This window comes from Lycorma delicatula, chromosome 1, assembly GCF_047948215.1.
Source record: "Lycorma delicatula isolate Av1 chromosome 1, ASM4794821v1, whole genome shotgun sequence".
Lineage (NCBI taxonomy): Eukaryota > Metazoa > Arthropoda > Insecta > Hemiptera > Fulgoridae > Lycorma > Lycorma delicatula.
Genome location: NC_134455.1, coordinates 175,365,605 through 175,491,062, shown reverse-complemented (window position 1 = coordinate 175,491,062; position 125,458 = coordinate 175,365,605). Strand labels below are relative to the sequence as shown.

Here is a 125,458-nt window from a genome sequence, read left to right as displayed (position 1 = left end):
CTGATATTCATTTTGAAACATGCTGTTTATCTATTTGTATTTTTTATGATGTGAGACACATGAAGCACCTCAGGTACAACAGACACTAGTAAAAGTTGATGTCTGAGATTAATGATGTTCACTAGATGTTCAGCCAATACCTATTGTGAACAAAATGAAGTTGTCATTTGTAAGACTCAATATTTTGCTCAATGGTGGAAAACCACTTCAATACTTATCTTCTTCCCTAGTAAGCCTAATATAGAGTACTGATTATTCTTGAGAATAGGTGTTCTGTTTTCAGGAATGACTGGGGCCTCATGTTGAATGGCCTACAACCTTTTGTTACATAAATACTAAGGTTTCTTAAAAAAAAATCTTCACACCTCGTACCGTTTTCTCAATTTTTTTTTATGAAACGTATTAATTGAAATAATCTGTTTGTATAAAATATAAACTATAAGAACTAAGATTGTGGGATTAATAGAAGTGTATCATTATATCAAAGAAATAAATTAAGAAAACTAATTGATTAAAAAATTCACTCGAATAACTAGAAAAAAATTTGAAAATTAAATTAAAAAAATTTAGTATTAAAGGATGAAAAATGTAGTCCTTGAATTTAAAAAGAAAATGTATTATGGCAAAGAAGTAAAATGACACACACTATATTAATAAGCCAATCTCATTCTATAATTGTTAATACAACTATCTGATCAACTGATCTTGGGTTCAATTCCCAAACAGATTTTAAAAGAAATTTACACTCAATTACAACAAAAAATGAAACAAGCAATTTTGTGGAAGTTTATAGAACTACATTATTTGAATATAATTCACCTTGCATAGGGCCATACAAGCTCATGATGAAATTATCTCATTGCATTAGCATCTGAAATGACAAATGCACAAAATGTTTTACAGAAAAACTGAAGTAGTTTAATGGAAAAAAAAAATTATGAATAATTCTTTTCCCTCCCTAATGACACTGGTCTAACAAGAGTTTTGTCACACAGACAATTTTTGCTTATTATGTATTTTTTTGACTATGAATCCAAATATGACCTCAAAATTTGCTCTAATGGTTTTATCTTTATTCTTTATAATTGTTACATTAATCTGTGGAATGGATTTTCATTTAGTGATGCAAGAGTAGCATCATTAGGGTTTAGATTGTTTGAAGAATTATCAATCACAGACTGATTAGCAAATGTTAGTAATGATTTCTTTAATTTTTTTTATTTTCAGTATTATTTTCTGTTTATGCCACTTAATTTTATCATTAATTTAACACAATATATAAATGCACAGGTTATATTTAAATGTGTAAATTAACTCTACACTAATATGAATGTAGTTAACTTAACTCTACATCCAGATTCATGGTAATATAGATAGAATTTTTTTTTTTTAGTAAAAAAAAAAAAATGCAAACATTTTCTATTTATTTAAAATTTATGTTTTCCTGATATATTTTGTAGATACATAGGTATGAAAAAGGTCGTCAATTATTTGGGTAAATGTGTTCCTAAAATCAGTACGACAAAAACAGTTGCTATAAAATATAGACCTGGAAAAATCTTTTTATCCATCTCTTTATCATTTTGTGTTCTTTAAGTAGAAACTATCTCTTTGAAATGAATTGGGCTATTTTAATCATATCTGAAACTTTTTAAAACTAATATTCTCTATAAAATAAATAAATGAAGACTACAGGCAAAGAACGTTATAAGTCCATTTTTGTTTTTTCCTTCATTTTATTCACAGAATTCAATTCTAATTTCCATTAGAATTCTAACGGTAATACTATAAAGGTATAAAACTTTATAAGTCACAAGATATACAATATTTTAAAGTTAGTATACAGGAGAAAAACCTGATATGTCCATTCTGAACAGCAGAAGATCCTTACAAGTCCTTTATGTTGACAGTCCAATGATTTGGATGTTGGTTTTATGAACTTACTTTTATCCTCTTTGTTTTCTGCTTGTACAATATAAAAATTACTACATTTGTTTGTCAACATGACTGCCATCTATTTTATGTCAGCTGTTTGTAAATAAGCATTAATGCTGTGGTTAATGTTCAGTCTTCAGTTGAGTGCTTCTAATTATAATATTGTTTTAGTTTTTTGGTCTTAATTAACTTTCTTTCTTTCTTTTTCCTGTTTAGCCTCCGGTAACTACCGTTTAGATAATTCTTCAGAGGATGAATGAGGATGATATGTTAGAGTGTAAATGAAGTGTAGTCTTGTTTATTCTCAGTTCGACCATTCCTGAGATGTGTGGTTAATTGAAACCCAACCACCAAAGAACACCGGTATCCAAGATCTAGTATTCAAATCCGTGTAAAAATAACTGGCTTTACTAGGACTTGAACGCTGTAACTCTCGACTTCCAAATCAGCTGATTTGGAAAGACGCGTTAACCACTAGACCAACCCGGTGGTTTGGTCTTAATTAACTGTTTATTATTATCATTACTATTAGTTTTAGTTTATTGTGCTTTTTAATGGAAGATAGTGGCAATAGTGATCTGGGTAATTAATTGCTTAAATAGTCAAAAAAAAAAAAAGAAGCAAAACATGGGAGGTGAACCGAGCAAAAAAATGAAGCTAGTCCCATGAGATTGGGAATGACTGTAAATACAAAAAACTTTGTTTTAATAAAGTGAATGAGGAAAATAGAAAATAAATAATTAAAAATATAAATAATAAGAAATCTCATGATGAAATGAATATCTATTTAAATGGCCTAATCTCAAATAGTCCTGTACAATGCCGCAGGGCTAGGACAACCAGAGGCAGAGGCTTCGTTTAAAAGTGTGACAAATTATTTTCGTGTATTTATTAAGATAAATGGTTTAATCAAAGAAGTAAACATTTGTAAAACTGCATTTTTATCACTTCATGGGATTGGTTTAGGGAAGTTAAATTACCTCCTGCAGAAACTTAATTATCATCATTCCTCTTGGGATATGAGAGGACATCATGAAAATCGCCCTCATAAAATTGATGAAGAAACTCCTAATAAAGTTCACGTACACATAAAATCATTAAAAACTCACAGTGATTATTACAGCCTGAAGAAATCATCAAAGGTTTATCTTCCAGAAGAATTCAATATAACCAAAATGTATGGTACATTAAAAAAAAATGTACTATGGAGGAAAAACAGTGTCATACAAAACATATAGAACTGTATTTAACAGGGAAAATACAAATGTATTTATATTATTTTTCCTGGTGTTCTACAATATAATGCCCAGAAAAAACCTTACAAGACCAGGACTTACCATGTTGTTACCCAGTAAAAATTGAGGTTAGGCCATAATTTATTTATTTTTTTTCAAAAAGCTACTGAAACAGTGTATATTTCCATACTAAGAGACATTAAAAAACAATTGAGACTTTATTATCATTAAACCAGAAATGAATATTATCAATTAATTTTATTTTTATCGGAAAATCTAACCTTAAAAATGCTCTCTTGAAAAATTAGCAAAATATGACATAAGGTTTTCACCTGTAGTCTTCAAATGTAAACTTTGTTGGTAAATTTCAAAATGGCAGCCATTACTCAATGATAGGTCAAGAAGTACTAGTCTTGGGAAATAGTTTTAGTTTTTTTGCATTTCATTGTTTCAAATCTGATTTCAAAGAACCAAATTATAATACAAAATTGTTAGAATGAGTCTATGCTCAAAATTGTAGAATCATTTTGTGCCCTCCACTTGGTAAAGTCTAGACCATTCAAATGCAACTTAATCTATTATTATCTTCTCCACTTAATCAAAAATGTTTCTATCAACTATTTTATAAATTTCTTTGCAGATTTGTAAAATTAAAACTACAGTTGATCTTAATGTTTTGAAAACAATGACAGCATACTGATTTAGTTATTACGATGTAGCAAATCTGTATACAAATTGCGAAATGGCTGACATGCAGAAAAGCAAAGGGTTAGCTGGAGAAGCAGTATAATTTTATTGTGGAACTTATCCAGATTGTATACAGCTTTCTAGTAAAATCCACCACAGGTTATGATGCAAACATTTGAGATATTACAAATAGTTACAGCAGACTGAGATCTGCCTCCACACTTGAATTAGAGTAACAGGCTTTTGACAAAAATTAAGGTATCATGTTGATACCTTAATTTTTGCTCATCAGAAATATATTTGCAGGCATATGTAATGTTTTTCATAATCAGCTGCATCAATATCACCTTCAGTTAATTTTTTAAGATTTTATAATTTCCAAAGCAGGATTGACTTCTATTGGCTAATAAATCAGAATGTTCATTATTTTTGCCTTTATTTACAGTAGATTTATCAATTAGTTGGGGCAGAATAAACAAGTTACATAAAAAACATTTCTGAGTAGAAAAACTCTACGTGTTACTTCTGCATTAAGCCATCAGCATCAATTTTCTATCAGTGTGTGGTTGATGTCAAGACATGCTGATTGACTTTTACTTATTGCCCAACAAAAGTATGTCATGTATTTCTCATCAACAGATTTTATTAGAAAATATTCCTCTAGCATATGCACAACAACTTGGTTAATGCGTGCATTAACCAAGTTGTTGTGCAACATTATTCCTAACATTGATAGAAGGACGTGTCCTTCTATCAATGTTAGGAATTCCTGAATAGCCTTTTCTTGAACAGCTGGATGGGCATAGTGATCTAGTTGCTTGGGTTCCCAGCTCACCAGATTTAAATCTATTGGGCTTTTACCTGCGGGGCATTTGAACAGCATGGCATATGCCATGCTGTTCACTTGGAATGACTTTAGAGACAATTAAGAGTAATACTTGGATTATTTGAGCTTCAATAGTCAGACTGTTATGCTTTGATTTATTTATTAAGTGAAAAATTAATTAAGATCTCTACATTTAATGATTTTATTTTGTATTTTAACTAGTAAATCTTTTTTTTATAATAAAAATAAAATTTAATTGTGTATAATTTTATTGAAAAATAAAATGTTTTCAACATCAAAGTTCAATATTTTTATATAACTAGGAAACTTTGTTCTTCAATATACGAGCATATGTTACAATTTTTACTTCCTTTTATGAAGTAAAGGAAGTATTGTAATCGCAAAAAATTTTGATTCTCACATTTCAATGCAAATATCCATTTTGATAATCTGAGTGTGACATCTGTACATATGTATCTCGCATAACTCAAAAATGATTAGATGTAGGATGTTGACATTTTGGATTTAGGACTGTTGTAACATATAGATGTACACCTCCCTTTTTGAATGTAATCAACTAAACCAAAAGTGTACAAAATTAAAAAAAAAAAAATTGGATTTTGGACTTTTCTTAACTGCAGTAATAATCCCTCACTGAGAGCTTTTCAATGATATATCATAAGTAGTACTTAATGAAATATATGGATCTTAGAAGAGGAAGACACATCGGTTCGAATCAGACTTTTTTTTAATTTATCTATATTGATTTATTAATAATTATTAACCTCTGATTATAAAGAGATTTTTATGATAAATAATAAATTCAATAATTAACAAAAAAAAAAAAAAAAAAAAAAAAAAAAAAATGAAAAGTATCAGAAGCTATTAATGAAATAAAATTTTATGTACTTTTCATTTAAAAAAAAAATGTGTGTATGTAATTTAATAGACTTACAAGGAAGTCCACGTCAGATTTTTCTCTATACCAAATAGTTGGTATTTGAACAATATCAACTATTTGAGTGGTACTAATGAACTATCTACTAATCATCTAGTGAAGTAGATTAAAACTGGTAAAAAATTATTTTGTAATTTTGAGTAGAGATTGACATTAATAGTTTATGTCATACAAAACTATATTATGTTTGGTTATTTTGGTTATTTGAAGTCTAAATGTTAGGTATCACTGTTCAAAATGAAACGCTTAAAATTTTATCCAATAAAATGAATACTTTTGTGAGTGATAAATTAAGATGCTTGCCACTTTAAAATTTATAGATATAAAATATCCATATTTTTAATTTAATAGAAAATATTAACATAAAAAGAAGTGGCAAATTACAATAGCTCAATCCATTTTGGATATAAATTTTTTTTTAAAAAGGTGATAGGTGGGAGATAAAAAGTTTCTGGACCTATGTTCATCTGCGGTTTCAAACATTTTTTTCTGTATTCCTGATCTGCAGTTTGAGGTTGTTGTGTAGTTGTAAAAATGATAATTGTTTAGAGGAAATGTTGGCCTTTTGAGTTTTTAGCATGTTACACCACATGGATAGGGAGAATCAAATTTGTTCTGTGTTTTTTATGTTACACCTTAGCTGAAAGTTCCTTTTTTAGGTATCAGGAGTGCACATTTCACTTTGATACTAATAAAAATCTACATGCTGCTATCACCCAGGGATTGTGAAAAAACTCATGGAAATAGCAATTGTTGGTAGAGCTGACCAAATGTGCACAAGGCTCTTTCCCATTAACAATTTCAGTAGCCATTAATTTGCAGTTTACAGTGAAACCTGCTTATCGTTCCTCTGCCAGTGCCCTTTACCAGAGTCAAAGTTCCCACAGATTTTTCCAAAGCCTGGATGGATCTACATTTACAGGAATATATTACAAAATATTGGACCTTTTTTATCCACTCTAATTGTGCATAAATATATTTTTTCTTAAAATAAAATTTAGACCAACATACAGATGGTGGGTAGTTTATTTATTTAAACTGGTCCCCTGGGTTGGTAATTTATCAGGACTGCCTTCTTGGAGCTTGTTTATTGTTTACAACATAATTAATTTAATTATTCTAGTTTCTTTAGATTTATTTAGTTTATTTTTGTAATAGCTGTTTGTTTAAAACAACTGTGGATTTGACGACATTTTGTTTATTTTTATAGAGGTCTGTCATTGGTCAGATCTTGTGAGTAAACATAGATTTGTTTACTAGTGTTTGTTTCTGTTTTTGTGTTAACATAATGTTTGAGCAGGAAGACAGACGACAGGGTAGACCCAGGCAGGATAAACCCAGTAAGGTCGTTGCTGAGGTGTGGTTTGACGATTTGTGGAGAGGAGAAGCCACAGGCTGGGGCATCAGGAAGGTCTGTACAGGCCATGATGAGGCCCATCCAGCAGAGAAAACCTTAGATCTGCCAACATCTTTGTAAAATTTTTGCCTCCTAATGTAACAGCCATTTGATCAGGGTGTAATACAAGCTGTAAAGTGAATACACAAAAAGAAAATGATAGCTTTTCTATTAGAACAAGAGGCACTAGAAATAAAATCAACTTTCACGGACCTTCTCAAAAAAACTGACGTGAAGGCAGTAATTTTTTTTCTGCTGAAGCTTGGAATGAGATTGGAAAAAACATAGTAAAATGCTGGAAAAATCTTTGGCCTGATAATCTATATTATAAAGACCTAACAATGAAATGTAAATATTTCTTCTGATTTTGATGGTATGAAGGATGAGGTTTTTCAGATTCTGGGGATTGTTTTAATAAGCCTTTTCATTCAGCATATAAAATAAAAACTACTCACATATTACCAATTACATATCATTTATTAACTAGATTAATTATAAATTTATACAGTTAAACCATACAATGCTTTATTCTAGCAAATGAACAAAAATTGATTACATTGAATGAAAACAAATCTATATTTATTATTTCATAATAATATATCAATGACGAAAACTTAAAAATGATGTTAATCTAAAGCCATATCCTCATCATCATCATTATCTTTTTTCTTGCTCTGCTCTTCAGTTTTTTTACGTTTTTCAGCTTGCTTAGTTGCAGAATCATCAGCAGATTGATCAGGATTAATGCTGGCATTCTGTAATGCCTTAACAAATTCTTCCATATTTCCTTGATTGGCAGCACTTACAGCGTCAGGGCCAACAGAAAACTGTGAAACAACTGGTCCAAGCTGACCTGACTGTAAAGCAGTACTGAACATGCTAACTGCCTGCAAAAATAAAAGCATTTAATGATTTTTTACTATCTATCTAATGGCACAAAAAAATTAATTAAAATAAACTAATAAATCTCAAGAACAATAAAAACGTAATAAAATAGTAATATGATTGTTCTACTAATTCTATTTTCTACTAAATTACACAATTTAAAGTACAAAATTTACAATGAATAATAAGACTTCATAACATAATGACATATTAGTTTGAAATTTTTAAAAATGCAAACAAACAATTTTTAACAAAGATTACTTTTACCATTTGCTAAATATTTAAATTGAATAGTTAATTTTTAAATTAATTAGTTACATCAATGAAATATTAACCTGATATAAATACTAGATATATTAAGCTCATAAATACTACAAGAAGATATTAGTTAAAACTTGGGAGACAATTTTTTGGATATTGCATGGAAAACAGCACTTCTTACGTAAAATGAAGGTACCAAAACGTCTGTAACACGCTTGTGGAATAGCACCTTAAAAAAGGATTTGAATTCGTTTTCAATAAACTGATTAAATAGAACACAAAAGTTAAACTTTACTGATTATAGATTCAGATAGAATATCAAATTATTTTGCATACCTTCCACTAATAAAAAACTTTTCTTTTGGTAAGAAACATTTTTTAGTTGATAATTTGATTTACTGATCAGAGCTTTAAGCATGACATCCTTAAATCAAACTATAAGTAAAGAACTTTATATTATAATTCTGAGTATAGCATAAAATATGAAAAAATAAAAAATACTCCTATGCATAATTCAATAAGATATCAATAAATTAATTTGTTTGAAGGGCAGATAAAGATATATTACTTAATTACCTGTTGAAATTGTGGTGAGGCCAGAGTAGATCTTAACTGTTCCTGTTGGTTGCCTTGTGTTCCGACAGATGGCAGATGCTGTTGTAAATCTCTTACACGTGAAGGATCACTCAATACTGCTTGTAAACTTTCAGGTGTTATAGCAGCAGATAAATCAACTATAACCCATTAAAATCAATGGACAGATAAACAACAAAGAAACTTAAACATAACTGATTTAATTTACTCATGTCTTTAAAGATTCATCAGTTTCATAGACATCAATGAATAAAAAAGTCATTAAAATACCAAATCTCAACACATTTTTTCCAAGATTTATCACAAATAATAATTAACAATCATATTAAATCAGTCAAAAAATTAAAGGAATTATAAACATTTTATAATTAGATTATACTGTCTTACAAGGACAGAATAAACAAGGTATTATAATACAAAAAGGCTATAACAGTTTATTTATTTACAAGTTATCTTTTTCCTAATTTGCTAGACCTGAGCTAGAGTTATTAACTCAAACAGAATAAGTACATTGGTAAAATGGGTATTCAAATCCTAAAGGATTCCTATAACATTACTGATAATCTACATAGCACATTTTTTATTTTCCAGAGTTTTTCATTTTCCAAACTATTAGTAAAATTTATTTTATTCTTTAAAAACAACTGGTCAGTACACATTATTTATTTTAAATTACCTACTTTACTTTCACAAAAAAAAAGAAAGAAGAAAACAAAAGAAAAGTGGACAAGATATAAGATAGTTAGCAGCAGTAATGGAATGAAAGGGAAATGGTTCACAGCCAGGCTTAGGGAATATTTTACTTTACAAAATTAATTTATAATCAAATAAAGTACTTGCATAATTTATTTTAACTAGCATCTCCGTCACGGCTTTGCCTGCACTATATGGTTACTTGTGTTTCCAATTGCAGTCACTGTTTTTTAGTCAAGTAACCAGAGGCAGTGCAGCCAGTCGCGGTGCGACTGGCTGCACTGCCTCTGGTTGCCCCACCGTTCACTGTTGCACCTCTTAAAAATTGAAATTAATAAAACCCGATTAAGGTTTTTAGATATTTGTCTGAAGAGTATTGCAAACCCAAATACTGAATATTTTGTTTAGTATAGTACGAAATAGGGAAATAAGTTTAATTATAACTCTATTTTAACCCTTTTAACTATGAATTTCAAAAAATTTCCAACATGTAAACACTCCTGGGATAAATTATAAAAATTGTGACATTTTCAGCAAAATTGGTTAAGCAGTTTTTGAGTTATTAGGGTATAACAAAACAAAGGTTGTTTTTTATTTATATAGATGTATTTTATGTAGCTGAAGAACTTTTATCATTATTCATACTAATTAAATTTTTTTACAAACAAATAACTCATAGTTTGGCAACTGTTACAATTTTAAAAGTAGGTAAAGGGGGAAAGGTATATAACACCTGTGTAGAATGGTCTTATCTGTACACAAAACATTCACTAGAGATTGCCAAGTTAAAATAAGTCGTCTGTGGCTACATTTTTTATCAACGTAGAAGCTTGTTTTTCATTTATTTTGAATGCCTCCTTCTAATTTAATTTAAACAAATAAAAATTTTCCATAAAAAATGATCTATTTTCACAAAACATGTAGCTTTTCTTTCTTTGAAACTGCACATAAAAAAGGAATAATTGACCATTCTGAGTATGAAAAAAGAATACACAACTTCAATGTAAAAAAAGAACAAGAAATATTAAATCTTGAAAAAAGCAGAATGAAAATTATTTTAATTTAGATGATTTTTTTAAAAACTGCTGTCAAATTAGAACTAGAAGAATGATATACACTTAATGACTAAATTTATGGTAAAAATAAATTTAATAAATAACAAAATAAAATGTTAATGTTACTGAAATTTTTGAATTATACTAATATTGTAAAAAGCAATAATATAACTTTATGCTGAAATATATTAATACAATATGGTAAAACTTCATTATAATGGTTTGTAAATAGATAAATGAACATATATTTTCAGAACAATTACTTCTGATAGTACAATGATATCTATAATGAAACAAATTATTAATATCCAATCTGTTAACAGTTCACTTGATTTATTAACAACCTTTTTAAAGTAGTTTAGCTCGGTTTACTGCATTTATCATCTATTAGATAAAAGTACATTATCTTTAGAAATTAAAACAATTTTAAAATAATTTTAACAAAAAATTTAATTAATAATAATTTAATTTTAATCAGTAATGTTTATGTAATGTTTAAGTAATGTTTTATGTTTTATGGCTAAAAATTCAAAATTATGTTGTCTCAAATTTTCAAGTAGTTAGTCTAATTCAGATATGTGCAACCCAAAATCATTACTGGGCCAATAAAATACTAGAAATGTGAAGCGAGCCGCACGTCACATAGACAAGAGGTATCATAAGTAAATTGTTTAACTTACTAATAATTTTATTGTACAGTTTTCAATGTAATAAAACAACATTTTTCAAAAAATCATAAAGGTTTTATTTTTTAATAATGGTGTTTTTTTTGTTTTTTTATCAAATTCTCCAAATCTAACTAAACTTATTTATATTTTGTTTCGAACATAATTTTTATAAAAAAAAATTATCTAAAATATATGCATTTTATTTTTAAATCATATTATTTTAAAAATAAAATTCTTTTACAGTGTGTATCTTTAGAATCATAAGTTAAAAAACTTAAGTCTATAAGGGCCACCTACGAATGTTGTAGTTTAATTTAAAACATAGCCATGAAAACTGTATTACGGTAAGCAGTCATAGCCAATATACATAGATGTTCAATTACTTGCATAAAATAAATCATAATTTTTGTTAGATTTTTAATGGATAAAAAAGTATCTTCGTAAAATCTATAAGGGCCACACAAAAGGAACAACTGGGCCGTGGGTTGGACATAAGTGGTTTAATTATTCACCTTATTTCATTATTTATATTTTTTTCAATCTACGTGTTTTTATTATAACTTAACAGTTTTGACTTATTTTCTTACAACCATTCTTCTATATACACATTTTTCATTGTTTCCCATACCTTTCTACCTTATGCCACTGTGTACCATACCAACACAATATTTTACTGCCTCTTCCAATATGTGTTCAGTCTTCCTCTCTTCAATACCATCTGATTATTTTCTTTGTTTACCTGTCATTACATACAATATGCCTGGCCAAATTCCACTTCCTCTGCAGAAAATAACTGTACCCACGTTTCATTTTACAATTTTCTTGTCTTTTTTCTTATATCCAACACATTTCTTGACATACTCCAAGTTGCAATTTTTATCCTTACTACATCCTTTTCGCTCAACACCCAAATCTTCATTCCATATTTAATAACTGGTAGCACCATCATGTTATATAATTTTCTTTTTGTTTCCATCTCAATATAATTTAAAATCTGTTCAATCCATCAAAATTTATCCTCTTAATTTCTCTCCCTTGTTATTCTTTAGAAAAGAACAAGGGAGAGAAATATATATAATTTGATTATATATATATATTTATAATATATATAGTCTATTACAATAGATGATTGTAATATACAAAAGTATCTACTTCTTCATTATTTCATTTCCTATATAAACATAATTTATTTCTGCACAGTTTATCTCTTTTATTTTAATCCTGCACTCTGTCCATTCTCTGTTAAACCAAGAATCATCTATATTTATACTGAATCCATCCCAGTTCATCTATTAAAATCTTTTCCAATATTCTAATTAAATATTTTAGCTGAAGGTATATTACCTGTCTAAAACTACTGTGTTTTTATTGTTTTCTTTTGGCTATATGATTCTATTTTTAATGTCAAGTTATAATAAATGATTTAATAATCTCTAAAATGTTTCCTGAATTTCTGACTCTTTCAACCTATGTAAGACAATTTCCTTTAATATTGTCAAATGACTTTTTGAAGTCTATGAATAATAAAATCGCCAGGAACCATAAATATTTTTCTTAATAATTGTATTTCCAAATACTGTCTATTATTGAATAATTTTTTCTAGAATCTGCTTAAGTACCATAAATATATGGTTCCAAATATGAAGAAACTGTACTTATGTGCATACACATTTTATTCATTACTGGAAGTTAACATAATCTATAATTCTTTATATTCAACAAAATAATTATAAACTAAGCATATAATTATACAACCATGGTTCAGGAATTTTCCTATCTTTCATGCATTTATTAAAAAAAAGGTATCTGCAAACAGTGCACAATCAGTTTATATTTCTTCAACTGAAATACTTTCACCTTTCTATCTTTCATTCTGTTAATAGCCAGTGTAAATTGTTGGATTTTTTTTTTTTTAATAATTACGTTTTTGTAATCATTCAAAATGCCTATTTTCTTCATTTCTTCTGCTGTTTTGGATTATCCTTTCCCCACTATAAAGTTTATTATAAAAAATTTGTTATGACATTCAGCAAATCTTTCTTTTCCTTCTCTATTTTTCTATTTCATCTTTTAGAACCAGAATCTTATAAACACTTATTCTTTATTCCTCAAATAACTTTTAACACTTCCCATATATAATGATTCTAATAAATCATCTTTATACATCCATTAAATTTCTTCCCAATAATTTACAAAATTGCTGTAAATTTAATTTTCTCTCACTGTTATTTTTAAGCCTCCTCCTTTCCTCCATACATCTTTTGACATCCTCTTGTCCCTACCTATGCTTGACATCAATCTCTCTTCTTGCCAAAGAAAAATCTATTTCATCGTCTCTTCATCTCGGTTAGTCCAGGTTCATTTATTTTCAGATCTTTTTAAGAAAAATTTATTCATTACAAATAACTTATGTTTTCAGCAAATTTAAAAAATAGTTTGCCTCTTATTTCTTATACCTGTACCATGTATCTTGAACGACTTTTCACTTTCATTTTATTATGATTTTGGGATTCAGATATCCTATCAATAATACATATTTATATTTATCTTCTTCCATAATCAATTTTACACTTTTTGTATCTCATCTTTAGAGGATGTCGATCACGAGATGACATAGACATACACTTAAATTATTTTTATTCTTTTCTTAACTTATGTTCAATCAGCTTCATAAATTATTTTATTAATTTTTTGAGAGTAACTTCTAAATTCAGTACTTTATCAGATATATTTTTGTTTACTAAGAATTCTGTTCCACAGACTCTGCAGAACTGTTGTAACAGAATATTATTACTGTGATTTTTAGAAGCATGCACCAAGTCTTATTTCTGCTAAACCAACAATATTCCATTCCACTTCATTCAGCTCTTCCATCAGTTCCACAAGCTTATTTTTGTGTCTTAATGAACAATTTGTAACCATTCTAAATTTTGTTGGTTACGAACGATATATATATTATGTCATAAAGAAAAAAGTTTCAATATTTTAAAAAGTAGTTAATATTCATTTGGCTTAGCTGATATTAAAAACAGAAAATAGGCAATAGTATTATATTATTTTAATAGTTAAATAAACGTAATTAGTTTGATAAGAAATTGTATTACATAACTTTGTTTTTTGATGTATGACATGGTCTGGATAGCCAGACGGTGATGTCATCGTGGACTGGTGTGAGCATATACATTCTCAGAAAAAAGTGTGTACGTGCTTAAATACGAACGAGCGTCTGGCATGGGAAGCCAGACTGACATTCTTTGTTTTCAGGGCTAGTGTGAATTTAGCAGTCATGGAAAGGAGACGTGATTTGAGTTGGATCGCACGGAAGTGATGATGTGTTCTTTGTTCGATGAGACAGGACAGTGAGACTGGGTAAATAGGTGTATTCGATGCGAGGTCATCATTATTTTTATATGTGCAGGAAAGTATTCTTATGTAGAGAAAAATTAATAATATGATTCCATATAACTCTTATATAAATAATATATTTAACTAATATTAAGAAAAAATTATCTTCTTGTATTGTTAACGTTAACTACGTTATTTTATATATTTTTTAAATATGACAGACGAGTAGTGTGGAAATGTGTTTTCTATGATTCCATATATATGATTCAAAATAATTTTGATATGCTTAATGTGTTCAATTTATGTTAAAAAATTATTTATCGTATTGTTAATGTTAATTATTTTTTTTTATTTTTAATAATATACATGTAATCAGACTACATAACCCTAGTACATTTTTTCGTTGTTCCCCCCTTAATTTGAATTGTTTTGTGATTGAGCTTTTATTTTATATTGATTCTTCAATGAGCTTTTCAAATTAAATTTTCTTTTTTTTTTAATTTGGAAGTAAGCTCGCAAATTATAGCTGTGTATAATGTCTACATCTCTTTCCTCATTCTATTGCTGATTCAATGTATTCAATTTATATTACAATCATATAAAAACTTCTCGTTTTGTTAACTGATATATATTCTGCCTTCCATTTTCAGTTTTATAAATTTGTTCATCATTATTATCAACTTCAGTTTCTTTTTCATTCCTCTTCTCTACTTAATAAGATATAATGAACAATGCAAGAAATCTTTCAGTTTCTTCTCTTCCTTTGTTCATATAACTTTCAATATTCATTTGTAGTCTGTTATTTCTAGATTCATGTCTCTGTTTCTCAAGCTGCATGTTTGTGACATCCTGGAGTTTTTTTTGTTTCATTTTTTATATTTATTTGACTGTGATTCAATTGTTCTTTTTTGGCTGAATCTCTGCATTTACTTTTCTAAGAAATTATTTAAATCTGTATCATCTCTCCATGCTCTTACATCCATTATCATTTTTGCAATTAATAACTTAATTGCACAGATTCCTCCTTTCTTCCTAAGTTTCTTCATTAATGGGATCATCTCTTTCATTTTCTATAGTATACCATTTGAATAATTTTCCATTAAAAAAAATATATTCAGTTCCTTACATTTTTTTGCATTTTTCAACACCTCAACTTTCTTCATGATGTAAATTTTAATAATACAGAGTGGTAACTGCCACTTCTTCCCAATCTAAATAATAATCTATTTGAATTAGCTTCATACAACTACTAATCAAATAATCAATTTCAATGTAACCTTTAACCCTTTGCATTCTTTTGTCAAATGCAGTTTGACATCATAATTTACTGGTACTGCTACTCTGTCGAGTATAACTCTATAATGAATTTACACCTAGCACTCTTTTGTCAAGTATGACTCGACATTTTTAAACTAATCGCGGCTAAGAATGAGATTAAAAAATGAACAGACATCTGTTTGTAAGATCGTAAACCCATGCAATATTAAAATTCAAAACTGATATAATTGAAAAAAGATAGTCTTACACTTAAATACGTTCTCGAAGTGAGGTTCTGTATTCTGTGAGTAGGCATGGCAACTACAAGTCATTCTAGTAGTTTTTCAACTGATTCTGATATTGAAAATGAATTTAATGATAATAAAGATGAAGATCCAGATTATAATTTTGAAGAACATGATCAAGAAAATGCTATTTTGGATAACTACAGTGAAACTGAAGATAGTGATGATGAAATAGTTGAACCCCAAGGTAGGCTTACTCCTAATGTTCTAGAGACCTGGGTTTACACCCAGGAAATTGTTTCAAGAAATATCACACTGAAAAAAATTATCATAGTTGACATGTAAGGCCATCATTTTGATTAAATGAAGGTTTTCGTAAAAAAATTTAAGTTTTTGATATAAGCAATTTTACCATATACATATGGTAACCAACCATAAATTACTATGATTACTAACATGCCTTATGAATCGTACCTTGTAATTGTGGATGAAGTTGGCAATATTTATCCACATACTTCTACAAACAATCTGACTAACAGCAGTTTATATGAATGCAAAATATGCTACTGCTTTAAAAAATAAAAATGCAATTTATTCACACATGAAGAAACATCCTAATAAATTATTAAATCATAAGGAGCTGTTTCAAATCTATTTAAATAGTTTATGTGCAGAAGTTGGTATACAAGACATTGTTTCAAAACTTATTTCTGAAAATGGAATTGATAGCACAAACTTAGGTCAGCCGTTCTTTAATCAGAGTCAGTCATGTCCTGCAGTATTTGCTTCTAAAGCTCAGGTATATGTTGTAAACATATACAACATCGTTGTGAAACAGATAATTCACTTAAATACGCCTTAAATCTACTCAAACTATTGAATCTAAAATTAATGAAGATTGTGAATGTACACATAATGTTATTGATGAATTAATTCCATTAACTTAGAAAATACTGTTCAGATTTCAATGAAACTAATGAAACTGGATCTAGTATAAGTGGTTGTAAGACAGATAACATCTTTAAAATGTAAGGCGATACAGATCATGATAAAAAGGAAAATCTATATAAACATTAAAAAAAACAAAAAAAAACTTAAATCGATAAAACAAGATTAGACACATAAAAAATAACAAAAAACTAAAATTTATTCACAAACCTGATAATTCATCTAAAAAGTTAAATATTGATAATTCTACGAAAGAAAATCACAAAAAACAAATCTATGAAAAAAACAAAACAAATCTAACCATCACTTCAAAATGTATGAAATTACATTTCACAATGAAACTTCTTAGAATCAAACATATTCATCCGATTCAGATGAAAATTTAGTTCTGTTATTTTCGACTGGATTTTATGGCTCGTTTTTAAATGTTATTATTGCTTCTTTAATGCAATAAAGTAATTTGTTAAAACTGATATAAAACTTAATTGATCAAATGTAATACAATGGGAAATAATATTTATATGTAATATTGTATGAAGCTATTGAGATTGTAAAATATATTCATCCAGCATTTAAACTCTATTTTTAACTGCAAGTAAAGAAACACATTAAATATGATAGAGAAACATGAATGCTATGAGCTAAATACATATTGTGTATCAGAACATTTAATTTAATTTTTAGTGCAGTTTGAGTATTACATATTTGAACATTAAATAATTAGTGAATAAATAACATATTTTGTTAAATAATTCTGATTTAGATATTGTCACTATATCAGATTAAGAAGGATCAGATGAATGTATTAATAATCATAAATTTTTAACTACAATAAAAGAAACGTCAGATTTAATATACAATGATCTACCAGAACCCAAGAAAAAAATCAGAATATCTTATGTAACATCAATTAACATAAACAAAGTTTGTTCGGATATAGTGACAAGTCTACAAAAAAATTCAAAAGTAAAAGCTAAAATTCCTGATCCACTTCAAGATGACTTCCGTGAACCAAAAAAGAAAGTTAGAATTTCACTCAGTAAGTCACAGAATAAGGCTGTTCCACTTGAATCAACAGAAGAAAATCTGTAAAAACGGAAGATGGTAAAATAACATGTAAAAAGAAAATCCATAAACCCAAGTGGTGAGGAAGGATACCAAACCTCGTCAAATGTGAAAATATCACCTGCTCTTAATGTTGCATCTTTGTTAATGTCAAGAAAATTAATTTATTCTAAAATAAATCGATTGAAAAACAATCATTAATGAATGTATGTGCTTTCATTTTAACAAAAGTGAAAAATGTTTAGGACTCTGAACTTTTTTTTGTAACATATTTAAAATGATAAACAAGAAGCCACAAAGGAACAAAAGATGAGCCACAAAATAAAGTAGTGTTGTCAAGATTCTTAAAAAAAATGTATTTTCTTCAAATATTAAGTATAAGTTAAAACTCTTTTCATTACTAATTTATATATACGTGAAGAAAATACTTTTGATAAGAGTTTGCAATTGCAGATCATTGACTATTAATTCATAATAGCTTCATACAAATCTCAATTCAATATAACATGTAAAATATCTTTCTATGAAAAATTTTTATAATGCTACCATCTTTGGATGCTTGTTGTGGCAAAGGGTTTCTGGCTGAGTCATTCATTGTAAGCTGGTTTGAACAACTTAATATTTGTTGCTAAAGTCTTTAATTCACTGTGCTAAGACCATAGTAATTTTTAATGCATTACTACAAAAGAAAAAAATAATAGTATTAATATGAATAATCAATATTTTAAATAGTTAATAATTTATAACCTAAAATTTTACTTTGTTAAAATTTTACTATATCAATAATGTAAAGTTATTAAAAATATTACATGACTCAGAATAGATTTCTTTAATTCCTTTAAACTTGCATAAACAAAAAAAAAAATAACACAAAGGTGGAATTTTTAGGTAATTGTGATTTATGTATATATGAAACCCTCTTAGTATTAGATCTTTCACTATAAATTTAATAATCTCCTGTACTGAGAAGTTTTCATTTCCCTTTCAATTCTAATGTGGAGAGGTTTTACTATAATGTTTTACTTATAATGCACTGTCATATTAGTATAATCATTATTAGTGTTACATTTTGAATTCCTGCTAGAAGAAATTTACCTTTTATTTTTGTGCCCATACAATAAAGTCTGACTAACACTACCACCTTCCAGAGTAATTCCTTCCCAACCATTCTCTGCTTGCGCAGTAGACTACAGCGGTCTAATTATGATTCATTTGGCAGAGGTCTAAAATCTTCACTAAATCTTATATAGCACTACCAAAGCTATTCATTTAGAATTAGTTTATGACCTGACTTCACAGTCATTCACTGCAGCATTTAAAAGATTTATCACATAGAGGCATCCCTACTCAAGTTTTCTGATAACGGTTCAACTTCTGTTGAAAATCAGACATTAAAACATTCTAATCAATACAAGGTATAACTTGGTCATTTACACCTGGAAAACCCAATTAAAAGTCTCAATTCCCACGCTATTTTCACTATTTCTACAGATTACAGAGATCCAGAACCTCTTTCAACACGACACTTTCTCATTGGATGTCCACTCACTTCTGTGCCTGAACCCAATTACCAAAAATTGAAATTACCCACAAAGGCCATCCATTGTCAACTATTCCAAAAATTTGTGCAATCTATTTACAGACTATGGTCTAAGCTCTATTTACATTGTATTCAGTAACACAATAAATTGTGTATTCCTTCCCGTAACCTTTGTATTAGAGACTTAGTATTAATTACCAAAGAAAATCCTTCACCCATGCATTGGAAACATGGAATTGCAACCCAGATTTATCCGGGTTCTGACAACGTAGTAAGGGTTGTTGATTTAGATACAGTTAATGGTCAATTAAGAAGCCCTGTACACAAACTATGCTTATTACCAATCTCCAATGATTGAATTAATTATTCATATACTTTATTACTATTATGTTATTTGATTTGTTTTCACACAGTATGATTGTTATTATGTACATAAATGTGTATTATTATTATTTATAATCTAATCTGCATATCTATATTAATCTATTTGTGATGTAACATTCATATTGCTCTTACACTCCTAATATATACAGAATAATTACTATACTACACACACAAACACATATATACTACATATATACATTGTAGTATTATTTATTGATTTATTATTGTGGTGCAATACACCTTAATACGATTGATTAATTTGAGGTATAGATTATCCAAGATTTATATACGTGTTAAATTGTTGATGGCATGAGTATACTGGCCGTTGGATACATCTTACCAGTATACTTGCAAACAACACATTAGAAGAAATCCTAGATCTATATGATTTTAGGTACAAGTAATTTGTCATTGGTACGAGTTATATACTTGCCAATGGATTAAGTATATGTAAATTGTCAATGGCATGAGTTATATACCGGCCATTGGATACATCTTACCAGTAGACCCATGAACACATCAGAAGAAATCCTAAATCTATATGATTGTAGGTATAATTATTCGTACATATCAGATCACTGATTTTGATCAATTTATATATGAGCTTTGGAACTATTATTTATTACATAAATGTGTGATCATTGTTAATACATATGAAAAATAAATGTGAATACAGTTTCAAGCTACTTATGTAATACTTGTATATTTATTATACTTATACTATTATTTATTTAAGTAATATATGTGTAACTAAATGTTTGTTAAGATACAATATTTTAGGTTATATTATCTGCATCATTCATTCATTTATAATTATATTGTTAATCACCCCATCATTTATATGACTTATTGCGATTACAAATCAATGATTATTAATATTATTATTCTTCATATTTTTGTTTCTAATATGTGCATTTTCATATTATAAAGAAAAATATAACCAGATTTTTTTTGATGGGTAGTTATGTTAAGACTCACTCTCTTTTTATTCTTATTAATTTACAAATACATGAACACTCTCATTCGTTCTCTTTCTCTTTTGTAAAAGTAAACAGATAAGTATATTCAGCTAGCCTATCTTATCAGCTGATATTTTATATTAGTTATTCATTATTATTAATGCATTGTTCAGTCTAAATTTAGAGCTCTTATTGTCAACATACATATTCATTAACACATCTTTTCAACAAGGTAATGTAAAAATTACATTTAAATGTAAACATGTAATGATCATTATAACTTATTAAAATTAATATTTAATAATCAACTGGACAATGTCTTTTGTTTATTACAAAATATGAACCAGCAAAGTTAATATATAAAGTATTTACACCGAACTGAAGTAATACACTGAAGCGGTTAGTTATTTGAACACTATCTTGATATTATACATAAATAAAAATTTAATACCATTTTGCTGTGACTGAGCACTTGACCCTGGACCACTGACACCAGATAAGAAATTTTGTAAATCACTCAACTGAATTGGATTTTGACCTAAAAAAATTACAATAAAGAAAAAATCAAACAGAAAACAATTTCAGTTTAGTACAAAACAAACAGTATGTTTAAAATTCAAAATTGATTTTTTTTTAGAAAAAAAATCCAAAGGTGAATTTCATGTCATTTTTGTGCACTTTGAATCTGTTTTCATAAATTATCATACAGATAAAGGAAGTGTAATATTATCACATCATAGGGGAAAATGTAATTTCAATTTTCTAATGAGGAATATGCATGCAGCCAATATAATTTTTATTATTGATATTGTAATGGAAATTCTGAAGCTACTCGATGTGAATATCAGGAAAGCTTTCCTAGAAGGCGGATTCCAAATATGAAAACCTTTTTTCCCCAGTATTATCAGCATTTACGAACAAAACAGTCATTTCTATTGAATGCCAAGTAAATCATCGTGTTAATGATGAAAATTGTGTGATTCAGCATATTCAGTGTAGCAAGTACAAGGTGAATTTCATGTCACATCCCAACCCCGTAAGGGGAAGACACCTACTCTCTCTCTGATTACATCTCACAGACAACAGCCAGGCCTTGGTCGGGATGCCGCTGATGTAAATGCCTTGGCAAGACATTTGCATCAGTAAAATAAATATCAAATTTCACCTTCATGTAGGCCTCAAATGGACATCTTCACATCCAACCTAACATGATATCACACTGGTTTGTCAAAAAACAAAGTGTGGTACATCCTAAGAAAAGAATATCTTTATCCTTTCTGCCTACAGAAGGTTCAAAATATGTGGCCAACAGATTACCTCCAGCGGTTAAACTTCTGTCATTGGCTTCTAGACAACTCTGACAAGGTAAATTTATTTTTACTAATGAAGCTACATTTACAAGAAACAGTCTTCTATTCTAAAAATAGTCATTTATGGAGCAAAGTCAATCTACAGGTACTGTGGAAACTAGTTTCCAACGAAGATTTCACATTAATATTTGGTGTGGTATTATTAATGATAAAATTTTGAGACCATTTGTTTTCAATGAAAACAAATGAGATCCATACATTCATTTCTTGAAAAATAATTTGCTAGCTCTTTTGGAGGATGTACCTTTACAAACTAGATTTTTTCTAGTAAACACCACATTTTTCTTTAATAGCTAGAAATCACTTGAATGTTGATTTCTTTAACTGGATTAGATGTGGTGGATCAATCAACTGGCCACCACGATCACCTGACTTAACATCACTAGATTACTTACTTCATTTGGGGCCATTTGAAAATGATAGTATACTAACAAAACGTTAGAACTAAAGAAGAGTTACTCATTAAAATACAAAACAATCCTGAGATGATATGGAAAGCCATCTGAAATATTTCATGTCGGGCAGCGTGCTGCATAAATTGTAAAGGAGGGAATTTCAAACTAATATGGTAATTGAGGTTTGCTATTCTGTTACCATTTATCATTTCATGTATTACATTTTCTTTGTTTTGCTATATTAAGAACAATGTTTATTAGGTACAGAAAGAATAATACAATTTTCTGTCTGTTATGCTTCAATAAAAAAATCAATTTTTAAGTTTTTATTTACTTTTTATTGGCTGTATTTATATTAATTTTTTCAAAATTAAACTTTCTTCAAGTCTTGTTACTAAATCTTTCACATCATTTAAAAAAACTATTGTACAACAAACCCAAAAAAGGTTTTAGGCCACTGAATTTTGTGTTTTATGTCAGATATCTTAAAACCTACTGCGAGTTACAGTTCCAGGACCTGTTTTATTTTATTTCCCAGCTTAAATTATATAAGAAACCACCTAAACTTTACTCCTTAATTTGGGTCCCAAAAATTACAGTAAGGCTTTATTTTATTAGAAGAGCTGAAATCCAGGTGAGATCTTTTGCTAGTCGTAACTCAAAAATATAGTGTTTCCAGACTTATGTTTACATGAACTTTTTTCATTATTTTCATCAATAGAACATGACCTGAAAGTTTCTCAATTTCTTTATAGGACACCTGTAGAAGGGAAGAAGCTAATCCCTGGTCCAGCAGTCCATATCTACCCTGAATAGTAACCGAGTTTTTCAAACTTTAACAAGTAATACCTATTAGTTTTAAGAATAAAAGAAAAAAAATTTGTTTTTCATCTAAAAAATTTTGTTTGTTTTCCTTAAGGTGTATAAATTAAACAACAAACTATGTCATTTGTAGTATCCATTGTAAAATTAAAAACAAAATTTAAGTAAAGCGTTAAATTAAATTTCATCAAAAGATGATTTAAGCAAAAACAAACTCCCTTCTGAAACGGGTAAGTAAAAGCAAAATCATTCACAGGTCTGCAGAAAAAACAAACTGATATGATAGGTTCAGTGATCTCACTAGTAGGATGTACTTTTCCTGCATTAAGATAAGATAATCATATTAGAAGACATGACTCATTGCAACAGCAACTGTTGCAGTAAGTCTGTCCAACTGTATGTTACTATAGTTAAGATTGCACCCTAGTAAATATGAGTAGTTTGTAAGCCAGTAGCTTCATCTACTAATGGGTAGCCTACACATCCACAACATATTTTGTTGTGATTATTGAATGATACTTAATTTTTTAAGAAAACCTTACCAAAACCCTAGAATCCAGGGTTATGGAACATGAACTCCATAAGCATAGCATTTTGTGAATATATTTTATTATATTACGTATCAACTAAATAGCTTTTATTTATTTATTTATTACAGTCCCTTAATTGTTGACACAGTGAATGTGACGCATTCTTCCTATTTTCATGTTATTATAAACATATTATCCACTCATTAATTATTTCTGTCATTATATTTACTTATAAACTGTCGAGCAGACTAGAGAAATATTTTTAATTCTCATTCAAGTGCGAGTTTTTGTGTGTGTAACATTCAGTTTTGTAGCTGGCTTTCATATTTGCAGGTATATGTTGTTCAGTAAAGTAGTGTATGTTTATTAAATTAGTGTGTTTATAAAGTGTTTCTTTTTAAACAATAGTTATTGTAATGTACTAACAATGCCTTGCAGTTGCATTAATCATCTAAACAATTTTGGCTACATCTGTGGTGAAGTAACGTTGACGTCTCAGAAAAAAATATAACTCTACAGATAAAATAGTCATAGGAATTGTATTTTAGATGTGAATTAGGTGATCAGAGCAAATCTTGGGCATCATATTTTCTGTGCGTCTTGTGTAACACTGTTGACTGGTTGGCTAAATGGATCTTGTCACATGCCATTTGCAATTTCAATGGTTTGTAGAGAACTGAAGGATCACACCACTAAGTGTTGTTTTTGTGTAATAAAGATCTCTAGGATAACAGCTAAAATTAGGTGTACTATGAAATACTCTGATATTCCCTCTGTCATGCGGCCAGTGCCACATAGCCAAGAGGTTCCAATTCCAGTATCACCAGAAGAAACATGGAACTTAGGTGAAGATGAAAATGTCAAATCTTGTGCTGACTTCAGGCGATGAAGAAAGAGATCCAAATTTTTTAGAAAATAGATATACTGAACCTCATTTAATTAATCGGTCAGAATTAAATGATCTGGTTTATGATCTAAATTCATCAGAGAATCAATCAGAAATTCTGGCATCAAGAATGAAATATTTTACAATTAAACATTAAAATAAGTGATTTCTGTAACAGACAGTCAGAATTTGAACATTTTTTTTCTCTCAGTACAAAAACTTACTACACTGTAATGATGTGGACTCTTTAATGGAAGCTTTGGGACAAATGCACCACCTTAAGAATGGTGACTTTTTATTGATTAGTAAAAGTTTAGTTTGAAAGCTGTAGTATTTTACATTGGAAATAAACACCCATCAATACCATAATCATATGCTGTTCACATGAAGGAGTCTTATGCAAATATGAAACTTGAATAAGATTCACTTTAAAAAATATTTATAGCATACTTATGGACATCTGAAAGTAATAGCGCTCTTTCTTGGACTGCATCTTGGATACACTAAGTTCTGTTCTTTTTGTGCAAGTGGGAGAGCAGGGATTGGAAAAACTATTACATAAAAGAGCAGTGGCCAAAGAGAGAGGTACTGTAGGTGAGAAGAATGTTTTTAGTTAGAATTAGTAAAACCAGTAAAAGTTTATCTTCCACTACTACACATTAAGTTGGGTTTATTCAAAAATTCTGTTAAAGCAATGGATCGTAATGGTGGAGGGTTTCAGTCTCTAAAATACAAATTCTCTAATATAAGCGATGATAAAATAAAGGAAGATATATTTGTTTGACCACAAATAAGAGAACTAATGAATGATCCAGCATTTGAGAAATGTTTAAATGACTTGGAGTTTGTGGCAAGGAAATCGTTTGAGAATATGGTAAACAAATTCCTCGGAGACCATAAGGCCAGTAACTACAGAGAACTTGTGAGTGAATTCCTTCAAAACTACAAACAACTTGAGTGTAACATGTCACTCAAAATCCATTTTTTACATTCACATTGGATTTTTTCCTAACAATTTCGGCACTATCAGTGATGAACATGAAGAACAGCAGGTTCACCAGGAGTTATCTATAATGGAAACATGATGCCAGGGTAAATGGAACCCAAAAATGTTCGTTGATTACTGTTGGAACCTGAAGAGGGAGCTACCCACAACAAATTATAGTAAAAAGTCCAAAAGAAATAAATTTTAGGTAAGTACAAAATGCATGTAATGTACTGACATATTACGTTCACCATACATTTTTGTTTCAAAAGAAATTTCAATTACAAAAAACTGAGCCCGATAGAAAAAATCTATTAACATATATGAACTCAGCATAATAAATATGATAAGAATAAGCCATTCACTCTCATTTAACAAACAAAAAATTAAATTTTGTTGGCCAGTGTTATTATTACTTATATTATTTTACTGAAATTAACTTTTTTAAAGATTTCATATTATTCTTCTGTACTGTTAAATTACATTTAAATTCCATTAAATAAACCACCTGGTACAGGGTATCGAGATAAGACATAACTTATCTTAATTTTTCATGAAAATACTTTTGCAAGATTCTGCATCCTCAGTCATGACTGAGGTTTAACAAATTGAAATTTTGTTTGTTTTTTTTTAAATGTAATATTTTTCAAATATATTTAATTTTATGTCATCTTTATTAATTTCTAATATTTCCATATTTGTGTTAATATCAGAAATAGAATGTTTAAATATTTCTTTATTGTAAGTTTTAGTAATGTTTTCAATGACATTATTAGTGTATAAATACTTTATGTATATTTTTTCATTCTTTTGTGTCTTATTATTTATTGATTACAAGGTAATTCTTTTATTATTGTTTTGAAAACACAATAAATAAATATCTAAACCACCATACAAACCTAATAATCACATAATAAAATAATTAAAAAATAAAACTAAAACTAATAATAATAAAATAAACAATCTGGTTATAATACAGATCATTACATTTATAAAATTAAATGCAATGATTGTGATGGTACAGGATGGCACAGAGAAGCGATACATTTTTAATTTGATGTTGACAGTCCTGCAGGTCCATAAGTGGAGAAAGATGTTAAACTATAGAGAAGTACATTTAGTTGTGATGGAGCAGTGGAATAATATAGAGCGTGTGGTTGCCATAAGGGCATTTTACCAACATGGTGACAGTGTGATAGTTGAACAGTGTTTTGGTTAAACTATGCGATTCCTGCGATCAAGTTCCATCTTCACACACAATCAAAACTTGGATTTGTAATTTGAAAAAAGCTAATGGATGTCTATTGTCTGTATAGACACCAGAAAACATTGATGCCATGAAAGCTGTAATGGTAAGGAGTCCTTGTTGTTCGGTGCAAAATTGCCTAGTCATTGGAGCTTGGACATCAGAGCATGCAAAGATTACTCCATAACCTGAAATTTCATCATTACAAGATTCAAATTGTCTAAAATCAATGAGAATGCTAACTTTATTGAAAATCTTTGGATGTCCGATGAAGCCCATTTTCACTAAGTGGCACAAACAAACCCTGCTCAGCTTCACCAGCATCCATTATAAAGTGCTAAACTGGTGTGCAGTTTCGTGTCATAGACCCTTATTTCTTTGAAGATGAAGGGGCTCTGCCGTCACTGTGATGTCTCAACATTATGTTGACATGCTAACATTTTTTGCTCCTAGGTTCCATTCTCTTTCAAATCTTGACCTTCAGGAAACCTGACTTCAAGAGGATGGAGGCACCTCACACACTGCCCGACAGTCTATGGCAGCAGTGAGACGTTTGTCTGGGGGGGATTGCATGATTTCAAGGACTGTTAACATCGCTTGGTCACCCTGGTTTCCAGACCTTTCAGTCTGTGACTTCTTTTTATGGGAACATCTGAAAAGCGCTATTTACCACACTAAACCAAGAAACCTTGTCTAGCCAAAACACAGCTTGAAGAGGAAATCGTCAACATCCTGGAGAACAGATTGCACCATGCTATGTAAAATTTTCAGAACTGACTTACTGAATGTGTACACAAAAATGGACAGCACTTAAGTGAAGTAATTTTTAAAAAGTAATGTGTTCGAAACTTCCACTATTGTAGAACATATTCTCAATATCAAATAAAGGTTAGTAACTTTACTTCATTTTTTCTAATTATTTAATTCTCTGTACCACCTGTATTTATATAAGAAAAAATAAATAGATCCTTTAAAATTAGATTTCTTGAATATTATAGAAACAAAAAAAATAAATTAGGTTTATCTAATATAGCAGACCATCTCATCAACTATAAAAATTCTATTTCTGATAGTAACACAAATTTAAAAATATTAGAAATTAAAAAAGACGACAAAATAAAATGCATTAGAAAATATTACATATATAAATACAAAGAAAATTTCAATTTGATATACCATCAGACAGTGTTTGAGGTCTTATAAAAACTGCAACAGGTAGCAGCACTCATTTACATTAATATACAATTTTCATTATTTTAGCATTTTTATTTCTAAATTTTTATTAAGCACTAGTAGAAATTATTTCAATCATGACTGAGGATGCAGGATCCTGTGAAAGTATTTTCATGAAAAATTAAGGTAAGTTAAGTCTTATCTAAATATGCTGTACTAGATGGTTTATTTTTATAGAATTTAAATATATTATATAAATTTTACATTTATAGATTAAAAATACCATTAAAAAGTAAATATTCCTGGGGTACCTGTTGTACTTGAAGAGTTACTGCTTCCATAAAAAAAAAAGATGGTAGATGAAAGTTACACAAAAGTGATTTAAGTGTTGGGACTAAAAAAAGCTTATAATTAGAAATACAAAGCATTGCGTAATATGATAAATGTACAACTGGTTATGTACCGAATAAAGAAAATAATATCTTTATAAATAATATAAAGAAAAGAATAATAAAATCTAGTTTCTAATGTTTTGATAAATTAGGATAAACTTTTTTACGTGAAGAATTGCGGCATGACTTACAAGAGAATTAGCTACCTTTAAATATTAACAAAACTGTACTACTATTTTCATGTTTAATATTAAGCATATTATTAAAGTATTTCTTGAAGGAATATTTTTATTTTATGTAACTTTAAAGTATTACTATTTGTGGTAATGAAATTACAAGAATGGAATAGAATAATTATCTAGATGTCTGGTTTGATTGTTACATGAGATAGGATAAACATGTACAGGAAAAATTATGTCATTTATAGTTAAAAAATTTACAAAATAAACGCTATAAAAACCCTCGTGTTAATCTACTATGTCCTCAATATATATTTAATTATGTAATTTTTTGCTGGGAAAAGCTTGGTACTTAAAATATTAAAATAATCAGTAGAAAATAGGATGACAAAAATGGTCATAGATGATAAATCTACAAATATAAGATAAAACTAAACACATATTTCAAAAATTAGTAGATATCTGTAATAAAATCTGTTAACTGGGTAGCTATCAAACATTTCAAAGTTCAACTACTACAGATAAAAAATGCTCTCTTATAGTTCTAATTGGATAAAATATTTTAATTTGTTAATTATATTATCAAGACGTTGCTAAAAATAATTCCTCATTGATAGTTATGGACAAATTATGAAGTTATATAATTATAATCATCTGTGATTGCTCTGTAATTTTTATATATTAAATATGATTTAATATGAATATGAATTACAATGATTTATTAAAATCAACCTTAGAATCATAATAGGTTAATCAATCAAGTAAACGTGTGTAAATTAATTTTCACTGTGGTTTTAATTTCGTGACCGATCGGACATTGAAAAAAATAACCCTAGTATCTATAGGTTACTTCACTGCATGCTATAATGTATTGTAGTTTGGAAATTCTGTGAGTACAGCGAGTTTTAATTTGAATGAGTGCACTGCATTTTTTTTGTTATTACTTAACTTCATTGTTCAGGCAATGTTTTTTTTATTTTTCTCAGTTGTTTTATTTTTATTACCAACAGGACAGTTCCATGATCATTAAATGCTGATATAGCAAAAATATGGTAAAACTAATGAAATAAGTATTCCTTGTTAGTAATGATGTAAAAGATCATTAACTGTGTTTTTATGCAGTATTATAATAATACCTTGGTTATTTAGTTAAAATATTATAATTTAATTTCACTTAAAAAATTTCAATCAATGATTTTCCAGCAATAATCTTTTTAAGACCTCAGATAAGGTTTAACATGAACTGTATTATATATAAATTAAAGAATAAAGACTAGCTGTTTCAAGTTTGCAATCATACAGTTGTACATTCTAAGGGCTTGATTTATGACCACTCAACAGAATCTGGTTATATTTGAATCTTATGAAATATTGCCCCTTAGCTTATAAAGCTTTACATTTTGTAATTTTTTCTATAACCTACTTACAAGAAGATTGCTTTTAAACTATTTTGAGAGTATAAAAAATAAATTTTATGTTCAACCAGGCATAAAATTTTCTGAAACTTTTCTACCATTAACCATATTTAAAATAAATTGCTTATTAATTAATGGGCAAATTCATTAAATGATAAAAATAAAAAATCAGCAAAGGCTAACAAATAATTTTTTTTCTTCAAACATTCCACTAGAACTCCAAAATAAAACTTGAAAACAAATATTTTTAAAATTATTAAGGATTTCTTTATCTAAAATTAAAATATTAAATACTAATCAGTTAACCAAAGTATTTATTTAAAAGTTGATCTCGTGAATATAAAAGCATATTCTCAGCAAGTTACCTACAATTGCCAAGAATGATTTTTCTCATATTATGAATTTGAATGACATGTATGTAAATAGTATTACCTGTAGCTCCAGCTGTTGTCCCAGTTTTAGGTGCTGCACTACTGCTAGTGGTTGATGCTTTATTACCTCCAGAGGGAGCAGTTGTACTAGTGCTCGTGCTACTGCTGGTTGCTGGTGGTGTAGTTGTGACTGTTGTAGTGTTATTTGGAGATGATGGTAAACTGCTATCAGGTGAAGGACGACTGTTTTGACCAACTGATGACGGTGAAGGACGACTATTGGCAATATAAACAATATAGTAATTATTTTAATGCTATCATGAAATATATCTAAAATTCTGAAGCTCTTAAAAATATATTTAAAATAGTTTAATATTATACAGTAAATCCGGTTATAATGCACATTGCAGGGGTAAATTCATGTTATAGGGGAATCTCATTAACTCATTATTAGTGAAGAAATGGATGGGAAAAATTAGGGCAGATTGCAGGATAATACGGAAAAGACTATCACAATTAAAAGTATACACACACACATTTTTTTAATTTAAATTCAAATCATTCACTAACATATTGACTACAGTGCTAATAAAATTTAAACCATTAAAACACAGTAAATAGATAAGTTAAACTTACCATATTAATGCAGAGAATTGATTTTGATGGAATCCTGCATCTTCAGTTGGTATTTAAATCTATAATAACTACATTTTAAATATTACAACATTCCAGTACTGGACAGCAGAATTTGCATATTCATCTATAATACAAGGGTTATATTTTTCAAGGCCCGACTGGTCGCAAAATAAAAACCTACACAAAAATCGGATGAACCTTTGAGCATGTGTTGCGCAACGTCTCTAGTATGGCCTTCAATCACGCTGCAGCACTTCATTAGTTCTGAACACGCAGCTAGCACGTAAACATGTCTACAACAATAGCATCTCCCGCCAAGTGTGAAGTGCGTGAGGTAATTCGATTTCTTCAGGCTGAGGGGTGTAATGCAGCTGAAATTCATAGATGAATAAGTAATGTGTATGGTGAAACTTCAATGAGCGACAGCAAAGTGCGACAATGGTGCAGGAACTTTAAACCAGGACGTACAGATGTTCATGATGCAGGCAGTCAGGGAAGGAAGCGAGTGTCAACCAATGATCTCGTTGAGTGAGTGGATGAGGCAATTTGAAAAAATTGTCGGTTCACAATTTCTGTATTGAGTGATTCGTTTCCTGAAATTACAAGGTCAGCTCTCTACACCATTGTGAGTGAGAGACTACAATACCGCAAACTGTGTGCGAGATGGGTTCCCAACATCACAAAACAACGAGAATGGACGCCTCCCTAATGTTTCTCCAGCGCTACCACAATGAAGGAGAAGATTTTTTGAACAAAATTGTCACAGGGGATGAGACATGGGTCAATCTCAAAACTGAAGAAACAAAAGAACAATCCAAACAATGGATGCATTCTCATTCTCCCAGTAAACCAAAGAAGTTCAAGCGACTCTTCTCTAACAGAAAGTGTATTGCTACTGTGTTCTGGGACCGGAATGGAGTTCTCTTGGTGGAATTCATGGAACGTGACACGACCATCACTGCAACCTCATACTGCGTGACTCTTCAACATCTACGAAGGATAATTCAGAATAAGCAGAGAGGAATGTTGTCATCAGGCATTGTTTTTCTCCATGACAATGCTCGGCCGCACACTGCAGCTGTAACAAAGAAGCTCCTGCAGCGTTTTCATTAGGAAGTGTTTGATCACCCATCATACAGCCCGGTTTTGGCTCCATCTGATTTTCACCTCTTTGCTCACATGAAATGCTGGCTAGAAGGACAACATTTTGGCACAGACATCGAGCTGCAGACCAGCGTAGAAACAAGGCTGAAAATACAGGCGGCTCTGTTCTATGACAAGGGTATTGGAAAGTTGGTACCACGCTACGACAAATGTCTAAATTGGAGTGGCGACTATGTAGAGAAATAGCGTAACTATGTAAGTACTTGTTACAAATAAAAAATTTTTTATTTTCACTGTGGTTTTAATTTCGTGACTGATCAGACCTTGAAAATATAAATAACCGTCGTAAATTAAAAATTTATAAAATAGTAACAATTTTGACAAATTAAAAATTCACAAATTATAAAACAAATTATTTTAATGTAATTATAGAAATAAATACCAAAGATGCAAGATCCCAAGAATCGATTCTTGGAATTAATATGGTAAATTTAACTTATCTATTTGCTGTGTTTTGGTGGTTTAAATTTCATTTAAAACACACACACACATACAGACATATATATATATATATACAGTGGCAAATTAATCCGAACACAGTATTTTTAACTGAAAATTTTATTAAAAAAAAACAAAAAAACATTTAATAGTCAAACTTACTCAAATTTAATAGTTTATGGGTCCTTTGTTCTTGATTATATCATTAATCCTCTTTGGCATTGATTCCACTAAGGTAGAACAATGGTTTTTGATTTCTTCATCTTGAAACCAAACATCTGTATCACTGAACTAATAAGGTCAGTTTTTGTTATAGAACAATTCCCAAGTCTTCTTTTTAGTATGGTTCATAAATTTTCAATGACATTCAGGTCAGGGGAATTCCATGGCCATGACAGCACTCAAATTTTTTGGTTTTTGAAGAACTCTTTTGCTTTCTTTGACGTGTGACATGGTGCAAGGTCTTGCTGGAAAATGAGTTCTGAGTTCTGCAAAAGTGGGACTATTTTTCTTGGGCACATGATCCACAGGCATAAGTGCTCCTGGTCCTTCAAACATCCCCAAAACATCTTTTTGGCTGGTTGTTTGGGAGCTTGTTGCAGGTGAGCTGGTGTCTTATGAATTATGGTGTCTTATCTGCTGACTTATAATGTAGGCTACTCTTTCCCCTTGGACAAAGAAATGAGTCTTGATTGAAAAAATAACCTTCTTCCAGATCTCAATAGTCCATTCTTTATGTTCTTTTGCCCACTGAAGTCTTTTGTGTTCATAACCTGTTATTAACAACTTCTTTTTAGGTTTCCGAGCAATCCTTCTTGCTGCCAACAATCTTCTACGAACTGTCATATCAGAAATATTAGTCTCACTGACTCTCAAGTCCCTATTAAGGTCAACAGCTGACAAACGTGGATTAATTTTGCTGTTTCTTATTAGTAATTGATCCTGTGTGGGGATGGTTTTCTTTTTCTGTCCACATTTTCATTTTTTCTTTGGAGATGGAAATGTTCCCCTAAACTTTTTCACGATTTCATTTACAGTACCTAACCCCACAATACACTCACTGGCAATGTCTTTGAGTCATTTGTATGTGTTGGGACAGAGCAACAATTTTTGACCGTTTTTGTGGGGTTATATCCATTGTATTAACTAGAAATGAATAATAAACTTATAACAGAAACTTGCAAGGTCACAAAAAACTAATTGACAATGAATTATAAATCACTAACTCTATTTGTATATGAACTAACAACATAACCTGAAACACCAAACAGCAAGCAGTCTGCCACAGAATGAAAATTCCCTATACAGAACAAAAATTCCCTTTGTCTGGATTAATTTGTTTGCTACATGCACACACATACGATTTAACAAATTTTATTTAACACAGGATTGTGTAATGTGATTGACGGTTGAGTGTAATGTATTTATTATTATATGAAATATAAACCACCAAAACACAGTAATTAAATAAGCTAGACTTACCATTTATTTCCAATAACTAACTAGTTTTCGCTGTACAGCACTGAACAGTAAAATTTACATGTATGCTCTTAACATTATTCAAAATTTCAAAATATAAAACATAATTTTGAATGAAATGAAAAAATTAAACGAATATGTTTTAATGTAATAGAAATAGAGTTTAATACCAACTGAAGATGCGGAATATTGCAAAAACTAGTTATTGGAAATAAATATGCTAAGTTTAACTTATCTAATTACTGTGTTTTGGTGGTTAATGTTTCATTTTACATTAAATTTTATTAACATAATATGTTAATGAATTTTATACATATCTTTATATATACATTTCTTCTGTCCGTGTGTACGTGACTGAACTCCTCCTAAACGGCTGGACTGATTTTGATGAAATTTTGTGTGTGTGATTAAGTTGATTCAAGAATGGTTTAGATTCACAATCTGATCTGATAGAAAATGTTTTTTTAATTAATTAATTTATTTATGGGTTCTTGTTGATCTTGGGCTGGTTAAGTTTCACAATTGGATCCGGTAGGCAGCGCTGTGATCGCGTTTTAGAATTTTTTAAAAAATTTGTGGCATATCAGTCAGATCTGGTATTTGGTGCTGCGATTGGATTCTAGGAAATTTATATATTTTTTTGCTTTTTCGCATATTAGGTACTTGCACCATAGCTTAGTGTTGTTATTACATTAAAATTCTTATGTATTAGAATTGCACGCTTATTGAGAATATTATATTATATTATTATTTATTGAAATAATATTTTAAAGTGTAATTAAAAAATATACATTGTGCAAATTTGTAAGGTGCAGTATTGAAGTGAGTATTTTACATGATTTTTCATGAATTTTAATCATGTATACATGTGCATTCAATAACAATCAGCTTAACCTACAAATTAAATTGTCAGTTCTCATTTGATTCTATGCAACTTATGATGTATTGAATGGCTCTTTGAAAATAAAAATGTTAGTTTGTAAAATAAATTATAACATTTATAAAATTATAAGTTACTTATAATAATTATTATAGTTTAAAGTATATTTAAAAAATTGAAGTTTAATTTTTGTAGCCGATTAATTTTATAAAAAATTTTCTAAAATTGTTTTTAATTTACAATTATCTAAAATTTGGTAAAATAGATGTTAAAATAAAGAATGAGAAAAATTTCTACTAAAGTTTTAACTACGGTTTTTTTAGTGCTTTATTTTTTTTATTAATTGATTACTTAAGCTATCACATGGTTATGAAACCTCAAAATTATTAAATAAAAAAAAAAATGTAGGAGGTACTTTTATTAAAATGATCATGAGTGAAAGTTAGCAGTAATGTGGATGAAAATTTATTAATTACACTAATTATTAGTTTTACGACCTTTTGATTTTTTAATCCAATTTTCATCAGACATCTCAATATTCAGTGAAAATAAATATTAACCATACTACACATAATTAATCAATAAACTCATTACAATAATACAACAATCATAAACTGATAATAGTCATACCAATATTAGTCATACTAATAGTTATATTAATGAAATTTCATCCACATTCCTGCTAATTTAAACTTAAATAAGTTACTTATATTTACGTGTTGTGTATTTATTACAGAACAATGCCACGTCTTCATGGAAGAGCAGGAAATATTGTTCAATGTACATGGCATGCACAAATAGTCCATAACCGTTGGTTAAATAGAACAGCAGAAGATCAATTGGTGGACAATGTAAATTTAAGAGAACAAGTTGCAAACACACGTGCAAATGAACGTCTTCGAGCTAATACATTGAGACAGAGGCACGTCAACGTGTCACCAATGTACACAGAGCACATGATCGACAGTGTGTGCAAGAACCTCGTGCATTGACACGTGCATCACTTCACGTTTTGCATTTAATTATACATATCATTAGAAACATACCTACTTAAAAAGGTAAAATAATATGATTAATTACTTCATGGTCCCAAGTATGCTGGATAATCCTCCAATCTGTCCAACTCCACCAAACAATTGTATTAACTGTTGTTGAGACATATTGCTTAATAAGTTTTGCAGATCACCATCTGAATCAACATAAAAAACATATAATAAACCCTCAACAAAGTTATAATTAAATAATGATATAAATTATTAAACAAAAGTTGAGTTTAAAATTATAAACAGAAGTTTAAAATTTGTTCTTCATAGAATTAGGAATCCAATGTTAAAGTTAAGTCATTTATACGTATAGTCATGTTTTTATCTGATTTCTCTTACATTATTTTCATGTACTTGTACTTCATGTTTTTATTCATGTATTTTTTTTTAATAACTAATTTAAAATCTAAAAAGGTTTATAATGTTTTGCTTAAATGTACATTTTATTTACATCAATTTATTTATTTTTATTGAAAATTGTTTTGTATTTATTAATTATTCAATTTATTTATACAGTAAATTGTGATTTGGTTATTTTATTATAATTTGTAGTACGATTGTTTTTCTTTTTTTATATAATTTGAAAATTTGTTCTGTTTATTTGTGTTTGAAACAGGAGTGTAACATTATGGTATAATTTGATTGTTAGCTTATAATATTTTATACAAACTCAACTCCCCAAGACAGACTTTGTCCAACGGTATTTGGTTATCTCAATTTTCTTTGTATTTTTTTTTTGCATTTTATCAATCAATAAAGGCATTTTATTAATATTAAATTATAAAAAGACATACGTTATGTATCTGAACTGTATTTGATATTTCACTAGCAACTGGCTAAAAGTTTAAATTTTACCGATTTTAACTGATTTTTATTTACCAGGAGTTTAATGGTAAATCTATGAAAGGGCACATTAATACAATTTCAATAAACCAAGAATGAGAAAAAACTGCTTTCAGATTACAGATAGCATTTTTTTTTTTTTTGTCTTCAGTCATTTGACTGGTTTGATGCAGCTCTCCAAGATTCCCTATCTAGTGCTAGTCGTTTCATTTCAGTATACCCTCTACCTCCTACATCCCCAACAATTTGTTTTACATACTCCAAACGTGGCCTGCCTACACAATTTTTCCCTTCTACCTGTCCTTCCAATATTAAAGCGACTATTCCAGGATGCCTTAGTATGTGGCCTATAAGTCTGTCTCTTCTTTTAACTATATTTTTCCAAATGCTACTTTCTTCATCTATTTGCCGCAATACCTCTTCATTTGTCACTTTATCCACCCATCTGATTTTTAACATTCTCCTATAGCACCACATTTCAAAAGCTTCTAATCTTTTCTTCTCAGATACTCCGATCATCCAAGTTTCACTTCCATATAAAGCGACACTCCAAACATACACTTTCAAAAATCTTTTCCTGACATTTAAATTCATTTTTGATGTAAAAAAATTATATTTCTTACTGAAGGCTCGCTTAGCTTGTGCTATTCGGCATTTTATATCGCTCCTGCTTCGTCCATCTTTAGTAATTTTACTTCCCAAATAACAAAATTCTTCTACCTCCATAATCTTTTCTCCTCCTATTTTCACATTCAGTGGTCCATCTTTGTTATTTCTACTACATTTCATTACTTTTGTTTTGTTCTTGTTTATTTTCATGCGATAGTTTTTGCGTAGGACTTCATCTATGCCGTTCATTGTTTCTTCTAAATCCTTTTTACTCTCAGCTAGAATTACTATATCATCAGCAAATCGTAGCATCTTTATCTTTTCACCTTGTACTGTTACTCCGAATCTAAATTGTTCTTTAACATCATTAACTGCTAGTTCCATGTAAAGATTAAAAAGTAACGGCGATAGGGAACATCCTTGTCGGACTCCCTTTCTTATTAGGGCTTCTTTCTTATGTTCTTCAATTGTTATTGTTGCTGTTTGGTTCCTGTACATGTTAGCAATTGTTCTTCTATCTCTGTATTTGAACCCTAATTTTTTTAAAATGCTGAACATTTTATTCCAGTCTACGTTATCGAAAGCCTTTTCTAGGTCTATAAACGCCAAGTATGTTGGTTTGTTTTTCTTTAATCTTCCTTCTACTATTAATCTGAGGCCTAAAATTGCTTCCCTTGTCCCTATACTTTTCCTGAAACCAAATTGGTCTTCTCCTAACACTTCTTCCACTCTCCTCTCAATTCTTCTGTATAAAATTCTAGTTAAGATTTTTGATGCATGACTAGTTAAACTAATTGTTCTGTATTCTTCACATTTATCTGCCCCTGCTTTCTTTGGTATCATAACTATAACACTTTTTTTGAAGTCTGATGGAAATTCCCCATTTTCATAAATATTACACACCAGTTTGTATAATCTATCAATCGCTTCCTCACCTGCACTGCGCAGTAATTCTACAGGTATTCCGTCTATTCCAGGAGCCTTTCTGCCATTTAAATCTTTTAATGCTCTCTTAAATTCAGATCTCAGTATTGTTTCTCCCATTTCATCCTCCTCAACTTCCTCTTCTTCCTCTATAACACCATTTTCTAATTCATTTCCTCCGTATAACTCTTCAATATATTCCACCCATCTATCGACTTTACCTTTCGTATTATATATAGGTGTACCATCTTTGTTTAACACATTATTAGATTTTAATTTATGTACCCCAAAATTTTCCTTAACTTTCCTGTATGCTCCGTCTATTTTACCAATGTTCATTTCTCTTTCCACTTCTGAACACTTTTCTTTAATCCACTCTTCTTTCGCCAGTTTGCACTTCCTGTTTATAGCATTTCTTAATTTCCGATAGTTCCTTTTACTTTCTTCATCACTAGCATTCTTATATTTTCTACGTTCATCCATCAGCTGCAATATATCGTCTGAAACCCAAGGTTTTCTACCAGTTCTCTTTATTCCGCCTAAGTTTGCTTCTGCTGATTTAAGAATTTCCTTTTTAACATTTTCCCATTCTTCTTCTACATTTTCTACCTTATCTTTTTTACTCAGACCTCTTGCGATGTCCTCCTCAAAAATCTTCTTTACCTCCTCTTCCTCAAGCTTCTCTAAATTCCACCGATTCATCTGACACCTAGTAAGTTTTGCAGTCAACGAGTTGATTTCTAAATCTTTGCTTAACCATGATATAATCTATCTGATACCTTGCAGTATCGCCTGGCTTTTTCCAAGTGTATATTCTTCTATTATGATTTTTAAATTGGGTGTTGGCAATTACTAAATTATACTTCATGCAAAACTCTATAAGTCAGTCCCCTCTTTCATTCCTTTTGCCCAGCCCGTATTCACCCACTATATTTCCTTCCTTGCCTTCTCCAATGCTTGCATTCCAATCTCCAACTATTATTAAATTTTCATCTCCTTTTACGTGTTTAATTGCTTCATCAATCTCTTCGTATATGAATTCCTCTATGAATCATGTATTTCCCTTCCTCTATGAATCATGAAACCTTGCCGTTGGTGAGGGGGCTTGAGTGCTCAGGGATACAGAGTAGCTGGACCGAAGGTGCAACCATATCGGAGAGGTATCTGTTGAGAGCCAGACTAACGAATGATTCCTGAAAGAGGGCAGCAGCTCTTTCAGTAGTTGTTAGGGGCGTGAGTCAGGACGACTTAAACGGCCGTATCAACATCACTCAGTCCTCTGAGTACTGCGCAGCTGAAAGCAATGGAAAACTACAGCTGCTTTTTTTCCAAGAAAATGTGGCTCTCTGCATTTTCACATAGCAATAATGGAGGCGCCTTCCTAAAGATAGCATTAATTAATTTAATCATTCTATTCTTTAGATTATCTTTTGATATCTTCTGATTTAAATTAACATCATCTACTTCACTTTCTCCTGGAATAACCCACCATAAATGTAATGAGGTTGATTTTTTCAAAAATATTTGTCATACACAGTAGGTCTGAAAAGTTCCCGAACTTCTGCAGTCGATACTAGTGAACATCTCTTGAACAACCAAGGAACTAGGTAGTACAATGTCTGATGAGTGTGTGTACAAAATTTCATCACTCCAGTCACACCTTGTGCCCGCTCACAAAATGGAACAGAGAAGCGTGATAAAAGCTTGTGTTCAGACTTCAAAAATATTTTGTTGAAACTTATTCTATGATACAGCAAGCATTCGATGATGAAGCTGCATCTCATACTACAGCATACATGTGGTAGAAGTGGTTAGATAACAGTGATGGATGACAACAAAGTGGGAGGCCGTCAACTGCTGTTCACGATGAAAATGTTGCGAAAGTGTGCATGCTCCTGCTTGAACAACCTCATCTTACCCTTTGGGCCACAGCAGCAGAAGAGCTAAACATCGGTAAAGACATGGTACAATTCTAAGAGAAAAAATAAACCGCTGAAAGGTGTGCTCTCGTATCATTCCACACTTCTTGACTGAAGAACAAAAACAGGTGTGTCCTTCTTGCGCTCAAGATTTTGTTGAAACTGTCAATAGTGACTTGAATTTTTTTGCAAACAACTGTAACTAGGGAAAAAGCTGGTGCTTCATGATTAATCTGCAAACAAAGTGTCAATCCGCTGCTTGGTTGAGTCCTAGAGTACAAAGACCAGCGAAAGTCGGACAGCAAAAATCAAGAGTGAAAACGATGTTGATTGCATTTTTCGATTGAAGGGCCTGATACATCATGAATCCCAACTGGTCAAACTGTGAATTCTAAATTCTACTTGGAAGTAATGTAATGCCTTATGCATTACATTTGTCAAATCCGGCCCGAGTACCAGGATCCAGTACATTGGACTCTTACACAACAATGCCCTGGCACACATAGCAACAGTTTTAACACGTTATTGTGCTGCAAATCAAATCACAGTCTTATCCCATCCGCCTTATTCACCTGACTTGGCTCCAGCAGACTATTTTCTGTTCCCGAAACTCAAGTTGAAGGTGACAAGCTGCTTTTTCGATAACATTCCGACCATCCAAAGGGCTTGCACCAAGCAGGTGAAGGCGATCCCACAAAGTGATTTCTCCAGAGTGTTTGACAGGCTCTACTGGCGCTGCAACGAGTGTATAACTAGAGAAGGTTATATGTAGAGGGCTGATGTGAGTAAATTTGTTTATCACTAAATTTGTATTTCTATTTAATTTAGTTCGGGAACTTTTCAGACATGCTGTATATAAGACACTACACCCTAGAAAAATAACTAAACCTTGCATCAGATTCACTGAAGTAAATAATAAAAATAAAAGACTTTTTGATTGAGATTTAAAGGAAGTGGATATACACTGAAGCTATAACATAATATTTTAGTTTCTATTTCATAAAAAGAAGTCAGATAAATAGTTTTCAAGAATTCAAGAAAACACCACATAAATTTATTTTAGGAAGGCAGTGTGATTTATTTCTTGCTTATTAAATATGGTAGAGCCAAAAATATCAGAAATACCCTTCTCAACTTCAAATGCTATGGAATACATTCAGCTGAATTTTACACTGCATAAAGCACCCTCAAAGTATATTTTAATTAGCTTCAAAATAATGTTCAAATTCAGCAAAGATTAAGTTACATCACACTTTACATTATGGTTACATTCCTACTCAATTCAAATGAATAATGATCGTAAACAGACATAAGCAAAAAAAAAGAAGATAAAAGAGAGATCAGTATGAACATACTTACTTTAAGCTTGCAAACAGCACATAAAATTATTTAGTGTTTGAAAATTAATTTTAAAATACTATAAAATAACATTTTACAAGAATAGGTTCTAACTTTATATTCCATATCAATTTATTCACTTTTTGTGCAACCTCCAGATAAGAAACACGAATTCCTTGACAGACACAGAGTCAGTGTTTATTTTAAAAATAGTTGTGAAATAGTGAAGGTGGTAGTTCATATAAATAAGCTTTCTTAATAATCTTCTATCACAGAATGATTAAATTTTTAAATAACTGATTTTGAGTTAAAGTTATTACTGAAATTAAACTACAGCCATGTTTGATGAATACCAGCAATTCAGTTTGCCAAATGAAATTTAAGACAAACAGAATCACCTCACTTTGTTGTTCAATTGGACATCATAAAAAAATAAAATGAAGAACTTAAACAAATACATTTAAAAATACTTAATTAAAAACTCATACCTGGTGTAGCTCCACCACTTCGCTGAGTTCCCAGTGTTGGTGGATTATTAAGGACATCATTAATGCGGCGACAATTTTCATCATCTTTATCAGTTTTCGGCTCCTAGATATAAAAAATAATAGAATAATTACTAAAAACAAAAGATTATTGAGAACTGCAGTAAAAAATGGATATAGCACCTCATTAATAGAAAAATATTTATAAAAAACAAAAATTGAAATTAGTAATACAACATTGAAACCTATAAATAACAAATGTGACAATATTTATTTAAAACATTCTTAGTATTATTGAAAATTTGATTAATATTTATAATGATGAAAAATGTAAACCTTAAAATAAAAATTTGAAATTTCATAATTGAAGTAATGATTCTAAGGATTTGTGTGGTGTCTATAAAATAACATGCAATGATTGTAGTAAAATTTATATTAGAAAAACTAATAGATCATTTAGGGCAAGATTTGCTGAACACTTAAGATTTTATGAAAACAATAAGTTAGGTTTCTCTAATCTTACTGAACATTTAATAAAATAGTTAACAAACATTCCATCACTGAATTGATACAAATTTAAAAATAATTGAAGTTGCAAAAGAATGTGATAACAATAAAAAATTAGAAATTTTAGAAAAGTATTATATATACAAATACAGACAAAAGTTCAACTTGATTAATATGCAGACAGAAGTTGATAATGATTTTCTTATCAAAACTGCCATACACAGCAGTACATTTGTATAAATTATTAAGTATAATTCATATAAAGTTAGTACAATACTATATGTGTGGCTGGCCATAGGCAATATTTTTCTTTTATTTTAATTTTTGACTAATATTACAACAATATATGCAATAATTTTTAATATTTTAATTTAATATTTTAATTTTAATGTGGAATTAAAAAAAAAATTTCTTATTAACTGATAATGAGGGAAACCCTTGAAAGTGATTTTAAAGTAAAAATTGGAGAACCAATATGATAAGGTAAGAAATATTGTTAGATTCTGTACTGTTGGTGTTCAGCTAAGGTTTACTTTTGTCTGAAAAATATAAATTATCTGAAAACTAATGTGTCAAAAGTGACTCTTATTCCCTTCTTACATGTTATGAAAAAGTAAAAAAGTCCATCATTATTACAACATACGCCAAGATTATTGGCTTTTGTATGGGTGTCATCTTTCTAAATACCTGTAATTACCAAAAAAATACTTTTATTTTTTTTTAATTTGTTGTTATTTACTTTTTCCTATACTGAATATAGGGCCTTCTGAATTCTGATCCTGAAGCCTACACAATAGCTTACAAAAATATAGTACAACAAGTATGGTAAATTTGAATTTACTGCGGCTATAGCCAAGTCACTTTTTAATTACTAATATGTACACCTTAAGATTTGTAACTTGCTGTTACATCAGTAACCTGATAGTCAAGACCCTTTAACCTTAAAGAAGATGAATAAGGTACCAGTGATATATACACTTTATTAAACCAGTTTCTTTAGATCTAAGTAATAAAATAGGGTGTAGTTTCAGCAGATGTAGTTGGCATTTATTATTGGCTATAATAAATGGTCTTAACAGTAGCAGTTAATATCAGTTAGGGAGAAAAGAAAATGAACGAATATTTTTACATATATTATATAGGCACATAATTTAAGTTAATAATACAGGTAAATCTAAATGATGGACTCAATTTAGTAACTCTATATTTCCTGGACTATATATTGTATCTGAGTGATCTACATAGTAGTTAAGATAGTAGGTCTGAAATTTTTGAATAACATTATGTGTTAGCCACCATTATGTGTCAGTTGTTAAATAAGATAGCTACAATCCAACACAAGGTTTTCGGTGTTCTTGAGTATGGCAAATCTCGGTCAGCAACTGCAGAACAGTGTGCGTTTCATCTGATTTAACAATGACCGTCCAACAAGGAAGAGCATATGTTTTTGGTTTCACCAGTTTGAAAAAACAGGGTGTCTGTAAGAGCAAGAGCACGAGTCGACGTGTGGCCCATAAATTTTTTGTAAATGTGTGGCAGAGGTTGTGAAAAGAATTGAAGAAAGTTTTCTATGAAGCCCAAGAAAGCCAATCCATAGAGGAGCAGAGAACTTGGAATACATCAACCAACTGTCTGGTTTGTTTTGAGGTGTTTACTTTTCAAGCCATATTGCTTACTACTTTTACAGGTTCTTCGAAGTGACAAACCAAAGCGTGTTAAATTTTATGATTAAATGCTTGAAAACATGGAGGATGACACTCTTCTTGTGTTTAAATTTTAGCAATGAAGCGACGTTTCATCTCAGTGGAAAAGTGAATAGACATAATGTTCACATATGGGGTCTACAAAATCCCCATGACACACTGCAACATGAGAGAAATTCCCCAAGATTAATGTGTTTTGCACCTTGCTGCTAACAAAGGTCTATGACCATTATTTTTTGCAGAACACGTCGTTATGAGGATAACATACCAAGACACGCTGGAAAACTGGCTTTTCCCTCAACTAAATGAAGATTCATAAGACTTCATTTTCAACAGGATGGTGCTCTGCCCCATTGGCACCTAGATGTTTGACGTTATCAAAATGAATCTCTATCTCAATGGATAGGATGCATTGGAAATGAAGAGCTGGCTCTCTAATTCTGGCCTCCAAGATCACCTATTTCACGCTATGTGACTTTTTCTAGTGAGGGTTTGTGAAAGATGCAGTTTATGTACCACTTCAACCAACAAATCTGGCCGACCTGTGGTAAACTCAGTATCACAAGATATGCTTCCTTGCATGTGGGACAAGTTCACATACTGCTCAGATGTGTGCCGTGCAGCTGGAGGGGGACACATTGAACATTTATAAATTGCATCTGGAAACTTTATTGAGTATTATCAAATGTAATTTACTTCAAATATGTCATTAGCTCTTAATTTGGAATATAGAGATATGAAATTGAGTATCATTTTGAATTACTCTGTGTAATTAAATTTATAGATAATAAAGTCTTAATTTTATTCTAAAAAAAAAATACATCAAAAATCATTTCCTTCATATTTTTTTCAGGAAACAGGTTATAAACAAAAAATTTTACCTTTTATTACCATTACTCTAACTAAAATAATTATAAAATTAATCATATTATAGTCTGATTTCATTAGACTGTATTCAATACTTCATGTATGGATCTCTCAGTTCCACCATCTAATTAAATAAGTTCAGATTCCTGACCATGGTCTTTACATTTTCATAGCAAGATCTGAGTCCTTTTCTGGATTTACCAATAAAGAAAGCTTTTTCAGATAAACTCACAACAAATATGGTGTAGAAGTCTCTCAACAAATGATAAGTACAATACCATCTTATAACATGGTAAAAATAACAAAAATTATACTTAGTATAGAAGTAAAAATTTTCATTTCTTGTTGTCTTCATCAATGAGAGTATAATGATACACACCCAGTATACTGAGTCACCAAAAAACAGGTGATACAACCCTAAAACTGACTCCTTCTCTCTGTTCAATAGAGAGACTAGTTATAAAATGAACATTATAATTTTCTTCAGAGAAAGTCATTCAGACAAGTGCTGCTGCTACCTCAGACAGTTTAAGTTAATCACAATATAAAAAAAAAAAGAGTTTGACAGAGCAAACATATCAAATTGATATCAGAGAAACCATGTACAGTCCTTTGTGTGAGAAACAATACATTACATACACTGTCTCAGATCAGTATAAAAAATTCATTATAGTCCATTAATTAAAAAAAAAAATTATTTATATTATTATGAATGTAACTAAAAAATTAAATTACTAATAAACTAAACATTCATTAAAATTACTGATATCAGTAATTTTAATTAAGTAGATTCATAAGTGACTATTTTATTCTAATCTGTTTGTTTTTCATATTGCTTACATCAATCTTGGATTATATTAAAATACGACATTTATATTACCTGTTATTAGACCTAATTCTCTTACTTACGTAAATATTTTTACTTATACTTAAATACAAATTTATATCATTTTCTATAAACACATTTTTAAAAAAATAATGCAATTTTGTAAAAAGTAAATTATTTACAATTAAAATTAAAACTAATTTATCAACTCATAAAACAATGTTATGATAATAATTATGATGAAATGAAATCCAGTTGGTTAAATTTTGTAATAAGCTAAAGAAAACTGTCTTGGTTTTTTTATCTGAGATTTGGCATAATTTCCTACAACATAAGCTTTGTAAAAACATACCATATTACGTACAACAAGGATTCAAAATAATATTAATTACCTGCACCCAGAAGAATAATTTTCTACTTGAATTTTTAAATTTTAGAACATAAACACGTCCAGTGGTACACTGAGCCACTCTTTTAAATTCACAATCTTCAGGAAATATAATCAAATCCTGAAAAAAAAACAACAAAACATTAGTTATAAAGAATTATATAGCAACATGTACTCAGGTGGTCAAATGACCATGATATTATATCCATTGTTCAAATCTGTTTTACTGTATTCAATAAAAACACTTTAGTTATTATGTTAGGTGTTTTATCACAAGAAAAAAAGTAGATTGTTCATTCATAACTCATATTACTATACCCTTTGTCAATAACAGTACCTTACTGTTGTGAAAAATATTGAGCCTGACTGAGATTTAAAGTCTCCTAGATGAAAGACAGACATTATCACTCCCCAAAAGAAATTAGCAGAATGCGTAAAGAATATAATTTATAGTAATATTAAAGAAAATAAAAAAAATATATAAAAAAACTTTTTAAAAACCACTCATCAAATGCACTAAAAAGTAGAAAATAAAGAAACATGTAGATAAAAAATTTAAAACACTATTCTTAAACTAAACGCATTAAAAGGTAAAAAATAATTTTAGGACAGTATCTCGGAATAAATCTGACAACAAGCTTTGATGGTGATATGTAAGATTAAGTGCAAGTCGTAGCTTCAAATTAAAAATATGACATTTTTGCCAATTTTTTCATATGCATGATAAATGGCATAAAGAGTGGGGTGTAAAGATTTGTACTTTGATGTGAGCATCCCACTCTTTAGACCATCCATCATGCATATGAAAAAATTGGCAGAAACATCAAATTTCTAATTTGAAGCTACGACTTTCACATAATCTTACATATCACCATCAAAGGTTGTTGTCAAATCCAATCTGAGATACTTTCCTAAAATTATTTTTTACCTTTCAGTGCATTTAGGAGTCGTGTTTAAAAATTTTTTTTATTTTCTACTTTTTAGTCTTATTTGATTTTTTTTAATACTTTTTTGCAATTTTTGAGGTGATTTTGATTTTAGTTTGTAATCTACGTGGGGAAAATGTGCATTTCTCACTTATGATTGAAGAGGAGTAATGACTTTTATTTATTAGCTCAAAAGTATCATGAATCATTAGACATAAATACTGAATGTAATGATTATATGAAATTTGAATTTTGCCTCAGCTGTGAGAAAATACTTTCATTCAATTTAATCAATTGAAACAACAATATCACAAACATGGATAATTCATTCACTAAGAAAATAAGCATGTAAACAAGGTTGCATATGTTCAAGGGGCATTTTTTTCACTTAGTTAATTTATGCATCCTAGCAACTTGAAAATGTTGCTAAAATGTCTTGTCATCAGGAGTAAACCCTGGATAAGCAGAAGTCCTCCAAAATTTGACTAAAATGTTCTATACCATGAATCTCAGGTACATAGTCAAAGAGCGAGTTAATATATATATCTTTATAAAGTTTATTTTTTCATAGTGGCTGTACTGAGTATTACAGCCAACTAATTCCCTACTACAAGGAGGTCAGTGCACTGCAACTAGTTGTCAAAGGTTGAATTTGCTCACAGCAACCCTGTTTCATATTTTTTACATGGAATACCAATAACGTAACTTTAATAAAACCAGTGTTTCATGAGTTTTACATATAACATAACTTTTATATAACAATCACTATTTGTTTTATGTACAGTTTTTTCTAGTTTTTAAATAGTTTTGTGTGTAAAACATTTACAGTGAATTCAAAGAATTTCAAACAGGCATTATTTTTATTTTAAAGAACATAAATAAAATTCAAGTTTTTTTTTAAAGATTCTGTTTTTCCCAATGATTTTACATTAATCTGAAATAGAGAGAGTAATTTTTGATGATGAAAGTGATATTGATAAGGGTAATGATAGCAAGAAGAGGATTTTTGACATTTCTAATGCCTAAGAGAAAAAGGCGTTTTTGCTTATTCTGACACTAATAATTATGGGCCCATCATGTGAAGATATTTCTTCTGATGAATATGGAATTCACCCTACTAAGAAAAAGAGTAAAATATCAAGCAGGCTCCAGTTGCCACTTCACAGGAAAGGAGTCCACTCCTTTCCCCCTAGAAGAGGTTATACCAACCCCTTCTAATGGACTTTCAGACATTCCATACGTCAAGCCAAGTGACTTCACTGGTTTTGTAACACTCAAATGGTAAACCTACATTTATAAATGGATCAATCCATTCGAAGTGTAGAAAAACATAAGCTGGTTGCTTGACCAATTAGAAAAAAATTGAAACTTTCCCACTTGTTTCCTACATGTTCAGGACCTTAAAACTATTTTTTTTTAAATTTTCTATTTAAGCAGTTTACCTGTAATGGCTACTTTTGGTACGGTGCGCACACCTATTTTTGTGAATGTAAGGGTTTACAGAAAAAAATTATAACTAAAAGACTATTGGTCTTGGAAAAATGAAACAAAAAACTATTTATTCATATTTTTTCATGGTAAAAGATTGGTTCAGTGGTTTATTTACCTATCTTTCTTCTTTCTATATCAATAAATTCACACATTTTAATGAGTTCTTTTGGCACTATACCATACACTGTTTTATGACTCTTCATTCACATAAATTTCTGTAGAAGATTGTTCTTCCATTTTTTTTACATGAAATTACTTAAAAATAATGTAAAAATTTAACTGATTTTAGAATTTGCAAACATCATATTATTACGTAAAACTTATTTATTTAATTAACACTTCCAAACACAGGATGACATTTGAGATACTCGGTAAAGATGTGAACAGCTCACTGACTAATGTCAGACTGACCAGTCTGACCCTGCAAAGCTAAATGATGCAAAAAGCATAAATGAGCATGTTGCAACATGAATTTTCCAGACGACTGGAAATTATTTCAAGTATCTGTTATAACATGAACACTTTAATTGAATGGTTCAGACAAGTCTATTTCATAGTAATAAGTATAAAAATATTAAAAGTGACAAGAAACCCCCTTGGGGCACTTATTAAGCAAGTCAAAGTGGTATCACTTTTAACAGGTTTTTCATGATTTTGAGAGGTTATAACTTTTTTATTAGTACAATACACAAGGCAATTTTTTATTTGCCATGAACATCTACAAAAACACTACAAGTAATGCAAATTTGAGATTTTTATCACCAGCCCCATCAGAGTTATTTGAAGCCAAAATTTGAATTTAAAAAATAATTAGTTTTCAAAAATTCCAAAAATTTAGGCATAAGTATATCACCATTAATATTATTTATGGTAAAACTACAAACAAATACACCTACATATAAAACAATAATTCAAACTAATTCAAACAAGAGGCATGCCATCCCTGCCTCTTGAAAAAAATTACCAAAGTGAAATTTCACCGTTTATCATGTTCAACTTTATTGGTAATTTTCTTATAGAATTAAGAGAGATAGGTAAATAAACTACTGGACCAATCTCTTACCTCGAGAAAATATGAATAAATTGCTTTTTGATTCATCCTTCTAAGGCAAATAGTGTTTTAGTTATGATTTTTTTCCATAAACCCTTACATTCACAAAAATAGGTGTAACACCGTAACAAAAATAGCTGCCACAGGTAAACTACATAAATAAATAAAAAATAGTTTTTTTTACTTCCACGTATGAAGTAAAGGAAGTATTGTGATCGTGAAAAATTTCGGTTTTCAGGTTTCAATGGAAATATCCATTTTTTCTAGTTTTGGCGAGGATGCAATGCGCTCCCCTTTCTGGAGGGAATCACATATACTGACAGTAACAAAACTGCAATTACTGGAATAAAATTTGGTGAGCCAGTATTTCAAGCAAAAAAAAAAAAATGATGTAATTTCCAAAAAAATTATGCAATATATAAATCAAAGTGAAGAATTTTTTTTAGATATAATGTGTAGCTACATGATAGCTTTAACTAAGATCGAAGGGTCAAAAACAAATTTTTCATAACTAAAAACTAAAAATCATAGACAACAATTTTCTTCTGAAAACTACATCAAAATTTTTGTTGGGAGGGACTGAGTTATAACCCTTTGAAACATTTTGCCTTCATTTTTTACAAATAAGCTTTTAACAGGCCTGGAATAAAAAAATTATTACAAATAAAAATTGTATCACTTTTAATTCTTGACTATTTGCTTTTTAATTTAAGTATGACCAAAACTGATTGAGTTATGGTAGCTTAGAAGTTAAATGGCTCTCTCACCACTTTTTAAATAGTTATGGTTGGTGTCCTGTTTCTTCAAAAATAATTACTTAGATATCAATGAATGTTTGAAATAAAACCTACAGAGAATTAATTTCCTTACAATCAGTATTCTCTCTTGAATTTTTTTCTTAAAATTGACTTACATATGGCAGTTTAAAGGTTTTCAGGACTTTCACCTTCTAGTAAGTTGTAATAGATATTGCTTATTTTTTATTTTTGGAAATTGAAGCTAATCAAAAGAGTTCTGCCAATAAAGTTATAATTATAATTAAAAATCGAAGGACATAGAATCTGATTGGAAACTGTCTGATAAATATTAATGGAGTAGGTCTCACATAGTTTAAGGACCTCATTCAAAAATTATAAAATTAAAAATACCCCTTTTTTATGACACATGCTGTCGACATTTTATTAAATTTCAAAATGCAGTTTTTTTTATTTCACTATAGAGAAGCCATTTAAAACAGCTTTATTATCTTTAACTATCTACTCTAAAAATCTCTTCATAAAATCAATACTTTTTGACTTATCTTGAAAACAAATGAAAAACTCTTCCACACCCAAAATAAGAGAAACCAACCGATTTTGATCAACAATATAATGAAAACCAGATCCTTAATTCTACCCCTATATATGGGTAGAATTATGATTAAAGTATAATCAATGTACTTCAAAAAACCATATTTCATTCTGAACTATTTGATTTGTTTAAATAATCATAAAAAACCACTTCCAGTGCTTATCCACGCATATGTAAAGGGACAGAACCTTTTTTAAGTTTTTTTTTTAATTATATGAATCCACAGAAGTTTTAAAATTGGTATCTAACTGAAAATATTATACTTGTAATATTGCATGTATTACTAAAAATGTACAGAAGTAATGAAAAGTACTGAAAAAATGTACTGAGTTTGTATAGTTATGTATGTAAAAGATTTTATATACACTTTGCTTTTTCATTAAAAATCCTAAAAAAGGGCACAATTTTTTTGAAAAAGATTATTAATTATATCTTAAATTAAGAGAATAATTTTCTAAGAATGAGAAAATTTTTTTACTATTTTATAAGAAACTTCTTGTCTTGGTTAGAAAACTGTAATTTAAGTTGAATTCAATCCTTACCAGAAATAATATAAAAAAGGGATTTACCGTATTTACTGTCAACTTTGCAAAAAATTGCATTATGGAAAATTAAAAATTGGCTGTACCTATATAATGGATGAGATAATGTCTGAAATATTGTTTCCAACTACAAAAGACTACAGAACACATGAAAAATTAAAAAAATATTAATATATATTTGTATTAGTAGTAAAACCCTTTATAAAGCTGCACTTAATTCAGAGTTTGGTCTTTAATGAGTAAAAGTCTATATTTTTTACTAGTGGTAATATATGATGACTGAATTGGATTTTTGAATACTTTAAAGAAATGAAAAATTCAACCTATATTTATTTTTAAATTAATTAAATTCTTCAACTTAATTTATTTAAATATCGGATAACTCATTACAGCAATTAATAAAAATTACTCACATCCTCAACCGTTCCCGTCTGCCTATCTTTCCAACAAAAATGCATCAGAGAATCTTCAGACTGATACACATACAAAAGACCCTTCCTTTTATCAGGATGAACCATTTTACCTTTCATTGTCATTTTTCCTGCTTTGAATTCTACAAGGTTTTTACTTTGCGATCTTGAAGTTGAATTTCCAAAAAGAGCACCTCCAGTAGGCATTTTTATAATATTATATTAAACAATATACACAAGAGAAACAAAGCAAGGTACGTCCAACCTAAGAATTTCGCGATCACTCGTGAAATTACTAGTCATGAATTAATCGAAAGTCGACATGTTTACATCGTAATCGATACTTTCAACATTGATGGAAAATCGTAAGTTCGTTTGTTATTCAGTTTTGAAATTGGGGATTAGAAAATCGCATTTTCGGATGGTCTAAGTTAAGTAGCAGAGTTAATTACCAGAAGTTTTCGTTTGCAATTTGAATTTACAACAAAAAAAAATTGTATTTTGAGAATGATCAGAAGAAGGTTTTCTGATAATTTTCTTTCTCAATTTGTTTTCTATGTTAAAAGAGTCCTAATTAAATAGTTCATTTTTAAAAATATTACTTAAGTGAATACACACCATACATTATAAGTTGTTACAGTATGCCATAATTGCAATATTACTATTTGTTAAAATTCGATTCTAGTTAAAACAAAATCGATAGTATTTAAAATAAATTCTCGATCGTTAATTAAGTGTCGATGTAAACTGTGGTATTAGTCGTTATAAACTGTTTTTGTTTACTGGCTTTGTGTGTGGGTTGTGTTAATAATTTCTGGTACTTAATTTCAGTGATTTTGTGTTACTCTAATTAGTAAATGTGAGTTCCAAATGGCTGGTGTTTTCCCAGTACCAGTTAAAAGCTCTGGAAGAAAGCAGTGGACACTGTACAGTAAGTTTGTTGATGATCATACTCTTCAACTACATTATATATTGTACTTACATGTTGTATTTTATTTTGACTTCGGTAAGAATTTATTTCGTAATTACAGTCTGGAATTTACTTACTGCCCGTGCTTGAATGGTGATTAATTTATATGAAGTAATTTTTTTCGAAAGTACGGCAGTTTGTCATTGTTGAACTTAGAACCAAGGTCGGTAATTTTAATGAAATTTCATGCTGCTGGAGAACTATCAACTTGGTTTTTTTTTTGTTAAATCTTATTTTATTTACTAGAGGTTATGCTGTGTAAAGTTAAATTGCAGAATGTTTGTACAAAGATGACAAAAAGAATATTCTTAATTTAATTATTTTTCTAAGTGAGAGTTAGAGTGTGAAATAAAACAGTCACTTAGTTCAGAAATATAAAGGGGATAATTTTTTTAGAACACTTTAAAGATTATAAATTAGAGTTTTAATTCATTAATATTATAATTAGGTTCTGTAAATTTCATTTTCTTATAACTAGGTTATAGAACGAAAAAAAATGAACACAATGGTAACTGTATTTAAATGTAATTGATTTGAAATAAACTTGAATTTAACATTACTTACAAAATAGTTGTGTTTTACCTTTTAGTTTATTCAGTTAATTAACAAAGAAACAATGTTCTGCCATCTTTCCCTCTTTAAGCTACTCCATTAACATAATATGCATTAAATACAGAATGTTCAAAAGGTGATGCAGCCTTATGGGAAAATGAGTAAGTTGCAATAGTTGTTGAAAGTCTCCTCCATTATGTGATTCACATAATTGAATATAATGTTGCATGCTTTTAAACACATGTTGCAACATTTGTTGAGGAGTTGCAGCGACACGTTAAATTTTGCTCTGCAATTCGGGAATGGTGTGAGGATGTCTTTTGTAAGCAGCATCCTTAATGTATCCCCACAAGAAAAAGTTAGGAGGGGAGGCTGAGGGAGCCACAACCCCTTTGAAATGACTTGTCCATGAAAACACTAATCCAAGAAAGTTAGTGTTGTTGGCTTTATGAGCCATATCATTGTCCTGAAACCACGTGTATTCCAGCCAGTCTGCAGGTATAGTGTTTACTGTGCCGTGAAAGAATGTCATGAAGATTTTCCTACGTGTCATTGCACACCACACATCAACTTTTTGCCCATGCAGAGGAGACTCGTACAGTTGATGTGGATTTTCCATACATCAAATGCACGAATTCTGTGCTTTGACGTTTCGTCAAGGTGTGGAACCATGCATCTAATCAGTGATTTCTTCCCCATCTTGTGTTACAGATGATATTGAAGTTTAATGACCTCTGACAGAAAGTTACATGTTTTCCAGTATCTGCAGGTAACAACTTGTGAACAACACGAATTCTGTACGGATCCATCTTTAAACACTATTAAACACCATTGATCCACTTTGAACACCGTGTGGACACTACCAATGGAGAGACCAGACTGGCTAGATTGGTGTTGCACAAACTTCTTGGGACTAACAGAATATGCAGCTTGCACGTTGATCAAGATTTCTGGTGTTAGCACTTTCAGTCAACCGCTTTTGGCTGTGTACACTACATTCCGTGTATGTTGGAACTTGTCATACTGCTGCTTCCACAACATACTTTTCTGTGAAGACATTCTGGGTCTGGCCATAACTGGCACGTCTAATGTATTTGGAGACAATGAATATCCTTTGCTGCATTGTGTAACCCGTTTTTTCTCAATTAAACCTGCAAAAAAGAAGGAAACATTCTTCCATAAGGTTGTATCGCTTTTTGAACTCTGTATAATATAACATGCTGTTACTATTATCATATATACAGTCAATAGTAGTGTTTTTGTTTTGAATTCTTACAGACTCCAGTGTGACGAGAAAGGTTTAGATAATTCTAGCACTAACTTGATCAACTTCAGTTTTGTTTATACTTTAATATACCATATTAAGTTTGTGTAGGATCAGGAAATCGTTGGGTGACTGGTGTAAGGTGTAAGTCTGTGAAGCAGTATCAGTACTCTCTCTGATAGCATTCAGTGTCTGATAACTGAATTAGCTATCAGCTTTGTGAGTTATATAGACCTATTCAGATGCTAATTCTTCTGTGGAGTGAGGTTAGGGTTAAGGCTAGAGTTAGACTTAAGGTTAGACTTTTGTGGAGAAAGGATAAGGATAAATTTTCAAGGTATGGCAATATGTAACACCATCTTGTAGGACACGTGGCCAAATTTACATTTAAACAGAAATGTAGTCTTTACAGAAATAGATCACAGTACATATTTTTGCTATTAGTCATGTGTACATGGATAATTGCCATGTGACATGTGAAGAATGCCAGTACTGTGAGTCAGACTGATGACTACTAAGGTTAGTTTATGGTTTATTCCTCTCTCCACGAAACACTTATTCGTAACTGTAACCTTAACTTTAATCTTAACTTATAATGGGTCATTCCATATCAAATCACCCTCTAAAATTTGTGTGCCACTATTTCATCATTCTGCTAAAACCACTTTAATTTAATCCAGCAATCAAAATTTAATCCAGGCAATGCAGTTCACCCACCGGGTTGGTCTAGCGGTGAACGCGTCTTCCCAAATCAGCTGATTTGGAAGTCGAGAGTTCCAGCGTTCAAGTCCTAGTAAAGCCAGTTATTTTTACACGGATTTGAATACTAGGTCGTGGATACCGGTGTTCTTTGGTGGTTGGGTTTTCAATTAACCACACATCTCAGGAATGGTCGAACTGAGAATGTACAAGACTACACTTCATTTACACTCATACATATCATCCTCATTCATCCTCTGAAAAATTATCTAAACGGTAGTTACCGGAGGCTAAACAGGAAAAAAAGAGGCAATGCAGTTCAGAAGCACAGAATTCATGTAACATTGTTGTGTATCAGGCAGCAGTGACTATCATTGCTTGCCTCTTCCCTTCAAAAAAATAAGGATCTATGATTCTAAAACTTGTCATAGCTTGCCTCTTCCCTTCAAAAAAATAAGGATCTATGATTCTAAAACTTGTCATAGCATACCAGGCAGTTACACATGGACTTTGAAGAAGAACCATATGAAGCTGCTGAGGTTACAAACAAGACTGGTAATGAAGATTTTGTTTGTGCTCTGTGCCAGATAAATGAAAATGCGCTTTATCCCAAACTAGCAAGATAATTTCATCTACAAACAAGTTAAGAAAATTCGCAGAGAATATCTTCTGATTTGCTTTGTGATGTTTACTAAACTCTTGCATTACTATTATTTTATACAGACAAAAGTTCAAGTCCTTGTTCTTGAGCAGAATTCTTCTGACATTGCTGAGAAATAAATGAAAGGCAACAGCATACTTTCTGATTGACTGCTGAGGGTTCCATTTTATTACCTGACTGACATTGTCAATGTTTGGAAGTGTTCTAATGGTGTGAACAGGACCTTGTGGTGTGCTTTTCATTGAAGAAGCAGTACATCACAACTTTATGGCTAGGAATGGCACCATGATAGTCCTATGCCCCATTGTTAATAAAATTGCATCCAGTGTCACAGTCAACCCAATTCCTTTTTATGTGTTAGGGTTGCCAACCTATTTTGCTTTAAAAATTGTCTGATTCCAGTGGCTTATCCTGTACAATCAACCTTTACTTTTTTCATTAAACATGAACCTTCATGTGTCAATCAGTGGATAAATGTGTGATAAAGAAATTGAAACATCATTACCACAAACTCCTCCTAAATAAAATTGTAACAAAATGTAGTTTTGTAAAACAAGATATGTAAATTAAATTTATTACCTGCAAATAGTATGGTTTTTAATGCTTGGGAAGTAGCGAAACCTAAAGCAATATCAGAATATTTCAAGAAATCTCTTTATTTACAGGAAGTAGATGGAAGTTAATATATTTTTGAGAAGAATGAGACTTAAATATTTAAGTGAAGTTGCTAGTATTCCTTAATCCATATTTGTGAGTGCAGATGACATCATTATTACTGGTTAAACATTGCATGAAGAAATCATGAGGAAATCTGAAATCCAACAAAGCAAAGATTAGAAAATACTAGTGAAGGCAGTAGTGAAGTAGAGGTAGAAGTATGAGAAACAGAAGATTATAATGAAGTACTGCAGATATTGAAAAAAACAGTAATTTTCTGAAAGCTAAGCAAGTATTCAGAAAGAAGATGCATTTTATTTTTAAAATAATTACAAAATAGTGTTGTGAAAATTAAAAATTAATGGTTATGCAAGTACAAATTAAAGCAAATCTTTGTCTGTACAAATAACTAAATCAATTATGTATTTTTGCTTACAAATTATTTTGTTTATATTATTTTTGTTGCCTATTGTTCATTTCTTCCTGACAATATTGCATGCTAATATAGTAATTTATGTTTTTACAATTTTCAATTAAATCTTATTTTAATAAACATTTGTGTAGAAGAGTTTAGACAGGTAGTTCAACATTTTTTAATAGTTCCTTGGATTTTGTATTAATAAGAATTCTTATTTTACTTATAAAATTTTGTATAGTGTATATTTTATATATTTACCTATTTGTATTACTGTTTAATAACATCCCTTTTATGTTGATTTATGTACATTTGCAAGCAGGTTCCAGAAGAAATGCCAGAAGTCAGCTGGCTGAAGATGGCTGTCCAGAATCGCAGGTTGTACTTGCTAAACAGTTGTTGGATGAAAAGACAGGTAATATTGAAATAAAAATTTTCTTGAAATTAAGTATAAATTTAAATAAATAAGATAAACTTGATCATAGAAATATGTTTGAACGAGACAATAAAAATCATTAAATTAAGGAATGATATTTCATAATCCTGATTAACACTTGCAAATTGTTTTGTTGTTAATGAATAGTTGATGGTAAAGCATCCTATAATTAATTTGTTTCACAAAAACGTGCAGCAGTCCAAAACATAACAGTATAAAGATTCTAATTTAATTTAATTTAGTGCAATCTAGCAGAGAAAAAACACATCTCTTTTACTTTTAACATAAAAATGAAGTAAAAATAACTTATAATACAAAAATTAGAAAATTTTGATAAAATGATATATTTATCTTAAAGATAAAAATTTTAAGCTAGTATGTTACTGCTATATTAAAATTTTATCAGGTAAAACAGAAAAAATATTTATTACTTCAATGCATTTCTTCAATATCCGATTTATCTCTTATCAATCTCAAATTTATATCTTCAATAATATTTTCATGCAAACTATCTGTTCGCTTCCTGTGTTTTTTCTTCTTTGATTACATGCTGAAAGAAACACGGAGTACTTTCATCTACTTTATTAACACCTGTCAATAGCATAAGGGAACTAGCTGCGGATCAAACCGTAATAACAGATCACCTGTTCCAATATCAATACTACTCTTAGTCAACATTAGATCACAGTGCTAGTCTCTTTTGTTGAGGTGTTGTACTTTGACCTGTATCATTAGCCAGTTGGTAGAACTCAAGTGTGGTTTAACAAAGTTATAGGTGTCATCGTCATTGCTAATTTCGTAAGGAAAATTAAGGTGTGTAAATTAAACTTGTCTATCTATTTATCTTATAGAAATAATCTTTGTAGAGAGTGAATCTTAAATTTTTTACATTCATTTAGTAATACAATTGTTAAGCAGTTTTCTTTCCATCATCTGTGTGTCTGGTGATTGTGATTGACTCACTTTCCAGGTGCCATCATGCCATAGTGCATCTTTCTTTTGAAAATTTTTTTTAATGACAAATAGATGTTCGTCATATTTTTTTTCAAGTGGGTTTAATTTTAAATTCCTTTTTTTATATATAACAGTATAAGTAATTATTGAAAATAAAAATTTTCTCCTACACCATATCCATGCTTTTATAATTAAAATACATTTTTATCATAGCTTACTACTGGCTATTAAGTCTAATAAACTACAGCCCAATATAAAACTAACCAGTATTGTTTTCCTTATTTTTATAGATGTCTAGAAATATACAGAAGAAGATCTTAAGAGAGCCGTAAGTGCATTAAAAGATGGAGGACTTTCTTTCAGAGGCAGAGAAAACTTATGGAGTTTCATTTAATACAATTTGATGATGAGCTAATGGTGAAGTAGACATAGATTATAAGAAACATGGCCCAAAACCATTTCTTGGAACAGAGTGTGAAAAAGAAATTATTGAATCTTTTGCAAAACTACAAAAGATTGGACATGGCTTAAGTTGAAAAGAAAATGTACAGTTTGCTGGGGATAAAGATTCCAAAAAGGAAGCAAACGTTTTTAAAAATGTATTGCTATCTAAATGATAGAACAAAAGTTTTATGATGAGGCACAAATTAACCTTCTGCCAGCCTGAAAATTTGTCCAGTGCCCATGGAAATGCCAACTTCAATTATAAAAGAAGAATTTTTTGAGAAATTTCATAATTCGATGATGGAGCTTACTATCAAATCAGTGGTGCAGACTTGTACAATGTGGACGAGTCAGGGTTGGCTATGGTAAATAAAGGTGGGAAAATAATTACTTCAAAAGGAAGCAGAACTGTGACAATGGCAAGAGAAGGGAAAATATAACATTGTTCTGTGTTGTAATGAGGCTGCTTCTGTAATCCTTCCTCCACTGGTTTTACGAGGGTGATTCAAATACAAATGGTAATCTTTATTTATTAATTTATTGATTAATAATATACACAGTTCATACTTTCATCATTTCTCTATATAATCACCTGCACGACCTACACACATTTGCCAATGATTTGGAAGCTTGAATATTCCTTGTTCATAAAAAATTTGAAGACAAGTCATTAACCGATTGCGCTCCTCGTTATCTTCATTGTTATCGAATCATTCCCCTTCAAGCAATTCTTTCAAGGGCACAAATAAAAAATAGTCACAGGGGGACAAATCTGGACTGCAGGGAGGGTGATTGAGGGTTTCCCAGTGCATTTTTACTTCCTTGTACGAAATAAAGGAGATATTTTGATTTAAAAAATTTTGGTGTTCAGATTTCAATGGAAATATCCATTTTGACCATCCCTGAATCCATTTTGACTAGTTTTGGTGTGATGTCTGTACGTACGTATGTATATATGTATCTCGCATACTTATTTTCAATGGTTCCAGAGTTATAGCCAAATAAAATTTTAATTAATGAAATATTTTGATCTTACAAGCAGAAGGCACATCAGTTTGAATTCAACTTCATTTCCTTTTCTTTTTTTTTAAATTTTTTTTCTTTCATTTAAATATATTGATTTAGTAATAATTATTAACTTCTGATTGTAAAAAAAATTACAATAAATAATAATTCAATAACAATAAAAATGAAAAAAAAAGAAGTTATTAGTGAAATAAAATTTTATGTACTTTTAAAATGTGTTTATATAATTTAATAGGCACACAAGAAATTCATGTGGTATCCACATCAGATTTTTTTCCAATTTATCCCTTGTCAAAATAATGGTGCGTGGCCTGGCGTTGTTATGGAGAAGGATGACATCTGTGATGGGCATACCCTGTCTTTTGTTTCTGTAGGCAGGCTTTATTGACTCTAGCAGATGGCAATAGTGAGCCACATTCACTGTTCATTGATTGTGGAGAAAAGCAATGAGTAAAACTCCCCTGAGTAAAAAAAAATTGTTGCAAGAACTTTTCCGGCTGACAGATTGGTTTTGGCCTTCACTGGGCAGCCCTCATTCTTCCTTTGCCACTCCTTGCCATTTTTGATTCTGGAGTGTAATGAAGGAACCCATGTCTCATCACATATGACAATTGCCTCAAAAAAGCTTCGTGTGCTTTTGATGTGTCTCACAGATCTCCAATCGGACCTGTTTTTGATTTTCAGTCAACCTCAGAACCTATTGAGCACTAATTTTTCTAAAGCCAAGATGATCAGTGATATGGATTGAGCACTTCCATAGTTATACCCACTTCTGACGTGATTTCCTTTGGCGATCACCAGCAAACCACTATCACCAGTGAACACCTTCGATAAGCTGTCGAATGGCACAGATGTTGTGACTTGATCTTGTACATTAATCATTACTTTCGTTTTCTACACTTTCTCACTTGCCCTTAATTTGTCTGGCCCATGTATACAACCGGTTCTGGGACAGTGTAGCTTGTCCCCAAACTATACCTTTAAATGAGTTAAAATTTCTGGATCTTTAATGCCTCAGTAGTTAAAAAATTTATGATTATGTATTCTGCAACAAACAACAGAACCTCTTGCTCATTCGTGGCTGTACTGATGACAGAACAGAGCGGAGGAGCTAACGAAGCTGGTTTCCCCTCTCACTCAACATTAACTCCCCACACTCTGCCATGCAGCTCAGAAGTCCTTGCTGTGTAGAATAGCAAAATTACCATTTAAATTTGATTCACCCTCATATTCAAGGAAGTTAAACTGAATGAAGATCTCATGCTAGGAGCTCCAGAAGATACCATTTTTTCTATGCCTCCCAAAGACTGCATTGATTCTGAAATATCTTGCACATGGTTTGTGAAATTTCTAAGCAGAATACCAACCATCAAGATGTTGTGTATTACATCTTTTGGATGGGCATGCTTCTCATCTCTAGAGGGACTCCTTACAAGAGAAAACAAAGTTCACTTTTTAATGTTTCCACCTCACAGAACACTTTTTTACCAACCCCTAGATGTTAGAGTGTTTGGTACTTTGAAAAAGCCCTCAGAGGAATGCACCAAATTAATGAGGAAAAATAAAAAGAAGTCTTTTAATAGATATGACTTTGATAAAGATTTAAGACCAGCTTTGGAAAAGTCAGTCACACTAGCAAATATTTTAAGTGGATTTTGAAGTATATTTTGGTTTTGAAGGTGGTGTTTGGCCAGTCAATCGTGAAGCAATTAAGCCTCATTGCTTGATTAATTGTTGTGAGGTAACTACTCTTGTTTCTACATCTGAAGTTAATATATGTGTAGCCTGTGATATTTCAAATGAAGAGCCAAAGGCAGGTCCATAAAATTCCGATGAATTTGTAAAATCATCACCAGCGGATCTGGTTATAAAAGTATGTTCAAAACTGATTTACAATTCACAAAGCACTCTAGATGCATTAGAACAACATGATGTGTTACTTCTGATGAGTTTCTAAAAGAGATGGAAAAAAGAGAGAAAGAAAAAGGACAAATCAAAAAAGAAGAATGTGCTTGAAGAAGAGATTTCCAGCTCAGAGAGTGACCCTAACTCAGAAATAAACAAAAACATCTGAGGTAAATGTAAAAAAAACGACAAGGATGCGATGACTGCCATTGGGAAAATGGATCAGTGCTACCACTGTGGGCATTGGTATCATGAAACATGCCAAAAATTGAGAAACCAAGTGCACTCCAAAAGGTTTGCTTGTTTGAATAGTAAGTCAAAAAAATAAAAGAATGAAATGGGTAGTTTAGGCTACCCTAATTGTCTCATGGGACTGTTTGTAGATATGAATATTTTGTCATTTTTTAAGATTTGTTTCTTATAATTTTTTAAAATCTGTATCTTATTTTTCTTGACTAATAATGTAGCCTACAGAATTTTATTGCAGTTTTATTCATAATTGTTTATTATAATCTTACTTTTGTTTTTAAATTAATAAATTATTTTAACTTATATCTTCTTCAATTAAAAAAAGACTAATAATTATTTTTTTAAATGTTAAAAATTATAAAATCAAAATTTAAAATTAAACGAATTTGATCTGAAATAATTCCCAGTCACTAATTGTAGATTATTCTGTCGGTCTCTTTTGCTCAGCTGTATTACTAAAAGTGCTATATTTCTTTGATAATTAAAAGCTCTGTACATGTACTAAATGAACAGTGAACAAGATTAGATAGATTAGATTCTACAAGAAATTCGCACGTAGTTCCAGGGGTTTAATTCCAGATCAGAAGTAGTGTGTAAGATCATGCTACAACAAAGAATTGATATGTAAAATATTATTTGATGTCAACCTAATTCTAATAAATAGAACATAAAATAAAAATTAAAAACAAAATATGCAATTTCATAATGATAAAAATAGAATTATATGTCTTCAATCACAAAATGATCTGAAATTAGTTGCCTTACCCTACATTTTTTATATTATTTAACTTAATTGTGTTATTACTCCCAATGTAGCCTTTGACTTGTACCCATATCAATTCTCAGGTTAAAATTACAAAAGTATGGAGGAAGACTCAACACAACATAGTTTTTTGATTTTGCAATTTCATCTACTTGAATATATTTTTAATTGATTTTACTATTCTTAAAAGTTCTACTTTTAACATGTCTTCCGTGTATATCATTTTAGTCATTCAGAAATTTCTGATTTTCAGATCAAGGTGTTTTGATCTTAATATTCATTTCGTCTTAATACTCTTGGAAAGATCTGGAATACCCATAAACCACCAATTTTCTTCCTTCCAATGTGCATTCACCCCAGTTGACAAACCTTTCATAAAAGGTTTCTTTATCCATAAAAGACTATTTCTTTATCCACTCATATCTTTTCCCGTATATGTCCCAAATTAACACACGTTTCATCTGGATAATCATCTGGATATTAAGGCATTGAAATACTGGTTGTTGAAGTAATGAAAGTGAAAGAATGAATGAGTTAATTATAAAGTGTAAAGTATTATAACAGATGGAACTTCATACACTAAAGCAACTGTTTCTACAACTCTTAATAAATACATTATCTAAATACTGTCTGTACTGTGTAACAGATACAAGACAGTCAGTCTAAATTATATATTTCCACAATCTTAATTGAATGTATACATTATTTTTAATGAAAGAATGAATGAGTTAATTATAAAGTGTAAAGTATTATAACAGATGGAACTTCATACACTAAAGCAACTGTTTCTACAACTCTTAATAAATACATTATCTAAATACTGTCTGTACTGTGTAACAGATACAAGACAGTCAGTCTAAATTATATATTTCCACAATCTTAATTGAATGTATACATTATTTTTAAAATGTCACATATTTATTAATTAAGGATATTATGACATCACATTAATTACAAAATTTTAGTTAAATATTGACTTCAATGTTAAGGTAGGAAAACATGTCAGAAGTCAAAGAATTTTGTTATTTAGGTAATGTAACTTTTACAAAGGATGGATGAAATTAGGAAGATGTTTGAAGCAGGTTAGTATAAAGAAAACCTTTATAGTGAAAATAATGCTTGTTCTGCTCATCACAACTGGTTGCTTGAATTCTTTGCATGTTTGTATTTTTCTCCTTTAATTTACAAATTTCACTCCTTGCAACCTGTTGGTTAGTATCTTGTTCTGATGAAATTCATTCATAAATAATGTTTTTAGTAACTTTCAATAAATTAAAAATTTTTTCATCATCTTTTCAGTATCACATCCACTATATTACTATGAGATCCTATGAAAATAAAAAAGTATGCGTTTAACTGCACCCATTATCTTTATATTTTTTATTTTGCTTTTCTTTCTTATAATGCTTCATCTTTGTATAGTTAAAAAATGTGGAAGGCAAATAATATATTATTATTATTAATAACTGTAATTATTTTAGATTTGGAGATTGATCAAGAAGAGAATGCTCGTTTAGGAGTTTATTGGTTGATGAAAGCATCTGAACAGGGCCATGAAGAGGCAACAACAATATTAAGGCATTGTCTTGAAACTGGTCAAGGTAAAGGCGTTTTATAAGTAAAAACTACAGTTAATAAAATTCCTTAAATGAAATATGGATTAATGAACTTAATAAAATTATAATTTTATAATAAAAAAAGACATTCCTTTTGTTTAAAAATAAAATAAAGTTAGCAGATATGAAAGCTATTATTTGATGACTATTTGTGTCAAGATTATCCTTAAAGTTCTGTTTTTAAGTAAGGATAATTTCTTCATAAACTGCTGATCAATGCTTTGACATCTAAGCATTTTTGAGATTGTGAGATGAACTTCACGATCCATTATTGAATTACTTTTCCTGTTGATGTGTGTTCCTTAAAGCAGTTGATGTTCTTTTGATAAACATCAAAAGATGATCATCAAAAGATTTTAATGATCTTTTATTGAACATCATCCTACATACTATTTTTGCTCAAAGATTTCCATAATTTCAGGAAAAGGTGAAAGTCAACTTTGGACTGTCAAAGTATGGTCTAGTTCTTCCAATCAAATTGTTTGCTATGTTTTGAGTTTTTTGGAAATTACAAATGTATAATTGCTTCTAAATAATTTTGAATGTTTTTCAATATGTGTAATTTTACAATAGAGTGGTACTCTCACTGCCTTTCATCTGTAGAAAAATATCTCTCTGGAAGTGAGGAAAAGTTAGTTTTGCATGTTTTTTACTTTTTGTTGCTGTGAAATTTTGCTGTGTGTTGGCATCAGTGTTCAAACAAAAAGAAATCTAGCTGGATGGAACAGAAGCTCTTGACCTAATTTTTCAGTGGTTTCAATTTACTTGTTGATTGTATCCTCAAGAAAAAGTACTCCTTTTCTCTTGAAAATTCATTATATATTCAGTTGTGATGATCACTGGATTCTTTATATATATATTATTTTACTGAAATTAATCATATTATTCCTCTCCACTGTAAATTGCCTAGTATAGAATATTGAGATAAATATTCATTTTTTTTTTACAAAATATATAGTATATAGTATTATAGAATAATAAATTAATCAGATTTACCAATTTTTCATGAAAAATTAAGGTAAGATATGTGTCTTATCTCAATATTCCGTACAAGGTGGCATATATATATACAGGTGATTGTAAAGTCACGCAACTCAAATTCTTCTGCTTTGTAGGAATGATAGTTAAATTTGTAAAATATATTTTAATTAGGGTAATTTTTGTGACAGAATATTGTATGGTAGCGCTGCTAGATCACGTCTCTGGACAATAGTGGCCATGACACCAAGCAGCTTATTTAGTCCAAGCAGCAATATCTTTTATGCAAGAACGCGCATCTTTATTGTTGTGAGTTACTGCAAATTGAAATCGTATGTGAAGTGTCAAGAAGATTTTTTAAATGCTTTTGCTGATGCTAATGTGCCAAACAAATCCACCATATATATTTTATTTTAACATTTTCAGGATACAGGTAGTGTGCATGACCATAAGTTTACCAGCCATCCAAGTGTTTTAACTGACGACAGTTTGCAGATGATAAATAAAACACTTCTTTGTTCTCCAAAAAAGTCTCTTCGAAAACTTTCTAACCAGATTGGGCTATCTTATGGAAGTATTCATAAGGCAACTACTAAAATTACATCCATACCAGATTAATGTAAGTCATCAGCTCCAAGAACCAGATAAGGAGAAACAAATGCAGTGTTGTCAGTGGTTTAGAAGTTTCTTTCGAAATTACATATTCTAAACAAGGTTTTTCAGCGATGAAGCTTGGTTTCATCTTAGCGAATATATTAAGTCAAAATTACAGAATATGGTCTTCAGCGAACCCACATGTGTTCCATGAACAACCATTACATTCGCAAAAAATTGGGGGTGTGGTGTGGTGTAGCTCGTCGGAGAATTGTCAGGCCTATCTTTTTTTCGAAGACCATCATAGCTGAACAGTATCAAGAAGTAATCATGCAGTTTATTGCTTTGCTTCATGCCGATGAACGTGATTGCTGGCTACACCAAGATGGAGTAACTGCACACTCAGTGAAGAGTCGTATGCGATTTCGTCAATGACCGGATAATTTCTCGTGGTCTATGGCTTCCTCGTTCACCGGATCTGAGTCCTCCTGATTTTTATTTGTGGGGCTTTTTAAAAGATAATGTGTACTCAAACAACTCACATATAATTGATGAACTTAAACAAAATTTTGACTTGTTTTTATTATTTTCTTGATTTTTTTTTTAATATTTGTGTGTTGGACCAAACATAAAATAACAAGATTTAATGCTGTTCCAAATTTCTAATTTAATGTTTCTTTAATATCTTCTCAGTTAATGGTTCCTTCAAGTTACTTCTAGCAGAACTATATTTTGGTAGATGTTTTGTTTTTGCAATTCAGTCAATATACATTATTTCATAGTTTACAATAACCTATTACTATCCATTTTAATAACTTATTTTTTTTTTTATACAAAAAAATACATTAAGGTTAAAAATAAGTTTATATATATATAAGTTTAGTATATAGTCTTCTGCTATTTCAGATGATCGCTTATAGTTGTGATGGTCTTCTCTTATAATATCCAAAATAAGCATTTAGTATAGTTTATGAATTAATGAACTGTTAATCAGCTTTAGCTTAACTAACCTTCCCCTTAATGATGCATTGTAATGAGATAAATAAGTATTATATACTTTATATTTTTTTTGGAATGGCCCACTGCAGGAGTGTGGTTGATTAATTTAGAATAACCCTTTCTCTCTTCTGTTTCTGAAATTAATTTCCTCAATTCTTTTATATTTTTTGGTACTTTTCTTGTTCTCCTCTCTATCGGATACTCTGTTTTTTTAGCGTTCTAAGTTTCTCCCGGAAAAGTATTCTATCTTTAATGTATAGCATGTTCAGTTTTAGTTGTTTGAAGTCCTGTGTATTGCTCAGCAATAGTCTATGGTTGACTTGTATTTTGATAATAAATAATAAACATCTAGTAATTCTGCTTTCATTCATTCTATTTAGTTGTCCAAAAAGTTGTGATATAGTGATTTCTTGTAAATATTCTTGCTCTTCCTATTTTTTTCACTCTTTGCTTGAGTGCTTCTCTCTCATTATTGTTTATTGTGATCCATATGTTTATTTATTAAAGAAAAAAAAGTTTATAAATGTTGTGTATTATTATTCATTTTGTAAAAAAAAATTGTTTTTACCCTTTATGTTTTCACTGACTCATTGATCTTTATAATCTACATGCTTCTGTATGTTATATTGTTAGACCTATCAACATCGTCTCCTGGAAAATTATTAATATTTTTACAATTATGATTTTATTACTTTCAGATGGATTATCATGCTTATGTGAAAATATGTTATGCTGTCATCTACTTAGAAGTTGATGTTCATTTAGTATATGTCTTCTGTTGTGCTTTATTGTTCTTTATTTATGTGTTAATTTAATTATATCCTGCAGTGGGTTTTTATTTTTATTTTTTATTTTTTTGTAAATAAAATGCGTATTGTATTTATAAGCAAGAAATAAAAATGGTCTATAGTTTTTATAGCAATTTGGAGTTATTAGAAAAATAAAATATGAGTTTGTGAAGTATACATCACTGGCTACACAATATTTGAAATAAATACTAGCTGAAAATTTATACATATTTAAAAATTTTTTTAAAACCTGTAATGGCTGTAGATTATCACAACCAGAAAAAAAACAGTTTATTTGTAAAAGTGTTACTGAATCTCCTTATGAGAAAGACATGAAATTAAAAAAAAAGGTGAATAATACAGATCACTGAAAAACACTGACATTGTAAAGGTATCCCTCAAAAAACAATTGTTTGTCGTGAATCCAAAAAAAATGATATTAAAATTACAAAGGTGCCTTCCAAAATAATAAACAGCAAAATAATGTTACTGTAAATAGATGTTGTTAATAGTTGAGAAGCAAGCTTGTTTTTTGTGTTTTTTCTAAATAAGTTGTTTGTTAAATTTTGAAACAGTCATGTGATGAGCGAACCTTTATTATTATTATTGTTAATAATTATTCATTAATTCTAATGTAATATTTAATATTAATTATATTTTCTATATTTAATTAATATAATCTACATGAGAAAATGGAGTTTCAGTTTTTCTTGATGATAAAATAGTAAGATGTGATTAGCCTGCATCATCTGACTAACTATTGACAAAACATAATTTATTTTTTATAAAGCCAACATAAGTTGGCTTGCTGTTGGAGAAGAATAAAAATGGCAGATTCATTTTGCGGTATGAAAAATTTTTAAAAATATATAAAATGTATCACTTATGAATATTTAATTGTGAAAATAATTTTTATAAAGAAAAATGCGTAACAAAGAGGTATTACTGGTTATCACGTTTGTATGTTTTTTTTAATGAATAAAAGGCTACGATCTTTTATAAGAAGCTATACTGTTATTTTGAATAACATCAGTTTGTCATTTTTTGTTTTTTTTTTCAATCTTGTTTTTTGAATAATTTCTAAATTTATATCATTGTTAATAGAATTATACCTAGTTGTGACTGCTAAGTATACAGTAAATATACTTATTGGTTAAAAAAAAATCAAAAAAGATCTACCTGTAAAGATGACATATTTGCCTACTGGTTTTTAAGAACAAGTACGTATATAATGGAAAGTTTATCTTACTGGAAAGACCCATCAAATGTACAAATTTGTTGTCTAGTATCAGAAAGTACTTGGAAATTTCAGGTTCTGAACTTTCAAGTATAATAATAGTAGTTTAGTGTAATTATAAGACTGAAAATAAATTAAGTTTACATAACTCCATTTCTTTTTAATTTGATGAAAAAGAACATTTTGGACCTAAAAGAGTTCCTTCAATCTTGAGACCAGGGATATCATGTAATCTTAGATAAAAAATTGTAAATTAAATTTTGTTTGAGTTTAAGTTTTAAGTTTGTTTTGAGTTTAATTTTGTTTAAGTTTTAGGATCTAAAAACTATCCTTGGTTACAAAGGTTGAAGGACCTCTGTTAGATCCAAAAACTCTTTCCCAAAATAGCAAAGAAAAGGAGCCGTGTAAACTTAATTAATCAAGTTACTAGTATTGTTCTTTAGGGCTAAAACAATCCATTGTCACTATTATATTGATTTCTGTGATCATCATTATGAATTTAATCATTTCATAATTTGATTGTTACGCAGGTACAGATTCTTACCGATTCTTTTTTCTTATTGTGTGCAGGCATAACAGAGCATAATTATTTGGATGTTAAAGCATGTCTTGCCATGTCTGATGAAGAAAAGGTAGCTAGAAGAGCTGCTAAACGATTGTTTGCTAGGTAATTAGAGAGGATTTAACACATTTTAAGTACTACTATTAACCAATCGGATAAGGTTAATAATTTTAACAGATCAAATTGTTTTATTTTTTAACTAAAATACCTTAGAAACTATTATTATTTGTAATATTGTAATATAATAAAAATATTTTTATGTATTTGTTTTTTGTCTTCAGTCATTTGATTGGTTTGATGTAGCTCGCCAAGATTTCCTTTCTAGTGTCAGTCGTTTGATTTCTGTATACCCTGTACATCCTACATCCCTAACAATTTATTTTACATATTCCAAACATGACCAGCCTGCACAATTTTTCCCTTCTACTTGTCCCTTTAATATTAAAGCGACTATTCCAGGATGCTTTAATATGTGGCCTATAAGTCTGTCTCTTCTTTTAACTATATTTTTTCAAATGCTTCATCAATTTGCCGCAACACTTCTTCATTTGTCATTTTATCCACCCATCTGATTTTTAACATTCTCCTATAGCACCACATTTCAAAAGCTTCTAATCTTTTTTCTCAGGTACAAATTATATTTCTGACTGAAGGCTTGTTTCACCTGTGCTATTCGGCATTTTATATTGCCCTTGGTTTGTCCATCTTTAGTAATTCTACTTCCCAAATAACAAAATTCTTCTACCTCTGTAATATTATCTCTTCTTATTTTTACATTCAGTGGTTCGTCTTCATTATTTCTATTACATTTCATTACTTTTGTTTTGTTCTTGTTTATTTTCATGTGGTAGTTCTTGCGTAGGACTTTATCCATGTCATTCTATGTTTCTTCTAAATCTTTTTTTATTCTCAGCTAGAATTACTATATCATTAGCAAATCGTAGCATCTTTAACTTTTCACCTTGTACTGTTACTCCGGATCTAAATTGTTATTTAACATCATTAACTGTTAGTTCTATGTAAAGATTAAAAAGTAACAGGGATAGGAAACATCCTTGTCAGATTCCTGTTTTATTACAACCTTTCTTATGTTCTTCGATTATTACTGTTGCTGTTTGGTTCCTGTAAATGTTAACAATTGTTCTTCTATCTGTGTACTTGAGTTCTAATTTTTTTAAAATTATTACATATAATGTCAAAACTCCTACTATTATTACTGTACTTGCTTTGTTCAATTTAGGTATAAAATTAATGGTAGATACAAACCACATCACTTATCGCAATATAAAATTAACAATTGTATCTATCTCTCTCTATGTATATTTTTCCTTGTGATTTTATGTTATCAGGAATTCATCTTTTGTGTCCTTCTTTATATCGTAGTTTTTATGTGCAACAAGACTAATAATATTACTGTAACCTCATATATATGTATATATATATTTTTTTAATATTATATAAAATACCACCAAAACACAGTAATTAAATAAGTTAAACTTACCATATTAATTTCCTTTAATTGATTTTTGTGGTATCCTGCATCTTCAGTTGGTATTGAATTCTATAATTACATATATCTAAAATATATACTTTTATCATTTTTCATTTTATTATAAATTGTTTTTTGCTTTGAAATTTTGAATTGTTTTAAGAACATATATGTAAATTTTGCTGTCCAGTACTGGAATGATTAGTGTTTAAAACATAGTATTTTCCGTTGTTCTATTGTTATTACTGCTAACTATTAGATTGTATTTTTATGTTTTTAATTAAATCATCATCTTCGAAAGTGATGTGGTGGTTCATCATTTTATATTTATAAATGTAACACTTCTCTAAATATTCATTTTTTTAATCATTATTACATACTTCCAAATCTCTAAATTATTTTTGCAATCAGTAATAATATGATAATATCATTCTAACAAATGGTCAGCTACATTAGATGTACCTCTTTTTTCTTTTTATAAACTGAGCAATATTCTGTAAATATTACAGAATATGTCAGTTTAGGTTTTGATTTAATCCTTAAATCAAAACATTAGCTGACAATGATTGTTAACATCTATAGTGCCCATGATGATGATGAGGTAGAGTGTGTATACGAAGAAATTGATGAAGCAATTATACACATAAAAGGGGATGAAAATTTAATAATAGTTGGAGACTGGAATGCAAGCATTGGAAAAAGCAAGGAAGGAAATATTGTGGGTGAATATGGGCTGGGTAAAAGGAGTGAAAGAAGGGACCGACTTATAGATTTTTTTGCGAAGTATAATTTAGTAATTGCCAACACTAGTTTAAAAATCATAATAGAAGAATATATACACGGAAAAAGCCAGGTGATACTGCAAGGTATCATATAGATTATATCATGGTTAAGCAAAGATTTAGAAATCAACTTGTCAATTGCAAAGCTTACCCTGGAGCAGACATTGATAGCAACCATAATTTAATGGTAATGAAATGTAGATTGGGGGTTTAAAATCCTGAAGAAAAGGTGTCAGATGAATTGGTGAAATTTAAAGAAGTTGTGGAAGAGGAGGTAAAGAAAGATTTTTGAGGAGGACATAGCAAGAGGTCTGAGTAAAAAAAGATAAAGAAAATGTAGAAGAATGGGAGAATGTTAAAAAGGAAATTCTTAAATCAGCAGAAGCGAACTTAGACGGAACAAAGAGAACTGGTAGAAAACCTTGGATTACAGAGGATATATTGCAGCTGATGGAAGAACGTAGAAAGTATAAGAATGCTAGTGATGAAGAAAGTAAAAGGAACTATTGCCAATTAAGAAATACTATAAACAGGAAGTGCAAACTAGCAAAATAAGAGTGGATTAAAGATTAAAGTGTTCAGAAGTGAAAAGAGAAATGAACATTGGTATAATAGACGGAGTATACAGGAAAGTTAAGGAAACTTTCGTGGTACATAAATTAAAATCTAATAATGTATTAAACAAAGATGGTACACTGATTTATAATACAAAAGAAAAAATCTATAGGTGGGTGGAATATAGAAAATGGTGTTACAGAGGAAGAAGAGGAAGTCGAAGAGGATGGAAGGGGAGAAACAATAGAAGAACAATTGCTAACATTTACAGGAACCAAACAGCAACAGTTGTAATCGAAGAACATAAGAAAGAGGCTGTTATTCAAAGCGAGTCTGACAAGGATGTTCCCTATCCTTGTTACTTTTTAATCTTTACATAGAACTAGCAGTTAATGATATTAAAGAACAATTTAAATTCATAGTAACAGTACAAGATGAAAAGATAAAGATGCTGCGATTCGCTTATGATATAGTAATTCTAGCTGAGAGTAAAAAAGATTTAGAAGAAACAATGAACGGCATGGATGAAGAACAAAACCAAAGTAATGAAATGTAATAGAACTAATGATGGACTATTGAATATAAAAAGAGGAAGACAAAAGATTACGGAGGTAGAAGAACTTTGTTATTTAGAAAGTAGAATTACTAAAGATGGATGAAGCAGGAGCGATATAAAATGTCGAATAGCACAGGTGAAACAAGCCTTAATATAATTTATATATTAATATAATTTATAGCCTTAATATAATTTGTTTACATCAAAAATTAATTTAAACATCAGGAAAACATTTTTGGAAGTATGTGTTTGGAGAGTAGCTTTATATGAAAGTGAAACTTGGATGATCGGAGTACCTAAGAAGAAAAGATTTGAAGCTTTTGAAATGTGGTGCTATAGGAGAATGTTAAAAATCAGATGGGTGGATAAAGTGACAAATGAAGAGCTTATGCGGCAAATAGATGAAGAAAGAAGCATTTGGAAAAATATAGTTAAAAGAAGAGACAGACTTATAGGCCAGATATTAAGGCATCCTGGAACATTCGCTTTAATATTGGAGGTGCAGGTAGAAGGGAAAAATTGTGGCAACGATTGGAATATGTAAAACTAATTGTTAGGGATGTAGGATGTAGGAAGTGTACCAAAATGAAATGACTAGCACTAGATAGGTAATCTTGGAGAGCTGCATCAAACCAGTCAAATGACTGAAGACAATATATATATATATATATAAATGTTGTACTATTTGAACAGGAAATTCTCAATAACCTTAATTCATTTTAAACTTTTATCTATTGTGGAATATTTGGAATCTTAATTTTCTTTTCTGTATTAAAAGAAAATTATTTCTCTGTAAAATTCTTTATTGACTTTATTAGATTAATATGTTTACACAAAAAGTAAAGTATATATCTTTGTAGCATTATTAATATAATTTGTAGTGTAAGCTAATGAAGTTCATTTTTTTATTTTGCTTATATTTACTTATAAGGGGGAAGGGAGCTAAAATCGCCGAATTAGTGCTTATATAATATTTAATAGACGTAAGTGTTATTAATTTTCATGTTTGTTTTGTTCCCATTCATTATTATGTTTTCAATTTCCAGCTTTATATTATATTTTCACTTTTACTCATGTGAACATACCACCTAATATCTTAAAAATATTTATTTTCTTCATGTAACCAGTTTATTCTTGTTATATGTTGGATAAAAGACTGTTACTGCGTCATACCTGGAGTTAATTGTGCTATATCATATTTTCTAGTTATTTTCCTTGGGAACTGTATTTATTAAATATAATTTTTCTCCCTGGCTGTTTCCATTCCTAACAGGTCACTTTAATAAAAGTTCTGTGTATAGCTCTTTCCTGTTAAATCTCTTTTTGTATGTTTACCTGGCATTTCCATTGTTGTTACCTTTCTCAGCTGGAGTAACATTTTGAGAAAAGTAGTCTGTAATGTGTATTAAGTAAAGGAGTTTTTTAACAAATCCTAGCACATGTGAGGTGTGACCAAAAAATACGGTGAATGAATTTTTATAGCGGCAACTGCCGACGCTACATCCATATGATGTAATTTGTCCAACTGACACAGGCAGGGACAAGTTGTAACACGTTCGAGCTTGCCAGTCAGCTGCCAGAGCCGCTAGGGTGAGGTTGTGTTTATCGTGTCTGTCGCGCAACATGGATTTTGAACAACACATTAACATTAAGTTTTGTTTTAAGTTGCAAAAGAGTGTCAAAGAAGCTCACGAAATGTTAGAATCGGTGTACGGCGATAATGTGGTAACTTTGAAGACTGTGTACAAGTGGTATGACCGATTTAAAACCGGAAATGAGTCTATTGAAGACGAGCAGCATGCGGGACGTCCAGTAACCTCAAAAACAGTTGAAAATGTGCAAAAAGTGGAAACAATGGTTCGTTCAAACAGGCGAATAGCTATTCGAGAGCTATAGGAAGACCTTAATGTCTCGTACGGATCTGTTCAAAGCATTTTAACTAATGAATTGCAAATGAGACGAGTGAGTGCAAAATTTGTTCCCAGACTTTTGAGTGATGAACAGAAGGAAAATCGTGTGTCAATTTGCACGGAGTTGAAGGGTCGTCTTCATGCAGATCCGGACTTCATGGGCAAAATTGTAACTGCAGATGAAAGTTGGGTCTATGGGTATGACCCTGAGACCAAAATGCAGAGTTCCCAATGGAAAACCAGTTCATCTCCTCATCCTAAAAAGGCATGTCAGTCAAAATCCAACATCAAGGTTATGCTCGTTGTTTTTTTTTGATAGTGAGGGCATAGTGCGATCAGAGTTCGTTCCAAGGGTAACAACTGTAAACTCTGAATTTTATAAGGGTGTAATGCAATGTCTGCAAAACGACGTAAGAGAAAGCAACCAGAAAAATGGACCAGTGACTTCCTTCTTCACTACGACAACGCGCCGTGTCACACCTCGCTTCTCATTCGTGAGTTTTTGGCCGAAAAAAGTGTTCCTGTCTGTGTTCCTATCCGCCATACTCACCGGATTTAGCACCATGCGACTTTTGGGTCTTTCCAAAAATTAAAACTGTGCTTAAAGGAAAACGTTTTGACACCATTGCTGACATTGAGAGGGCCACGACCGAGCAGCTGAAAGCCCTTCCGAAAGACACCTTCCAGAAATGCCTCCAGTCATGCAGTCAACGTTGGGATAAGTGCATTGCTAGCCAAGGACAGTACTTTGAAAGAGATTAAATCGAATTCTATGTAACCTTATTACTTTTTTTAATAAAAAATTATTCATCGTATTTTTTTATCACACCTCGTATACTCATTCCTGATGTAATTCTATACTGTACGATTGTGTTCCGGTCTATAATAAACTAATAATATTAGTAATAATGTTTACTTAATTATTGTATCTCAATTAGAAGATTCTTTATTTTTAATTGCTTAAATATCAGAATTTGGGTGTTTATAATATGATAAGTAATATGCATTTTTGTGTTTTATAATATGCTTGTCTACGTTCTTATATGTGTAACCTGTATATGATAATTTTTGTGTCAAATAGTATGTCTGGTGGAGATGATTTTATTACAACTGATCAACTTCATGATTGTATGAAACGTGCTACAACTGGTGATGTTGCTCTTGACAGTGATGACGGATCTCAATCTTCAACATCAGCATCCTCACTACCAGGTTAACAAAAATCCATAAATTTATCATTGTATTAGAAATGAAGAATTGAACATCAAATTTTTCTTGTAATGTTTTGTTTTCAGTTAAAATTTTGCACCACTTATTTGTTATGCTGATTTAAATTAGTTCAGTTGATGTCCATGGTTCTAATTTTGCTTTTTCATTATGTTTGTTTTGATGAATTAGTTCAAAATGCTTTTGAATTTCTTTGTGGTCTGAAACTGATAGTTAGATAAACAAACAATTTGTTTATGATGCATCAGGCTTTTAATATTAATCATCAGTTTGTGCCATCATACTAAGCGACATCAAGTCAGTGTATATAAAGTAATATAATGTAACCTGAGTTTTTAATTTTTTATTTAACTTATTATTGAGGAAGAAAAGGCCTGACTGACTTTAGTTCCTCTACCCCAACAGTATATTTAACAATTCACTGTTGATTTGTAATTTTTGTGAAAAACAACCCTCCATCACATCTGGGTTATACATTACGTTATGTATAGCCCAATCTCTAAACAAATTTTGATGTTATATGTTTCTTTATTTATTGTTTTGTCAGCCAAAAAAAATAACCCAAATAAACCAAATTTAAATATGACTGATGTCATATTAAAAAGTGAAACTGAGAATTGTACAAGGCATATTCATAAAGTAAGGGCCGTTTTGTTATTAAAAAAAATTAACTCGTGAGAGAGGTTTTTACTTACAGTTTTAGTTTACTACATATCTACTTCACTTTTCCACATAATCACCATTCAGTTTTAAACACTTTTTGTAACGTTGCACTAGTTTCTTTAACCCTTTTGCGTAGAAGTTCGCCGCCTGAGAATTGAACCAGTTGACAACGGCAGTCTTGGGTTCCTCGTCATTTTCAAACCATTGTCCACCAAGCCACTTTTTCAAATGCAAGAAGAGGAAATGGTTGCTAAGTACAAGGTCAGGACTATATGGAGGTTGGTCAAAAAGTTCCCAATGAAAATCTTGAATCTTCTTGCTTAAGGCAGTGATGTGAGGATGCGTGTTGTCTTGAAGGATGATTACGCCAGACGACAGTTTCCTCTGTCGTCGATTTTGAATTGCATGTCTCAGTTTGATGAGCATTTCGCAGTACTCGCCAGCCATAATTGTTAATCCATGTTCCATGAAATCAACAAGAATGATATCTTTTTCATCCCCAAATATGGTAGCCAACATTTTTCGACTTAATGAAGATTGCTTAAACTTTTTTGGTTTTGGGAAACTTGAATGGTGCCACTGCATTGACTGTTGTTTTGATTCTGTGTTGGTGTAGGATATTCACGCCTGTAACAATGTGGGAGAATAAATCATCTCCATCTTGTTGATAGCGGTCCAAAAACGCTTGTCCACTGCACATACTTTGCTCATTTTGTTGGTCGGTGAGCATTTTTGGTATCCATCTTGCACACAATTTGTGATATCCAAGCTTTTCTGTGACAGCTATGTAGGTAGAGGTGTGTCCAACATGTGGAAATTCATCAGCCAGAGTACTAATATTCAATCGTTGATCACATCGCAGTTTTCGGTTCACTTGTTCAAAGATTTCATCGGTCTGTATACTGGGCCTGTCACTCCACTCTTCGTCATGCACATTTGTGCAACCAATTTTAAAGTTTCGACACCATTGTCTAACCAACCTTTCCTTCACTCATTACTGTAGTTACATACACTAAGCACAACCCCTGATGAATTTCACCAGCTGAAGATTTTTCCGCATAAAAATCGAATCACAGTGCGCATTTCACAACTGGTGGGAGAAAGAATTGTTGTAGACATTGCGATCTGCATTCACCGACAGGCAAATGACTGACTATTAAATCAAAACAACTGCAGTGGCTTTATAAATAGCCGATAGATGGCCCTGCATGCGTGAAACTGTGCATGACGACGGCCCTTACTTTATGAATATGCTTCATATGAATCTATCCAGTTACAATTTAGGTGTTTTAATACCAGTCAGCCTTAATGTTTTGCTGCTTAGATCACCTGAAAGTTCCAGATTTCAAGATGAGACCCAGAAATAATGAAAAGGCAATTCTTAATCTCTTATAAGAAATTCAGGAGAAAATGATCTTTATCGTTTCTTTTTCATTTTATATTTCTTATATGCATATGTAGCAGGTTGTTTTTTGTTGATTATTTCACTATAGAACGACAGCTTGTGCATGGAAATATGGAATGGAAATTTTGAAATGTATAAAAAATGTCATACCTAACTGAGAACTGAGATACCTGATTGGTCCATAATCAAAGGCTGAGCTGGAATCTCTCCAATATGGAAGTCAGCATATTAAATCACTTATGTCCTTAAGATGTGTATTTAATTGTATTATTTATTGCATCTATTCTGTTTCATGTAGACTGGAAATCAAGACAAGAATCAGGTGTTGAAAAGTTAACGGAAGAAATGTTAGTGTCTGCTGCCAGCAATTATTCAAGGGGAGAACTTCCACTTGTTCATCGTGTTGTACTGCATGTTGATACTACAGTGCACTATGGTCATACTTATAGACGTCACAGCTATTATTTACTTTTTCCTTTATTAATGTTAACTACATACTGTAATCAAATAATTGATTCAATATCACGACAGAATGTTCGGTGAGTAAATGGAGATCTTATTTATTTGTCTAGAAGGAAGTAGGATGTTATTTTAACAAACTGTAAGATGAAAATGAGTTAGTTTTTTGAGCCAAATTCAGGTATTAATGAGAAAATTTTCATTCAACTCAAATGACTAAAGTAGGATGGGGATTCAAATTGATGTAAAAGTACCTACTTTTAGGTTTGAATTTTAGTTTTTCACTTAACAAAATAATTGGTCAGTAATGATCATACCACTTTCTTTATATTCTGTGGGATGGGATAATAAATATTGTGATATATTTTTTTCAGTTTTTTTATTAAATAGGGTAAATAAACATTAATCATATATTTATTATTATTTTTAGATTGTCTAAAACTGTCTTTTGTTTCTTGAAAACTATTATTATTATTTTCATATGTTGTACCTCTGTTTTGATGGTAAAAGGACTGAATTCTGTGCTGTTTGGGGAGTTTTTGATTGTTATTTGCATATTATTTAGTTAGAGTTTTTGTGAAATGCTAGAGATGAGAGGGTTTTCATAAAAACTCCCTACAAACAATGAGTTGCATATAACTTCATATAACATCATGTATTATAACATTTTAGTTTTTTGACAAGATTTGAATTCCACTGTTAGTGATATTGGTCACACATTAGGGTTTATCCATTAACAGCACTTTCTTAGGTAAGTACCAGTTTACTGAACTTCTATTTACTGCCAATATTACCTATTGGATTTATATCTACATAAGTTCAGTATACTCCTCAGTACACTTAACAGTATATTGGACTTAATACATTATTGTATGGTTATGTAATCACAAGTGGGATTAAAAATCATTTCTTCAAATGTCTGCATTATAGTTTTAGTTTTGTTTTCTGAACAATTTTATTCCATATTCTTTCTAAACTTAATGAAAATTACAAAAAGGATAAGAATTACTGTATATCAGTTTTATTCTAGATATCTTATTAGAAAGTCAAGAAATGTACCATAATTTAACATTTTTTTCATAACCTATTTTTCATAACATTCTCTAAAACCTCTTCATTTTATATTAACTTATATAAAAACTTGCCTAGATTAAGTAATATGTTTCAGATGTTGTTAATATTTAGGGCATGTAGTAACATACTGTAAATATATTTCAGATGCTATAATTTTTTGCATTTAAAATTTTTTGTTACCCCTGTTGTCTGTATATTTTAATACTTAACATTAATGCGTCTCCAATGCTACAATGTTAAATTATACAACTTTGTGTTTCTTTTTCTCAACAACCAATTATTTTCTTTGTGAGATTTTCAGGATATATTATAACACATGTAATTATTTTGAGGGGAAATGCTTTTTAAAAATACCTTTCAGAATGATTTTTTTTTTAATACTAAACTTTCCCTCAAAAAATATGAATATTAATTTTGTAAATTTTTTTAGTGATTATATTTTATTTCTGTTTCTCTCAAAAGTTATATTAGTTACTTGAGAATTTATAGAGAAAAATTCATCATTGAATCTCCATTGAAGTTAGTAAAAACATAACTTTTGGAAAACTGCATTTAAAGTTTGCCCTACCGTATTTTAATATATCCCAACTGCAAAAGATGGTTCTGCAGCTTCTTCCTCATCTGCTTGATCTTCAATTTTTTTTGCCTTGTTTTTCTTTTGACAGTTGTTTTTTGTAGAGTACATTCATCTGCAAATTTGCCTTTCGGATTCTTGCCTTGTCAAGAGCTTCTATTATCGTTGTACAGTTATGTCCAAATTCAACTTGTAACTTCTTTAGTAAAAGATACTTCACTATATTTCTCTCAATAAGACTGCTATATATACTCTAAGCCTAATTGTAATCAAACAAAGATCATTTTTGGTAATTTGTGTCCATATTACATTGCTTATAGACTCATTCAAATTTTGGGTTTTGGAATGCAAACAATGCTGGAGGAAATCTGTAGCTGAGAGATCTTTAAAAATAGATTTTATCTCTTGCATGAGGATTGAATTTATGTGAAAGTGTTTTTCTTATGACTTTAGGGTACACCAGGTGTCTTAGCTTTTTTGGAATTTACACCAGGTATTAGAACACAGTACATGCATTGATTTTTCATCAGAGGAGGATATATGGAATTACATTGCTCAAATGACATGTCTCATTTTTTCTATGTTTCCATATTTCTATATAGTGTTTTTATAATTTTCTGCTATTGAAGATAAAATCACAAATGATATACATATCATTTCGCTCATGCCAAGAAATTTTTTCAGATGTTTTGGAAATGAAACATGTGATAGCAAAATTTATTCCAAAATTGTTGAATTACAACCAAAAGCAGTGTCAAATGAACATTGCTAAGGAGTTGCTGAATGAAGGGAACGACAATCCAGAACTGTTCAAACTATGATAACTGGTGATGAAATATGGCTGTATCGGTATGGCATTGAAACTAAGGCCCAGTCATCCCACAGAAGCTTCCTGAGGAGCCAAGACTGAAGAAAGCTTGTCAAGTTCGATAAAATATGAAGGTTCTGATTACGGTGTTCTTCAATTTCAATGGCTTAGTGTTATCATAAGTTCTTGCCACCAGGTTGTATGGTCAGTAAGGAGTACTTCTTGGAAGTTCTGTGGTTAAATAATTCATGGGAATTGCGCCATGATAATGATAATGTCACAAAAAAGCACATACTTAGTGCTTTTTTGTGACTTTTTAGCCAAAAACAATATCGTTATGATGCCTCAGCCTCCATATTTGCTAGATATGATCTCTTGTGACTTCGTCCTATTCCCCAAGCTGAAAAGAACCATGAAACAACATTTTACAAACATTGAAGAGATAAAGGCAGAATCACTGAAGGAGCTGATCACTATACCAAAAATTGCATCCCAGAGGTGATTCAAAGATTTGAAAAAGCACTTGCATGAATGTATTATATCTGTAGGGGGAGTACTTTGAAGGTGACAAAATCAATATTGATGAATAAATAAAGATATTTTGAGAAAAAACTAAAATTCCACATATTTTTTATCAAACCTTATATGTATTTTTTCAAGAGCAACTGAAAATGTTTTGAAAAAGTTATGAAATATTTTATAAAATTGGTTTGTTTTGTTATTTCAAAAGCTAATATTTAAAAAAAAAACTGAATGGTTGGTAGGTAAGTGATGCATTAAATTACAACTAAAAATATATAATTACCAAAAAACAATAGCTAGTGAGGACTCCAGTCATGCAGATGATACCTAGTTAGTATATCATATGTATACTTATGATAGTATACATCATGTACTTATGTTATTGTGCATCGTATACTTATGTTAGTATTCAATTCATATGAATACTAGATATCATTGGTGTCTGGTTAATGTAGATAATCAGGAATTAGATAAAGGTTAACTGTATGTCCAGATCTTATTATTTATCATCAAATTGTACTTTCTCAATGTTTAATTTTATCTCTCTGATGTTTTTTTTTTTGTCAAAGAATTTCCTTGAATAGAGTTTCATTTATTTGTATTACAAAGTTTATAACATTCTAAAATGATTGAGGCGTTTAAGTGAAATCAGTATTAAAAAATATTTGCCTTTTTGTTGGTGTCACATATTAAACAGGGGCACCTACAAAAGATCTTTACCAAGTAATTTGATGTTGAAAATCTTATCTATAGTTCTGTTATGATAAATGTCAGCTGATGTGTGATGCCTCACACATTAACTTATGAATGTCTCTTATTTGCAGTCAGCAATAAAATTCATTTTTTCCAGGCACCAGATTGTCACATTTTGTTTATTTACCATGAGTGTGATGTAAAAAGTAGCCTCATCACAAAAGTTATTTTATTGATTATTTTATTATCTTCCAAATGATCAAGGATTTAAGTTCAAAATTCCTACTAGTAGTTCAATAATCTTGTGGAATTTTTAGTTTGTAAGAACATATTTTTGAATGTTTGTGTAGCTTTTGAAACAGTTGAGTAAGGATATTATACAACTTATGTGTTTTTTGCATGTTTACTTGTACAGAATATGAAGAAGTGATTCACAATTATTCAATATTTTTGTCTGATACTCTAGGCTACTTGTCCTTTTTTATGTTTTTTGTAGCCCTCTAATCTTTTTTGTGTTCATTACTTTTTATGGCCATAAACTCTAAACAAACACAAACACTAGGTTATGATGGTAGAAGTCTATATCAAAATATTGAATCATAGTATATCCAATTTTATTTTCTAGAAACTATTCAGTGTTTTATGCCTTCTCTTGGCAGAGTGACAATAAACATGACTTCTATTTATAGTGCCAGACAACTTCCACTTATCATCAGAAATGTCAACTCTAGAATATTTCATCACTAATGGGGTACTGATAGATGAATAATGTAGTCAGAAACGTAATGTGAAACAAGGGACCATCTCTAAAAAAATGGAATACTAATAAAATGTCTAAATACTTCATTTTAATGATGGATTTTTACTGTTAGAACTTATTGCCATAAAGTATGTAATTTTTTTTACAATTTTTTACATTGTAGAATTTTCTACATGCATTTTGGAGAGAATTTGACCATTCTTTTTTGTACTCCAGCATGTATTTCTGAGATATTTCATTTTTGTAGTGTCATACATATCACTTGAGTTTGAAACATGTTTGCTACTGGTTAATGGTTCATAAAGGAAATTATTATGGTTTTCTATTTGAGTGATTAAAATATGAAACAGCTTTGAGAATTGAAATGCCAAGTAGTTATTCTGATTTTCAAAAAAGAAAAGTCTACACAAAATATGATATTCTAGCTATGAAAACCTACACTGAACTATAACTGTGAAATTCATGCTTACCCATTATTATATGTGTATATTAATAATTATGTAAGGCTATAATAATTTAGTGAATGTCCTTCACATCAAAAGATGTACATTTTAACTTAACAAATAATGAATTTAACTTAACGGTAAATAGAAACAACTACTGTAACATCATCTCTGTTTAAAAGTGGAATAACCTCCATCTATAGTCGTTAAAATGTATAAATGCACATTATAAAATGTATAAAAGCACATACTTGCACAATATTCAGTACGCATTGATGGACTACTCTCCAACTTTGGCTGAGTTTATTGCACAACCTACCTTTGCAAAGTGGAACTTTCCAACCATTTTTGGATAAGCAGGTTAATTTACCTCTAAACTAGCCATCTAGGTTCAGAATATATGTTTGTATAACAAAGAGCTGGGTGGTAATTTTTAATTTTGTTCTCTCCTTTAAGTAGTTTATGATCTATATTAATATAAATATATTACTTAGTAGGGCTGTGTATGTTGCAGTAAATTTCCACAACAAATCCATAGCAGTAATGGATAATCTGTAATAATTGGCATATCTGCTTGTCATATTTACATAACTAAGAACACCATATTTAAAACTTTTTATGGAACTTTTTTTAGGTAAAATCTGTGATTTTTATATTTTTTTGTACTTACCTAATATATAGATAGATATTGATTTTTGATAAATTGATTTTATTTTTCTGTTAGTTGGTAAAAATCACTACAGTATTTTATAATTTATTAATTCTTTTTTATTAATTTCAATGTAATATTTTGAAACTTTGCAGGTATTTACTATCCATAATTTGGACCAATATTCAAGCTGCTTTATTATTATGGATTTTAACACAGTTTGAGTTTGATGTTATTATTGCAATGTTACCAAATATAATTTATTTTATATCACTTACAACGATGATAATTGCTACTTGTCAGGCATTGTCAAAAAAAAGTGATTTTCATCATTTCCGAAGGTATTTTTCCTAAATGTATTGTAATTATTATTATTTTCATTCTAATGTTATTTTAAAGCAATTTCATTAATATTATATTTAATTTTTTTGCTTCTGGTAATTATTTGTTATTTGAATATGTGCTATATATATATATTTATATATTTTACTTATGCAAGTAACTTTCCATGGATGACTTTTAACGTTGTTTTAGTAGATTAATTTTTTGCTTTACATAATTTATTGCCTCAGTTTTTCTTATATCTACATCATATGAGAAGCATCTAGGCACAAGTAAACCTTGGTACTAGTAAGTCTGGCACCAGGCTTACTGTTTTACATTTCGTTTTATGTTTGAAACCAAAAAATGTGTGAGAATGCCATCCTTTTTTTTAAATTCAAATAATTTTTTAACATATTGATTGCTGTGTTAATAAAATTTAATATTATATGAAATATAAACAACAAAACGCAGTTATTAGACAAGTTAAACTTACCATATTAATTTTCAATAATCAATTTTCATAGGATCCCACATCTTCAATTGGTATTGAATTCTACATAACAATATTAAAACGTATATATTTTATATGTCAGATTGTCAAAATTGTTTTCTGTTTTAAAAATTTTGAAATTTATTATGAATGTATGTAAGTTATACATAAAGAATTTACATATACGTTCATAATATATTTAAAAATTTTTGTTTTGGTGGTTTAAATGTCATATACAAGGGTTATTTTTTTTCAAAGTCCGATTGGTCACGAAATAAAAACCCACGCAAAAATCGGATGAACCTTTGCGCATATGTGCTGCGCAACATCTCTAGTATGGCCTTCAATCACGCCGCGTCACTTTGTTTAGTTCTGAACACGTAAACATGTCTACAACAATAGCATCTCCCGCCAAGTGTGAAGTGCATGCGGTAATTCGATTTCTTCAGGCTGAGGAGTGTAATGCAGCTGAAATTCATAGACGAATAAGTAATGTGTATGGTGAAACTTCAATGAGTGAAAGCAAAGTGCGACAATGGTGCAGGAACTTTAAAGCAGGATGTACAGATGTTCATGATGCAGGCAGTCAGGGAAGGAAGTGAGTGTCAACCGATGATCTCATTGAGCGATGGATGAGGCAATTCGAGAAAATCGTTGGTTCACAATTTCTGTATTGAGTGATTAGTTTCCTGAAATTTCAAGGTCAGATCTCTACACCATTGTGAGTGAGAGACTTCAGTACCGCAAACTGTGTGTGAGATAGGTTCCTAAGATGCTGTCCGACCATCACAAAACAATGAGAATGGACGCCTCCCTAAGGTTTCTCCAGCACTACCACAATGAAGGAGAAGATTTTTTGAACAAAATTGTCGCAGGGGATGAGACATGGGTCCATTTCGAAACTGAAGAAACAAAAGAACAATCCAAACAGTGGATGCATTCTCATTTTCCCAGTAAACCAAAGAAGTTCAAGCGAACCTTCTCCAACAGAAAGTGTATGGCTACTTTGTTCTGGGACTGGAATAGAGATCTCTTGGTGGAATTCATGGAACGTAGAATGTGGCATCATTGCAGCCTCATACTGCGTGACTCTTCAACGTCTACGAAGGGCAATTCAGAATAAGCAGAGAGGAATGTTGTCATCAGGCATTGTCTTTCTCCATGTCAATGCTCGGCTGCACACTGCAGGTGTAACAAAGAAGCTCCTGCAGTGTTTTCGTTGGGAAGTGTTTGATCACCCACCATACAGCCTGGACTTGGCTCCATCTGATTTTCAGCTCTTTGCTCACATGAAACGCTGGCTAGGAGGATTGTCACAGATATCAAGCTGCAGACCAGCGTAGAAACATGGCTGAAAACACAGGCGGCTCTGTTCTATGACAAGGGTATTGGAAAGTTGGTACCACGCTACAACAAATGTCTAAATCGGAGTGGCGACTATGTAGAGAAATAGCGTAACTATGTAAATACTTGTTACAAAAAAAATTTTTTATTTTCACTGTTTTTAATTTTGTGATTGATCGGACCTTGAAAAAAAATAACCCTCATAATATGAAATTAAAAACTTGTTTTTAAGAATAAAATTATTTCAAACTGGATATTTTGCAAAATGAATTCATCCAAACTTTTATTGTAATAGAAGAGTCTCTTATAACTGTTTTACTCTCCTTATGGAATTACTCTGCTATATGGTTGTTTTTTTATTGATATTTGGCATATCTTCTGTGGGGCACGAACTCTTTTAAGAGTTTGTAACTTTCTTTTTTACTTTCTTGTGTGAAGTAAAGGAAGTATTTTGATTGTGAAAAATTTCAGTTTACCGATTTCAACAGAAATATCCATTTCGATCATCCCTGAATCTATGATTATCTGGATTATTAAATTTTGATTGGAGTAGGTGGACTACTTGCTGCACAGTCCAGGCTTGGTACTGAATGTTAGCATGAATTATTTTCCTTAAAGAGCTAGTCATTTTTAACTTAGTTTAAGTCTTTCAAGTGAATAATTCTAGAAGGATGAACTGGTCGAGATTGTTACGAAGTGGCTCAGCTCGCAGGTGGCCAGTACTTACAAGGAGAAATTGTAAAAGGTTTAATTAAGATGCAAGAACTTCTGCATGACAATGATTGTGTGAAGAAGTTTTGGATTTTATTTTTTTTTTAAATATTTCAAAATTTCTGTTATTTTAATCAAAGTAAAATAAGTTCAAATGAAACATAATTTATGTGTCAGCATTTATTTAATGAGCATGTTTGGTGTATTTTAAAGCCGGAATCTTATGCCAAATTATTAATTAATTAAGGTCAATTTATGCTGCATATTCCTGGAATTCCTGAAACGTAATCTCTATATAACCCAAGTGATTGTATTTCTTTTAACTTAGACTAACTGCAAAAATGTACAATCTTTCTGTAAAAAAATCTGATTTTCCAAATGTTTGTTGTATTATGTTCTTAATAGATTTAATGGTTTAGTAGATTTATTGTCTTTCAGTTTAGGACTAAGTAGTTTTATGAAAGTACTTTCAAGAAACTTTGCAATTTTTGACGTGGATTGGGCCTTTTTATTTTAATGTTGTAATATTTTCTTTTACAGGTGGTCAAGTCTCTTTATCCAGTATTCTGGTGGCAATTTAAATGCAAATGAAGCAGAATATCAACACTGTTGTAACAATTTACAACCATACGGAACATTTTTTGTCGCGCTACTTGTTAATTTGATATTGATGCCATTTATGTTGCAGACATCTTGTCCTCAGTCAGAAATAACTGTCATTGCTTTTGTTTGTACTTTCATCACTCTTTATAAATTTTCGGTAAGACAAACTTAAATTATGAGATCTTTCTCTGCTTCTTCATATATAGTGTAATGTTTTTTTTTCAGAATTTATTTTTAATCTAATGAATTTCTTGTTTGTATAATTTTAACTAATTACATTTTTCATCAGTGATTGATTTCTTTTTTCCAAATTAACATGTTTGCTATAAAATGTATGAACCGCATTAATATTTTAAGTATTGTTTGTTTGTTGTTTTAAAGTGTAGACAATAAAAATGAAAGAATTATTTTATTATCATTAAGTTCTAAAATGTTATTGTACATTTAAACATAGTCACCAAATAAATTGAGGCAGTTATCGTATTATGGCACTAATGTGAGGATAACTATTCACATAAATACACTGCCTGCGACTTGACTCATTTCTGGATGTTATATAGTCATCATTGCTGAACTGGGTGCTAAAAAATTTCTTGGGGTACATAACCATATAGAAATTGATGGTTCTGTAAGTTCAAACTACAGGGAATTACTGTATTATTCCCATTTAAGTTAGTTGAGTATCTCCTGGGTCATGCATGCTTCATGTGGTTTTGCAGCAATACAATTCTGGAATTCATTAGACCTGACCTTTTGTTATATTTTTGCTATTTTTTATTTTTTCAGAATTTAATAGTTTGTTTCTGCATTAATCGCTTGTTCTTCCTTGTGTCATATGAATTCTAACAAAATTCAATAACTTGATCACTGATTGTGTTTCATAACAGGCGGGTTAGTTATTTAAATTTGATAAACAGAGTGTAATGATCTTTAATGTGATATTTAAATGAAAACTGATGTCCTTAATTTTTTTTGGTGGGTTGGTCAATAAGCATTTGTGGTCTTGAAGTTACAAGGTAGGTGTACAGGAGATAAGTGTGAACAGTATTTACTTTCTTACACCTTGTTTTATAAAATAAGTTTTATTTTTAATTTTTTTTTACATTTGCATTATTTATAAATGTATAGGTAATTCAAAATTGCATTTATCATACTTTGGAATATGTCCTGAAATGCATTACTTTGATTTATAACTTGTGAAATGTTGCCCTGATTTCTCTTCAAGAATAAGATGAATCCATACTAAAAATTAGAGCCAAATAAACTGAAAAATTTAGAAAATTTTGATGTTGTTTTGTCTTAAAAGATTATAAATAGGTCCAGATATGTATCTTTAGTAGTTAAAAATTATTGCAAAGCCCAAAAATTGGAGTAGAAAAAATTATTTTTAGTTTGTTGTAAATTAACTTTATTGAATTACTTTAAATTAAATTTTAAGCTAAGTATTTTGCATATATTAACATCCCAAATCGGCTCTTACAGTATTACCATGCAGTTAGATTCATCTGTGGTATACATACCGTTTATATAAAAAAAAATCTGGGTTTTAATTTTTTTAAATATCTGTTGGATGAGGTTACAGTGTTGTTTTAAGGCTCAAATCAGAGCAAAAATGATAGTTTTAGTTTTATACATGTCCATAGATTGATTCTCTCTTTCCCCTTGACAGCGCCACTGGCAAAGATGGTGACAGTTTTAGTTGTATGCATAGGTGTAGATTGATTCCCTCTTTCTGTTTGATAGTGCCACTAGCAAAGATAGCCACATCTAAAAATAAATTTTCTGTGTTTTGCAGTTTGCTAAATGTGAATCTGTAGTTACAGTTCAATGCGTGTTTCACAGAAAGTTTAATTGTGACTCCATAATAATAAGATTTGTCAATGTCATAATCAGTTTGAAAAGAAGAGTATAATCAGTCTGCGTAAAGAGAAGAGTGTGGGATGATTAAAGGTGATTAGGAAATTTTAAACACATCTGGGAGCCATTCTTGTGAAATACTAAAAAATCTGTTTGGAAGGCCAGCTGAGAACTAGCAATGCCTTTGATAACATACTGAAATGTTGTAATGAAATGTTTTGTACGCTGTGCGTAATTGGTAGCCTACAATCAAAATGTTGCAGCATGAAGATGATCACTTTCTTGAATGCATTGTGTTGACTGACATTTTCTGCTGTTAGATTGGTCAGTTAGGACTTGATGACAACGCTTATTTGTGTTGGATTCCAAGGTCACCTGATCTGACCTCATGAAATTTTTCCTTGAGGTTTTATAAAGAATCTTGTGTATGTACCTCCGTTACCGTCTGATCTATCCAATTAGAGGCTCAGATTTGAAGCAGCTGTTGCCTCCATTCTTAAGAAATTCTGGTTAAAGTATAGGACAAACTGTCATATTGCGTGCCGCTTGATGAAAGGTGCTCACATTGTAAAACTTTCATTTTATTTGTGATTTATCAAAGTTATGCAATATTAAGTAGATTTAAAACCCCAATATTCTTTTTTGAACATCTTTGTGTGCGTGTGTGTGTACTGGTGGTTCATTTAAATTGAGACACATCAGTATATCAAAAGCTACACATTTTAGGAAAAAAATGTTTTCTATTAAAGTTTTTCCATTTCAAGGGGGAAATATGTTCACAACCTATGTTGCCTTTGATAAGATCAAATAAAGGTCATTTTAAGGTCAAATTAATTTTTTTAATAGGAATCTTTATTTTTAACGCAGAATCGAATTCTTTGCAAAAACAATTAAAATTTAATTTCAGAATTTACTTTCTGAAATTCATAGTTTTGTAGTAATTCATCTCCAGTAATGCTGTAGGCCTAAATATGCTGTTTTTTGTTTTATTAGGTTTGTCACAGCTGACTAGCATCCAGCTGATGTTAAATTTTAAATTAAATAAAATTTTAAATAAAAAACAATCAATGAAATGATTAATCTAAATAAAATTCATTTTTTAATCAGATAGTACATACCCGGTATAGTACATAGCCATAGTGTTACATGCTTTAGTCAGTTAAGTTCACTGTGTGAAAATATTTGGTTTAATGAATTACTAATACCTTAAATTTTTTTTTAGTGCTCTTTATTTAAGATAATTACTTAGTCTTCTGAAATTACAGCAACAAATGTTCTAAGTGGTGCTGTACTTCTATGCATTTTTTGATACATTTTAAGAACATCCTATTGTCTGTTAAATGAAATTTAATAGAGTTTCTCTCTTGATATCTCTGCAGGTGTTCGTTGTAAGCTCTTTCATGTTTGCAGGGGTAGTTGGTGCTTCTAGGTAAACCTTTTCTTTACTGTAACCCCATAATAAACAGGGGTAGTTGGTGCTTCTAGGTAAACCTTTTCTTTACGGTAACCCCATAAAAAAATCTACTGGAGTAATGTCGGGGAAACAAGCAGGCCAATGAACTGGACCAGTTCAGTCAGTCTAATGATCATTGTATTTGTGATCCAAAATTACTCTGGTGATAATTGAATAATGTGCAGGACACCCATCATGATGAAATCACATCATTCTCTTCTCCAAGGGGAGTTATTAAGCAGTACAGACAACTTATTTTCTAGAAAATCTGCTTATTTCTTTCCGTTCAAATTTCCATTGGAAAATTGTGTTCCAGTAAATGTACACCCTGTGATTCCACACCAAACATTGACTGTCCACAGCCATTGATGTTCTAGTTCTCCTAGCCACCGTGGATTTTGCACTGCTCAATAATACATATTATGTCTGTTTACTGCTCCATGATTAGTAAAACCTGATTCGTTGGAAAATAGAACATAAGAAGAAAATTCTTATCTACCTGTACTTTTTCCAGCACCCAACAACAAAATGATACTCTTAATTCAAAGTCATTGCTATGTAATTTTTGATTCAGTGAAATATGGTACAGATGGAATTTCAGGAATTTTAATATTCTCAGAACAGAACATGGGTTTTTGATATCCTGGAATTTCTTCTTGAAACTAACATGAGAATTACAATGACTGCCGCATCCACTGCTATTTCATTGTTTTCTGCTGTCACAGTATTTTGACGGTTCTTATTTTTGATCCCCACACTTCCAGCATCACTAAACTTTTTTCTTTTTTTTCCTTTTCCTGTTTAGTCTCCGGTAACTACCGTTTAGATAATTCCTCAGAGGATGAATGAGGGTGATATGTATGAGTGTAAATGAAGTGTAGTATTGTACATTCTCAGTTCGACCATTCCTGAGATGTGTGGTAGCATCACTAAACTGTTTTACAATTCTGTACACAGAAGCATGACTTGGAGTATTTCTACCGGAGAATCGTAGAGCATACAAAGATCAACATTTTGATGACATTTCCTGTAAAGCAAAATTACATTAGTTTTTTCTGTAATTGTAGATTGTTTCATAATTTCCCATAAATAAAAATTAATTAATTTAATATTTATTAATAGTTAATAACAAAGTAATAAAAAATTAATTGAAGATACTGATAATATGTTCACTTAGACAAATGTCATTTGTAACTTGAACTTCATTTTTACGCTATTTTAAAAAAATTGTTGGTGTAAACACGCACAACTTCTTTTTCATTATTGTTAGTATTGTGTGTTTTTTATTTAAAATTTAATTTTCTTTAATTTAAAATTTAACATCAGCTGGATGTAACTCATCAGCTGAGCCAGACCTAATGAAACTAAAAACACCAATTTATAGGCCTACAGCATTTCTGAACTTGAATAACTAAAAAAACTATCAATTTTAAAGAGAAAATTGGTGTGTAGTGGTGAAGATTGGTGTGGTGTAGATTGGTGTGTAGTGGTGAATGCGTCTTCACAAATCAGATGATTTTGAAGTCGAGAGTTCAACGTTCAAATCCTAGTAAAGGCAGTTATTTTTATATGGATTTGAATACTAGATCGTGGATACCGGTGTTCTTTGGTGGTTGGTTTCAATTAACCTTACATCTCAAAAGTGGTCGACCTGAGTTTGTACAAGACTGCTGTTCACTTAGACTCATACATATTAAGAAATCTAGAGAAGTTCTGAAGTACCATATGAGTCAATAAAAAAAATAATTGTGGGTCACAAAAAAATTACTTTGTAAACTGTAAATGATTGAGCATAAATCATATTAACAAGAGGAAGTAGTTCACATGGAAGAGAAATGTAAAGTTAGAGATCAGATAATAAAAGTAGGTTGTGAGATAGATTTAAACAGTTGCTTAATGTAATGATTTCTTTATCTTAATTTCTCTACTTTATGGTTTAGTTGGTTTTATTTGAATTTTTTTTGATAATACTTCTGTAATTATAAACAGAAATATGAACTTTGGAAATACTTTGAATGAATGTGTGCTGCAGAATTTGATGTTAGTCTCAAAAAACATTATTGTATGACATATATGTGAATTTAAATTATCATACAAATTTTTTTTGGTTGTTTCAGATTAAATCTTTTTTACCTCTCTCACCATCACCATCAGTTGATGGTGGTCCTAATAATAAAAATGGTAATAATAATAATAATAGCAATATTGGTAGTGGTTCTTCTAATCGGTCATCATCAACTGTTGATTTATTGGCATTGTTTTCATTTGCTGTACATGTATTGGCCAGGTATCCATATGAGACAGATTCTGTTGTTAGTTGTGGATGGAGGTTCTTGGATGTTCATGTACCTACTTTTGCATCATATGTAGTTGGTAAGAGTGTCAGTTATTCGTATTATTTTCTCTATTAAGATATCATTTCTATAATTATGATATGAAGGTTTAATATAAACTGATGTAATTCTGAACATTAAAAAAAAATTGTAGGGATTTAAAAAAAAATGGTCTTTCAATTTTAGACATTGTTGTGATATAATAAGATTAATTTATCAGTTATATGTAAGCTGTAGTTTTTTGATTAAGAAATTCAGTCATTTTGTTTTTATCCTATTTACTGTTTGTAATCTACTTGTAGTATTTGAGAAAGTCATCTTTTTTTTTTACTCCTCCCTTCTGATATATCAAGACCAGACCCACCGTAAGCACAACACAGTCTCCAATGGGAATCATAGGATCGCCTGTTAGAAAAGGGGCGGCAAGGAACTCAGAGAAGTCCCACAGGTGTCAATGGAACATGTACATCCACATCCGGGCCTAACTCAGCCGGGTCTAACCTAACCTAACCTAATCTGGCTTAATCTAATCTTAACTGATGCAAATTGGAGACCACATCCACTTCTTCGTATTAGTGAGCATGACACCAATTATGTTGTTTCTTTCTAGCAGGCCCAGTACTCTACCACACACCGCACCCTTGGATTTGGCCACATATTGCACAAGAAAATAACATACTCAATATCATCAAGGGTGTCAAAATACAGATACAGGCACAAATCATGACCTGAAGCAACCATGATCTGACAGGAAATAAGTAAGAGAATAGTTTAGCTCTCCAAATCTCCTACTAACCCACAGTCTGACATGTTTAATTAGCCTGTATGTCCATCTTCCCTTGTTGGATTCATCCCTCAACTGCCACCAGTCTAGGAGAACACCATAAGAAACTCCCTATCCACCCCACTGGTGACAGTCATCATTGAACTGTGTCAGATGTCTATTGCCAGTATGCTGCCAGTAACAAATGCTGTCTCAGAGGGGTCAGTTCTGTAGCTCGAGCCGACCTGCAGAGACATCCTTGGACCTGCTCAAGAGTTAGACTATTACATTGTGTTCAATGTAATTGTGTTCAATGTGCCTGGTTCTTAACCAGGCAGGTGCTTCATATAGCAGGATCGAGTTTACAGCACTGGAGTTTATGTGCTGTTTTAAGAATCTTGTCTTGGTCTTGGATGTTGCTGACAAGGCTGCTCAGTGTGAGTGGCCATTAAATTCTTTGCTTTAACTGCTGTTATGTTTCCTAAAAGAATGCACCCATACTTCCTCTATCCACTATGACAAGAACCAAGACATTGGTGAAGGCAACTGGGACAACATCCTCAGGGAACGTTAACCTCAGGACCCCATTATAGACAACATTCCACAATGAGGGTGACAGAATGGATTCCTGCGGCATACCCTGATCGATCATAAGCATGGCTGTGCCATTTATGTTACATGCAATGATAGCCCTGTGATAGAGATAGGACTGAAGTACCCTCTTCAGATAGGGGCTGACCCCCCCTTATCTACAAGCGATCAATGACCATAACAGACTGTTGAAGACCTTCCTGATGTCAAAGAAGATGAGTTCTGGGATGTTCTTTCTATGTCTTGATCCAGCAATCACACTGTCAATTGTATTCATTACCCTGTGACTATGTCAATCAAGATAGCTGTCCGTATTAGTGTGGACTTAGGCCACTGTTTCTGGTGATGTTGTCAGCAAGCAGTACCACCAGCATCTGCTTGAACAGCTTTGTGAAGTTATTGATCAAACAAAGCAGTTGTTGAGCAGAAGGATCATTAGCAGGGCATCCTTCCTTCCTGATCAGTACTGACTGCAACATCTTCTATTGCTCCTGTGCTTGTTGACCTAAGATATAGTTGAACTCATCTTAAGAACTTGAATGGGGCTGCACCAATCATAATCCTGATCACCCCAATTAGAAGATTGTCAGGTTCAGGACTTTTCCCAATCTTCATCCTCCGTGTAGTGGCTGGAAGCTTCCCCAAGGAGAACTGAGAGATTTTGTAGCATTAATTTACCGCCTTCTGGGAAAAATGCAGCTGCACAGCTTAATAGCTGACCATCAGTAAGGACTGGCAGCCTCCGCTCAAAATTTCTTTGCAAGATATATGAGCCCAGATGTCTCCATTGACTCCTTCACAGCTGCTTCTGCCAGTCCCTCTTGCACATCATGATGGCCAACTTTTACCTCCTCCTGGACTTGAAGAAACAAACTCTCACCAGTTCCCTTCGATGCATGTTCATCCCATGATTTAATCTCTGAAACTGCCATTGTGCTGACCAGCAAGCCTTTCTCAATTTGGCAAGATCAGACGACCACCAGTAGACCAGCTTGGCCAACCTGGGCCAAACTCCTGTGGTCTCACAGACCTCTCTGTCTGCCTGTACAAGGGCATCTGTCTTCATCTCATCTTCCTTGTCTAACCTGGTTGTGATTAATTCCTGAAATCTAATGCATTCATCTAAAGATATTTCCACCAGATTGCTGCCCATTGAGGTCGGAGTGTCCACACCATGAACAAGATGGTGCAGTGATTGCTTATTGAGACCTCATCTAGGACTCCCAAAAGCCGATCCTCTTGGTATGGCCAGCATTGACAAAAGTAAGATCAATCCCCCCGAATGACCATCGCTCCTGTCAAATGTAGGTAGGTAAACAGCTGTTGTTCAGGCAAACCAACCCTGCCATACTCCTCAGGTCATTCAACATGAATCCCTGGGGCTGTCAACCAGACTGCCCCAAGCCCTGGACTTCATATTAAAATCACCAGCAGCTACCTGCTTACAGCCCTGGAGACTCCTGATCTCAGCAAACAGATTGTCAGTGAACACACCAAACTCAGTTGTACAGATGTTGGGTGAGCAGTAGCAGCTGAAAAAAAGCAACTGTGCCCTACATCAACCCAAACAAAGCCCTCACCATCACTGCTATGTAGCAGCAGTATACTCGTCTTAACTGTGTGGATGGCAGTATCTTTTTGCACATCGTTAAACCAATGTCTGTCCTTGATTACAGAGACATTGGGTTCGGACCAATACTTTGTCTACATCTTTCTTGGTGGCCACCTCCCATCAAGAGTCCCCTGACACGCTGCTGCAGTTACAGTTAATCTGAGGGACCTTCGTATGCTTACATGCCTTGCTACCTAACTTCTGCTCCTTTGCACCACACAAGGCACATATCAGCTGATTGGGACACACCTCTTTCTTACTGCACAGCTCTGACTTCCTATGCCATAATTGAAACACAGTCCTGAGTGGTCAGGGCCGTGATACTTAGCCTGGTTGTCAGCACCTGAACAATGGTCCTCCTCCTTTTTCATGGTAACCCAGGCATTCTGAATCTAGACTTGTCAGTGCTTTGCCTGCCCTGGCAGAAAAAAAAATCACTGATGTGTTGTTAGTATTGCCAAAGACCAGCCTAACTGATAACTAAAACTCTCATCTGGTCTGACCACCATAGTGATACCACCCTCCCTTATCATGTCTTCATCAGTACTGGAGTCGATGTCCTTGATATGGACAATGCCTCTTCTATCTGCCCTATCATGGAAAGAAACATCAACATCTGCTACATGTTCATGATGAACACCTTTAGGAGATTCTGCCGCCTTAACCTCACCTCTCGCACGGATGTGGATCTCATTATTCATCCCTCTCCTAAGGGAGTTATAGCAAAATTATAATACATTTTACTTTTAATTAAGATAATTACATAAAGATTGGTGGCTTGTTTCTACTTCATGTTTTCTGACTATATCTCTGTAAATCTTCCAGTCTATAACCTAAGTTAAAATCCATAAAAGAAAACTGAAAACATCATTAGCTTACTAAGAAAAAGTGTTTAATTAATTTTAATTCTAATTTTAGTTAAGTTTAATTATTACATGATAAAAAAAAATATCTGAAATATATAAAGCTGTTGAGTATTTATAAAATAAATTGTGTGAAAAAAAATTTACTAGTGCTTTTATTTAAATAATTTTTCAGGAAATGGAGTTGAATTTTGTTTGAATTTTAGAGCATTGTTTTATCTCATAATACCAGCTGTTTTAATTAAAATGGCTTCCAGAGATAACTGGAGAGGCACTTACACATCACTTGTGCCTCACTGCATGTCATTGGCCTGGTGGCAAATAACTGTTTTATCTTCACAAGGTGAGACTTTTTTACTATTTAAATTTTTTAACGCTTAGAAAATTTCACAATTGCTTATTATTGTTGGTAAATTCATATATAACTGTTTACTCTTTTCTATACCTGTGGGGTACTTCATATATGAGGGATAATTTTTTTTCAAGGTCCGATTGGTCACAAAATTAAAAAACCACAGTGAAAATAAAAATTTTTTATTTGTAATAAGTACTTACATAGTTACGCTATTTATCTACATAATCGCCACTCCGATTTAGACATTTGTCGTAGCGTGGTACCAACTTTCCAATACCCTCATCATAGAACGGAGCCGCCTGTGTTTTCAGCCATGTTTCTACACTGGTCTGCAGCTCTTGGTGGAATTCATGGAACATGGCTTGACCATCACTGCAGCCTCATACTGTGTGACTCTTCAACGTCTACGAAGGGCAATTCAGAATAAGCAGAGAGGAATGTTGTCATCAGGCATTGTCTTTCTCCATGACAGTACTCGGCCGCACACTGCAGCTGTAACAAAGAAGCTCCTGCAGCATTTTCATTGGAAAGTGTTTGATCACCCACCATACAGCCTGGACTTGGCTCCATCCGATTTTCACCTCTTTGCTTACATGAAACACTGGCTAGGAGGACAACATTTTGGCACGGACATTGAGCTGCAGACCAGCGTAGAAACATGGCTGAAAACACAGGCGGCTCCGTTCTATGACGAGGGTATTGGAAAGTTGGTACGACGCTATGACAAATGTCTAAATCGGAGTGGTGACTATGTAGAGAAATAGCCTAACTATGTAAGTACTTGTTACAAATAAAAAATTGTTTATCTTCACTGTGGTTTTAATCTTGTGACCGATCAGACCTTGCAAAAAAAATAACCCTCGTATTTGTTTCAAACCATTTATTTACATTATATCCTTGAGTAATTTCTATTATATTAATTTTAATCATATTAATGCTCATATATTTTGTGCATAAATGGAAGTGATTTTGCACATGTATATGTTTATATACCCAGCAACATAAAAGAAAACTTCTTCAGGTGGAGTTTGGTGATGTTATTCAAATTTTGGTATGTTGCAGAATAGCAAAGAGTTATATACAAGGACTATATTTTAAATGATTGGCTGTAACTATGTAAATTTTGGATGGCTGTTGAAACGTGCATGCACCAAGGCTCTCGGGATGCCTTGCGTAAATGCAGGTGCCATTTGCAGTCATAGTGTCACTAAATTCGTGAAAATTCAAGATCGTATAATTCATGAAGACTGGTGATTCATGATTTCCACTTTGTCACTGATATTCCCACAAGTTTCAAGGTCACTGCTTATACAAAATCATTTCTGAAATCTTGCAGTTCAAAAAACTGCTTGCAATGAGTTTCCAGGCTGTTTTTGAAGAACACCAAAAAAGGAAAATGGCTAGTGCTTTAACATTTTTGAGCTGATGTAGTGAGGAAGAAGATTTGGACCACATTGTCACAGGGGACAAGACATGGGTTTCTCACATTATTCCAGCATCAAAGCGGCAGTCAATGAAATGGTGAAAAACAATTTCATTAGTCAAACTGAAAGCCAGACAGACAATGTCAACACGCAAGATTATGGCAGCTGTGTTTTGGGGTAGACATGGTGTTTTGTTAGTTGATTTTTATGCCCAAAGGGACAACAATAAATTCAGCTGCAAACTGCAAGACCTTGAAGCTTTGGTGTGCCATACAGAATAAGCACCATGGCCTACTGTGATCTGGAGTTATGTTACTGCATTACTTCATTCTACTGCTCAAACTCTAGAGTTAATCAGATCTTTTGGATGGGAGCAAATAGAACATCCACCATAGCACATCTCAGCGCCTGGACTTTGCGCTGAGCAATTACCACCTGTTCTGCTACCTGAAGGAATGTCATGGTGGTCAGCGGTTTGACACTGATGAAGAAGTGAAAATAATGGTTTTCATTTCTAAGATGTGGGCATAAACAATTTAGTAAAATGCTATGATAAATGCTTAAACAAACAAGGTAACTATATAGAGAAGTAGCATAAAGTATAAAGCTTAAAATAAGAAAAAAAACGTTATTGATAATATCTTTCCTAGTTTTGTTTGTGTTATAAAACAGACCTTACTTAAAAAATATCCCTTGTACTTTTTATAGACAGAAAATTGGTCCTGGGAGACTTGAAAATACCTAGCAACATAGTTGTAATTTTTCACGTAGTGAAACAGCTTTGATTCCTGAAGTAGCTTTGATTCCTGAAGTTTTAATAAATTAAATTATCAGGAAAGCATTTCTAAATACTAAATAAACAAATATATAACTTATTTATGTTGGTTATATATGACTTTGATTGTGGAGGTAATATTACTCAAATTATTATGAACCTTCTTAAAAAATGTCAATGTTAGTAATAAGTGGATTTACATTGGAATCTGTGATAGTATGTATTTTAATCAATGACACGTTTTAATACATTTACTATGAACATAATAAATCAATTGAAAAAAGCTATTTCTTTCTTTATATAAATAAGATGTAAGTTTTAGAAATTGAAAATTATCTCTGCTTAAACAGAAGTATTTAGTTTAAATTTTTAGTAATGAGCATTTTTGCAAAGCATGTAACATAAATTTTTAACAATGATAACTTTATACTCTTAGGAAGAATCTTCTACACCTTGACTAAAAATGCAAGAACAAAAAAAAAATAAAACATAATGTGATCACAATCAAACTTAATCCCTTAATTTTTAAGGCTTTAGGGCCACATTTCAGTGGTGTTACCACTGAAATTGTGTTTGATGAGATGCCTTGAACTGCCTTTCTTCTTTGACTCCCACTCAATGATTAACATTGCACCATAATCCCTAATAATGAATCTGTATAATTCCTTTAATAAGGGCAAGAGTAAATATTACTAATTTAGAAAAAAATTTCTCTTATTACAAATTGTAATAAACCCAAGCATATATAATGATTATTAAGTTAAAACCACATAAAATCTATTATTCAATGGTAGTGTCAGTCCTGGATGTATAACTTAGTCCTACAAAACCCACTTCAGACAGATTTGCTCTCTACATCAACGAGAAAGGGAACAGACAACAACTAACCGGGTGCATCAATGATTACCATTTATGGCAAAGTAAGTTGGTGAAAGAAAAAAATGATATCATTGTGGAAAACACCATTAACTATCCGAATAATCAAGAATGAAAGACCAGGTGAATATAAATCAATTCTACTAGCTTTTACAGTATATACGAATAATACTAATAAAATTGTTAAAAATATGGATTCATACAAAATAAACAAAAAATCAAATGTGTTGCATCTCCTCTTGATACCACCACCTTTATCTATTTATTCATTTTGCAACTTCAGATAGACGTCCAATAAAGTTTCTACTTTTTCTTTATGATGACTTCTATGTATTAAACATGTAAAAAATGCCTAATCTTACTGTGATTTAAATCTGATATCTTATAGATTTCAGATCTAAGGTGAGATACTACCACCTTGCTGTTGAAGTCAGCAGTATCTATCATAACTATTTCTGTTTTAAATTGTAAAACTTTGTAGTAGTCAGTTATTTTTGTCTATTTTTTCCTGTAGGACATAAGGAAAGACCAATAGTGTATTAAGTATTTAATACAATGTATTTTGTGTGATGTAGCAAGAGTCTGTAATCCGACACCGCTAGTCGGAAAAAAAAATGTTCAATTCATAATGTTCCAATGTCTGGAACAGAGAAGGTACTATGTATAACTGGAGCAGAGGTTTGCTTGTAATGGTTTCTACAGCAATGACACTGTTACTAGTTTGAAGGTCACAATTTTCATGACATTGTTCATATTCTACTTTGTATTTACAGAATTTCCAATAGAACTGACAATAGTCTCAATCATTTCCTGTTTCTTCACTGTATGTGTAGTCAGCTGAACTAAATCTGTATCAGTTACTGTTGTGATTTATGTGTTATAATACGTCAGTTTTCTTTGATTTGTTTCTTTTGTGTAGTGTGTGACTGAACAGTGTTAATCAGTCAGTGTCTGTTACTACAGTTTAAATAAAAATGTCTCGGTCGGAAAAAAGAAACATAAAACTTTAACTTTAGTTGAAAAGGTTGAAATAATTTTAAAAAATTGAAAATTGTGAAAAATTTAGTGATTCGGCAGCATTTTATGGAGTTGGACGTCCACAGTGTATACATCAAGAAAAACCAGAACAAAATCTTGAAATTTGTTACCGATTTGGACACAAAGGACAGTGTTAGGAAAGTTTTAAAAACTGGTGAGTGCCCCTTAGTAGAAGAAGATGTTGTTTATGCATGGTTCATCAAAGAACATAGTCAACACACCCCAATTTCTGGTGATTTTCTTTAGGGAAATCATGAAAAAAGAGGATTTACTATACTGGGTTAATAAAGAGACTTGTTTAATAAATTTTAAAACCATTAAGAAATCCCTTTACTGACAACTACAGGTGAGAAACTTCATGTGACATAGAAGCTGTTGAACTGTTAAAAGAAAAGTTTATATAAACTGTACATTACAGTTAAACCTTACTCCCAATCAGATCTATAATGTGAACAAGAGTGGATTATTTTGGATACTTCTTCCGAAGACATTTCCCCATTAGGAAAGTGGTTAAAGATTGAATCACATTAGAGCTAGAGTGATGAAAGAATTATTTAAGGACTGATTCAATCAGCAGTTTGTACCATCAATAAAAAAAAATTTTTTACAAAAAAACTTGCCACAGAAAGCTTTGTTATTAGACAATTACCTGGGTCATCCAGATCAAGAGGAACTGAATCTCACAGATGGCTTCATGAAAGTGATATTCTTACTACCAGAAGTGGTAATCATTGGCTATAAATATGGGATATTTTTAGCCAATGGATCAAAATGTTATTCAAGCTGTTTACAATTAAAAAAAGTAAAAAAAGTTTACAATTGTAGGTAATGATGAGAACAGTCTTGTTTCTCTGAAGATTGCTAATCTTAAAGATGCTGTTTACAATTTTTCTTATGCATGGGAAAACATATCCAATAAAATTTTGTTAACATCAGGGGTAAATTATGGCTTAGTACTCTATCACTGTCATCTCAGTAAAAAATAAAATTGATAAATAGGTTTCTGAAAATAATGATCCATTAACTAATGAGAAACTCTGTGATGTACATGAAACTATCATCAAATTATGGCATAAAAACAAAATTCTGACCAGATGATATTAAGGACTGGATAGTTGGAATAGAAGTTGAATATTTTCAGCCGATGACTGATGAAATAATTCAAGACGTTTTAGAAAAAAAGTGATGAGAACAAGAGGAGGCAACTGTACAAGTTCATACCATAAATTGTAGCAGTGCAGTAAGTGCATTTAACATTCATATGGGCTATGGAAAACGATGTATGACCTGCTGTACTTGTTTTAGAAAGACTAAAAGAAACTGGCTTATAAGATCTCTTTAAAACCAAAAAATAAATAAAGATTGACAATATTTTTGTACAAACAAAATTTTTATCTTTCCTTTGCAATTAATTTTTTTTTACTATTGTGTTTGTGTTATTAGTGAATTTAAACTGTTAGATCAATAAATATGGTGAGTTTTTCTACAATTTTAATTTTTTATTCAAAATCCAGTAATCCAACCCAATCTAATTTTCTATAATCCGACCCAAGCCTATCCCATGTATGTCTGACTACCATGACTACTGTATTAGGTGAATATTATATATCAAGATCAGATTTAATAATTTATAAAATTAGAAAACAGTCAATTAATCTAAGAAATATCTCCTCCCTGAAATAAATTTTATTAAAGGGAATAAACATTTAAGGTTCTTATGACTGAAAACTTTCACAAAATGATTTAATAAATTTTGGGTATTTATTTTATTAGTCCCTACCAGTATTTAGTAATGATGTTTCTGCATCATCATTAATAATAAAAATTTCTCAGCTTATTTCTTCTATTATGAATATTTAAAAAATTGTTATGGTTTCTAATCAACTAATTTTGTGTAGAGACGTTGGTTTCAACTTCACATATGTGCTTTATCTTAATGAATAACTGGTTCAGTATTTTGACTTCTATGCTGGTTTATAGTACTGCAGAATCATACTAAATACACACTATAATCCAAAATGTGTGATCTAAAACAAAAAAAAAGTTGGTAGTAATTTATTTTTTATTTTTATTCATTTGAAATATGATCTGACTAATGCACATTTAATGTGATTAACATTTAGTGCTGAAGTACTTTTCAAAAGTGTTCTGCAAATACTGCACCACTTCCTTTTTCTTGTTGCCAGTGGTGTTAACAACATTGATAATCTTTTTCAGTTGTAATATCATTTTTGGGAGAAGAAAATAAGAAGACAAATCTCCTGAGTTTGGTGGTAATACAATACTGGTGGTAATACAATACCACAGCCTGTTTTTGTTTCAAAGACTGATGAACCATTGCTGGTCAATGAGTTTTGTATTGGTCATGCAGTATTAAAAAATTATGAGTGAGAAACAAGGCAGGACATATCTGTGGAGTGCATAAAATTAGGCAGTCTAAAATATTTTTCTAATAACCGTTATGACTTTCTTGTATAAATTCATTGCATATCCCTGCCAGTATTGATCATATTCTTATATTGCTGTAAAAAAGATGAGATTTTTGGAAATCCAGATTTTTAATATGTAAAAAAACATTTCTTGATCATAAATGAACAGCTACTATAGTTGTCAGTAATGATCAAGGGGCAGTGTTATGACAACTCTTCTGTCCTTTACACTCCCATCATTGGAGTATAGATAAATTATAAGCACAGTTTTTGATCATTCAGATGTACAAATTGCATACTGTTTTCAGGCGTGGTTATGCTGCCATTGGATCCTATTTGATTAATTTAGCAGCAGTGGCATCATTATCAGTTTGAGCTCCTTTAGGCATCCAACTGCTGTGTTTTCATCATCCTTCACAAAATGTATTTTTTTCTTGAAAATTTGCATGCCACTGAAAACTGCAAATAGGTCAAGGCTGTCTTTTTAATCATTTCATCTCTCTGCTGCCGATGAATCAACATCTCACAGCACTTCCACCCAGAAACAAGTATTATGAAGTGCTTTTCATGACAAGACAGACCATAGAATGTATTTTACCTGCATCTAATATAAATTTATTGTTAATGATTAGTTAATGATGCTATACTAATCTTTTTTAAGTTATTCAATTGTATTTTGATGTAAAATACAATTGAATGTACAATACAATTGAAACTAGTACAACAATGATACAAACATTTATTTGTTGACAGTGAGCATGAATAACTAGAAGTTGGAATTTAATGCTTCTTAGTCATATAGTAAAAGGTTTTAATATTTTTTCATTTTGTTGCTCTTTTCCTCAAAACAGAAAATCAAAATTAAGGTCTACATGTTATTAAAACATACCTCTAGATAGTTTTGAAGAAAATTATAGAATAATTTTTTCTATATTTAAGATTTTTTATGTGTTCTTTTATTACTTTTCTTTTATCATGTCGTGGTAGTATTGTTTATATAATGTTTATTGTAAGTATTTAGGAGCATGGAATCAACCTGCTGTAATGTTACAGGTGCAACTTGGTATGGCCTTATTAGAAGTGCTCTGGCATTGGTTGGTTTTGTGCTGTTCTTACCACTGGCGGGTTTGGCAACAGTTCTTGTACCTTTAGTTGCTGCTGGTAAATTCCTGTTTCACTTTGAAGAACAATCACCTCAGTTAATGACAATATCTGCCTTCTGTTCTGTCCTACTATTAATTGCTGTAATTATTGGGCGCTGTAAGAAGTCTACTCCTTCTAAATGGAATATTGTTCTCAACAGCATACAGGTATTGTATTTATGAATTGTGTATTTATTGTATTTATGAATTAATAATTATTTTATTTATGAATTGTATTTATGGTCTTGATTATGTTAGAATTAAAGAATTAATTTTAAAAACTAAATAGGACTAAAGGAATAAACATTATATAATCCATGTATAGAAATTCCTTAGATTTATGTTTTTTACAGTGCATTGTTTTGAATTATGTATATTATTTTTTACTTGTTTTTGACTTACCGTGGGTCTGGTTTCAAATTTTTATTACTGTTGTAGGCTATTGTCAGTTGTAAAAATTTGGAATGTTAGTAAATAAAAGACTAGTCTGACCAGTGAGTTGTGCCAGTAAATAGAGAATTGGTTATTCTTGTATCCTGCTTACCTTGTGTAGTAGAGTAAGCCACTAAATGTTCAATAAATATGTCATACATATTCATTGTTGATTATATATTCATATTGTGTGATTAGGCCGTAATACATCGATTATTTTGTCAGTAAATTGGTAGTTGTTATGGATAGAGAACAAGGGATAGGACTAATATTATTATTAATATATTATAATGGTTTTTTTTTTTAAATTATGATCAAGTACAGTTTTATTTGTCTTGACACTATATTAAAATGTCAGAAAAATATGTAACACAGAAAAGGGAAACTATCACTACTGAATGAATTGGATGACTACTGAATGGGATGATTAAAATATGAAAATAATGTATGAAACATTGATGTAGCACATCATCTGGGATTTGCAGAATGTACAGTTTTTATAATAATTAAAGCTATTTCCTAAAAGGTTCACACATTTTTTATTAACGGTTAAATATAATAAATTGTGGAATATAATCATAGAAGATTATATACTTTGCTTCAAATTCCAATGACAACTTTTGTTATTAGTAAACGTCGAGAGAAGCCTGGTTTTATTGACAAGAAATTAAATCATTAAGTTTATGTAGCTTCAGGACAGGAAACAGAGTTCCTGAATGACCCACAGTTGGCTAGATTCCAAGTGTGTATTGGCTCTTCAGGTTCTAGCATCCATACAGGGAGACTCTAACATTGTCAGACCTGCATCCTCAGATCTCATAGTAGGAAAGAAGGTATCAAGGATAAGGAAAGTAAGTGGGTAGTGAAAAAGAATGATTACTTATCAGGATAAATCAGGGTAGTGTAATATCAACCTACCAGGACCAAACTAAAAGAGTGTTAGGTCTGTATTTATTTTTAAATACTAGATGTCATGCAGAATAAAAAAAACTTTTTACAGAGAAAAAGGGGTGATTTGAATATTTTTTTAAATTCTGAAACTTGCACAACATTTTAATTTATTATGATGCTGACAGTGAAAATGTAGTTAAAGCTGAAAATAACCTTGTAGTCGCTATAAAAGAAGAGTCTGTGCATTGCAACAACTATTGTGTGAATAAATTAGGGAATTTTTGGAAAAAAATGTTAAAATATACATTTTTTTACTCTTTCATTGGGGGAATACCAAAGGTAATTTTTAAATTATTAAAACCATTACTCATTTCTTAGAGAATGTTTATGGATTAAAGGAAATCAAGAAACAATCTCTGCTGTATAATGAACTTCTAATTCATAGCATGATATTATGAGTCTATTAGCTTATGCTGATCTGTCTGATAATTAAAGTTTAGGTTATTAGAATTATATCGTATTATTTTTTTTATGTTTCAAAATATACTTATTATCAGAAGTGATTTATTGCAGTGATTACATGCCTTCTACAGGACCTGACATACGTAAAATTGCGTGTTCATTATAATAATACTTTTATTTGGATGAATGTGTGATTGTTCATGGTTAGTGGTATGTAAAGATGGATTCTATGTTTGATTATAAGAATACATGGGCTCTCCTGCTGTTATATTGATGAATACAATAATTTTCCTTGGAATTTTAGTAATGATAAACTGGTCACATAATATATTAACTTTTTACATATGAATTATCAGTGTCATTCAAAATGTTCATGGCCAGATGCAAAGATGCTGCAAGTGTGACCAAATGATCTTGATATTTGTCAAGGATTTTACCATACATGATGAGTATAGTTTACTTACTTCTTTATGGTGATTGAGTGAAGCAAACAATTTTTGACAATTTTATACCCAAAAACTACTAAGACCAACAAAATCACCCCAAAAATTGACAGTGCCTATTATATGATTTTCAACTGAAGGTATGCAAGCTTGCTGACATTGCAAGACCATATCCACTACATTTTACATGATGTTTTGAGTATGAAAATGCTTTCTGCTTGATGGTAATCATATTTGTTAACAGTCAATCAAAAATGCATTTGATTGAACAAGCTTCTCAGGATTATTTAGGTTTATTTAAACAGAATTCCACTGAGTTTATTCAACATTTTATTACAGCAGATGAAAGATGGATTTGCCATTCCATCACATACTGTAGTCGACAGAATGTGGGAATAGGTAAAAGTTTGCTAAAGAAATTGAAAATAGTTCCATTTGTGGAAAAAATCATGACTGGTTTTTTGGGATTCTCATGATATGGTGTCCGTAAACTATCTGGAAAAAGGCAGAACCATTACTGGGGAGTATTTTGTTTCACTACTAGACCGATTGAAGGGTGTTGTTCAGCTAACTGATATAACTATCCATATATGGCCAAAAAATAGTGTTCTTTCAGCGCAATAATCTGCCTACACACATGTCTTTGTTTGTTTTTGCAAAAAAACATAATCATGTTGTTGACTTCCACATGCATAATATTCACCAGATTTCTCTCCCAGTGATTTCTTCCTCTTCCCCAACTTGAAGAAATGGCTCATTTCTCCATTGGTGAAGATTCACATCAAATGATGAAGTCAAAGCTAGACAACTGCTTATTTCGCAGACTTGGATAAATCACATTACATTGAGTATATTAAATAGTTGGAAAGTCATTGATCTAACTAAATGTATTAAATTACAAGGGGAGTATGTTGAAAAATAAAAAAACAAAATATTTCTGAAAAATCTCAGTACAGTTGGGGATGCTACACTGTCCCAGAACCGAGTGTTTATGTGGGCCAGACAATTTAAGGAGAGAAAGTGTAGGAAATGAAAGCCATGATTAATGCCCAAGGTCAAGTCTCACAGCTGACAACATTCTTGCCATTTATGAGCTTATTGAAGGTGATCGCCGATTCATTGTAGAAGAAATTGCGTCAGAAGTGGGTATCAGTTATGGAAGCGCTCAATCTATTATCACTGATCATTTTGGCTTTAGGAAAATTAGTGCTTGATGGTTTCTGAGGTTGTTGACCGAATATCAAAAACGGGTCAGGTTGGAGATCTGCGAGAGACTTCAGAATTGATTTTGGCCAGAAGGGGACGATGTTTTGAGGTGTATCATCATATTTGATGAGATATGGGTCCATCATTACACTCTGGAGTCAAAAATGGTGAAGGAAGGATTAGGGCTGCCCAGTGAAGGCCAAAACCCATCTGTCAGCCCGTAAAGTTCTTGCAACAATTTTTGTTGACTCAAGGGGAGTTTTACTGATTTTCTCCATAATCAACAATTGGTGAATTACAATTGGCAACTTACTATTGCCAGCTGCTACAGTCAACAAAAGCCACCTGCCGAAACAAAAGACAGAGTATGGCTATCATACATGTTATCCTTCTCCATGACAACACCAAGCCGCATACCACGATTTTGACAAGGGATATAAATTGGAAAAGCACTGGGAAACCCTCCAGTCCAGATTTGTCCCGCTGTGGCTATTTTTTGTTTGCGTCCTTGAAAGAATCACTTGGAGATTAACAATGAAAACGTCGAGGCCGAGGAGCACATGCGCAATTGGTTGATGACTCCTCCTCAGACCTTTTATAAACAATGAATATTCAAGCTTACAAATTGTGCAGAAGCGTGTAGATTTTGCAGGAGACTAAATAGAGAAATGATGAAGGTACGAATTGTAAATATTATTACTCAATAAATTTATAAAAACAAAAAATTACCATATATTTGATTCACCCTCGTAACATTATTCACTCATAGTTTGTGGATGCTTAAAATACATTAATTTTAATGAAAATTTATTAAAAAAATACTATTTTTTTATTTTATTAATTTTAATGAAAATATTAACCAGTTCTTAAACTTCCTCTTTTTATTTTTGTCATAATATTTGTTACTTTTGTAGAGACATACTTAAAATTTTGTTAATTATGTTTGGTTTCAGTGTTTAATCCAAATAACATACATCTGTTAAATAATTTCTTGCTGTTATAAAATATTATTTTACTGATGTGAGTTTAGCAAGAGTCTATTTTTAACTGATACAAAAAATGACAGTTACTTTACAAAAAAAATTATATATATATATATATATTTTAAATTCTATTAATATAAACAATCTAGTTCAGAATATTGAGATAAGACATATATCTCACCTTAATTTTACCATGAAAGTTCTTTTTCAGGATCCCACATCCTCAGTCATCATTAAATTAATTTTATTAAATTGTCGTATAAAATAAAAATATTAAAAAATTAATAATATATTAATGTCACTAAAATAAAACCATGCACATAAAGAAATATTTAAACCAGCTTACAAACCTAATATAATAACCACACAATAAAATGTTTAAAAAACAAAAATAATTATACTAAAATAGACAATCTGTGTGTGATTTATAAAATTAAATGTAATGATTGTAATATAGGAAAAATAAATAGATCCTTTAAAACGAAATTTCGTAAATGTTATAGGAATTACAAAAATAACAGATTAAGTTTATCTAATATGACAGACCGTCTAGTAAACAATAAAAACTTTAGATATTGACATAAATTTAGAAATATTGGAAATTAATAAACATAAAATAAATTAAATATAGTCAAAAAAAAAAGAATAAATATAAACATAATTTCAATTTGAAAAAATCATCAGACAGTATTTGAGGGAGACATTGTTATAAAGGCAGCAATAGATAGCAGCACTCCTATTCCTATAATAAACTAATGCGTCGATTTCATTATATTATTACAGTACTACACTATAACGAACATTACACCATCAGTTTTATTTTAGTGACACAGCATATTGTTAATTTTTTAATATTTTTGTTTTAATGTGCAATTTAATAAAATGAATTCAATGACAACTGAGGATGTAGGGTCCCATGAAAGTACTATCTTGATGAATTAAGGTAAGAAATGTTTTATCCCAGTAGTCTGTACTAGGTGGTTTATATTAATGATGATGGTTTGGACACTCTTTTGTAGAATTTAAAATATAAAATAAATATTTGCCCAATAGATTTTTGGTTTTGTATCTATAAGCTTAATTACATAGAAAAAATGTTTTTTATTTAGTAAATCAGAAATACATTTTTAGGTTTTATTTAAAATTACTTATTTTTTTCTAGGTTTTTTTGGTGATACTGGGAGCTTCTCTGTTATTGTTATTGATGCCACAGTATGCTCCATCTACAAGAGGTGGTCATAAGCCACTGCAAGATATTACTATATCGGGGAGAGGTGATAGTGTTAGTAATAATCATGCATCAACTGTTTTAACATGGTTACAATTTCAGCAGTTATGTACATCTCCAGTTGAATGTTCTAGACTATCTGGTCTGCCTGTCAAATGGGAAGGTCGTGTTTCAGCTACTAGGCTGGTGAAAATTTATAACCCGATTTCACAGTTAATATCTCGTTTACCTTATAGTATGCAATCTGTAATTAAATGCTGGTATGGGGAAAAGTTTTCTGTTCCTAGTGTTAATGGAAATGGTGATATACCATCGCATTTGTTGGATGAATGCCACTTATCAAATTGGGATCATTATGAATATGAAATTGATACAATAATGAGTTCTGGTTTATGGCGGTCAATTGAGAGTTCTGTTACTCTAATTGGTCTAGATAATTCATTTAAAAATATGACTGATTCTCTCGGTGTTGGCGATCATATTTGGTATGCAGGATCATTGGTTGGTAATACTGCTGGAATGTTAAGTCGTGATATGGCTCGTGTTGATACCAATATGCTTGGTTGCTTAATCTGTAAAGATGATGCAGTGAATAATGTTATTGTCAGAAAAAGCAAAATTATGTCTATGGTGTCAATATACTCTGGGGTTAAAGCAATATTAAATTTTTTATTCAATCCACTGGTGATATTTCGATGAAACTTATGATCTCTTTGGTTAACCACATTTGATTATATAAAAAGATTGAAGACTGAAAAAATGCTTTTCTTTAGTGAGAATGCTTTTCTTAAGCATTTTAGTATGAATGAAAAAGTTGAATCTTTTGTTTTCGCTGTAGAATAACATCTCTAACGTCGAAGAAGAAAAAATTAACTTGTTTCTAATGTTATGTTGTCTACTTAGTGTTTTTATTGTATATAAGCTTTTCTTGTTCAGTTAAGATTTAAATGAAATAATTTGATTGTTTTTTAACTGCACCTTTTAATTAGTCATTAATATTAATTTATTAGTATCTTTTGTTGTATTTTAAATTAATTTATCATAATTGTTGCAGATTTATATGTTAGTTGAATTAATTTACAAAGCATAAAGTTTTGTTTTTAAAATTATGTTTTTGTATGAATAAATACATATTTTAAACAGGTAATGATCATTAAATGATTTGTATAATAAGAAGCTGTTAGTTTTTTTATAATGTTTCCTGTTTTCTTTTCTCTTATTTTATATATATATTTAAATAGTTATAAAAGTCATTTTGGATAAATTTGATTTTAAAAATAGTTTCACAAAATAATTGAGGTGGGTTTGTACGTTAAAATCAATAAGAACTTTTTTTCTTATTTCATTTGAGAAGCTAAATAAGTAAGTAGTAAGTAGCTGCAGTAACTTGTTGGATTCCATAGAAAAACACAAGCTAATTTTTTTCTGGTGTGGTCTTGCCAAAATTACATTGTCCTAAAACTACATGAACCAGGATACTGAAATTGTTACCGGGTTATACGTGAAATGTGACCAACTGTTTCTGGAATACGTGCTTCAACCTATGTTTAGCAAAATGGTTATTTAAAGAATTTAGGAAATTACAACCCTGCCATATTTTTCATTGAAAATAACTTTGTTGATTTAATTAAGTAAAAACATAATGTTTTAGAGATAGAAACAATTTTTATATCTTTTGTTGTCATTGCACTGTGACCAGGGATTCCATCAAGAAAACAGTGCATCTTGAAGAATTGGTTGATAACCAAATTTATTGATTCGTTTAATATAGAAGGAAACATAAAGTCAACAGGTTTATGTATGAAACAAAATGCTTTTCAGTTTAATAACAATTTTTATGAACAAATAGGTGGAACAGCTGTGGATTTCCTTTCTTGGATTCTTAGTTATTTTATTTGTGAGTAACCTAGAAATCAAAGCTTAAAAAGAAATTTAATATTTCTTGTGAGTTAAGTGAAGATATATGGATCTTTGTGTTTTGATACTTCTCATCATACTGATAATGTTGTTCAAAGAATTAAACTAATTAACAAGTCATGAGATTTAACTATGAAATTGAAAATAAACAGGTGTTACAATCTTTTTTATTTAAAATTAATTCATAAAGAATAATTAAATCATGTTTGTTGTATACTGAAAAGTATATGCATACTATAGGTATGTCACCAGCTCTTATTATCCTATAGAATGTAGGATGATTTAGATTTAGATGATGTAGATTTTAATGAAATGATTTACAGAGTAAACTGTGTTCAGTAGTTTACTAGAAAGACTGTTGACGGCATAAGAAAAAAAATAGATTTAAAAAATGTGGTAGCACAACAAACTGACTTCATTACAATAGAGAGAAGGATTAAAGAAATTGTGGACAAAAAAATAAAAATAACCTAACCTTAATGTTATATCTAAAAAATTGGCTTCTGTCCTTAGAAATACTAAAGATAAAACTTAACATACCAAAAAAGTAGAAGCATTTGATTGAAAAACAATTGCAATTTAGGATACATAGAGCAAACTTAAAAAATGTTGAAATTAGAATGGAGGAGAATTTGATTTATTATAAATGTAAAAGACCAGAGAACTAGGTACATATGCTGAGCTGTATCTCAGCATTATCTAGAAACTAGTCACAAAATTAGATTATTAGAAATGATGATCAGTAATGAAGTAAAAAATTTCACTGTTGAAATTTATTCAATAATCTTATAGGGGAGTAATATCAAATGGTCTATTTGATTTTTATATTTGTTTAAACCATTTGGTGAAAATGTTCAAACATAAGAATATTAAAAACTGTCATCTCCTCCCTTAGATTTTTGATGGGTGGAAATATCTGATTGGTTTACAAGCCGTCTTTATTTTTGTTTTACCTGTTTAAGTTTTATCTACCCACCTATAAAATAGGCATGAACTAAGTTATGACAGACAATCTGAATTGGAGATTTAAATGTCTTTAACGTAAATTTATACTTTCTACTGGGATTACCTAAAATAACATTTATATGTATTTTCTTATTCTAAAATCCTGCTAAAAATTTTGTTTTATGGTTTCATAAGTAAAGGACTGCTAATTAGTACGTTTTTAATATGTTTCATTTATTTCTTTTATATACTTTTTTTTGTAATGTGTCTACTGATAATGATCGTTTAACAACTGAAATGGCCATCAGACCATTTATATCTTATGATAAAAAATTTTTGTAAGTGATCTTTGGAGTGTAATCTTGTTTTCTAATTTTTCAAACCAAATGTAGTTTTTTTAGAAACCCTTAATTTTTCTAAAGACAGTGGATTGCTAAATTGGAGTTTCAACCTCAGAACTTCACAGATAATGAAATGTGTTTTTGTCTTTTTTTACAACTATTGTTAGCACATCATAATATACCTTTCACCTCTTTTAGGGATGTATCGGAATTCCATGTTTGTTTACATTTTGTAAAGTTTATTTGTTAGTTTGTTTTACATCTTGTAGTTTGTAAACAGCAATTTTCCCTGTTTGTGTTACAATATTATTGTGCAGAAATAAACTTTATGCATCAATTTCTGTTTACACTTGCATCACCTTTGGTCCCAAAATTTGACTCATTCAAAACTGATCAGGAACTTTTATCATAATTGGAGTTTTTTTAGAATATATATGGCTATTTTTGTGCTTTACAGTTTTATATTCAAGAACTAATATTGACAGCTCAATTTAATCAGCAATAAAAAACAAATTGTCTTTTCTGTCAGGTATTTGACAGCTTTTGGGCATATTATGATACTTTCTTCTAGCTCATCTTGTACGGGAATGTAATTCTCATTAATGTTCTTCTCATCACTTTATTTCATCTTCAACCTTAACCTCACAGCCTTACATAAAATTCTATTGTTTTTTGCTTCTGTAATAAATGAGGACATATGATAAAACTATTTATTTTTCTGCTCTTGGGGATAATATGTTGTAAATATCAGAACAATAAGGATAACAAAAAATTTAACTGTTTGTGGAGAATTAATTTTATTTAATACTCTGATTAAATACTCTAAATACAAAGGGTACTAGGAAAGCTTTGTAATATGATAGGAACAGATCATCACAGGCAGTTAAAAGTTAGTGCATATTTAGTAAAGTTCCAACCTGCACTGTAGCCACTGTCATTTACTTTTTAGCTTTTTAGGGAGGTTATTGTCATTATGTTGTCATGGTCGTATACTGGATACTGAGCAATTTTACACGTGAGGTAAGTGTTGATTAATGTTTGGAGGAAATGACTCCTGTGCTTGGGGAGAATTGTCCTCATTGTACAACAATATTTAGGTGGTATCAAGAGAAAATTTTGGCCTTAAGGATGGTCCAAGGCAAACTCCATGAAATATGCAACAATGCATTAAATGTAATGATCAATTCAAGTATATTTTGAAATATAGTAATAAAAATTTGTCTTCATTTAAATTAATCACAATCTGTTTAATGCTGAATATTATTGAATAAGGAAAGGGTTTCATGAATTAATGAAAAATCTTTTTAATTTGAAAATGTATGTAGCATCCTTGTTTAACTTTTAAGTTTGGATGGGATGCTACAAAAAATTCCATTTAAAAAATAAGTATAATAAAATCGTAGAATTTATTCTTTTGTAATAATAATAATATAAATAACAGAAAGGGTAAATTGAAATACAAGTTATCTTGAATCTTAATTTACTCTTAGAAAAATATTAATTCAATTAGAAAATTTTATCATTACTAAGTATAATTTATAATTAAATAAGTGTAAATATTATTTATGAAGAAAAACTATACAAGTTAGCTGTAGTTATTACTAAGTATGACTGGATGTCATTCAGGTATGAAAAGGTTCAATTTTGGAGCAATGTGCACTACAGTCAAACTAAATTTTCATTGATATGTAATAATAAACATGATTTTTCTAGTTACTGAATTACTAGAAAGGTATATTTACAAAATACACACAATTGCTCTGCCTCAAGGTGTACAAACTCATTACACCAGTGTGATGTGGTGTCAGTCAGTATGTTAAAATTATCAACAGTGATGTTTTTAGGCAGATTGCTGTTTGATAGTATATAGGCTATGTATGTAGGCTATATATAGGCTATGCCCACATAAGAATTTTTCATGCTATTAATGCAACTTGAAAACCACCACAGACATATGTGTGTATTTTATTAATGTGAGTTTAGTCGTTTGTTTGTGCTCTCCAGTGCAACATGAATATATTTTCTCTCTCTCTCTCTCTATATATATATATATATTTTTTTTTTATGTAAAGTGCCTTATTAATTGTTCATCAAAAATCAGTAAAGGGAAAATCTACACCTCTACAGAGTAAGCTGAAAGGATACCCAGATACGTTTCTTGAGTATTATAAAATGTCCATAACTTCATTTGAAACACTATTATCTAAGGCGAAGATGAAATTAGAAAAAGTGATACTGTAATGTGGGATTATATAAGTGCAGAAGAAAAGCTAGCAGTAACTTAAGGTGAGTGCTAGCTAATTTTTTATTACTTCCTTGTATAAAGTAAAGGAAGTATTGTGATTGTAAAAAAACTTCGGTTTTCAGTTTTCAATGGATATATCCATTTTGACTAGTTTCAGCATGATGTCTGTATACGTATGATTAGCCGAAGGATGTTAAAATTTTGGATTTCAGACTGTTGTACATCTAGTTGAGCACCTAACTTTCTGATTATAATCTACTGAACCAAAAGTGCCCAAAATTAACAAAAAAATAATGCTTTTTGGACTTTATATCATAAGTGGTACTCTTCATTGGTTCCAGAGTTATAGCCAAATAAAATTTTAATTAATGAAATATTTGGATCTTACAAAGGAAAGGCACATCGATTCAAATCATACTTCATCTCCTGTTTTTTAATTTAAATATATTGATTTATTAATAATTATTAATCACCGATTGTAAAACATTTTTTATAATAAATTATAATTCAATAATAATAACAATAACTCACTCTATAAATCATGAGACCTTGCCGATGGTGAGGGGGCTTGAGTGGTCAGTGATACAGAGTAGCTGGACCGAAGGTGTAACCAATCAGAGAGCTATCTGTTGAGAGCCAGACTAAGGAATGATTCTTGAAAGGGGGAGCAGCTCTTTCAGTAGCTTCTTAAATGGCCACATCAACATCACTCAATCTTTTGAGTACTACGCAGCTGAAAGCAATGGAAAACTACAGCTGTTTTTTTTTCTAAGAAAATGTGGCTATCTGCATTTTCAAATAGCAATAATGGAGGCTCTTCCTTGGTAAAATATTCCGGAGGTAAAATGGTCCCCCGTTCGGATCAACGGGTAGGGACTACTAAGGAAGGGGTCACCAGAAAATTAAAAAATAACATTCTACGAGTCAGAGTGTGGAATGTTAGAAGTCTAATAAAGGTTGGTAGGTTAGAAAATTTAAAGAGGGAAATGGGTAGGATAAATGTAGATGTAGTAGGAATTAGCGAGGTTTGTGGGAAGAGGAAAACTACTTTCGGTCAGGTGATTTTAGAATAATTAACTCAGCTTCAAATAATGGGCAGGCAGGAGTAGGTTTCGTAATGAACAAGAAGATAGGGAAGAGAGTAGAGTATTTCAAAACGCATAGCGAAAGAATCATTGTAATAAGGATAAAATCACAACCTAAGTCGACAATGATTGTTAATGTCTATATGCCTACAAGTGCCCATGATGATGATGATGATGTAGTGTTGACAAAGCAATTAAACACATAAAAGGGGATGAACATTTTTATAATAGTTGGAGATTGGAATGCAAGGATTGGAAAAATAATAATTGTGAGTAGAGTGGAAGAAGTATTACGAGAAGACCAATTTTGTATCAGGAAATGTATAGGGGACAAGGGAAGCAATTTTAGTGCTCAGATTAATAGTAGAAGGAAGATTAAAGAAAAATAAAGCAACATACTTGGCATTTATAGATGTAGAAAAGGCATTCAATTTTACGTAGACTGGAATAAAATGTTCACCGTTTTAAAAAAATTGGGTTCAAATACAGAGGTAGCAGAACAATTTCTAACATTTATAGGAACCAAACAGCAACAGTAATAATTGAAGAACATAAGAAAGAAGCCATAATAAAAAAGGGAATAACAGTACAGGTGAAGAGATAAAGATGCTATGATTTGCTGAAGATATAGTAACACTAGCTGAGAGTAAAAAAGATTTAGAAGAAACAATGAACGGCATAGATGAAGTTCTACACAAGAACTACTGCATGAAAATAAACAAGAACAAAATGAAAGTAATGAAATGTAGTAGAAATAACGAAGATGGAAAAATAGCTGAATCTAAAAATAGGAAGAGAAAAGATTATGGAGGTAGAAGAATTTTTTTATTTGTGAAGTACAATTACTAAAGATGGACGAAGCAAGGGCAATATAAAATGCCGAACAGCACAGGCAAAATGAGCCTTCAGTCAGAAATATAATTTGTTTACATCAAAAATTAATTTAAATGTTAGGAAAACATTTTTGAAACATTTGGAGTGTAGCTTTATATGGAAGTGAAACTTGGATGATCGGAGTACCTGAGAAGAAAAGATTAGAAGCTTTTGAAATGTGGTGCTATAGGAGAATGTTCAAAGTCAGATGGGTGGATAAAGTGAAAAATGAAAGGTGTTGCGGCAAATTGATGAAGAAAGAAGCATTTGGAAAAATATAGTTAAAAGAAAAGACATACTTATAGACCACATATTAAGGCATCCTGGAATAGTTGCTTTAATATTGGAGGGACAGGAAGAAGGAAAAAATTATGCAGGCAGGCAACATTTGGAATATGTAAAACAAATTGTTAGGAATGTAGGTGGGGGGGTATCCTGAAATGAAATGACTAGCACTAGATAGGGAATCTTGGAGAGCCGCATCAAACCAGTCAAATGACTGGACAAAAAAAACAATAAAAAAAATAAACATATCAGAATTTATTAATAAAATAAAATTTTATGTACTTTTCACTTTAAAATTATGTAATTTAATAGGTGAACAGGGAAATAATATGGTGTCCACATCAGATTTTTTAAAATTATAATTATCAGTTAATTTTAAAGATTAAAAAAAGTTTAACACTATATCTTCATCTTCTTTATACAATTGCCTATCCTCCTGTTAATGGTGCCCTCATGGCCAATGATGATGACAGGGCACTGTTAACAGGATATGGATTTGGTATGGAAGTATTCTTGTATAATTAGGATTCGGATTGCTGTACATCTGGATAAGTTACATGAATTGAATTTGAAACTGCAGCTTGTCACTTGGTTTCATCTTTTTCATACGTGGCAACTGTGACATTTCATTTGAATCCTGCATTACTTTTGTGGGCTGTTGTTCTGAATTTTGACTTTAGGACATTGAGAATTTCTCTTTGAAAAGGATCTGACTTTTGCTTGTTTGGTACGCATGAACATGGCCCAGCAACGATATTTGGTTCTTTGATTCTTATTGCTGGTGCTTCAGTATTCATCAAATGTATTCATGTTTCCCAGATAAAAAAATACATTCAAATAATCTTCAAAGGATTAAAATACACCCAAAAACTTAAGAAACAAGTTTTTTTAGAATACTAATTGAACATTGTATTTGTTCTGTACAAAATGAAAGAGACAAAACTCTTACAATCAGTTTTGGAACTTTAGAAATTATTCAGGATGTTGCAACAGGGATATTTTATTGTTGTAAGAGTTAAAGCAGAGGTTGTATGTGTTACTGTACTTACATTCTGCTCATAAATTGCTTGAAGAAAAGTTATTTGTTTATGGTGTACATAAGGTTTCTTTGTATTTTTATACTTTTCAAGAAGCTGTTCTTCGTTCTCTTTCGTACTTCTTTCCCTGCAACACTTCAGCCATTAATTATTACATGAAGCAGCATCATGAGTCAAATCAAAACCATGCTAATTTATTTCTTCGATAGTATTGGCACTGTCCATAAGGAGTTTTGCCTACAGGACAGACTGTAAATCAATATGTTTACCAAGAAATTCCTGAAAGACTGTGGAAAAGAGCTGCCCACATGAGACCAGCCATCAAAGACAACTGGATGCTGCATCATGACAATGCACCTTGTCATACTGCACTCTCAATTAATGAGTTTTTGGCAAAGAAAAACATTCCTGTATTTGTATTTGCTCAACCACCTTATTCACCTGACTTGAGTCCCTGCGACTTTTTCCTGTTCACGACTAAAAGAACCATCTCAAAGGACACCACCATTTTGGAACAATAGAAAACAAAAAAAAAGTAAGCAACCATCTGAAGGATATTCCGGTTTCTGAGCTCCAACACTGCTATGAAGAGTGGAAAAACCATTTGAAGCATTGCATGGCTTTCCAGGGGAACTATTTCGAAGGTGATAGTCCATGTATAATTAATTTGGATTGTAAATAAAGTTTTTCTGAATCAGTCTCACTACTTTATTTATAGACCTCATATGTAATGTTCTTACAACAGATTGTTATGTATGTCTTAAATACAGAGTATCATTACCTGATATCTGTGAATAATAAATAAACTTATTTACTCATCATGTACTTTTATTATTACAATGGCTTGACTTGAATATTTTTATTCTGTTATTGATGACTGAAACTTAGTTTCTGAGTTTAATCACACATAAATCTTACATTACCAGTTAGTAATCTCTTGAAAGAGCCAGAACTGGTATTACCACAAACTAGTGTATTGTGAAGTTCTTTTTGTTTAGTTAAAAGAAGCTTGGTCCAAATTTTGCAGCCACTTGCACAAATTGTCAGTTAAAATAGCATGATGAATTTTAACTACTAATATAAAAATTTCATATCTAAATTTGGACATCAACCAACTAACTATCTTTAATGATTTAAATTCAATTTTTGTACATAATGTTAAGGAATTAATTATATATTACAATGTGAAACAATTTCTACTAAAATATAGTAAATTTTGAAATAGTTCATTCTTTTATTTGTGTAATCCCATAGCATTTGGAACAAAATGGTTTCTGAATCTCCATATTATTCCAGCTTTAGTCTAACTGAGCTGAGCCTCTTCCTGACAATGCTTGAAAAAATGTTCACTATACTTAGTAAGGTTGCACGGTGCAAAAAGCTCTTTACTACAGCGCGTCCAAGAAGAAACATTGGGTTGGATATTTTTTATTATTGAGATTTAGTATTATTTTATTTTTTTCTACATTAAAAAAGACTATAGAACTAGGAGCATGGATGTGTTTTGCTGTTAAAAAAGCAAAACACCATAGCCATAGTTTCTACTTGATGAGCAAGTAGAAACTATGGCTAATAACAAATGTAAATGTTATAGTTTAATATTGTCTCAGGAGTGGTTGGCCAGAAACTAATCTGACAAAAAAACTGTAAAATATTAACTAAACTATAAATAAAAAAGAATTACGGACCAAAATGCTAAGAACGGAAAATTTTTATGTTGAAAATTTATTAATTTATAATAAAACAATGTTAACACTTACATGAAGATTCATTAAAAAATTATTATAAATACAATTAGTGCAGTAGCATTTTAATAAATTATAAATATTACATAAATCTAAAATTCAATGTCCACTAAATTTTACAATCACAAATCAGAAAATGTAAATAGCTCATACATATCAATGGCACTAATTTAAATGACTAATAAATTTAAATGCACATATTACATTTATCAAAATGTTTACAGATTATAGTAATCTTTTATGAATATACAATTAGGCACTTATAATATTAACATTAGTTAACTACCAGTAAAAAAATTGTATTATTAAATTAGTAAGTGTAAAAATGTATTCATTCAATATAATATAAATGTAAAATAACAAACATTAAAAACGATATATTAATCTTAATTTATAGAAATATATGTAAAAAAAGTTTTTCTTTTAAAGGCTAAAATTTAGTGAAATGCTGGCACTAATCTCTTAAAAACCTGTGAAACTAAGAAAATACAACCTTTGATTAAACAATTTGTAAAAAAATAAATAAAATTGAAATAAAAATAAAAAGAGCTTATTTTATATAAAAAAAAGTTAGCAATGATTTATCAATCATAAGGTTTTCCTTCCTGATAAGAAGAATCTTCATTATAATTAAAAAATTAGAATATTCTTGTATCACTAAACTTATTTCCTGCAATACCTGATCAAGGAAACCACTTTTTCAGCAATTTTTTTTTGGATAAATTGGTGGCACTGAAATCTATTACAGAATATAAAAAAGCTACTTGGCAATGAACTAATATACTGCTTGATTTTCTACTAATAAAGAACTAACTTATATCTGCTAAATAAAATTAAGAATTAACAAATTGAGAAACATGTAAACTGGGGCTACTTTGCTTCTTTTGAAAAAAGATTTAAACTGATCTACTGCAATACAATAGTTTGCTATGGATTCTGATATTTTTCTTTTATGTTGATGGTAGTACCAATGACTAAGAAAAACAGCTATTATAACAAAACCTGCCATTTCCATTGCATTTGAAATGGTTTTTATTGAGAGGTTATGTTTACACTAAAAATTTATTCTGCAAAAGTTTTATTTTTCTTTAAAATTATCTTTGACATGTAAATCCAAATCAATACTGTCTAAAATTAAATTTTCTTTCACATTATTCATGCACATTTCTTTAATGTAAGTGCTGAAAATTTTTATTAAATGTTTACTATTAAAACATTTAATAAAAATTTAAAATTTCATTTGTTTTTGTAACATTCTGGGGTTACTTTGCACCAGTATCATTGGAGAAAAGTTGTATTTTCCTCTTGACAAACATTTTATTCAACATTTTACCAAGAAAATGTGCATTATTTTTTCAGACAAAATTCCACAGGTGCATAAACAAACTGTAGGCACAAGGAGGTTATGCTGACTACTTGAAGGAGAAATTGATTGAGTGTTTTGAATTAATTAGATCTGTAAAGATAAGTCAACGAAAGCTGCAAAAGAATTTGCCATTCCTAAGCATGGACATCCAATGAAGAGGAAGAAATTTGTATTTCTTTAAGTGATTTTGGTTTCCCAGTAGGAAAATCTGATTTGCAAATGATAATAAAAACTTATCTACTTCACATAGGGCAAACTGTCAGTTGCTTTAAATATAATACACCCAGAGACAACTGGATTCAAATTTTCTTGAAGAAACATGCAACGTTCACAGTTTGTTTTGCAACAAATTTAAAGAGAAGTACTGCTGTGGTAGATAGATAGTCTTACTGAGTATATTTCAAACCTTTCTGTCGAATTGAATGGAATTCCACCCACTCACATCTGGAACTCTGATGAAATGAACTTGTCAGATGATTCTGGCAATAAAGAATGCATTACAGAAAATGTACAAAGTACCCTGAAATGATAAGAAATGCATCTAAAACTTCAATTTCCCTAATTTTTTGTGGCAGGCATCAGGTGATCTACTAGAACCATATGTTGTTTATAAATCAATCCACATGTGGTCTACATCAACTGAAAATGGTCCAAAAAATGCTAGGTTTAACAACTCTTCTAGTGGATGGTTTGATGGAGCTTTTCACTGTGATTGGTTTGAGAGTATGCTAATAACTAAACTCCAAGGAAAAAGTAGTAATATGTGATAATCTGTCAGACATTTCACAATTTGGGTATTACAATTATGCAAACTATACAATATTTAATTTGTTTGCCACCCTTTCCAATAGTACCAGATTAATACAACCACTGGATGAGGCATTCTTCCACCAGCTTAAAATGGCTTGGAGAAAAATCCTTTCCGACTATAAGGAAACAGATTATGGAATAAAACGTGATACAATACAAAAACAATATTTTCCTCAGTTGTTAAAAAAGGTTAATAGACACTTGAACTTTTGGAACCGAAAGCTGCTGAAAACTTAAAAGCAGACTCTAAAAAATGTGGTACAATACCACTTAATGTTGAGGAATTACTTGTCAGACTCCCTCAGAAACATAATGATTAAGAAATTCATGTTGCATTTTTGGATATTTTAGAACAAAAATGCAATGATGGACTTCAACCTAGCAAATTATTAGGGATTAGAAAAAACTAAACATTGTTGCTGGAAAAAGTGATTCAGAAGAGGAGATAGTAACTTTAAAAGCAGTAAAAGACTGTAAAATTTGAAAATTAAAAGCAAAAGAAATATAATAACAGCTATCGTATCACTCATGATGACAATAGTGATGATGATTTTGCAGATGTGCATTTTTGCAGAGAAGTTAAGGATGAAACGAAAGCTAAAGAAATTGAAGCAAATGTAATATTGATGAATTGTGGAGGTCTTCAAGTTGAATGATAAGATTTGGAGAGTAGGAGAACATGTTATATTTATGTAAGAGGGGAACCTGTACCCTGGAAAAATAATTGAGTGAAGATGAAGTAAACATCAGCTCTATGATAACCTCTTTAAAATCTTGGAAGTGGCTAGTGTCTGCAAATGTCTTATGTTATTCTTGGGATGACATATTAGGTACTCACTCCCCCTAAACTGATATCTAGGAGAGGATTTTATCAGGTACCGGAACTGAACAGAAAGTGGTAGAATTGAAAACAGAAAATATTTATTTTTTTTTTTTTTATAACTGGTTTTTATATTGGAGTGTTGACGTACAACTATACATTTTTTATATTTTTTAAAATATGCACTCAATACATGTAATATTTTTAATGAATTGGTAATAAAAAAAGTTTAAACATACTCTTGAATTGTGTACAATTGTAATGTTGTACCTTATGCAGTACAACTTTGCTTCAGATGGTAAAATCATTTAAATAACAATGTTTTCATTCTGTGGGGCAAAGTAGTCCTTTGTATGGGGTTGCTTTGCTCCAATAATTGATTTATTATTGTTAATCAATAAAGTTTATATATCAATTATTTGTGCTTTCTGGTAGGTAAAAGTGCATATTTCATGTTTGCTGCAAAAATTTTATTCTTAAATGTAAAAAACTTTGAAAAAAATT

At 30.7% G+C, this 125,458-nt stretch overlaps 2 protein-coding genes across 3 annotated transcripts; one reads left to right on the top strand and one right to left on the bottom strand.

Moving 5' to 3' along the window:
- Positions 1 to 7,495: 7,495 nt before the first annotated feature.
- Rpn13 (regulatory particle non-ATPase 13) lies at positions 7,496 to 52,824 on the bottom strand. Its single transcript, XM_075367585.1, has 8 exons — positions 52,523 to 52,824; positions 46,754 to 46,870; positions 42,462 to 42,564; positions 36,378 to 36,486; positions 30,762 to 30,976; positions 21,388 to 21,474; positions 8,760 to 8,917; positions 7,496 to 7,924 (listed from the first exon to the last, which is right to left on the bottom strand). Exons 1-8 carry the CDS (start codon positions 52,724 to 52,726, stop codon positions 7,664 to 7,666), a joined length of 1,254 nt encoding a protein of 417 aa, XP_075223700.1. The 5' UTR covers positions 52,727 to 52,824; the 3' UTR covers positions 7,496 to 7,663.
- A 436-nt stretch (positions 52,825 to 53,260) lies between these two features.
- On the top strand, positions 53,261 to 112,652 carry wfs1 (wolframin ER transmembrane glycoprotein wfs1). 2 transcript variants are annotated; one of them, XM_075367571.1, is made up of 12 exons: positions 53,261 to 53,450; positions 58,060 to 58,152; positions 64,996 to 65,115; positions 70,297 to 70,393; positions 76,662 to 76,792; positions 79,174 to 79,414; positions 85,013 to 85,198; positions 88,267 to 88,486; positions 93,757 to 94,012; positions 97,977 to 98,144; positions 105,752 to 106,008; positions 111,420 to 112,652. In XM_075367571.1, the coding sequence occupies exons 1-12, from the start codon at positions 53,390 to 53,392 to the stop codon at positions 112,182 to 112,184; spliced, it is 2,595 nt and encodes an 864-aa protein (XP_075223686.1). In that variant the 5' UTR covers positions 53,261 to 53,389; the 3' UTR covers positions 112,185 to 112,652. The 2 variants fall into 2 exon arrangements, with proteins under 2 accessions (XP_075223686.1, XP_075223676.1); XM_075367561.1 differs by having other exon boundaries at positions 58,057 to 58,152.
- The last annotated feature ends 12,806 nt before the right edge of the window (positions 112,653 to 125,458 follow it).

Coding starts and splice junctions, on each gene's coding strand:
- Rpn13 (XM_075367585.1), bottom strand. CDS start 52,726: ATGCCTACTGGAGGTGCTCTTTTTGGAAATTCAACTTCAAGATCGCAA. Junction 36,487..42,461: donor AAGTGGTGGAGCTACACCAG/GTATGAGTTTTT, acceptor ATGTTGATTCAG/ATGGTGATCTGCAAAACTTA. Junction 8,918..21,387: donor TGCTCAGTCACAGCAAAATG/GTATTAAATTTT, acceptor AATGGGTTATAG/TTGATTTATCTGCTGCTATA.
- wfs1 (XM_075367561.1), top strand. CDS start 53,390: ATGGCTGGTGTTTTCCCAGTACCAGTTAAAAGCTCTGGAAGAAAGCAG. Junction 70,394..76,661: donor GCTAAACGATTGTTTGCTAG/GTAATTAGAGAG, acceptor TGTGTCAAATAG/TATGTCTGGTGGAGATGATT. Junction 76,793..79,173: donor ATCAGCATCCTCACTACCAG/GTTAACAAAAAT, acceptor TGTTTCATGTAG/ACTGGAAATCAAGACAAGAA.